Below are 144,179 nucleotides of genomic sequence, written 5' to 3'. Positions count from 1 at the left end.
AGAGCTTTGGGCGTCCAATGGTGCACACAAACAGACAGTTTCAAGTTTCAAGTAAATCTGCAAAATAAGCCTGCCACAAGACACGGTATTCTGTCCGTGGTTAGTTCAATATATGATCCGCTTGGATTTTTAGCGCCGGCCATATTACCTGCCAAGTTTATTCTAAGAGAACTATGTAAAGAAAAATATGCTTGGGATCAAGAAGTGGAAATTAAATACGTTCGGCAATGGAAAAAATGGATGGACGATTTGCAATTACTTGCGGATTATAATGTGGACAGGTGCATTAAACCTCCTGAATTCGGTCAAACAATGACCGCACAAATACATCATTTTGGAGATGCCTCAGAAAACGGATATGGCACCGTTTCTTACCTCCTCCTGACTAATAAGGAAAATAAGAGACATTGTTCATTTCTAATGGGGAAATCTAGAGTGGCACCACTAAAACCTGTAACTATACCAAGGTTAGAACTCACAGCTGCGGTGGTAGCAGTCAAAATGGACAAAATGTTTAAACAAGAATTAAAGATTCCTCTGAAAGAATCTATCTTTTGGACAGACAGCACCACAGTACTACGGTACATAGCAAATGAAAACGCACGCTACAAAACTTTCGTCGCTAACAGAATCGCTGTGATAAGAGAGCACACACAACCCTCGCAATGGAGGTATGTTGCATCTGCACAAAACCCAGCGGATCAGGCATCAAGAGGATTAACAATAGAAAACTTCGTCAAAAATAAAACTTGGATTCAAGGCCCAAACTTCCTGATAAAACCAGAACACGAATGGCCTAAGAGACCAGATGAAATGGATCTGTCTACTTGTGACGATCCAGAAATCAAAAGGTGCGTAGCAAATTGTGTAATTGTTGAAGAAAAAATCGAACCAGTAAAAAGACTTGTAGAGCACTACTCTAAATGGTTCAATTTAAAGAAGGCAGTAGCATGGTTCCTTAGGCTCAAAGAGATGCTAATGCGTCTGAAAGAAGAGAGAAAGGCAATTCAATACACGGTCAGCAAATCTGGACACAGCCCAGAGAAACAAAAAACACTGATAGAAAAACATATGAAAGAATACAAATCATCGATGAGGCTAAATCCACTGTCCATAGACGACTTATCTAAAGCAGAAGACAAACTTATTCGCTTTAGTCAATTAAAGGCTTACCCAGAAGAACTTAAAGCCCTATACAAAAATCAGCTTATAAAAAAACGTAGTAAAATCATCAAACTGGATCCAGTTTTACAAGAGGGAATATTAAGAGTCGGAGGTAGACTTAGCAAATCTGCTATGCCAAAAGAAGCCAAGCACCCTGCGATAATTCATAAAAGCTCGCATATTGCTACTCTCCTAATCAGACACCTTCACCAAATGCACAAACATTGTGGACGTAATTATTTATTAGCAGAATTACGCCAAAAATACTGGATACCTCAAGCAAACGCAGCTATCAGAAAAATAATTTCAAAGTGCACTATATGTAGAAGATACAATGCGAAAGTAGGTGAGCAAAAAATGGCAGATTTGCCAGAAGATCGCCTAGTACCCAACAAACCACCTTTCACTAACGTTGGAGTAGATTATTTTGGTCCCTTCTTTGTCAAAAGAGGACGAAGTTCAGTTAAAAGGTATGGAGTAATCTTCACCTGTTTAACAACAAGAGCCGTGCATATAGAGGTTGCGCATAATCTGGACACAGATTCTTGCATACAAGCCATACTCAGGTTCAAGAGCAGAAGAGGCTGAGTTAAAATCATACGCTCGGACAATGGAACAAATTTTATTGGAGTAGAAAGAGAGCTAAGGGAGGCTATAAAACATTTGGAGCACGAAAAAATCAGCAACGAAATGATGCAAAGAGAAATCGAATGGATTTTTAACCCACCATCAGCCTCCCATCAAGGAGGAGTTTGGGAGAGACAAATCAGAAGTATAAGAAAGATTTTAAATTCGACATTAAATCGACAAACCCTCGATGACCAAAACCTTCCTACGTTGATGTGCGAAGTAGAATCAATACTTAACAATAAACCCCTCACAGAGACATCAAACGACCCTAATGATCTGGAACCACTCACACCCAATCATATATTATTGATGGACACTCAACCTGAAATACCACCTGAACTCGTATCAGAAAAGGATCCATATCCAAAAAGACGCTGGAAACAAATGCAATACATGGCTGATTTATTTTGGAAAAGATGGACTAAAGAGTACTTACCAATACTCCAGCAACGTCAAAAATGGCTTACACCAAGAAGAAATTTTGAACCAGGGGACATTGTCTTAATTGTAGATAAAGCTACGCCCCGCAATTCCTGGGTAATGGGTCGAGTCATCAAGACAATGCCAGATGCCAAAGGTGCAGTCAGAAGGGTTTGCGTGCAAACTAAAAACAACACATTGGACAGACCTGTGAACAAACTGTGCCTGATCCAGGAAGGATCAAGTAATTTAAATGATTGAATCTTAATTGCATGCTTATTTTTTCATTGTGTATGTGAATTTATAGTAGAGTTTAAATTTTAAGTTTCTTAATTTAAGTAAGGAATAAGTTTAGTAAAGTAGTGAAGGCTCTTAGTAAGTAATGTTAAAGTAATTGATTTCTGCCCTAGCATAAACAATTAGGGGCCGGATGTGTAAGAGCCATTTTCCTTGTTCTATAAGATTCATGAATATTTCTTAGATGACAATGCATAAATAACGGGAAGTTCCTATAACCCCCGTAAATAGATTCGCAGTGGTATATTCTTACCATTTCTAACAGCTTGGAGTAAACATTATTAGTCATTCAGCTAGTGATAGCCTTGCCTTGTATAAGGTGCAGAGGCATACGGTTTTTAACCGTGAGCGCACGTCTTCGTGCCTGAGCACTTGCATTGTGCTAACCGGCCTACGGGCTCTTTGAATGTTAGAAATAGCAAGTAAAGAAAATTTATTTACTTAAGTATCGCACCGTACGCCAAGGCGTACAGAAGAAGAAGCTAAGAATCTTTAGGTATAGAAATAACTAAAGTCTTTCAAGAAAGGCTAAGTTTAAAGAAGATATCTTTTTTTTTTTTTTTTTTGTCTTTTATTTTACGTGTTTAACTATTTTTTCTTTTATTCTTGTGTGGATTATTTGCCTTTATCTTTCACTAAATACTTCAAAAACGAACTTCTGGACTCTGAGAATTCTTTTGACACGCGTCTTACCCGTGCCCGATGACACCTTATATATTTCAGCAGCTACAAAGCTGATAGTGGGTGTCTGGTATAGTCACGCAATACTGTTAGGGAGTTGGGATGCTACTGTGTGAAATTTGCAGTTCTTGTCCTCCACCTGTTGATTCAAAACTTTTCTTCCACCTCATTGCTACTCTTCACGGCGTCTGCACTTCTGGTTTTTATTAACATCATACTTTCTAAAGAGGTATTGTATAGCGATGAATAGTCAATCTAAGGAAATATCTGCATGCGTTTGCTTCTAAGGAAAACGTTTGTGTACTCTTTCTATGTTAATATTTACCATTTATACTCGCGTTTAAGTTCTCTCACAGATAAGTCGGTGCTTGATTTTACCATATAATTTCCGGTATTTTATAATGTCGGTCATATAAGTTGACTGCGGAAATCTCACGCTATTGGTCCAAGAGATTATGATATGCTAACGCCCACCTAAGAGAGTAACCATGGAGCACATGGCCTATTTTTTCTATGTATTGTGCCTACGTAACCACACGGTAATACCGAACTATTCCAAAATGACATTTACACTGTTTTGTAGTTTTTTGTATCTCACACCCTCATACACCTTCATTGTAAGAGCATCCCTTATCTAAAATGGAGAGTTCGTCCAAAAGAAAATATGAAGCTGGTCTTAAATTAAAAGTCGTTGAAGTGCCGTAAGAAATTGGCAACTGTGCTGCTGCATCAAAATTCGATTTGTCTGAGAAACTGGTGCGAGATTGGAGAAGGCAAGAAGATGTAAAAAAAAAAAATTATGTGTTACATGTTTGAATGGGCATATAAGTCGGGGTCTGATTTTATGATCAATTTTTCAGGTTTCAAGACCCGACTTATATGTGAATATATACGGTATACATACAATCAGATTGTGATTCAGACTACGAATGCCATGAATGTAATTACCCCGATCTACATGCTGTCAAATGAACGAACCACGCGCCGTGGCGCAACGTTAGAGACTCTGGCGCTGACGTCCGAGGTTCGGTTCCCCAAGAGGGGAGTGCAGTGAGTGTGTACGCCTGATGAGCCCAGAATTAGGGCGAAACACGTGTCGCGTACTCTTTGCATTATTTGACAGTAAAACTATTTCAACCATATATATATATATATATATATATATATATATATATATATATATACATATACACTTTTATACTGTATGCTATACTGTCTAAGTTCAGGTTAAAAGAAGCAAATGTGTCCAGATCATAGCTTACCAGGATGCCATAATAATTTTCTTCTTTGCCAGTAAGTGTTGTTTAATTCATGACACTACTCACAGCGGTGTACAGATCATGATAGAAAACGCAAAGGGCATGATGTAATATCGAAAGCTACTGGTTTGATGGTACTTTGGCTTGTTAACTAGGAAATAGCGCAATGGGGCAGCCCAGTCTTCCCACTGGTAAAACACCCCCCTATAGTGGTGTAACGCTGCGGGGCCCGTCTTTGATGGCTGTGTAATACACCTTGCCAAGAGACACCAGCAGAGCTCGATCTATGAGCTGCTGCTCGGCACACACATTTTGCACTTGCTTGATGCTTCTGGTGGTAACTTAATCCAGTTGTGACACGGTGGGATCGAATGGGAGTGCATATGTTTGTAGGGGAAAGGATTATTTATTTATTTATTTTTCTTTTGTAGGCTAATCAACAAACTCTCTTGATAATGATTATTGCTTAAAATCCTGCATAAGCACCGGGAGGGGGCTAACATAATTAAAAAAAATAAGCCTGCAGTACGCAGGTGGGACAGGGAAATCGCTAATTGTCGGCAAACACAACCATAAAACCCTAATTAAGAGGCTATCTTTAGAATAAAACGAATATTTATGCTGGGCTTGTATAGTCCATTGATATTCCAGTCAATCCACTAGAGCTTTGGGGTAATGTTTCTATAGTACCTTAAATTAATTTACCATTAGGATAAAACTAAGCAGTCTTCAATATGTTCCCTTTACTTTCTGGAAATTAAATTTTTTATTACAAATTTTAATATATGTCATATGAACAATAAAAATTGTATTATTTTAATATTTTCAGTCACTAAAACTAAACAGACAAATGGGCTAAGAAAACAAATAACAGTTCATTCACTGTATGTCCAGGCAGAGACAGAAATACCCCCAAACAAATGATATGAGTGAATATAAAAATAGTTCTCAAAGGAAATCCATCCGCTGACACGGCAATGCTTGCCTCAGCCACTTGAAGGAAAAGCCACATGAAGCTGATTATTGACTTTCCGAAAACCATAACTGCTAGCGGAGCAGGTGCTGATTCCCTCTTGTTCACTGATGGAGCTTGATAGAAATGCCGGCAGGCACAGGGAGATGGACTGTTGTTTCAGGTGGAATTTTCTGTCTGAGATAAAGTTTCATTTTTTTTGACAGCTGTTTCTGCATCTTTCTATCACATATTGTCTACCCTATCTATCTATCTATCTATCTATCTATCTATCTATCTATCTATCTATCTATCTATCTATCTATCTATCTATTATATTATGCCTTTCACGTCTATCTATCTATCTCCTTTCCCACCCTATTCTGTCATATCTATCTGCATTTTTTTATTATTATTTTGTTTACTTAAGTAAATTTCAAGGTCTAAATAAATGGTTTTCAAACTTTTAGAGCTCAAGGACCACTTTGTCAAAGATATGGAGGGTCACCTGTACCCAATAGCCATTTATTACCATACATTAGATTAGATTTAGATTGTCACCTACACTACAAGAGCATAGTGAAATTGTTGTGCAAGTTGTGGTGATGTATAACAACAAGAACAACATTTATTTCTAGAGCATGTTTTCATAGGCATTTCGAAGGCTGGAGGAAGAAAAAAAACCAAAATCTGCAGGGGTCCCGAGGCCACGAGACCACCCAGCTCCCACTAGGCATTCTACCTAACATGATCTCAATCAGTCCTCATGGTTTTCAGGCTTCACGTGGAAGAATTAGACAATGATGGTCATATAAGACCTCTGGCCTTTAATCCATCAATGCAGGGACTGCATGGTGCCCTGATCAGGTGGTGGCCGCGCAGATCGTCAGCACAGAAATCAGAAAAAGAACAGCAGAGAAAGTAGAGGTTAAAACAGATTGTGGAGCCATGATAAAAACGATAATTAAATGCATATACAGAATATCAGTGTTACAAATAAAATGTTATAAAAGTGTAAAATTAAATACAGTAAATCATGAATAATAAATAAATAAATAAATAAATAATCGTAGATAAGTTAAGAGTTTAAAAAATGTAACATACAGTACAATTACAATTAAACCAGCAGGTGTGTACATTACATAGTGCAGGGCAGGTAGGATCATCAGGCTACTGGGAGTTCAGTATCCTAATGGCCTGAGGTAATACGCCGTTCCTGAAGTGGGTGGAGTGAGTGGTGAGGTTCCAGTATCACTTCCTAAAAGGTAAAAGTGAAAACAGTAGATGAGCTGAACGACAGTCATCACAGACGATGGAGATATCAAATTCCGTATAACAATTATCACCTTCTTTTTCTGCTAGTGCTCATGTGAAAAATGCAGAAGTACAAATGAGAACAGTCGGTACACAGACTCAGACACTGAGTTAGTAGGCCTAAACAGGGCTGTTTATTGGAATGTTTATCTTAAATTTAAAGTGCCTGTACTACTCCTGGTGTTGTGACGCTGCATGGTGCCCTAGGAAAACCAGCAAAACTCCAGTCCGAACAGAACTCTGTGAACCTTGCACTGCTCCCCAGTTTCTTTCTGTGTTGTAAGTTCATTTTTCTACTCCTATTCTATGAAGTACCACACGGGCTCCTTTTTGTTAGATCTACCGAAAGGTCTCTGCCTGTCCCATAGAAAGAAAGTCTGTGTTACAGGTCTAATATTTCAACCTTTCATTTTTGAAAGCTAATTCTCATACAGCTATTTGCTTATCAGCAGTAATCATACCAACTACTGTATGTTGTGGCCAAGAAAATTTAATTTGCCTTGTAAAGGAAGCAAATAATTTTCCTACAGTTATAAGCAATACCTAAATTATATCTATTAACAGGTGGTAGTTTTTTATAAATAAGGCATTTAGTAAATAAAATATGTTTTGTTAAAATTCATGAAAATGTTTGGTTCCATTTTTTTTTTAATTAAATTGATCCCTTTAATTTGCAAACATGTATATTGAAAGCACAAGATTTAATTATTGGTCTTGTTTATTGCTTCATGGGTTTCACTTAAACAACCAATTTCTATTCATCTTTAATCAATAAAATAAAACAGTAAATATTGAACAGTCCTTTTGACAAAGTCATTTCATCAACAGTAATCTGTGAAGTGATTCAATGAGTAGAGAATATTGACAAATATATGAAAAAAAAAAGTACGGATCCGCAGGTTTGCAGCCAACAGCAGGGTCCAGGTGTACCTGACAACTTACACACCTTATTGTGCTCTACAACCTGACATCTCACACTCCTGACTTACCTGTCATGTATTTTGCCCGATTATTTTCTAGTCGATTGTTCCCATTAAATGTCGAAATCTTCATCACTGTGCTTTTGTCCATATCTCTCATTGTTGATAAAGCTACATGTCAAGCCTGCTGTTTGTGCCTTCTGCTCTGTCCTTGCCTCATAGTTGCAAAGATGAGCATTTTTCCCCAGTTGTCTGTCTGCCTTCTTGTTAAGCACAAATTGTAATGCATGCCTGCTGTAGGTGGTTTCATATGCATGCATTGCAAGTATCTCATTAGTGTCCTCTCCCACCTGCATCCTACACATATTTGTTCACTTTTATGCACAGATGTTTCTTTTATGTTTGGATTATTTTGTGTCATCTGCGTTCCTCTACATGACTGTTGTGGCCTGGCATGGTAATGTCAGCGGTAAGATATTTTGGGTGTGCCAACCAGTTTGTTCCTTTTATTTGTCCAACGACACAAAACAAAGAAAAGGAACTAAAAGTATCAGTTGTTGGCAAGCCTCCCTTCAGCAGGAATTCAAATGAAGAATCAACTTTTATTGGCTAATTAAAAAGATTACAATTTGCAAGCTTTCGAAAGCAACTCAGGCCCCTTCTTCAGATATCATTCACATGAATGTCTAGATTTGGCTCTGGCCCTGTTTCATTTTTTTCAGGATAAGTGGGTTTGTAACCAGGATTTAGCATAAGGACACCATTAGTAAGTTATGCACTTTAAGGCCAAACATTTGTGGGCATTGTTAACACTAGAATTACCAGAGCCTACGAAAAAACTCGTAGATCCGGCCCACCTTAAATCGCTTCTTAAATCCGTTCACACCTCTCCGCCAGCATCCTTTGTCCTCTAAATTTGCTGATAAAAGACAAGCTGCCAGCAGCCGGCTATTCCATCCCCCCACCGACTCAGAACGTGCGCGAAGTTTTCCCAGCTCATGCCTTGATTGATTATATGGGAGTGAAGTGGAGTTTTAGACTGGAAATAATAGATCGTTATTTGGAACACACGCATTTCATGTGTGTACCGTTTCTACAGTAATCTGTGTAAACACATTGTTAAAACAGAAACGTTTTCATATTTTAGTAATAAATGTTACAAAATGTAGGCATAAACTATAGAATGTGTAAAGGCCGAGTTCCAAAGATCAAATAAACACTTTCACAAAAGCTTCAAGGATGTTACACCAGTTTCTGTGGTGTAACGCGCTAAGATCTGCCTTTCAGATCATTGTAGTTTTGCCGAGCCTCACAGACCTGAGTTCGATTCCCCACTGGGGATAGAGTGTTGCTTTATATTTTTTTCTTTTTAACCTCAAACGGACATAAAATCTATAAATTGGTATGCACTGTCAGTTAGTGAGATCGTTATATTTTCATGTGGGATGCTCCTTTTAAAATATTTCTTTAACAATTGAGACTGCAATTAACATGAACAACTGTCCTTATAACTTATTTTTAAGATCCATAACAGACAGACAGACAGAGCACTGCGTAATAGAGAGACAGACAGGCAGAGATATACAAATAAACAGGGAAGGCACATGTACTGAAAGAAAAAAAAAATCAACATGTGTGTTGTTCCTGCAGCACTGAATAAGCTCACACGCTCTAACATCACCCCCCCCCCCACCTCGATCTGACTCTCTCACCCCAAGTACAGACACAAACGAAATGCATGTGTGTACTGTATAATATTAACAAAAAGAGCAGCTTACTACTGAAAACGGCAAATATAGGAGTGAGTAGGGATGGAACCTGTGGACACTTTTTCTATGGTGTCGTTTCTCGTGACTGAAGACAGAGAGATATATTTAAAGTTAGTAAAAATCTTTTATTCAAACACATCAGGCAAAGGTAAAATGACAAAGAAGCGTAGTCCTAGGACACCGCCCTTCATCTGCCCCCCGGCCAGGGTATCCCAAAGTTTTTATAGCGCTTTGTCTTGTGATTTTATTACACAAGTACTGCAAAACAACAACAACGGTTAGTTCCTTAAAACAATATATAAAAGCTAAGCTTTTTCTTATATCTCTAACTAAGCATTTTCTTACAGTCTCCAATATTGGCCAAAAGACAAATGTCACGTACCCCCTGAGACCTTGTGACTTCTTCACCCTGTCTCATTTACTTTGAGGAAGTTAACCAAGAAAACAGTTTGAATCATATAGAAACTTATTTTGTTGAGCCCTTGCACAATATATTTTTGTCAGTTCATAGCCTTCGTAACAGGAGCTTACAAGCATTGCTGAAATGAAAGTTTTTAGTCACTAAATACTCAGAGTACAAGGTGCTCAGGAGAACATCTTTCTTCTACAAACCGGACACTCTTGATTACACTTCGTTTGTGTCTGTACTTGTGCTGTTACTTAGAGAGTCAGATCGAGGGGGGGGGGGGTGGGGGGTGATGTTAGAGCGCGTGAGCTTATTCAGTGCAGAAGGAACAACGCACATGTTGATCTTTTTTTTCTTTCAGTACAAGTGCCTTCCCTGTTTATTTATATATCTCTGCCTGTCTGTCTCCCTATTACGCAGTGCTCGTCTGTCTGTGTGTTATGGATCTTAAAAATAAGTTATAAGGACAGTTGTTCATGTTAATTGCAGTCTCAATTGTTAAAGAAATATTTTAAAAGGAGCATCCCATAGGAAAATATAACAATCTCATTAACTGACAGTGCATACCAATTTATAAATTTTATGTCCGTTTGAGGTTAAAAAGAAAAAAAAAATGCAACACTTTATCCCCAGCGGGGAATCAAACTCAGGTCTGTGAGGCACGGCAAAGCAGCTGTGCTCTAAGAAGCAAAACTTAGCGCGCTACGCCACAGAAACTATTGTGTCCTTCTTGAAGTTTTTATGAAAGTGTTTATTTGATCTTTGGAACTCGGGCTTTACACATTCTATAGTTTATGCCTACTACATTTGGTAACATTTATTACTAAAATATGAAAAAAGTTTCTGTTTTAACAATGTGTTTACACAGATTACTGTAGAAACGGAACACGCATGAAATGCGTGTGTTCCAAATAACAATCTATTATTTCCAGTCTAAAACTCCACTTCACTCCCAGATAATCAATCAAGGCATGAGCTGGGAAAACTTTGCGCACGTTCTAAGTCGGTGGGGGGATGGAATAGCTGCCTGCTGGCAGCTTGTCTTTTATCAGCACATTTAGAGGACAAAGGATGCTGGCGGAGAGGTGTGAACGGATTTAAGAAGCGTTTAAGGTGGGCCAGATCTACAAGTTTTTTCGTAGGCTCTGGTAATTCTAGTGTTAATAGGTCCATCAAATCAGCACACAGCCATGAAGTCCCCTTTGATAGACTTCACAGTGCCCAATATACAGTTTGGTGGAAGAGGGATAATCTTCTGGAGCTGTTTTTCAGGGTTTGGGCTAGCCTCCTTCATTGCCGTGAATGCTACGAGATACAAAAATATTTTAGGCAATTGCAGGCGTCCAACCTTGGGGAAGGCTTTTTTTCTGTTTCAGCTTAATTGTACCCATGTACTAAAAAAGACAAGTGAGAATTTGAGTGGCCTGAACAGAGCCCTGTATCAACTCTGTTAGGCAACTCTGAGATGAATTATTTTGCCAATAAAGTGCCAGGTCTTTTTGTCCAACGTCAGTACCTGACATGAAGGAACTCGAGTGGATCCCACATAAGCTCAACTCCAAGATCAATTGTGAGCCTGGTCTCCCTCTTCTACGTGGTGGTGTGCTGGGGAGGCAACATAAAGAAGAGGGATGCCTCACACCTGGACAAACTGGTGAGGAAGGCAGGCTCTATTGTAGGCATGGAGTTGGACAGTTTGACATCTGTGGCGGAGCGACGGGCGCTGAGCAGGCTCCTGTCAATCATGGAGAATCCACTGCATCCACTGAACAGGATCATCTCCAGACAGAGGAGCAGCTTCAGTGACAGACTGCTGTCACCGTCCTGCTCCACTGACAGACTGAGGAGATCGTTCCTCCCCCACACTATGCGACTCTTCAGTTCCACCCGGGGGGGTAAACATTAACATTATTCAAAGTTACTGTCTGTTATACCTGCCTCGCACTCTTCACCTTGCACTTTTTAACTTGCACTGCAATTTTATTGCTCTTTAATTAATATTGTTTTTATCAGTATACTGCTGCTGGAATATGTGAATTTCCTCTTAAAGTATCTATCTATCTATCTATCTATCTATCTATCTATCTATCTATCTATCTATCTATCTATCTATCTATCTACTATATAGTGCCTTTCATTCTATCTATCTATCTATCTATCTATCTATCTATCTATCTATCTATCTATCTATCTATCTGTCTGTCTGTCTGTCTGTCTGTCTGTCTGTCTGTCTATCTATCTATCTATCTATCTATCTATCTATCTATCTATCTATCTATCTATCTATCTATCTATCTATCTATCTATCTATCTATCTAGCATCAACACCTGACCTCACAAATGCTCTAAATGGGCCAAGATTCTCACAGACGCACTCCAAAATCTATGAGAAAGACGAGCAGAGGCTGTTATAGCTGCAAAGAGAGGAGGCAACTCCATATTAATGACCATGATTTTGGAAATGAATGGCCAACAAGTTCATATAGGTAACCACAAACGTTTGGCCATATAGTGTATTTTTAAAAGTGAAGAAGGAAGGAAACTGTAATAGAAATTAATTAAGAGACTTGCACTGAGAAAGAAAGTACTTTTCAAATCTGAACTGTGAAAATTAATGTAAAATACAGTCAGTCCGTTCTTTTAACAGTTTTTCTACCCAAAGTTCCAAATTGCACTTTTCCTTAGATAATGCTGTTCTTTGAGAGCAAGGTAGAATCTGGTTGTCGAGGGAAACCTGGCAGCTTTAACGCAGCAGGCATCCCATCATAATTTCTAGGCAGGTCATTGAGGGTTATAGCAGCTGTGGGCAGCATCCAATCTCGAGAAAGGTGAACGGCTTGGAAAAGCAAACATACTGCAGATTAATAATTGCAGCAATCAAACTCCCAGACTGTAATGCTCTGCACATTTTTTTTTTAATTTTATTTTTAAGTTCACTGTGATCTTTTTTGGCTTCAACAAGTGGCTTCTGTTGTTGCCTGGCAACGAATCGCAGGAGGGTTAGCTGCTTGTATTTGGGCTCCTTTGCTGTTGTTCCTTGGTAAGATTCGAAGCTACATACACTCGGTCTTTCCTTCTTTCTTATCAATCATTTTTTTTCTGTTTCCTGTTTTACATCGTTGATTTCATGGGGCATGTGCTCTAGACTGTCCTGATCCTGGTCCTGTGTAGCTACTGTCACACATGTGCATCTGTGGATCACCCTCAGGGCTCCTCTAAGGCTATTATCGCTAATCATATTGTCGTCTTATTCCCTCCACAGCACTGAGAGGCACCTGACTCCGCTCTTTCCGGTGTCCCGCCTGCAAGGCACAGGTGTCGATAGAAGGAGGTGTCACTCTGTGACCAGAGCATGACGCAGGAATGAGCATCTGAGAGATTAACCTACCTGAAAGACGTAGACCTCGAAGCCCACATTCGCCTTCCTTTTGTTTTCAGTAATTTCATTGCCGCTGTGCCATTTGTACTTTTGTTACTTTTCTGTTTGAAGTAAATGGGGTTGAACGAGGTCTCAACACCAACATTTACCGAACGAGACTTGTGATTCCTCACTCAACCAAACTAAGCTTGTTGAGGGTTTCCGGAACAGTTCAAAATGCAGCTACCAGAAAGGTTCAGGTAAATACTATGATGTTGGTACAAATACAACTCTACAGTCCAAGAAAAATCAAAAAAATCCAAAGCAAACATTTCACACAAAAACTAAAGAAGAAGGTTAATAATACATGCAAAAATTAAAAAAAACAAAAAACTTCTCTGTGATAGTTTTGTTTCAAGATTAAGTGTTTTGTTCTACTTTTTAAAGTTTCTGAGCAGTTTTTCTGCAATTCGGTGAATATTTGAATAAGCACTCTATTCCTGATAAGGTTTTGTCAGATTTTAGGATAAAGACTCGCGGATTAATGCGGACAGAGGCCACATATCTGTTGTTGTTCTGCTAGACCTTGTAGCAAGGCTACATAACATGTCAAGCGGGTTGGTTTTCTGGACTGGCCATCACTGGAGGGTGTCTAAGGAATATCCCTTCAGGCACTTTTGTGGACGACCAAGTGCTGGGAGGACCCCACCCGGTAAGTATTCCAGCTACCAGTTGCCGGCGTCATATTGCTATAACAACTAAGCAGGGAAAGGATGTTTCGGCGGGAAACTTTTCCTTTTAAGGGAAATGGCAGATCGAGGAGGAGAAATAAAAGAAAAAAGCAGAAGGCAAGGAGGCGACTATCTACGCTTAAAAAAATCTTCAGGATCAGCCTTCATCCAGGGATATCTGCTATTTGTGGGTGGCCACCCCGAAGTTGAAACAGAGAAGAGGCCAGGGGTTGAGGTTCTCTGGGTGCTCCCATTTGGTGAGTCGGACTCATGTTTCAGTTTCTTCGGGATAGCCAGCTGCGAAGTCATTTTCGTCCGAGGACTGTTTTTTTTCCCACTCCATCCTACCGTAGGAACAGTACTGCAGGTTTCTTCGCCACATCATGGACTACGTTAAATCTTTCTTTTTTTTTTGAGATCTTTTTTTTTTATGTTTGTTTCAAACTGGGGATTAAGATTTGGCCGCTGGGGAGGGCATCTGGGGAAAAGGGTTCACAAATGAGCACTCAGGCACCGGTCAAGTAAATGTATCAGTTGGATTATAATATATTTAACCAGTCCAACCTCCTTCTGATTTTTGCCAAGTATTTAGGAGTGCGTATAGAGGAGAAGAGGGGCCGAGGACCAAATATTTTAATGCTATTTTATCTTTCAAATATTGTCCACTTCCCTCTTGGGTGGTAAAGTGTAGTAATCGCGTCCTGTATTGGGCGATTGTTACTAACTGAGAGCAGCATTTGACACCATAGACCGCAGTATTCTAATAAATTATCTCTGGCAGTCTCTTAAATTGATTTCTGGCTTATTTAAGTAGTACTAGGGTGTTGTACCGTGTTAGCCATTATGAATGTAGAGAAAAGCCAAGCAAAATGACACCTTTAATTGGCTAACTAAAAAGATTACAATATGCAAGCTTTTGAAGCAACTCAGGCCCCTTCTTCAGGCAAGATGTAACACAGAGACTGGAGTTCCCTATGTTTATATACACACTCTAGGACAATAAATAGAAAATTCCTTTGTTAGTTGTGATGATTGTGGTTCAGAGAGCCATGATATTGTATATAGTATACCACAAGGATCTTTTCAGGTCCCGCTATTATTTTCAATGTATATGCTCCTGTTCAGGGTTTGTTCCTGTCTTTCTCCCTTTGCTAGTTGGGATAGGCTTCAGCACCTGTGGCGATCCTGGTCTATAATAAATGGGGTTTAAAATGTCATGACATGATCCCATTAGGCCAGATTATTTTAAAATAAATGGTGAACTAATACAGCTATCCAGATGACATACAGCTTTACTTATCTATAACACCTGATGGCCCTGATACTCTGGGCTCTCTGACTCCAAGCCTGTCTTGCATTTCTTAGGGGATGAGCACTTATTTCTTCAAGCTAAATATTGCAAAAACTGAAATAGGTGTTGGTAAAAAATGATATAATGAGGATATTAGAAATAAACCTGACCCCTTAGCATTTAAAGTAAAGGTGGACCCAAAGAATTTAAGTGTGATTGTGGACTCTGAGCTAAACTTTTACATCGCATATTAACCAGATTACTGGGATTGCATTTTTCCATTTAAGGAACATTGCAAAATGCTGAGAAATTAATTTACACTTTTGATTTTAGTTGGCTAGATTACTGTGATGCATTCCAAACTGATCTACCTAAGAAAGACTCCAATCAGATGCAACTAATTCAGACTACTAGTCAGAAAATAAAATCTAAGCATATCTCATGGAGTTTTAGCATCTTTAACTATTGGTTACCTGTGTCCTTTAGAATTGACTTTAAAATTCTTGCAATCTCTCTATTATAAAAGGAAATCTTGAGACGAGACTTTTTCAAAGAGATCATTTCAAGTCCCGCGAGACAAGACTTTGGCCATGATATTTTTTCAAGTCCTGCCCTCCTCTCAACCATATTCAAACACGCACACAGCCCTCTCACCTCTCATTAGTGTGAATGCTTTTGACAGACACAGTTCCTGCTGCTCTTAGCTGTTATAAATTTTTACGTTTTCCTCACTTTAAGTTCCCAATAAAAGAAGACTTATTATGTCTAAATCTTATTGAAGAATTTCATCCCGAAGAGTTATCAATAGAAGAAATGAGTACACGGGCAATCCTAGCACCGAGAAACGCTGAAGTCAAACAAATTAACGTGAAAATTGTCGATCGTTTACACTGCAAATTGTTTAAATGCATATCAATAGACTATGCTGAAACAGTTGGTGGTGATGGTTTGGAAGATGAAAACATCAGCTTACAATATCCTGTAGAATATCTACAACCATTAACACCGTCAGGTCTTCTACCGCCCAAATTACTGTTGAATGTATCCAAGAAAGGTAATGTAGCACATCTCCCTTGGATAACATTAGACATCAAGGGAGATCTTGATATGCCATTCCTATTAAAATGTTAACAGTTTCCCGTTAGAATAGCTTTTGCAAGGACAATTAACAAATCACAGGGACAAACATTCGAAAAAGACGGTTTATTTATTAATGAGACAGAAACTAAATTCACTCACGGGCAGTTATACATTGCATTGTCACGATGAAAGTCTAAACACAGAATCAAAATTCAATGCGATATTGACGAAAATTTTATAAAAAAAATGTTTTTACTGAAATGTTACAGTAAAAGTATAAGTTTAAAAAATATTTGCATGTTAATTTCAAATTCAAACAGAAGAAAATCGATGGTTGATGGTTTCGCAACAAGTAACTCTAACACAACATGCAACATAATTTACTTTCAAATTAATACGTTTTACTATATTTTTACTATGGTTAATTACTCATTGTAATGTAAAATAATTAGTTCTATTATGCATATGTAACAATTGCCATGAAAATAACAGTCTGTTTAAATTACGTGATTGGCTGAACCGCAAAGTGTCTAGCACATAGCGCCGGCCCAGGGGTTAGTGAGCAAAGCGAGTAGGGGGCATATAAATGTCTATGCAAGGAAGTGTGTGTGTGTGTGTGTCTGACTGTCTGGCCCCAAGTTAATGAGTAGGGAGAAGAGAGAAGTACAGGGCTACAGCATGAAGCTGAAAGAAAGAGACTCCATCACCAAAATGAGACCGCTGAGGGAAGACACAAATGAGAGAGAAAATCGTTTAGCTGCTGATAGACAAAGGGGACGAGCACGTCCGCAAAACGAAACCACCGACTCTCCATTTCAATTTTATTCTGATGATGTCAATAGTTTCTAGGAGCCCGGGCTTTTTACAGCACGGGTTTACATAGCTAGTGGCATATACAGTAAAGCCTTAAGTAATCCACATTCCCTTAACTTCTTCTAATAGTGGTCCACTTATTATTCAAATAAAGAAGTGGTGAGACAGCTTTTTACTATTACACACCAAAATTCTGGAATAATTTTCCAATAGGGAAATGCCAGGCTAACACAGCAAATCAATTAAAAATAAATAAATAAATAAAATTCCTACAAACTCAATTTTTAAAAATAGCTATGTTTTAGTTATACTCTTAATAAACCAGATATGCATACACTTAGCATACTCTTCAAAAAATCAGAAATCATTATTAATTTTTACTTTTCTCTTTTGTTTTCTTTTCCTGTTCCTCTCTGGTGGTATCATGCAGCAGCACAACCTGATCAAAGTCCTGGGCCTGTGATCTTTGAATTGAAGTAGGTTACATCTTGCCTGATGAAGGGGACTTAGCTGCCTCAAAAGCTTGCATTTGTAATCTATTTAGTTAGCCAATAAAAGGTGTCATTTCACCCTACTTTCTCCTGTATCTTTGAACTGAAATGGATACCTCAACTTGTCACGAGATCCACTATGTTGAATTCGCTAAGACTAAGCCTAAAAATCATTAAGGAAACACTGAATACAATTACAGTGGAACCTCGGTTTGCGAGCATAATTCGTTCCGGAAACATGCTCGTAGTCCAAAGCACTCGTATATCAAAGTGAATTTTCCCTTAAGAAATAATGGAAACTCAAATGATTTATTCCACAACCCAAAACTATTCATATAAAAATGATTAATACAAAATATGAAGTAAAAATACATAAAACAAATTAACTTGCACTTTACCTTTGAAAAGAATCACGGCTGGTGTGAGTGAGTTTCTAAACTCTTGTGGGACTGCACCCAACGGGACGACACGTGGAAGAGCGTCCCAAAGCAATCGCAGTCTCCCAGCACTGTAGCAGTTCACTGTAAAAGCGAATCCGAAAAGATCGCGGACATGCTATAAGCGCCTGCCATCGATGGGTGATACAAGGAACAAAGAACATTACAAATGCGCAGGGCCCTGCCTGACTGCTGTGTCTGTGTATAGGAGAGCGGCAGATCCTGCTACAATAAATAACCGCGCTGTTGCGGTTTCAAGCTGAATAAAGCTGGTGTTGCTAAAGACCACTGAGACTCAGCTGAGACTCAGCTTTGTGTTTTAGGGTGCAAGATGGGGACTCACACATCCGAGCACACACACACACGAGCACGCGCATACACACACACGCGAGCAAGCACACACACACACATGCGTGCGTGTGCGTGCACGCACACACAGTCACAATGCTAATGCTGCAGTAAACAGTATACGCTCATACAGATGTTGACTATATGAGTGAGGCACGCCGACTCAGACTGAGAATAGGAGACGATTGCCCACAATCCCGCAGCGAGAGAGAGAGAAGAACCATCAACTCAGTTGTGATCACATGACACTCAGTAGACAAAGCATATACAGTGCATACTACTATCTGTACATAGACTGTAAAAACCATTTTACAGTCCCTCCCTTTCAAAGATCCCAGAGTACAGTGGGAAAAGGATCTCTTACTCTACATCTCAGAAAAGGAGTGGAAGGTAACAATGCACAGAATTCATTCGAGCTTCATATGCGCAAAGCATAGAATTATTCAACTCAAAATTATATTTTGAGCACATCAGTCTCATTTAAAATTGTCAAAAATGTTTCCAGGAACCAACCTGCGAACATTGCAATCAAGATCCAGCTTCACTGGGCCACATGTTTTGGGCCTGCACCAAATTAACATCATCATCCTGAACCAAAATCTTTAAATGCCTTTCAGACTGCCTTGGTGTCCAAATCCCTCCTATTCCATTAACAGCTGTGTTTGGTGGGCTCACAGAGGGGCTTAAGGTGGAGAAGGACAAACAAACTGTAATGGCCTTTACTACACTACTGGCACGCAGACTTATCTTAGTGAACAGGAAGAATCCTAACTCTCCTATTTTAAGTCAGTGAGTACCTGATGTTATATACTATTTGAAACTGGAAAAAATCAAATTCTCACTTAGAGGATTTGTACAAAACTTTTTCAAAACCTGGCAGGATCTGATCAATAACATTTTAGAATAAGCATTTGTATTGAAGTAGCAGGTTCTCTCCCCTCTATTACTCCTTTTATCTTTATTAATTTATCTATTTACTTATTTTTACTAGCTTAAAGTTTTACTCTGCTGGCCTAGCTCTCTTTCTCAGGGGTGGGGGTTGATTTGTTTTGAACCATTTTTTGTAAAACTTGAGTTATTTGTATGGAATACTATTTGATTTTAATAAAATCAATTTTAAAAAAAGCAGTGCTACTTTTTGTGTGCAGTCTCCCTTTTTTTCAGATTCACATCAATGACACGGGATTTATCTAATACAGGGGTGGGCAGATTCAGTCCTGGAGGGCCGCAGTGGCTGCAGGTTTTTGCTCCAACCCAATTGCTTAATAAGAAGCCCTTATTGCTCAAGTAACACTTCAGCTTCACTTTAGTTGTCTCGCTCGTTAAGATTTTGAACCCTTATTACTTATTTTAGTTTTAAACAGCTGTAGTCTTGGTTTTTAATTGCTCCTAATTAGCAATAGCAAATAATGACAAAAGAGACCAGCATTTCTCCATTTAGCTTGTTTTCATTTACACCTCTGTGTGTATTTATCATGCACTATTTGGTTTAATTAAATACTTGGAAGGAAAGTGAAGAGAAAAAAGTGAAGCACTGAGAATTACTCATCTGTTTTAGACTTCAAATCATTTGGATGATATCCTTAGAAAGGAAAATAAATCTAGGATATGAGAATGACCTGACATGGCAGAGTTAAAGCACTAGCAAGCCATGCAATTAAATAATTGACAAGGATTGGTTTTTAATTAAGCAACTGGGTTGGAACAAAAACCTGCAACCCCTGCGGCCCTCCAGGACTGAATCTGCCCACCCCTGATCTAATACACCACAATTAATTGCATATCGTTTACAAATTTATTTCACTTGGTGGTGGAATCCATCGGCACGGCTGTCAGCTTTTCTAATATTGTCTGAAACAGAATAAACAGACGGTGGGCTGTGTCTCGCCTTTTCACTGAGACTCTTTTTTATTTCGGGCACTGTGCGACTTTCTGAATTTGAACTTTCCATGCTGCATCACTCTATAACCTCCTTTTGCTGCTTCCGCCAACTAATAGTATGTTTTTCCTTGCCTCCGATTTGCCCTCGCTGAAATTCTTCTTATTTCCAAGTGCTTTTGCCATTGTCTTTTAACAAACACTGAACAGAAGGGGCTATTGATATTGATTTGCATGATCAAATATGCAAAATTCTGGGAGAAGTCGCGTGGGGCTGTAGGCGCGTGCTTGTGTGTTAAATTTCACGTTCATTGAGATACATGGAACTTGGCATATGCACAGTTGTATGCATTTGGATTTTTTTGTGCATACACACATTTCCAGTTTTGTCTGTGTATCATGTTTTAGTGTAACTTCTACGCACAGCATTATAGATGAGGCCAGTGGTGAACCTCTTTAACCATGGCAGCCTCCCCTATGACTAGGACTTACCCTGTAAGAGAAACAGGAAATCTGCACTTGAAACTTCCTCTGACATCCTGACTTCGTTTGTACCAATACATTTGAATCAGAAAATGAGACCATATACAACATGTAACTTTATATTTTGTTCTCTGATACCAGTTTACATATACAATGTCTTATTTCTTTTAAACATGTGTCACCCATAATTCTTAATGATTAACTGTTTTGGGACTTTACATAATACTTAATGGCAGAGGTGTTTTTCTGGGCCATACCCATTATCTGTAAGCTGATTGGTGAATTTAAAATGTTTCATAGTCATTATATGTAAATTAACCTAGATGATTAAAGGAAGCATTCTGTTAGATTTTTTCAGTCTGAATGCTGCGTTAAAAAGAGGTGAGACTCCACCTGTTGATGTAAATAAAAGATGTCCATGCTGTGGAGTTCATACTGTATATAAGGATGGCTCAAAACTCTTCTTTTATTTACTAAGTTTGGCAAGTGAGCTTAATAATTTCTACTCTCCCTTTTGATGTGAATGCCGCTAATGTCAGCCAGTGGTCCAACACAACACATCGAGAGCTCTGGGAAGTAAAGAAGCAATGCTTACTTTGTCAGAATATGAAAAAATGAGCTTTCAGAAAAGCAGGTTAGCATTCTGGGGTGTTCATGGCAAAACCAATGAGCAGCAGGACTCTGCAGAGAGGGGCGCAGTTAGCTGATCACATCACTAGGTGTGCACTCTTAGACGTCCAAGACAACTTCCAAGACTAGGACTTCTAATGCTGCGACCTGAGAAACACCACCACAGCCTAAAGAACAGTTCAAAGAGACTTAGTTTCTGTCAACACTCTGTTTGTATCTTAAATGAGGACAGTGCCGGAAGCTGCATGATGCCCTACTGTTTGTATATTTTTATAAAATTAATATAATGCACACTACTGCTGATTTTCATAGCGATTTCTGCAGGGTTCACCAAAGGCCAGAAAGGCCAGATTCTTTTTGTCCCAACACCCAATGATACTTTGCAAGGTCAGTAAGACATCACAGAGTAGTAGTAACCAATATTGGTTGGAGATGTCACTGCCCAATCTGCGCTACCTGCTCAATTTGCTTTTCAAATGCTCAGAACTTTAATGCATGTGTCCTCCAACTCACACTTTGCTGCACTGCCCAATCTGCTTTGCTTATGTGTGAATAATCTACGGCACATAATGTAAAGGATGGCTCAGCCCGGCCGGGATGCCCCGAGAATGGAATGATGAGGGAAGGCAGCTACTTTTAGACTTTGCTTCCCCCAAAGCGCTAGATGGCAACATCCCTGCAGCATAACGGTGCCTCAGATTCCTGCAGGGCACCATGGGATTTGAAGTTTGGCTTCACAGCCCTGCTGGGTATCGTGGGTGCCGCCAGGAGTAGGTACAGGAGGACTTGGGTACTTATACTTTTTACAGAGCCCGTAAGTGCTATTGAGTCATAGGGGCAGAAGCTCAGATATACTTCCGGACTGACAGAAAACTTGATTTTCTGTATCTGACCTAGAAGTGGACAGTCACGTGGACAGAAGAGCAGGCTTGCCAGCACTTCTGGGTCATTTTTACTCATGTCCCACAATCCCTTGTGTAAGATGCACACCCTAATTTTTACAAAGAAAATTGCGAAAAAAATTCACCCCATGTACAACGCGCGTTATGATTGTATATGAAGCGCTTAGGGCACGTTTTCTGCGAAATGCCCTTCTGTTTTTGTTGCATGACGAAAGAGTGAGAGAGAGAAAGAGCGGATGCGTGCGAGCGAGAGAGAGAGGGAGAGAGAGAAAAAGAGAGTGCGAGCGAGAGAGCCCAAGCAGAAGAGGTAAACATTACAGAAAAAAATTTCCTTGTGTATGACGTGCACCTGATTTTCTAATGCTAATTTTTGGGAAAAAATGTGCGCGTGGTACATGCGTAAATACAGTATATAAAGGACATGCGAAACACCCAGCAAGTGAGCCGGAGTCGGGAGGCAGAGGACAGAAATTGCTGGGAAGATTGGAGGAGAAAGAAAATAAATAATTGTGTAGTGTATTGTGGTTTATTGCCTATTTGCCTGTGGCTGTGGTGACTAGAGAACACTGCGAAGAATATAAAAGAAATAAAACAATTCTTGGTGCTTTTAAATCGTGTTGTCAGAGTCTGTCTGTCTGTCGGGTTAGAGGAGTGACAGTGCCCTCTAGTCACAATACACACATTCATAGTGTCACTAATCGAACAATTTGTACCCTGCATGCATACTAAAAGGGATACATCAGCTGACCATAATGAAAATATTATGAAAATCCTGTCATTCTGCATAGATTCATTGTACATCTTTACTTCTAGATTAAACATGTTATGCTCTTCGATATGTAGCACATATTGGGTAGTGGACAGCCCCCCAAAAATTATAAAATGCTGATCCCTTGCATCACACACTTTGTGGGTTTTAGTTCATCATAGTGACAGGGGCTCAGGAGATGCTGAAAGAGATAAACGACTCTGACTCTAATTTTATCTCAAGTCACATTTTTGACCACAATAATCACTCTAGCATAGTTAGCAGGTACTTCCCTACACACCATGGACAATGAAAAAAACCATTGCACCATTATAAGCCACTCAAAACCACTTTTAATTTCTCCTTCACCCACTTACTTCAGAAAATTTCACAGTGTTTGTCCAAATTCCCAAACATTTCCACATTTTTGCTGATGTCAAGGCAAAGCAAGTTTGGTTCATCACTACTCAGGAGAAGTCCTCATTGGTTACAAAAATGATCAGATTTAATGGATCATATTGAAACATAATGAAACAAGTTAAACATTATTATTACTTCATATGGCCATAAAAAACAATGTCACACATGCAAGTCGTATTTAGTGTGGTATGTAGTAAGACTTTTGGAACCATCAAAACTCAACTTGATGTTATTTTGGAAGAATTAAGTGGATAGGACTAGCGAGATAGCGAGAAAGGCCTGTTCTTGTCTAAATTGTTTTAACTGTTCTATCTAATCTCTCGGAGTTTGCACTATTAATCCATTATGTATTCCATCCATCCATCCATTATCCAACCCACTGTATCCTAACTACAGGGTCAGGGGGGTCTGCTGGAGCCAATCCCAGCCAACACAGGGCGCAAGGCAGGAAAACAAACCCCGGACAGGGCTCCAGCCCACCGCAGGGCACACACACACACCCACACACCAAGCACACACTAGGGACAAATTAGAATCGCCAATGCACCTAACCTGCATGTCTTTGGACTGTGGGAGAAAACCGGAGCACCCGGAGGAAACCCACGCAGACCCGGGAAGCGAACCAAGGTCTCCTAACTGCGAGCCAGCAGAGCTACCACTGCGCCACCGTGCCGCCCCCTTTTTGTATTGTAATTAATAATTTTCTGACTGTTATAATGATTTGGCCTTTGAGGTTGTCTTCATATTAGTTCATGTTGAAGACAGGAGACACAGATCTAATGGAGCAGACTTAGAACATGTTGATCTTTACAGTTAATAAACACCTAAGGCCATTTTTGCTTGGTTGGAAATGTTATGATGGAAATGTCTTTGCTGTATAACTTCTTTTTTAAGTTATATATGCCTTCTCTTTCATTCATTCATTCATTTTCCACCACTTATGCTGTTCCAGGTCATAGGGGCAACAGTCTTAGTAGTGAGACCCATACGTTCCTTTCTCCAGCCACAGTTGCCAAGTCATACTGTGGCATCCCAAGTCATTCCTAGGCCATCTAGTACATACTGTATAATCTTCCCAGCGAACGCTGCGTCTTCTCCAGAGTCTCCCCCCAGTGGATCAAGCACATAAAACCTCTGCAGGGAAGCATCTGAGAAGCTTCATTATCAGATGCCCGAACCTGCTCATTCATTCATTTTCCACCACTTCTACTGTTTCAGATTACAGTGGCAACAGTCTTAGCAGTGAAACCCATACGGCACTCTCCTCACCAACACTTGCCAACTCATAATGTGAGATACCAAAGCGTTGCCAGGCCATCTGCTAGATATAATCCTCCCAGTGAGCCCTGGGTCTCCCTTGGGGTCTCCATTGTAGAAGAAGAATGTTCTCCTCAGCACCATGTACCCTGTGTGTTTGGTAACTAAATTTCATAAGCAATGCTTGTAACTCTGCCAGTAGGAAAGCTTGATTTATGAAGTAACAAATATATGTTACACAAGGGCTCAGGAAAATGGTTTCTACATGATTCAAGCTGCCTTTTTTGTTAACTTCCTCAAAGTGAATGACTCAGGGTAAAAAGGTCACAAGACTGCAGGGTGCAAGTGCAAGGCGTCTGTCCTGTGATCAGCCTTGGGGACATAAATAATGCTTAGCTCAGACATATTGCTTAACTTTACTTAGATGATAAGGATGTTTTCCTGTCTTTTAATCATGAGATGAAGGGGTATATAAAACTCCCCCTAACTGTTGATCAGGGTTCAGACGAGCCTCTGAGTGTGAAATAAAGAGAACTAAAAAAAATATCACCTGCCTGCTGTCAGTCTGCATTCTTTTCGTCCACACCATCCAACCGGTCGTGCCCAGGGAGGGATCTAAGAGGCATCTGTATCGTATACATGAATTGTCTCCACTCGATGCGAAGGGTCAGCGGCTTTACTCCGAGCCCCTCCCAGATGTCTGCACTTTTCACCCTCTCAAATACATTTAATAGTAAATATTGCTCTTAAGTCCTTGTTATCAATAGCATGGGACTTTCTAAATAATGTTTTACCTTCCCCCTGAATTAAATGCATATTTAATGACAGATCCAGTGGCAACATTTGAAGATGAGTCTTAATTAGCACTACACAGATAAAACACTGAAATTAATGCAATCCCATACTAATGCACTGCATTGGCAAAGGTATCATGTAGCAGGCAGTAAACATTTTTCATTGACCTGCTTTCATGAACAGTGTTTATGTTTCTAAAAAATGCAAGTTTACGTCTGTATGAGTGTCTCTGCGAGCCAAGAGCTCCAAGATGTTGGCCTCTCATCAGCACAGACTGTCAAGCTGGTGTCCAGCTGTCTCTTCAGACTTGTAATGCATGTTACAAAACGTGTATTTGTCTACAGTGGAAAGACAGAGAATACTTCATTTCTACCTTGGTGGTATATTTTGAACTGTTTCAGAAAAATTATAAGACTATCTGCATGGTCTGGTAATGTGTTTACTATTTAATACACAAATGCAATAAAATGGTTTCCTTTCAGTAAAAGCACGCTAATGTCTAGAATAATAGATAGATAGATAGATAGATAGTGTGGAAACAAAAAAAGATGTAATTGAACAAAATGTATGTGTGTATAGAAAATAGGACAGAGTGATGAAACTTGTTTGTGTTTGGCGTGCGTGACAAAAAGCATGTATACTTTCTGGAAGTTTCTTTTGATGATGTGTGTGACAAGAAAATATACCTTTAGGGTAATGACTTTACAAAAACTGGAAAAGTACAATGAGTCAGGATGCTATTTTTTGCTTACATGGTCAACGATCAGGAGATTAGAAAGGTATAAAAGAACAAGGACATCTGCGCTCGAGGCAGATGAAGCGCGGTGTCCTAGGACTGTGTTTCTCTGACATTTTACCCTTGCTTGGTATGTATTAATAAAAGGTTTTGACTAATTTTAATTTTCTTCTCTGTCTTCAGTCACAAAAATCGTCCACAGTTTTGGCGCCCGGACGTGGGGCAAGAGACGGCCGGTCGACTCCTCCAGCGAGACCATTTCAGTGATCCGTCTTACCAGCGGACTGCCGTTAACTTGAGATATCCGGCAGCAGAGCATGCAGCTCCGGCAAAAGTTAGGACTGCCCTGTCCTGAAACAGTTCTTGCGTGAGGAGCCCCTGGTCTCCTCTTTGCTACATCCACGGTGACTGAACGGATTTCCAGACAGAGCTTGCACATTTCCAGGCTGGGGTAAGCACCGGGGGATTTCCGAATATTTTTTATTTTCTAAATAACGGGAGGGCGAGTTTCCTGTTGACCGTCTAGTCATACTCATATCTCAACGGGTTGCTTAAGGTGATGGAGACTTGACCCAAGCAGTTTGACGCATACGAAAGGTCTGACGAAAGGATACTGGCCTCACCCATATCCTAGACTCGGCTGGACGTATTGATGTAGTATTCTGCTGAACCGAATCGGACACGAAGTCACCTGAGCTGGAACCCGGGGATGTGGGCGGACAGGCTAACGGGACGAGTAACGGGGTGGTATGGAAATATAAACCGAAAAGAGCACAGATTACAGGATTGCTGTTAGGACGAAATAAATAAATCTACATACAGAATAAGCAACAAAAACCGTGTTCTCCTGGGAACTGGGACAGGACCGATAGTTAGGTGTCTCCCCTTGGGACTAAGAAGGGAACAGTTTAGGTTTAGTGAGTGGCACACTTAATGCCTTGCTGATTCATACGTACAAGGGATTAGACAAATCAGTATATAGTTGGAAAATTAAATACAGAACCCGGGAGAGCAAGGGGACATAATGGGAATTTATAACAGTAAGCCTGTTAATCGCCGCACAGGGGGATCAAAATCATTAGTGCTGGAAGGATTATTTTCGGAGGATCAACAGACGCCCCGTAAAAATGGGTCTCCTAGAAAATTTATAGAAAAGAAAACAGGTTTAGATTTATCCTATTATTTTTTTCCCCTCCTCAGAACCGACCTCAGACACCTCTATTATCCCCTCCTCTATTCCCCCATTCCGACTGTCCCCCCCCCTGCACTACAGCTAGCAGAAGTTTCCCCTGATGATTCCCCAGGCACAGACTCACCCTGTACTAGACAAACCCCCGTCTCCAAATGCACTCGAAGTCAAACCTCCACTCACAAACCAGCTCCAACTTTTTTCTCCTCTAATCCTTCACTTACTTGCCCTTTAATAGAAGTTCCCAATCCCCATTATAACCCTGCCCATCCAGCTGGACCCCAAAATCCCACAACAGTTATGATAAATCGGAATTGGGACATCCAAGAACTAAAAGATGTCGTGAATGCACTTCCAGATCCAAAGGAAGTAGGAGGACTAAAATTTGTTGAACAACTTGATCAATTAGATAGCATGTATAAGCCTAATGCTGCTGAATGGACCCAGGTATTCGTCGAAAGTTTGGGACCACATGGGCCACTGTTAGCAGGGGTGTCCGCAATGACATTCCATGGGTATGGAACCCAGCTTTAACTCGAGGACAGGGGATAGGTGGAGAAGGCGAATTTAACTCACAATGGGAGGCGTTGAGACAAAATATTGCAGAAACATATAAAAAAGGAACGGACTGGTCCCTTATTTCTGCTGCAAAACAAAAGAGAGACGAAACAGTTGATGAATGGGCACATAGGATTCAAGACCTTATGGCTAATCACTCGGGCTTGGGAAATGCTGATGACCGCACCCGAGCTGCAGTTCCACCTTTTGTTTCCGGCTTGCGCCTTGATATACAAAACAAAGTCCGCACTTCCTGTATTGAGTGGGAAAGTGCCACGTTTGATGAAGTCAAACGACATGCTGAACAGGCCGAATCGGACTCTCATGCCAAATTATTGGTAGCACAGATGAACTATTATACCAGGAATGCTCCTGACCAAGGTCGAGGAAATGGCTTTAGAGGAAGGGGACGAGGACGAGGAAGAGGACGAGGTGGTTTTAGAGCTCCTCCTGTTGACCACACTAAGAATCCTTTTATTCCCTCTCCCTTAAATTCTAATGCTAATTCCTACTCTTGCCACGCTTGTGGTGAAACTGGACATTTTCGTCGGGAGTGCCCTCACAGACAGCAACAGCCCCCACCTCCCCTTATTCCACCTGTTTCTTCTGACACCCCTGACCAACAATACTGGCCATAGGAAAACGCAGGGACCACCAGCCACTCTTTTCAACTACCTTTGCTCACCCATAATTCAGAGACTGATCCTTTACTGACATTGTTCGTTGATGGCACTGAGACTGTTTTCTTAATCGACACTGGTGCCACTCGCTTGCTGGCAAAGGTCCCTACCTCGAACGAAACTGTTACTGTGCTTACTGCTTCTGGACAACCTCATCTTCTTCAAGTATCAAAACCTCTTCAAGTCCAGTCACGTCCTGGCGGACATACCTTACTACATCGTTTTCTTTTGAATCAGCTTTGTTTTTTCTGTTCAACCCCCAAGTTGTTGTGTCAAATTACCCCTTATCCCAAACCCTCTTTTGCAGCATGGACTTTAGATATTTCCCCACACACCATTCTCCTCAAAGCCCTACATTCTTTTTCCCCTTGTCTTTTTCCCAATTTACAGGCCCCTGACATTTTACACTGTACTGCCCAATACTTCCCTATAGAAGTAGACACCACCTGGCTAGAATCTTTCCTTACTTCTGGTACTTGCCCCGAAACCCTTCACATCTACTGTGTTTTTATTTCATCCACAAAGGCAGCTGCTTCTGTTCATCTTACATGCTCACAGCACATATATTATCTTGGCGGCATAGTGCCTCATTTTTCCTTAGCTAAATCACACACTGTTAATGGGAGAAAATAGGGCCATGGGTGGAAAAAATGCCTTGAAAGAACAGACTGGTTACAAGTTACTCCAGGTATTTTTGATACTCCTGACCATTTAATAACTAAAGTAGTGTTTCAAAGGATAGCCCACTGTGAGCCTCTGGTGATCCACCCGAAGTCCTCCTTCCGCCCGCACCGTGCCCAATATCCTTTGTCTCCCGAAGCAGAGGCTGGCATCTCCGCCGTACATCCCGATCTCGTCAAACGCGGTACCGCCGATGGACATGGACCGTCATGCCTCAGGGATACAGAGAAGCCCTTTTGTGTTTATGGTTAAGCTCTTGCCCAAAAAAAATTTTAGAAGGCTTTTGGCCGGACGGGATACAGTATGTAGATAGAAGGCTTTTGGCCGGACGGGATACAGTAGCGCTACGAAAGAAAATTGTACAAAAGATACCCAGAAATTGTTGCTGTTTTTGGGGGACAATAGATACCCAGAATGTTTTTGGGGGACAATGGCCATAAAGTTTCTAAAAGTTAAGCTGCAGCTAATCAAAACAACTGTAAAATCGCATTACAGCCACTGCAGACAGTGGGTTCTAAATTTTACTGAAAGAGCACAGCCGTTGCAACAACTGGCTGAGAAGGCTCTGCAACCTCAAAACTACTCTTTTATCTGCGCCCGCGCTAGGTTTGCCTGATCATTCTCGTCCATTCACTTTGTTCGTGGACGAAAAGCAGGGATTTATGAATTCAGTACTGACGCAACAACATGGAGATAAACAAAGACCGGTGACTTATTTTTTCTAAAACAAAACTGGATCCAGTGGCCGCAGCATTTCCTCCGTGTCTTCGTGCTGTGGCTGCAACAACAGAAGCTGTATTAGCAAGCACGGATGTAGTTCTCATGAAATTTCTTCTGTCCTTTTCTTTTTTCTTGTGAGTTAATATTCTCTGTGACTGTAGCCTTTTTTTCTGGGAATGCGGTTTTGCTGTGGTATCGTACCGTGTGGTTCTCGATAGTTGGATTTGTCCTTGTTGTCGTAATTGGATCGCCACGGAAGTTTTTCTTCCTTGATTGTCGCTGACTCAGTTCGCCAACGAAGTCTCCTTGATCTGGAAACCGGCGCCGTTTAGCTGAGCAGGATTGTGTTAACACCAGCTAACATCATGAGAGGCTGTTTTATGTTTGTTTGTCCTGAAGAGTTGAACTTGCTTTTCTTCAGAGTCCATTCGTTTCTGTTTCCTTTGCTGCATTGTTTCCAAATATAGTGTAAATATAGAATAATACTGGGGTGAAGTGTGTTGAAAATGCTTTGGGTGATTTTGTATGTTATAGAGTGTATTAAAAGGGATCCCTATGAGTATCAGAATGTACTCTGTACTTTGTCAAATGCTACAATTGAAAAATGGAGCGCCCTCAACCAGTTACGCAGTGGTCCAAGGGGACCGCCTGCTGGAAGCAATCAAATTTCATAAAGCTAAGTGCACAAAACAGCTGAACTCGTAGCACTCACTTAAGCATGTCAGCTGTCCGAAGGGAAGATCGTAACAATTTATACAGATTCCAGGTATGCTTTTGGAGTCTGCCATGATCATGGAACACTATGGAAACTAAGGGAATTTAAGACCAGTCCTGGAGAGCTCTAACTAAAAAACTGAAAAAGATAATTATCGATTTGTGTAATTGGTTTAGCGCAAATGAATTGTCTCCACTTTTGTTTAAGGCTTGTAAATATACAAAGGTATTTTTCCTTTTAAACCCTGATCAAGTTTGAGGGGAAAATGCTCTTTTAATAATATTACATGAGAAGGGAGACAAGTTTTTTGGCGATAAGCGGAATGTGTCTAATTGTGATATGAATGTGTGTGTCTAATTGTGATATGAATGGAAGTTGTGTATTTTAGGTACTATAAAGGAAGAGCATGGTGACGCAGTGGTCAGCACACTTGATACGAATAAAGGTTCAAGCACGTATGTTTTCCTTGTTAATAATAAGCATGAAGGAAAAGACGCGTTTAAATATATTGCATAGATAACCTTTAAGCACAAATTAAGACCAGTACTGGCAAACCCATCCAACATCAGAAATTGATCGAATCCCTTTTAGAAGTTATAACCAAACCATCGGAGCTAGCGATTGTTAAATGTCAAGCTCACACAGGAAAACAGGATCCTGCTAGCAAAGGGAATGATTTAGCTGACCACTTTGCTAAAGAGGCTGCATATAATAACACACCAATTTCTTTATTCCAACAGAGAAATGACCAGGACCCTGATAATCAAATTATTTCTTTACAGAATGCAGCCACGGATATCGAAAGGAGAAAATGGTCCAAAGAAGGGTCCCTCTCTGATGGAGTCTGGACTCATACACAATAACAAACCTTTTTCTCCCAATGATTTTCTCTAGTCTTGCAGGTTTGCGAACCTCGTTGAAGGAAATCCACCAGCAGGTTAATCAAGCCTGGAGGACCAGCCCCCTTTCCAAGGATTTACCAATTCCTTTGGGCACCTGGATCCTGGTTCGAGATACTCGGAGGAAACACTGGCATCAGCCTAGGTGGAGAGGACCATTCCAAATTCTTCTATCCACACCACACGCCGTGAAAGTTGAGGGACTGCCTGCCTGGATTCACGCCTCACATTGCAAGAGATGGCACCCTTGATTGCTGTGCTACTATGTTTTTCTTTTCCCTTGTCTACTGCCCTGGTCACCTTGACTTTCCCGTTGGGAATCACCACATCAGTGCAGTTTGATTTCTGCTCTATTATCAACTGTGGGACTGGTCGACAAGCCCAGTGGACCGGATCTGACAAATACGTGTGTATGAGGGGAAGTGACTGCGACAACTGGCAATGGGTTTTTGCTAACACTGGAACTGAGGACTGGGGTTATCAACCTTTTGAGGCCCAAAAATACGGTTTGAAAAATCGGTTTTCTATCATAAAAGGACATGCCTCTCATTGTATGTGCTGACAACCATTGTAACTCAGGTATTTATGTATTAGGGGTATATGTATCTGGAACAGACCCTTTAGGGAGATTTCTAATTAAGATTGACAATCCTGTTACTAACACCCCTCATTCTCTGGCACACACACCCATCTCCCCAACTTTTGGTTCAGATTTTTCTCCTGTTAGGATTATGAATATTTCTACCCTTTCATCCACTTTTTCATTTGTCACCTTTCCCCCTAATTGGTCTGGTACCTGTGCTCCAATCCAATTAGTTATGCCTTTTAGACTTCTATGCCTTTTAGACTTCTATCCTTACCTCCCTCTCACTCCCCATATTATTCCACACCTCCTTTTTTATTTCCGACATACCCGCTCCCTTTTCCATACGCCTACTGATATCTCCTTACATGGCCCTGGAGTATACATAGATGCTATTGGAGTCCCTAGGGGTGTCCCAGACAGATTTAAAGCTAGGAATCAAGTCGCAGCCGGTTTTGAATCTATCATACCCCAAATTACTATTAATAAGAATGTAGACTGGATTAATTATAACCAACAACGTTTCCTTAACTTCACCAAAGACGCTATTGAAGGTATACATGAACAGCTTGATCGTACTTCTCTGATGACTTGGCAAAATCGTCTAGCCTTGGACATGTTACTTGCCGAAAAGGGAGGTGTTTGTGCTATGTTTGGTGATGCTTGTTGTACATATATCCAAATAATACCGCGCCAGATGGATCAATAACTCGTGCATTGGCAGGCCTCACTGCTCTCTCTAAAGAACTTTCCACTAATTCTGGCATTACAAATCCCTGGGATCAGTGGTTTGCATCCTCCTTTGGGTCCTGGGGACAATGGATAAGATCTGTTTTCATTTCTTTGGTTGTGACATTTTGTCTCCTCCTCCTGTTTGGTTGTTGTATTATCCCTTTGTTTCGCTATATAATATCTAAGTACTTTACCGCCTCTATGGAAAGGGCATATGTGCTACATGATGAGCGCATGTCTCGTATAGCTTCTTCCATTTTCTCTCCCCTTTCCCTTTCATCAACCATTTCAAAATAGAATTTATAGGCCCACATCATTTTTGTTCAAAAAGGGAGGAGTGTGGAAACAAAAAAAGATGTAATTGAACAAAATGTATGTGTGTATAGAAAATAGGACAGAGTGATGAAACTTGTTTGTGTTTGGCGTGCGTGACAAAAAGCATGTATACTTTCTGGAAGTTTCTTTTGATGATGTGTGTGACAAGAAAATATACCTTTAGGGTAATGACTTTACAAAAACTGGAAAAGTACAATGAGTCAGGATGCTATTTTTTGCTTACATGGTCAACGATCAGGAGATTAGAAAGGTATAAAAGAACAAGGACATCTGCGCTCGAGGCAGATGAAGCGCGGTGTCCTAGGACTGTGTTTCTCTGACATTTTACCCTTGCTTGGTATGTATTAATAAAAGGTTTTGACTAATTTTAATTTTCTTCTCTGTCTTCAGTCACAAAAATCGTCCACAGTTTATAGATAGATAGATAGATAGATAGATAGATAGATAGATAGATAGATAGATAGATAGACTTTTATTTAACCCCAAGGGGAAATCAGGTCTTTACAGAAGCAAACAATTCACACATTGCGATTAAAGTGCACATGGCAGACTTTCGTTTAAGGTATTTGCTTACATTTCGGTCACACCAATACTTTTACTACTTGGTCCCCCCATTTCAGGGCACTGTAATGTTTGGACACAGCAATGGTAAGTCTGTTAAAGCTGTTGTCATATTTAGGACTTTGTCACATATCCCAGCATGCAATTACTGCTTGAAGCCTGCGATTCACAGACATCAACAGGTGTTGAGGGTCTTCTCTGGTGATGCTGTACCATGTCTCTCATGTAGCCATCATCAGCTCCTGCTTGTTTCAGTGGGCTTGTCTCCTTAAGTTTTCTCTTCAGCATATGGAAGGCCTGCTCAAATGGATTGAAATTGGGTGACTGGCTTGGCCATTCTAGAGTTTTCCATTTTTTAGCTTTGATAAACCGTTGTGTCAGCTCAGCAGTGTGTTTAGATCAATATCTCTTTTTAAGATGAAGTGCTGTCCAATGAGTTTGAGGGCATTTACTGGAAATTGAGCAAATTAGATATTTCTGTTCACCTCAAACTTCATTGTTCCACTGCTGTCAACAGTCCCATCATCAATAAAGAGAAGTGTGCCAGGACCTGTGGCAGCCATACATGCCCAAGCCATATCAATCCCAGCACTGCCATGTTTAACAGGTGATGTGGTCTGTTTTGGATCTCGGGAAGTTCCTCGTCGTCTCCACACTTTGTTCTTGCCACCACTCTGATGAGGTTCTTCTTTGTTTCATCTGTCCACATGAACTTTTCCCAGAATTCTGCAGGTTCTTTGAAGTTAATTTTCACAAACTGTAATCTGGGCATCCTGTTTTTGTGCTAACTAGTGGTTTGTATCTTGCAGTGTGTCCTTTGTATTTCAGTTCATAAAATCCCCTGCAGATAGTCATCTCTGACGCATCCACCTCTGCCTCCTGAAGACTATTTCTGATCTGTCACCCAGGCACTGAGGACTTTTTCTTTACCATGGTGAGGATTTTTCTGTCATCGGAAGTGGTGGTCTTCCTTATGCCCAAGCCATAACACCCCCACCACCATGTTCAGCTCACCAGTGTGTTCTTTCTTCTTCATGATATTCCAGACAGTTGACTGTGGCCATCCTAATGTTTTAACAATGTCTCATAATGGCTTCTTTGACTTTCATTGACACAGTTCTCGTCCTCATGTTGAACAATGGCAACTTCAAACTCCAAAGGGTAGAAGAAAGCCGAGGTTATCCTATGGCTGCACTAATGAAGCAATAAAACACACCTGAGCAGTCACAAACACCTGTGATGCCAATTGTCCCAAACATTATGGTGCCCTGAAGTCGTGGGACCGTTTAGAAAAAGTGTTGTCAAATCTGCATGCTGTGACCAAAATGTATGCAAATCCCCTTAAATGAAAGTCTGCAATGTGTGCTTTATTCACATCTGAATTGTTTGATTTGTAATTTTAAACTGTAGAGCAGAGGGGTAAATCAAGGAACAATGTGTCTTTGTCCCAAACATTATGAAGGGCACTGCAGATTAGATAGATAGATAGATAGATAGATAGATAGATAGATAGATAGATAGATAGATAGATAGATAGATAGATAGATAGATAGATAGATAGATAGATAGATAGAACCAGGCAATAAGACAGCCCCAAACCCCAACATGATTACACAAGACAGTCCCAGGTTTAAATAATGGATGACTTATTAACCAAAAATAAATCAAAAGTAACAACGCACAAGCAAGCTTTCTCACAATTCACTTCTCCTTACAATTCCTCTCCTCTCACCAATGCACTGCTCTCCTCCAGTCAAATGTTGCCTTCCTTCTTCCTATCTCTGACTCACCTGGACAAGGGAGTGTGGTCCCTTTTAATGAGGACCTGGGATTACTCCTTGTGCCAGGGCCACTGCTGCCCATTGGAAGCACTTCTAGGTCATACAGAAATCCAATATAGTGGGAAGTGTATCTCCCTGCTGCACCCCCTGGCGGCACTCACAGACCCCAGTAGGACTATGCTGCTGGACTGCAACTCTGAGCATTCCCTATTGGGCACCGATATGGAGGGCTGCTGCCATCTAGTGCCTGGGGGAATTAACACCCCTTGGATACAGACAGTCCTTCTGTGTCCTTCTCTTTTCTCCCATCCAGGGAAGGTACTGGAATCATGTTTGGTTGGGACACCTCTCAATTTGCTTTGGCCTCCCATCTGGGTAGGGAATCTTCTCCGACTGGGATGTCCATTCATCTCTTAGGGCAGCCTTGTCTGGGTGCACCATCCTTCCCTCTTTTGGCTGGGGTGTTTCTGTGTTCACTCGAGGCCTCCCATCTGGGTAAGAGATCTTCTTTAGTTCCTGCCAGGATACCTTTTCATCCCATGTATCTCCTACAATATATATAGAGAGACATATAGATAAAAGGCACTATATAATAATAGTTAAATCCATCAGTAGGAAAATACACCATATGGACAAAAGCATTGGGACGCCTGACATTTACACCAACAGGAATGTTAGATAGATAGATAGATAGATAGATAGATAGATAGATAGATAGATAGATAGATAGATAGATAGATAGATAGATAGATAGATGACAAAATAAAATAGATGGATGGATAGATAAGAATGGCACTCTGAGGATTTTCCTGTCTAATCCCTGGGGACAGTCTCGGAAATTTTTCAATTATCACACAAGTTGCAAAACAGGTTACGAATGTGCCTTGTTCTAGTAGAAAATCACTATAAGTATTCCTATCACCCTTGCAGGCATGTGAGGTTCCTTCTCTTCGTCTACGTCCAAGTGGCTTTCTCTGCTACTCCAATGGTCCTATTCTCTGATGTGTCAACAAACTATTCACCCTCCTTGTTCGACAGCGGCAGGCTACCACCCGGATGATAGCCTTGGTTATATCTGGAGACATGTGTTTGCTTATAGACTTCCATGACCAGTGCGTCTGCATACCATTATGGTATTGCTAATAATGGAGCACGACTCCCTGCGTCCATGAGGTAAGTGCACCTTTAACTATTTACAAAAGTGATATTTTATGCTAAAAACAGTTACACATAATAAACTATATGGAAAACCATTATGCCTGTGACGCTGCCCATGACATCCCTGCACACAGAACAAAAACAGTGCAATGTGAAACAAGACTGTACACCTGTAGTGCATTGAAGGCAAATAAAGATGTCTGTTCTTGTGGCTTCATCGAAAGCTTGAAATGGCATGTAAATGATGGGTTAATGCAGACACAGGCCACCTACTATATCTGTTCTTATTCTCCTAGCCCTGAGCACAGCTTTTGACACCACAGGACACAGCATTCTCATAAATCACCGTAGTCAGTGGATGGGTCTCTCTGGCAGCCTCTTAAATTGTTTCCAGTTTTTTCTAACAGGTAAAAAATTCTTTGTTAGTTGTGGTGATTGTAGGTCAAGGATGCATGATATTGTATACGGTGTACCACTAGGATCTACATATTCTGGACTCAGTGCTTTTTCCAATCTACATGCTCCCATTAGACCAGATTATCTCAAACCACAAGGTGAGCTACCACAGCTATGCAGATGACATGCAGCTTTACTAATTACCTGATTAGCACTTGATTACCCTGACGCTATTGAGTCTCTGATCCAATGTCTTATTTGTATTCCTGAATTAATGAGAACTTATTTCCTCAAGCTAAAAAAGGAAAACAATTGAAATGTTAGTTGTTGGTAAAAATAGAAATAGTGAGCATCTTAGAAATAAACTTGATCCATTAGCATTAAAAGTCAAGGCAGATGTAGATTGTTCAGGGGCAACTGGGCAACAGACAACTCGGTGAAAAGACAACGCGGTGACAGACAACTCAGCGAAAGACAATTCGCCGACATCATTTACCAGTTAGGTAATAGTTAGGTTCAAAGAGATTTTTTAATGATATTTAAATGACAACGTAGGAAAATCCACAGAATCACCTGCTTTATGAGAGACTTAATACGCTGAGAGTAAAGATATTCCTTAAGCCGTAATCGCAGGTCACCTTTTGTATTCTAAATAATGTTATCATACGATTACAATCAATTTATATAAAGGATTAGCAATTTTGGTTGCAGAAGATAATGTAAGATAAAGTTTTTTTCCATCTGCAGAATAAAGTTCAACATTTTAAATTACGTTGTCATTTAAATATAATTAAAAAATTTCTTAGAACCTAACTATTACCTAACTGTGTAAAGGATGTCACCAAGTTGTATTTCAACCAAGTTGTTTCTCCGCCGAATTGTTTTTCGCCGAGTTGTCTTTTCACCGGGTTGTGTTTTGCCGAGTTGTCTTTTCACCGGGTTGTCTTTTAGCCGAGATGTCTTTTTCGCCAAGCTGTCTTTCGCCGAGTTGTCTTTTTGCCAAGTTGACTGTCACCCAGTTGCCATTGAACCGTAAAAGATGTAGGTGTAATCATGCAGGGGCAGCTCTAGGCTCGTGGCAGCCCTGAACAGAGAAAGAATCGGTGGCCCCTTCGCCTGCCAATGTCAATATGGTATCTTATGCGTTGCGGACACTGCATAGCCGCCTCGTGCTCATGACATGCTTCTATATGTGCGTGTCCGTAACTTGAAAACCAAGTGGCGGCCCATGATATTCTCATTACGGCAGAACGTTATAATACTACATATAACTTACTGCTCCGACTCTAGTGACATTAATAAATACAGTGTACTAATTAACAAGAAACACAATGTTTTTTGGCCACATTGCCGTCAGCTGTGTCGTTATTTTCTCTTTCTGTTTTATATTCAATATATATTTGTGTGGCGGCCCCTGGGATTTGGTGGCCCTGTGAAGGTGCACAGTTTGCACATGCCTAAGGCCGCCCCTGAATCATGGACTCTGATCTAAACTTTAAATTGCACATTAACCAGATTACTAGGACTGCATTCTATCTTTGAAGGAACATTGTATAAGTTAGTCCTCTTATAACATTGAAAGAGGCTGAGAAATTGTGATGTACTGTGTCATACACATGCTCATGGGAGGTAGCTACATGGATCAAAAGAAGGTAGTTCCATGCCAGGCCCGGAGGTGGCTGGGTGCATTAAACCTTCCTCTTTTATCTCGGCAGTTTGGACATGGGAAATTCTGCCTGATTCAGGCCAGAGGACGTCACTTCTGGTTACGGCCCCAAGAATTTCACTTCCAGTTCCGTTATTTCCATCTGCCTGCCTTAAATACAAGACAACTTCTGCTGTAACTTCAGTTCTGTTTTGAGCTCAACTCTATACACATCTGTCCTACTTATTTGCCTTTTTGCAGCCAGGCTTCAAGTATATGGGTGGCTGCCCCAAACCTTTTTTGCTTGTCGAGGCTATTTATTTCACAACTCCTAATTGGACTACTTAAAAAAGGCAATCGCTCAAAAAGTTCAGAATGCAGTTGAAGGAATTTTAATTTGAGCACATCTCCGCAGTCTTAGCATCATTACATTGGTTACCTGTGTCCTTTCGAATAGACCTCGAATTGTAAAGCTTTAAACAATCTTGCTTCTTCTAACATTTTGGAGCGCCTGTCCTCCTACTTTTCAAGTCATAATGTTACATCTTCTATTAGCAATCTGCTTATTATTCCAAGAGCTAAGTACAAAACAAGTGGCAAGTTGCCCTTTTGCTGTTATACAGCAAAAATCTGAAGTACTTTATCAGTAGAGATAAATCAGGCTAACACATTTAAAAAACTCCTAAAAACCCACTTTTTTGATTTGCCTCCTTTCATATCTACATTATAATTCTAGTCCTAATTGACTACACATGCATAGAATTATCACATTCATTATGGATCTACAATCATTATCAATCTGTGCTTATCTCTGCTTTCTTTTCCAGGTTTTTTTGCGGTGGTGTTTTGCACCACCACCACCAGATCGAAGTCCCGTGAAGCTGCCTGTGATGCTGGAATGAAGGGAGTCGGCGAGACTCAATGCTCCAAATCCTCTGGGATGAAGCCTACAAAATAATAAGTGTAGCTGTGTTTATCCAAAGTTACCAAAGTTCAGCAGCTCCAGTTTGTAATTGGGATTCAGCAAAAGCCTGGTGCGTCGAAATGATTCCACAGACAAAATATCTTAATTTTCAAAAGGTTTACTAAAAATTCAAAGTAAAACAGTATATAGCAAATAAAAGAAAAGTTTTTGTTAAGAAAAGTTCTGTTTAAAGCTTATAAATCTTGTTTCATTTCTTTAAGTTTGCTTACAGTTAAACCATTTCTAAACGTTACAAAAGCACTTCTAAACATTTCTGAACCATTTCAAAATGTTCAGAAAACTGTATGCCTATCCCATTTCTGTGCTGTAAACGGGTCTTTAAGTCCCTGCTAGCACTGGGACACGTTCTAATACAACAACTGACTCAGTTAAGACACTGTATCTTAGCTATAGCAAATGTGTAGGTGTGTAAATGAGAGGGAGCTCAGTGGAATGGTGAGGATGCAGGGAATAGAGTTGGCGGAGGTGGATGAGTTTAAATACTTGGGATCAACAGTACAGTGATCCCTCGCTATATCACGCTTCGACTTTCGCAGCTTCACTCTATCGCGATTTTTTCTCATACACGCTTACATCACTACGCATGCGCTTTCTGAGAACTTTTATCTAAGCCCCACGATGGCTCCTAAACGTGCTGCTTTCTCTAAGCCTTCTGACAATAAAACTAAGCGCCGGAGGAAGATGCTTACCATCCAGGAGAAGGTGAAACTCTTGGATATGATCAAAGATGGCAATACCCTACAAAAGCCTCCTCACGCATATGAAAAGACAGGCCAGCAACTGCCTATCAAGATGTTTTTCAGCCGCGCACCCAGACACCCACTGCCTACTCCTAGTACTCCTTCAGCGGAAGAAGACAACGACGCACCTGCTGAAGATACTGCACCACCTGAAGACTCTCCTACTGAGGTCGTGCCTTCATAGGTTAGTGGTTGTGTGTAAGAGCTGTGTGTGTGTGTGTAATTAAATGTACAGTACAATAATCAAGACACTATATAAAAGCGGTCGGGATTGTCCTTCTGTTCCGTGAGTGCAAAGCGTAGTGGTATTCCTCTTATCACAGACTTACTACTTGCGGCTTGCGGTACAAAGCGACGCGATGTGAGCAGAGTTCTGGTGCTCCCATCGTTCCCTTGCTTTTGTGCGCGATGCTCTGGAAAAATAGACAAAATTATGTCTCTGGAAATAATTAATGTTGATGGAGTACAAATGCCTCACTGCGTAGTAAATATAAGGGGAGATGGTGGTTGCTTATTCTCATCTATAGTTTATTTAGTGCATGAAACTCCGTCTTTAGCGGTACAGAATCGGGCTGACATTGTACAACTTTGGACAGGCACTCGGGATAAAAAAATGTAGGTTTTCGGGAGATGTTATGAATGGGCATTTTGATGTTCTCATTTCCTACACTTACATGCCTGATGTACACATAGATCGCACACAAATTGAGGATAAAAGTCGGTCGCCTTAAAAGGCGGGTGAGCCTAGTAATAATATGATATTTGTAATGTCTAATATGTCTTATTTTCTCTTATTTTGTCTAATATATTGGGTAATACGAGTGTAATGGTGACTAAAGGGTGTTATTTCATGTCTAGAGGGCTCTAATAATGTTAAAACACGTATTTAGAAGGTCGTAAACAGGTTTTCTATACTCTTAACTGCGAAAATATTCGATTTATAAATAAAGAATCCTACTTCGCGAAAATTCATTTATCATGGTAGAGTCTGGAACGGATTAATCGTGATAAATGAGGGTTCACTGTACAGAGTAATGGGGATTGTGGAAGAGAGGTGAAGAAGAGAGTGCAGGCAGGGTGGAATGGGTGGAGAAGAGTGTCAGGAGTGATTGGTGACAGACAGATATCAGCAAGAGTGAAAGGGAAGGTCTACAGGATGGTAGTGAGACCAGCTATGTTATATGGGATGGAGACAGTGGCATTGACCAGAAAGCAGGAGACGGAGCTGGAGGTGGCAGAGATAAAGATGCTGAGATTTGCATTGGGTGTGATGAGGAAGGACAGGATTAGAAATGAGGACATTAGAGGGTCAGCTCAGGTGGGACGGTTGGGAGACAAAGTCAGAGAGGCGAGATTGCATTGGTTTGGACATGTGCAGAGGTAAGATGCCGGGTATATTGGGAGAAGAGTGCTAAGGATAGAGTTGCCAGTGAAGAGGAAAAGAGGAAGGCCTAAGAGAAGGTTTATGGATGTGGTGAGAGAGGACATGCAGGTGATGGGTGTGACAGAGAAAGATGCAGAGGACAGAAAGATATGGAAGAAGATGATCCGCCGTGGCAAGCCCTAACGGGAACAGCCGAAAGAAGAAGAAGATCTTAGCTATAGCAAGAAATTTCTGTCTCTTATTAATGTACAGGGGGTAAAGGCTATACCATTGTCTATGACTATGAAAGAAAATTATATTATCTTCATAATATGCGTTTAACTTAGAGCAATAACTTTCTAAGATTGGCTCTTACAATAAGGGAGGACTGAAGTACATTTCTTTTAGGTAGAATGCCCAGTCGGGACTGGCTGGTTTTTTGGCCCTTGAACCCTTGCAGATTTTGTTTTTTGCTCCAACTTATCTGGAGATTTATTTAATATTTTTGTCCTCCCTGACCCTCTGACCTTGTCATTGGACTCACCTTTAAAGACTTGATTAAAAAATGATTCTATATATAAGGACTCTACCTCTCTACTAATTAAGAAGGGGCCTGAGTTGCGTCGAAAGCTTACATATTGTAATCTTTTTAGTTAGCCAATAAAAGGTGTCATGTTGCTTGACTTCTTACTGCACGACATCTTGACTACTTACTATAATGGCTAACACGGTACAACACCCTAGTACTATATCTGTTTTATGCAAATCTGTATTGATTTAGTTTTGTTATTTATTCGTATTCGTCATTTCTATTCACTTGCATTCCGTGACCTTCAGTAATACTGATGGTTTTCTCTTTGTGATTATATAACATTACTTCTATTTTTTATGTATATAACATTACTTCTATTTATTATGTATTTTATTTTATGTTCATATATTTTATTTCTATTTATGTTTTATGTTAATTGTTTTGTTTTTCTTTTATTCTATTATTGTAAAGCACTTTGGCCACAGCATTACTATGTTGTTTTAAATGTGCTATATAAATAAATTGACATTGACATTGACATTGTATTCCTACCTAATTACATTTTTTGCAGTTATTTTTTGACAAAACACATTGAACTACGTCTTGTGTTTAAAAATGTCACTATGGAAATAAATGTTATTTTAGTGTGTAATTATCTTCAGACCCTGTCAGCCCTTTGCAACGTTGTTACAGTTGTAATCTCTGGTCTCTAGTTTTTCTTCTGCACCAATGTTTTGATACTTAGATTGCTTTTATATGCTTGTATCTAAATTTCTTTTGTGCTGCCGTATTGATATTTCAAAATGTATCACTGCATGTCTTCAGTAAACACAGCTGTCAGCAGTGATCCACAGTTTCTTATTAGGGGATTCCTGGATTGTTTCATAGGCAGACAGTAGTCCATACTGTATTTTAATTAATCCTGTTACAATGTTTGCATACTTATTCAGATCTGATGATGAGTTTCTAAACAGGTCTTGGTTTACAATCAAAGCAGTCTTGCAACTTTTCCTCTGTCTCTTTTGTCCAGCCTTGAATGACTTTTCTTGGCAGCTCCTCACATTCCATTCTCTGCTTGTTGCTAACAGCAGAAATACTAACGGGCAGCGGCACAGTAATAGGGTGGAGGGGTTGATGGAGGTCAGTGTCTTTTATTGAGGTGTGCATATTTTAACCATCTCCGTATGGATTTTTCTTTTGGATCTTGTCATAAATTTAACAAAGAGATACAAAAAGGTTTGGGAAAGCCAACTGTATATTGGTTTCCTGGCTGCAAAAATTGGCTGAATGAATCTATTACATATTAGAGTCCACAACAGAACTGATTTGAGATGGTCAAAATGGCAGATTTAAAGGGAAGCAGAAGAAGGGACGTCATCAAGGGTGCCTGAAACGGAAGTGGTGTCATCAAAGGGGCCGGAACTAGAAGTGGGTCATCAAGGCTGGAACCAAAAGTGACGTCGTCAATGGGGCCAGAACCGGAAGTGATGTTATCAATGTGCCCAGAGCCGGAAGTGACGTTATCAGGGCCAGAACCGAAAGTGACGTCGTCAATGGGGTCAGAACCGGAAGTGGTGTCTTCAATGGGGTTGAAACCGGAAGTGACGTCATCAGGGCCGGAACCGAAAAGTGACGTTGTTAATGGGGCCAGAACCGGAAGTGATGTCATCAATGTGCCCCCAATCCCGCCACTCACACCCTCCCCCCAGGAACTGGATGTGACATCATCAAGGGCCGGAACCGAAAGTTACATCATCAATGGGGCCAGAACTGGAAGTGGTGTAATCAATGGGGCTGGAACCGGAAGTGGCATCATTAGGGTCGGAACCGAAAGTGACATTGTCAATGGGGCCAGAACCGGAAGTGGTGTCATCAACGGGGCTGGAACCAGAAGTGATGTCATCGGGGCCGGAACCGAGAAGTGACATCGTCAATGGGGCCAGAACCGGAAGTGATGTCATCAATGTGCCCCCAATCTTCCCCTCAACCACCCCCCCACACCCTCCCCCCAGGAACTGGAAGTGACATCATCAGGGCCAGAACCAAAAGTTACATCGTTAATGGTGCCAGAACCGGAAGTGGTGTCATCAATGGGGCTGGAACCGGAAGTGGAGCCATTGGGACCAGAACCGAAAGTGAGGTTGTCAATGGGGCCAGAACCGGAAGTGGTGTCATCAATGGGGCTGGAACTGAACGTGACGTCGTCAATGCAGCCAGAACCGGAAGTAATGTCATCAATGTGCCCAGAGCCGGAAGTGACGTCATCAGGGCCGGAACCGAAAGTGACGTCATCAATGGGGCCAGAGCCGGAAGTGAGGTAATCAGGGCCAGAAACAGAAGTGACGTCATCAGGGCCAGGCAGAATTTTTTGTAATTGGTCAGCAGAGAAGTGAGATAAAGAGTCATTGCACTCCGCCACCCCCTGGTCTGGCGTGGAATTACTCTCATTCAGGCCCTTTAGCTGCCTCCCATGCATACGTGTGTGACAATCTCCTAAATCCATTATGTTGTGTTAGTGGGCCTTATGAAAATTAACAGCACTTAACTGAAGATGTTCTTTTGTTAATTGGCCCTGCAGTGTACACGCACCTCATACAGGGATGTTTGATACATTAAATCTGAAGCTGCTGGAGAAAGCAGCAGCCTTGAAGTATTATTAAATTAAGCAGATAATAGAATACTACAATTTTCACATGTGCGCCTTACTCCCTTTTTTCCACCTTTGACAGTAACCACAGGTTGGATTTGTTTAGATTTAAGTTAAATTTACTTTACTGTGCCTAAACTGTGTAAGAAGGGATCTTCACTTAACGAGTTTCAGCTCTTACGTCCTCCTTGATGCTGATTAATGATTCATAAAGCATTATTGCTGCATATCTGCCGTTTTTTTATGCTACCTATTGACACTAGGTAATGGTTGTGTTGACAGAAATTGAATTCTTTCCCTCATATCATGAGAACTCACTGCTTATTAGAGAATAGTGACTGAAATTTTATGAGTCTGCATTGATTTTAAAATTCAGACATCATCTACCTGAGGCCTGTTGGGGGATCTGGCCATAATCCCAGCCTGTTTATTAGCTTTTCCTCCAGCTGGACCTTGTGGCTCTAATATACTGCACTGAGTTAAAGTAAATCTGAACTTTATTAAAGGTTTTTACGACACTAATTTCAAACAGCTGATGACAAATATCTGGCCTGTTAGCCAACAATTTTTGAAATATTCTCTAAACTTACCAAATTGTAAACTAATGAAGACATGCTCAGTGGTAAAGTCAATAGTTTTTTATTTTTCTCATATTTAGTTTTATTGATTCAAGATTATAATCGGAGAAGCGTTTAAAATGTGACAGGAATTTAACCTTGGGTGGTGTAAAAATAGCAGTAGCAGTGTTGTCTCATAGCTCCACTGCTGTAGATCCAAATCCGGACCTTGTTAGCCTTGCATAGGAAAGATTATCGACTGCAAAAGGATGACCAGGAGAGGAAAATGGAAAGGAGCTGAAAGTGAAAACCAAAGATAAATTCTCTGGAATATATATATAATCACAGCACTTACAGTTTCAATCTGTTTGTGGTTATCCGTCCATCTGTACCTTTTGTTGTCTGAGACATGGTGGCTCAGGGATTAGCACTGCTACCTCACTGCTCAGATCCCATTTTTAATCACAGTAATAGGTTGGAAGATGCTTTCCTAAACCTCAGAGGCACTTAAAAGATCATTGCACCATTGTAATCCACACAAAAGCAGTAGAGTTCCCCCTTTACCATTATCTTTAGTGAACTTGACAAACATTTCCATTTTAGTAACTCATGGCGACCCAAACTCTGAGGTGTTCGCTTATCACAAATTGTGACACAGTCTGTCAAGCTAAACAACCACACATCCTCTACCCTGATCCTGAATATCAGCGTTCCACAGGGCTGTGTGCTCAGCCCACTCCGCTACTCCTTCTTCAGCTATGACTGTGTCCCTTTGTGTGGCTCCAACTCCATCATAAAGTTCATAGACGATACCATGGTAATGGGACTGAGCAATGACAATGACGAGTCAGCCTGTACAGAGGAGGTTCAGCACCTGGCAACGTGGTGTGCTGACAATGACCTCACCCTCAACACCAAGAAGATTAAAGAGCTAATTGTGGATTACCAGGAAAACTGAAGGCAGCAGACACGCTCCCATCCATATAAAAGGGGCTGAGGTGGAGTGTGTTTTCAGCTTCAAATTCCTGGGCGTCCATATCCACTCTTGAAGAGCCGGCAACAGTAGCCTGCAAATGGATAACAGACGCCAAGTTCGTAGTGGTGCACATTGCCGCAGAAACCACACAACAAAGCAGCTTGGATCCTGGTTGGCAACCCCCCAGGCAGACATACGGTTCAGTCCCACCCTCCATAAATGACCCTCTGTCTGCCGCAGTCAAGTGTTACATGGGTGTCCCCTTGGCCTGGCCCAGACACTCATGTCCTCAACAATGAGGATTTTACGAGCTGGATCACCCTTGGGGAAACGTAGTGCCGTAACTGACGGTCCCTCACAATGCAGGTCATGTGCTTCATTCGGGACTCCATGAGCAACACAAAGTCAAACCAGTGGTACCCAAGGATTCTCCAAAGAGACACAGTAGCAAAGGAGTCCAGTCTTCGTCTCAGGTCACTGGATAGTGTCCATGTCTCGCAACCATATAACAAGACAGGGAGCAGCAGGACTCTAAAGTCCTGGACCTTCATCCTTTTGCATAGATATCAGGAGCACCACACACCCATTTCCAGCGACCTCATGACCCCCCCATGCTCTCCCAATCCATCTACTGACTTCATAGGAAGAGTCACCAGAGACATGAATGTCACTGCCGAGGTAAGTAAACCTCTCGACGAGGTCGACACTCTCACCGTAGACACACACACTGCTGATGGCCGTGCCCAAGAGGTCATTAAAGGCCTGGCTCTTGGTTTTTATCAGGACACCCGCTATCGCAGACTCCTCGCTCAGTCTCTCGAGAGCCCAGATCAATAACAACATTTATTTCTAGAGCACTTTTTCATACAAATGATGTAGCTCAAAGTGCTTTACAGGATGAAGAAAGAAAAAAAGAAAAAATATAAAAATAAAATTAGGCAATACTAATTAACATAGAGCCTTGCGCCCTGTGTTGGCTGGGATTGGCTCCAGCAGATCCCCGTGACCCTGTAGTTAGGATATAGCGGGTTGGATAATGGATGGATGGATGGAAAATTAACATAGAATAAAAGTAAGACCCGATGGCCAGGGAGGACAGAAGAAACAAACACAAAAAAAAACCACTCCAGACTGGCTGGAGAAAAAAACAAAATCTGTAGGGGTTCAAGGCCATGAGACCACGCAGCCCCCCCACTGGGCATTCTACCTAACTTAAATGATCTCAGTCAGTCACTCATGGTTTTCAGGCTCCACATGGAAAAATTAAACGATGATGGTCATGTGGTCATTGACTTGAGTTTTTTCTTTCTCTCTCTCTGACCTCAGATGGCGGCTGGAGGAGGCGATGAGCCACACAACCAATACACTGCTGTGGGTGCTGCACAGTTTTGGACTTGCTTCATAATGCTTTTTCATGCCAATGGTCCTGGCCTGGCCTGGCCTGGTTCAGGTCAAGTCATCAGATCTTCCTCCACCTGTTTGGCCCATGTTTTCTTGTGCACAGTCCACTGTGTCCTCCACTGTCTCCATAGGAGTCTGTGTGGTAGATAGATAGATAGATAGATAGATAGATAGATAGATAGATAGATAGATAGATAGATAGATAGATAGATAGATAGATAGATAGATAGATAGATAGATACTTTATTAGCCTGTTAATGCCCATTCTGCACATGTGGCCAAACCACCTCAGCCTTCGCTTTGTTCGTCGATGGTTGGTGTTGCAGAGCACATCTTCTCCATCGTAAATAATTGACATTATTTATTATGAAGAAGTTGTGCACTGCACTATTTTGCACTTAGACTATTAATGGAAAAATTAAGCAATATTACATATTTTCATACCTGGTGGCATGGACCGTGGACTATCTTAAAGAAAGACCTCAGTATGTGCATCTCGGAAACTGCAGGTCTGACATTATGGTAAGCAACACAGGAGCGCCGCAGGGGACTGTACTTTCTCCGGTCCTGTTCAGCCTATATACATCGGACCTCCAATACAACTCGGAGTCCTGCCACGTGCAAACGTTCGCTGATGACACTGCTATCGTGGGCTGCATCAGGAGTGGGCAGGAGGAGGAGTATAGGAACCTAATCAAGGACTTTGTTAAATGGTGCGACTCAAACCACCTACACCTGAACACCAGCAAAACCAAGGAGCTGGTGGTGGATTTTAGGGGGACCAGAACCCTCATGGACCCCGTGATCATCAGAGGTGACTGTGTGCAGAGGGTGCAGACCTATAAATACCTGGGAGTGCAGCTGGATGATAAACTGGACTGAACTGCCAATACTGATGCTCTGTGTAAGAAAGGACAGAGCCGACTATACTTCCTTAGAAAGCTGGCGTCCTTCAACATCTGCAATAAGATGCTGCAGATGTTCTATCAGACGGTTTGGCGAGCACCCTCTTCTACGTGGTGGTGTGCTGGGGAGGCAGCATAAAGAAGAGAGACGCCTCACGCCTGGACAAACTGGTGAGGAAAGCAGGCTCTATTGTAGGCACGGAGCTGGACAGTTTGACATCTGTGGCAGAGCGACGGGCGCTGAGCAGACTCCTGTCAATCATGGAGAATCCACTGCATCCACTAAACAGGATCATCTCCAGACAGCGGAGCAGCTTCAGAGACAGACTGCTGTCACCGTCCTGCTCCACTGACAGACTGAGGAGATCGTTCCCCACCCACACTATGCGACGCTTCAATTCCACCCGGGGGGGGGGTAAACGTTAACATTATACAAAGTTATTGTCTGTTATACCTGCATTGTTATCACTCTTTAATTTAATATATTCTTTATTAGTATGCTGCTGCTGGAGTATGTGAATTTCCCCTTGGGATTAATAAAGTATCTATCTATCTATCTATCTATCTATCTATCTATCTATCTATCTATCTATCTATCTATCTATCTATATTTGCACCATACTCCTGCCTGTCTGTGTCCTCGTTTTCCTCGCTCATCTCAGTACATGACTATTAACAAAGAGTAAGGCAGCTGCACCAATCCAGACTGTCACATTTTCCTTTTGCTTTGCTCTCATTAAACTGGACACCTGGATGGACCACCCAAACCTTTACGAGCTCCTCCTCACTTCTTGTTTTACAAGTTAATGCTATTATTATATTTAATATAACTAATGCTTAAAGAGTAAAAGTCGATTATGTCCTTCCTGCTTGTGTGCTTATCTAACTGCTCTCTGGATCCAGCTGGGTGAAAAAAAATAAATCTTTCTTGTGAGCTTAAGTATGGAGTTTATGTACCTAAATCCATCCATCTGGAACATGCTTCCTCAGTTGGTTTGCCCAGTTGATTTCATACAAGGGATGCTATTGGCAGATGGCGGAGAAGCTACCCAATCAGAGCACGTATTACGTATTAAATAAAACTCCTCAAATATATTGTGAGCACGAGGTCTGTTCGCACCCCTAGAGGATACGGCCGCTCCTCAAAAAACGCTGAAAGACTACCTTCACATTGCTCCCTTCCTTGCTGGGCTTACTTGTGGTTGCTTTGTTGCGCGATATGCTTCCCGCACGGTGCTTCACATACTTAAAAGCACAAACAGCACGTATTGATTTTTTATTGTTTGCTTTTCTCTCTCTCTCTCTCTCTTGCTCTGACATTCTCTGCTCCTGACGGAGGGGGTGTGAGCAGGGGGGCTGTTCGCACCCCTAGAGGATATGGACACTCATCTAAAAAATGCTGAAAGACTACCCTCACATTGATCCCTTCCTTGCTGGCCTTCCTTGCAGCTGCTCTGTCACACGATATGCTTCCCGCACACTGCTTCGCATACTTAAAAGCCCGAACAGCCCTATTGGTTTTTGATTGTTTGCTTTTCTCTCTCTCTTTCTGACATTCTGTGCTCCTGACGCGCACTCCTTTGAAGAGGAAGATATGTTTGCATTCTTTTAATTGTGAGACGGAACTGTCATCTCTGTCTTGTCATGGAGCACAGTTTAAACTTTTGAAAAAGAGACAAATGTTTGTTTGCAGTGTTTGAATAAAGCTCCTGTCTCTCTACAACCTCCTGTGTTTCTGTGCAAATCTGTAACCCAAGCATGACAATATAAAAATAACCATCTAAACATATGGTTTCTACTTCGCGGATTTTCACCTTTCGCGGGGGGTTCTGGAACGCAACCCCCGTGATCGAGGAGGGATCACTGTGTATATATATATCAGTATATATATACTGTATAATTAACTAAATATTTCCAAATATTTATTTTTACCTACTCCAAATAAATTAAATGTCAGCATCAACTAGAATATATTACTTTCCATATTTTATAAATACATACAAACACAATGCTGTGAACTATTATTTATTCATTCTTATTGTGCTTTCATTTTTATTGTACCCCTCTTGATTATCTGTGCAGCCATCTCAGACCAGGTACTATATAAGTAAGTGAAATGCATTATTATTTGTTATAATTATGATTCAACAGAATGGGCAGGCAGTTTCTTTAAGTGTGATTTTTAACTCTGCGTGTTGTCTATGTGTTCCATGACAAATCAATCATTCATTAAACAGTTTTTGTTTAATCAAAAAAGAAAAATTAGCAATTATACCTGCAAAGTAGGATTCAAACCACCGTTCGTCGAAGAGAAAGATTTTTAAAATTTATTTTAAAGATATATTCTTTCATTCAGCAATGTGCCATGAGCAGGATTCGAACCTGGGTCCCTGCAATAATTTCTGGTAGATCGTTTCTCAAGAATCGCAGCTATACCTCGACTAATACACACAGTCCTTGGCACAGTGGTGGCTCTGAAACTAGAGATCTGCACTGGCAATTGGAAGGTTGCCGGTTCAAATCCTGTAAATGCCAAAAAGAGACTCTACTCTGTTGGGCCCTTGAGCAAGGCCCTTAACCTGCAATTGCTGAGCGCTTTGAGTAGTGAGAAAAGTACTATATAAATGCAAAGAATTACTTGCCTTGAAAACATGCATGTTGTAATCTTTTTAGTTAACCAATAAAAGGGGTCATTTTTCTTGACTTCTCATTACATGAGTTATCCACAAATGTGCTCGTATTTGGCACCGCTGCCCCGCAGATGGTTTACAAGATAATCTGCAAATTTTTCTGAACCTATCTTTCATTATGGATTATTGAGGATAGGTTGATTGGAAAAAATAGCAAACTTATCTGTTTAAACTTAAATCTATAACACAATAAAGTGTGCAGAAAGTGAAGGGGTCTGAATACTTTCTGAATCCACTGTATTTCCCACTTGACAAAAAATATTGGTGCAAATGTGTCTTCAGAAATATTGAACCGAAGGCATGGTAGAAAGTAAATATGAAAGTAATGAGAAAGTAAATCTCTTCTTCAAATGGATAGCAACATTACATTGGTTACCTGTGTCCTTTCGAATAGACCTCAATATGTAAAGCTTTAACACTAGAATTACCAGAGCCTACGAAAAAACTCGTCGATCCATCCCACCTTAAATCGCTTCTTAAATCCATTCGCACCTCTCCGCCATCGTCTTTTGTCTTCTAAATGTGCAGATAAAGACAAGCTGCAAACAGCCGACTATTCCATCCCCCCGCCAACTTAGAACGTGCACGAACTTCTCCCAGCTCATGCCTTGATTGATTATCTGGGAGTGAAGTGGAGTTTTAGAGTGGAAATAATAGATCGTTATTTGGAACACACGCATTTCATGTGTGTTCCGTTTCTACAGTAATCTGTGTAAACACATTTTTAAAACAGAAACGTTTTTCATATTCTAGTAGTAAATGACAAAATGTAGGCATAAACTATATAATGTATGAAGCCTGAAGTCCAAATATCAAAGAAACATTTTCACGAAAGGTACAAATGTAACAGAACAAGTGCGCTTTTGTTCAAAAATATAACTGCCGGAAAAAAAAGCCGCCTTAGTGTATGACATTGACACTCATTTACTACGACAGCCCTGTGGTGCAACAGTATCAGTTGCTGACTGGGAATCTAAAGGACACAAGTTCGATCCTGCACGACTCCCTTTTGAGAAGTGAACTGCTCTTATTTTTACTATTTTAGAATAAAACGATACATTTGATTTCAGTCTGTAACAGCCGGTGTAATTTATGATATTTGTAAAGGTTAGCTTTGTTTTTGTTTTTTTTTATTCACTTTTCATTCTCTCAGTTGCGTTCAGGATCCTTCCCTACCCCATCTGACACTGCTGTTTTCACATAAAGACGCGCTATAGCTCTGCAGTGTATCACGATACATACGACCGCGTGTTTTTTTCCCCCCAATCTTGGCAGTCTCCACATGTTGCTGTATACTGTTTCTTTTGTACTCCAGGACATGCAGAGGAAAGCATAGTAAAGAGCAGTAACTTCAGCGCTATATGCAATCATCAGACACTCCTCATCTGACACTGCTGTTTTCACATAAAGACGCGCTATAGCTCACCCAAGGAGGGCCCTTCCTACATTTACGACATGTGTACTTGTTGCAGTGTACACACCAATCTGTGCTGTGGTTCCTATTACACTGAACAAGCACCTGTAATTTGCATCTCTATTCATTATCTCAAAACAAATATATGTGACGTTTTGAAGAAATCATTTTATGACACGAATAGTATCAATCAGAAAACATCGTCGAAGTAATGCAATATTATTTGAAAATGAACAGCGTCAGATTGGGTGTGATTTATACTGGCGCTGTTACTTAGAGTCAAATCAGAAGCTGAATAAGTTGAATAAACTCCTGTTCTGACTCTAAGTAAAAAAGCATGAATTAATCAACAGAAATAACCGCGATCGACATTTTAAACTTAACGATTTACAGTGCATACCAATTTATAAATTTTATGTCCATTTGAGGCTACAAAGAAAAAATAAACACTTCCTCCCCAGCGGGGAATTGAGCTCCGGTCTCTACAGCGCGGCGGGGCTGCCGTGCTCTGAGTCAGCAAATCTCAGCGTTACGCCACGGAAGGTGATGTGATATTTTTGAACCTTTTGTGAAAGTGTTTATTTGATGTTTGGCCATCAGGCTTCACACATTCTATAGTTTATGCCTACATTTTGTAACATTTATTAATAAAATATGAAAAAGTTTCTGTTTTAACAATGTGTTTACACAGATTACTGTAGAAACGGAACACACATGAAATGCGTGTATTCCAAATAACGATCTATTATTTCCACTCTAAAACTCCAGGTCAGTCACTCCCAGATAATCAAACAAGGCATGAGCTGGGAAAACTTATTGAATGTTCTGCGATGGTGGGTGATGGTATAGCTGGCTGCTTGCTGCTCGTCTTAATCAACACATTTAAAAGACAAAAGAGAGGTGAGAACGGTTTTAAGGTGGGCCGGATCTACAAGTTTTTTCGTAGACGCTGGTAATTCTAGTGTTAAACAATTTTGCTTCTTCCTATATTTTGGAGTGCCTGTCTTCCTACATTTCAAGTCGTAACTTCAGATCTTCTATTAACAGTCTGCTTATTAGTCCAAGAGCTAAGTACAAAACAAGTGGTAAGTCGGCCTTTTGCTGTTACACACCAAAATCTGAAATACTTTACCAATAGAGATATACCAAGCTAACACCGTGGAACATTTGAAATAATTCCTAAAAACCAACTTTTTTATTTGCCTTTTTTCATATCTACATTATAATTCTAGTCCTAATTGACTACACATGTATAGAATTATCACATTCATTATGAATCTACAATCATTATCAATCAATGCTTTTCTCTGGTTTCTTTTTCAGGTTTTCTGTGCTAGCATTTTGCACCACCACCACCACCTGATTGAAGTCCTGTGAAGCCACCTGTGATGCTGGAATGAAGGGAGTCTGCGAGACTCACTGCTTCAAATCCATTGGGACGAAGCCTAAGAAATAATAAGGAATGAGTGAAGTACATTAATGTTTGGTAGAATGCCCAGTGAGGGCAGGCTGTGTTTTTTTGGCCCTTGAACCCTTGCAGATTTTGTTTTTTGCACCAGCTTATCTGGAGATTTATTTACCTTATATACTCACGGATAAGTTCTCCCGCAGATAAGTCGAGACTGGATTTTACAGTGTAATTTCTGGTATTTTATAATGTCGATCGTATAAGTCTAATGCGGAAAACTCATGCAATTGGTCCAAGAGATTATGATATGCTAACACCCACCTGAGAGAATAACCATGAAGCACACAGCCTTTTGTTTCTATGTGGGTGCGGCAATGCGCTGTATCAGCATGTGCTCCTCACCTCTCTCTCTCTATTGTGCCTACGTGGCCACACGGTAATACCCAAACTATTCCAAGGTGATATTTGCACTGATTTGTGTTTTGTGTATCTCACATACTCATCATTCTTTATCGTAAGAGCATCCCTTATCTGCGATGGAGCGTTCGATCAGAAGAAAATATGAATCTGGTTTTGAATTAAACGTTGTTGAAGTAACAATAGAAATTGGTATCTGCGCTGCTGCAACAAAATTCGACGCATCTGAGAAACTGATGCGAGATTGGAGTGATGAAGATGTAAAAAAAAAAAATTAAGTGTCGCATTTTTGAATGGGTGTATAAATCGGGGTCTGATTTTATGATCGATTTTTCGGGTTTCAAGACCCGACTTATACATGAGTATATGCGGTAATTTTTCTGTCCTCCCTGACCATTTGACTTTATCATCTGACTGACCTTTAAAGACTTGATTAGAAAATGATTCTATGTATAAGGTCTCTACCACTCTACTAATTACATCTTGCCCGAAGAAGGTCCAGAGTTGCCTCGAAAACTTGCATATGTTAATCTTTTTAATTAGCCAATAAAAGGTGTCATTTTGCTTCTCATTACATGTGCTTACCACAAATGTGCTCGTATTTGGCACCACTGCCCCGCAGTTGGTTTACAAGATAATTTAAAAACCTTTCTGAACCAATGTTTATCAGAATGGATTACTGAGTATCGGTTGTTTGGCAAAAATGTTAAACTTACCTGTTTAAACTAAAATCTATAACACAATAAAGTGAGCAGAAAGTGATGGGGTCTGAATACTTTCTGAATCAACTGTATTTCCCACATGACAAAAGATATTGGTGCATATGTGTCTTCAGAAATATCGAACCGATGGCATGGTAGAAAGTAAATATGAAAGTAATGAGAAAGTAAATCTCTTCTTCAAACGGTTAGTTTTTCAAAGGCAGTAAGCACTTTTTGCAGCAATAGAATTCCTATTGCAGTTTCTCAACTTTAGCTTTTATTAAATCTTTGCAGATCGAGCGTTGGTATTTTGATAAGTTAAAGCTCCCCAACACTTTTATCTGGTTTCACTTCTAGGCATGAACATCCTTGGTTGGATTCAATACCAATACAAATCAAATGTTATACATTTGTCAAAATGTTATAATTAGAAAACTAGAGAATTCACTCATAGTCAGCAACTCCTCCTGACTATAATTAATAAAATGTTTCACAAAAAGCATTGTTTAAAAATAAACTTTTCACACAATTACTGAACAAAAAAATGAACTCAAAGTAAAAAATAAAAAGATGCATTATTAAATAAATCTAGATGCCTGGATGTCGGATTTATATTCAGCATAGCTAACATGCTGCAAGTCATCTCAGGAAGAGCAAATTTCATTTGGCAGTTAATATTTAACTACGACTGCAGCCATCTTCCCTTGATCACATAGAAATGCAAACATGACTGATTAGAAAATGCTTGCCTTAAAAGACTTAAAGGAGCTTAGCGCTAAACACCAATATTCTCTGTGATTCTTTATTGCTGAAATTTATTTTTCAGTCAAGGCTGTCTGGAGCATTGTGGATTCCTTTTCTAAACAGCTTTGTCAAAGAAAGAATAATTAAACATTATCATAATATTCCCAATCCTGTTCAATCCAATTCAGTTTGATTGTGATTTTTACTGAATCATTCCACAATCAAGGTGTTATCTTTGTCACTAGCATGTTGTTTAAAGCACACATCACCAAACTATCCAAAACTTGTTTTCTTACTTTTAAAAATGCTGGAAAACAAAGGTGTTTTCTAAATATTCAGGATGCTAAGAAATTAATTCATACATTTAATTCTAGTAGGATTGACTACTGCAATGCAGTGTTCACTGGCTGCTCAAATCGTTGTTTATGCAGCTCTCGGTTAATTCAAAATGCTGCTGCAAGAATTATTAAAAGAACTAGAAAGTACAAACACATAACTCCGGTTCTCAAGTCCTTACACTGGCTCCCGGTTAAGTTTAGGGATGATTTCAAATCCTCCTTTTTTTACAAATAAAGCCTTAAATGGCTGAGGCCCCTGCTTACTTATTTGAATTTATCATTACTTACAAACCTGAGTGCACATTAACATCTCAAGATGCTGGCTTGTTTATGATTCCAAGAATAAAATAATAGTGGGAGGATGAGCTTTTAGTTAAAGGTCCCCGAAGCTCTGGAATGGTCTGCCTGATAATATGAGAGATCAGCTTTTAAATCAGGCTGAAGACTCATGAGTTTAGTTTAGCATACCATGACTAGAGCTGCTGAGTAGCTGTGCAGATTGCATCTCTGTTAGTCATTTGTACTGAAATATAAGTAATATGATATTTAAAAACCATTAATAACCCTCCATTATTGTGTTTGTCTTCTCAGTATCCTCATGTGGCACAAGTTGTTTGCTTGACTATGGAAAAGTCATCTCAGATAAAGGAGCACTGGAATCATCAGGTAGAAGAGTCCTTTCATTTGTTTGGCTGGTCCAGCACTGATTGTGGAATGGCCAGTAAGGGAGAGACGGCTTGTTGGCCAAGATCTGCAGGACTCTGACGGTGTCTGGCTTGTCTCTGACTCCTTTTCTACACTCTGAGCTGATAGACAGATGTTGTTTTTCTTCTTCTTTTTCTTTCAGCTGCACCCGTTAGAGGTTGCCATAGCGGATCATCTTTTTCCATATCTTTCTGTTAATTTCTGTTAATTTGTTTCTACTTATTTTTTGATGTATTTGTACAAATCTGTATCCTCACATGTGCTAGTTCTGTATTTAGTGAGTGGTATCATCTATTCTTGCATTTTTCCTTGAGAGTTATGACGGGTACCACCCTGCACGTGGTGAGGAGCACCGTGTAAGAGCAAAGTCGTTTATATTGTAAAGTTGTATTTCTGAGATGGCCATGATAGATTAGCCATCTAGCTCGGTGAAGAGGATTACTTGTGTTCTGTTTTGTGGGTTGTATTTACCGCATTTTTTTCAAGTTTGGGGGGGCCTGTCAAAAATTAACACCTGTTAAAGACCATTGGGGCATTCTTTGTGTGATTTTGGACTGTACAAGAAATCAATTTTCAAGAACTTTTAAACACAAAACATTGAATTTATAAAAGTAAGATTTTATTATATGATGATAACATGATGGATAAGCTACAATTTTATAACAACAGATTGACACTATAGAACCAGCCGCACTTTCACTCTCACACTTTTCATCATTTGCTACCGTCCATTATAAGGAACTAATGACAAAACTGTGCACCTTTGAGTGATTCACTTCCGAGGACAGTGCCAGGTGGTGAGTTTAACTGGGGTGGTACACCCGTCACATTGTAATGCAGATATCCTAAGGTGAGCCTGGGGAGCAAAGAAACATCCTGTAGAGATAACAGCAGTATATTATGTGAGTAGTCTAACATAACAAAGGCCGGTGTTCCAACCAGTCGGGTTATAACGGCAGAGAGGTGTAGCGGCCTTTTGTCTTTACAGTAGCAGGCTTCAAAAATTTAGAGATTAGAGAAGCGTAACAGTAGCACAGGGTAACAAATACGTGTAGGCCGTTATTCAGGCCAGCAGGGTTATGACGATAGATTGGTGGGCTGTTTGACTTGTCTTTTGAGTACATACTGCTATGTAGCTGGCCTGAAAACCGGCTTACAAGGTTCAAAGGTTTACGCCAATTCAGGGCCGCGAGAGGCCGGAGCCTATTCTGGCACTGAAAGGAACAAAGTATGGCAGTCCCTCGCAGGGAACACTTACGCACCCCCCTGTAATCTCACTTGCACAATTTAGAGTCATCAGTTAATGTAATTTGCAGGTCTTTGAATAGTTACGAGAAAACCCAGAGTACCAGGAAGAAAGTCCACCAAGCCACAGGAAGAAAGTGTAAACTCCACACAGACAGTTTCCTAGCATTAGTAGAGCAGCAGCTCTAACGATTATCCCACCCTCTCGTCCAACACTAAAATTATTTAAAATGAAAACAAAACAACCGAGGTGTCCTTAATTAGACAATAGAAGTTGGAAAGAGTGGTGACGGATGGTGACGGAGGTCAGTCATTAACTGAAATTGGATAGCAACATGATTGATGACAACAGACAAGAAAACAAAGGGAAGCGCAGTACCATAGGAAAACAAATTAGAGGGCAGATATTGATCATCCGATTAACCACTACACTCCCACCCTGACAGTGTAAATTAAACAATCATATTAGCAGCGGCCATTATTCTTGTAAAGAGGGTTTGTTTTGATGCCCACCGGCCAGTCTAGTCGGTCAATTTCTATACATTTCTGGGTTATGTATTTGTCTCTCTGAACCTCCTAATCTGTAGTACCAACACACGCACGGTGCACTGGGGCATTTATTTGATGAAAGGAGAAGTGATGCCCTTTCACGGCTTTGCCGACCACTTCCTATGGTTTGCTGTCTCGCTCAATTCCCCCTTTGCACTTGAAGTACAAAATCAAATGACTGCAGCCGCCCAGAGTTGCTCATTGATAAACTAATTCTAAGCTGTTCAAATGAAGAAGCCACAGCACAAGTGAGCTTTTAAAAGTTTCTAATGTGAAACATCAAATACTTTGCCTTTCATGTTTGCTGGGTTTAATAATGCTCTCCTGAAAGCTCGCTTTCATTTATTTGTTCCAGGGAGAAAGCCATACGCATAATGGATCAGGCTGCTAGGAGATATCAAACAAGCCTTCTGTAATATCCCTCTGGGGGCCTTCAGTTCAGCCTCCTGCTCATGCGGATAAAAGCTGAACGATATGTGCAAATTGCAAAGTTCAGCTCCCTCTCCGCGCACTCCCCTCCGAAGCAGCCGGCGAGCCTCGAACTGTTTTGCATTCGGAAATTTTCTCCTTTTCCTTCTCTTTTGGTGTCTCTGCAAAATGACAGCAGTAGCAACGGGTACCATAAAAAATGTGGCAAAGCAGGGAGAAGGGGGGTACAAACTGGAGGGGATACATTTGAGCAGAATCTTACAGTCCAGCTTGCAAGCTCGCCATCATAGGCCACTGAATTGCGTTCTGTTACCAATAGTACTAGGGTGTTGTACCGTGTTAGCCATTATGAATGTAGAGAAAAGCCAAGCAAAATGACACCTTTTATTGTCTATAAAAGGTGTCATTTTGCTTGGCTTTTCTCTACATTCTGTTACCAAAAAAATTAAATAGCAGTGAATTATGTTACCTTGACTTTAGAATGAAACTATTTGAAATAAAAGAAGTGGGAATTGTGGGTGCTGTCTGGAGGTGCGATCAAGCTTGGCTCAAACACAAGAAGCAAAAAGAGATGGTAGAAGAGCTTCTACAGAATTAAGTGATTTTTAAAAAGTGGTGTCTCCAGGCTGGTGGTAAGGCTGTTCTCCTGGCATTGCAAGCAATCTTTGCTTCCTTTTGGGAGACTGGCAACATCCCAACTGACTGGAAAACTTGTCATCCCTATCTGGAAAGAGAAGGGTGATCGCCTGGATAGCAGCAACTACAGGGGGATAACACTGCTCTCGGTGCCGGGTAAGGTCCTTGCTAGGGTCGTCCTCAATAGGATCTGTGATCACTTGCTCACCTACGAGCGACCGGAACAGTCTGGTTTTATGCCTAAGAAGTCTACTATCGATCGCACCCTGGCACTGAGGGTTCTCATGGAGCGCAAATGCGAATATCGGCAGAGTTTCTTTGCAGCCTTTGTCGATTTTCGTAAAGCGTTTGACTCAGTTGATTGAGCTGCCCTGTGGGACATCCTAAGGGATCGCGGGATCCCCTCGAGACTGCTGGATATCATGGCCAGTCTGTACACTGGTACTGTGAGTGATGTGCAGAGTGGAGGCAGAACCTCTGTGTTTTTCCCAGTTGATTCTGGGGTTTGTCATGGGTGCGTTCTGCTCCTACTCTGTTCAATGCTTGTATGGACTAGGTGTTGGGCAAGTTCGTGGGGTCCAGTGGCTGTGGGGCATCTGTTGGTGAAGAAAGGTTCAGGATCTTGACTTTGCTGACAATGCTGTGATCTTCACGGAGTCAATGGAGGAACTGACTGGGGAGCTCAAGAGACTGAGTGAGGAGTCTGAGTGTCTGGCCTTGCGAGTGTCCTGGATAAAAACCAAGATCCAGGCCTGTAATGACCTCTTGGGCACAGTCATCAGCAATGTGTCTGTCTGCGGAGAGAATGTTGACGTTGTCGAGAGGTTTACTTACCTTGGCAGTGACATTCATGTGTTTGGTGACTCTTCCTATGAAGTCAGTAGACAGATTGGGAGAGCATGGCAGGTCATTTGGTCGCTGGAAAGGGGTGTGTGGGACTCCCGATATATGTGCAACAGGACGAAGGTCCAAGTCTTCAGAGGCCTGGTGCTTCCTGTCTTGCTATATGGTTGTGAGACATGGACGCTATCCAGTGACCTGAGACGAAGACTGGACTCCTTTGGTACCATGTCTCTATGGAAAATCCTTGGGTACCATTGGTTTGACTTTGTGTCAAATGAGCAGTTGTTCATGGAGTCCCGAATGAGGCACATTACCTTCACTGTGAGGGAACGTCAGTTCTGGCACTACGGCCATGTGGCGTGTTTCCCCAAGGGTGATCCGGCTCATAAGATCCTCATTGTTGGGGACCTGAGTGGCTGGACCAGGCCAAGGGGTCGCCCACGTAACACCTGGCTGCGGCAGATAGAGGGTCATTTCCGGAAGGTGGGACTGGACCGCATGTCTGCCTGGGGGAATGCCAACCGGGATCCCGAGCTGTTTCATTGTGTAGTGGGTGCGGCAACGCACTGCACCAGTGTATGTTCCCCAACTTGACATGACTTGACTTGGTGTCTGTTTTGCAGTAGCTCTCTAAATACTAGTGGGCCACCCATCTCCTATCCAAGTTGGGCTTCACAAGGTATCAGCCTGCTCACCGATTTATTTGATGGATCCGGACTTTCCAGTTTCTGAAACACAATTTTTTTAATATTTTCTTCCTCTTTCTTTTTTTATTTGCAGATTAAATCCATTGTCCAGACGTCTGGAATAAGTTTTTCTACCCCTGTTCCCAACCATCCATTATTTGACTGTTTTTTTTTTCCTGTCTTCATTTTCCACTAAATGCATTTCGCTGATCTTAGTGGTTCCATAGTTATTCCTATCCCAGTCACTCAGAAATGGATCTCTGATCTGTCCTTCTCAATGCATTGTGTTGGAACACAATTTTTAAAAATGTAAAAAATTCTTCTAGAAATTCTAATCAGCAGCACATCCAAATATAAAATTGTCCATAGAGTGTATCACTATGTATCACTATGCTGTAAAAGCATTTTCTGAAGGGTGTGGAAGAATATATGCTCAGATCGCAGATGCCTATTCAGAGGTTTGTTTCTGCCCTGTTAATGTTAAATCTGTCAGTAGGAAAACACATCATATGGACAAAAGCATAGATAGATAGATAGATAGATAGATAGATAGATAGATAGATAGATAGATAGATAGATAGATAGATAGATAGATAGATAGATAGATAGATAGATAGATACTTTATTAATCCCCAAGGGGAAATTCACATACTCCAGCAGCAGAATACTGAAAGTGTGATAAAAAACACAGTGCAGGTTAAAAAGTGCAAGGTGGAGAGTGTGAGGCAGGTATAACAGACAGTAACTTTGTATAATGTTAATGTTTACCCCCCCCGGGTGAAATTGAAGAGTCGCATAGTGTGGGGGAGGAACGATCTCCTCAGTCTGTCAGTGGAGCAGGACGGTGGCAGCAGTCTGTCGCTGAAGCTGATCCTATGTCTGGAGATGATACTGTTCAGTGGATGCAGTGGATTCACCATGATTGTCCAGCTCTGTGCCTACAATAGAGCCTGCCTTCCTCACCAGTTTGTCCAGGTGTGCGGCCTCCCTCTTCTTTATGCTGCCTCCCCAGCACACCACCGCATAGAAGAGGGCGCTCGCCACAACCGTCTGATAGAACATCTGCAGCATCTTATTGCAGATGTTGAAGGACGCCAGCCCTCTAGGGAAGTATAGTCGGCTCTGTCCTCCCTTGCACAGAGCATCAGTATTAGCAGTCCAGTCCAGTTTATCACTCCCAGGTATTTATAGGTCTGTACCCTCTGCACACAGTCACCTCTGATAATCACAGGGTCCGTAAGGGGCCTGGGCCTCCTAAAATCCACCACCAGCTCGTTAATGACATTGTAATCAAATACATAGACTTTAGTAAGGAGTTGGTCCCACATTTGCTGCAATAACAGCTTCCACTCTTCTTGGAAGGCTTTCCACAATTTTATGACGTGTTTCTGTGAGAATTTGTGCCCATTCATTGTGTACAGTATTTATGAGGTCAGGCACTGATGTTGGACGAGAAGGCCTGGCTCGCAATCTTCATTTTAGTTCATTCCAAAGGTTGAGGTCAGGGCTCTGTGTGGGCCAGTTAAGTTCTTCCACACCGAACTCATCCCACCATGTCTTTATGGATCTTGCTTTGCACACTGGGGCACAGTCGTGCTGGCATAGAAAAGGGCCTTCCCCAAACTGTTTCCACAAAGTTGGAAGCATAGCATTCTCTAAAATGTCTTGGTATCCTGAAGCATTAGGATTGCCCTTCACTGGAAGTAAGGAGCCGAGCCCAAACCACGAAAAGCAGCCCCACACCCTTATCCCTACTCCACCAAGCTTCAAAATTGGCACAGTGCATTCAGGCAGGTAACTCCCAGCATCCGCCATACCCAGACTCACCCATCTCACTGCCAAACGGATTTGTTTCCACTGCACCACAGTCCAGTGGTGGTGACTTGGTGATGTGAGGTTTGCAAGCAGCTGCTTCACCATCGAAACCCATTCCATGAAGGTCCTGCCACACAGTTAATGCCAATGGAAGTTTGGAACTCTTCTGCTATGAAATCATAGTTGGCAACTTTTATACACTATGCAACTTAGCAGTCGTTGACCCAGCTCTGTGACTTTACGTGGTCTTCTGCTTCCAATTTCCAATAATACCTCTTACAGTTGACCGTGGAATATCCAGTAGGGATGAAATTTCAGAAACCGTCTTATTGTAAAGGTGGCATCCTATCACAGTACCACACTTGAAGTCACTGAGCTCTTCAGAACGACCCATTTGTGTTCGTAAAATGTTTATAAATGGAGACTGTATGCCTCTGTGCTTGATTTTAGACATCTGTGGCAAATGGATCTATTTGAAACACCTGAATTCAGTAATTAAGAGGTGTGTCCCAATACTTTTGTCCCATATACTGTATATGTTGTTTGTTTAACAATAAGTAATTCATTGGCTTTCATGTATTTTAAATTGTGTTTCATTTTAGTTATTTTCTTTAAGTTGTAACTAAATCTGTACCTTAATAATATTTTGGAGTTTCAAGGGTCAGGCAGTTTCTGATAGGACAATTAATGATCTCTGAATAAAACTGATAAATGTTTGCTAACTAAGGGCCGCCACCAGGCAACTCTTGTTGGTATGAAGTAAGAAGGTTGATATTGATAGACATTGATTAATGGAGTGGAAGGAGTCGGGGGAAGATTTCCAAGTTATAAAAAAGTGGAGAGTGTTTTTAAGTGGGATTCGGAACTTAAAGTTCTGGATCAACATTATTGCTATTAAAGACCTTCCATCCATCCATCCATCCATCCATCCATCCATCCATCCATCCATTATCCAACCCACTATATCCTAACTACAGGGCCACCTCCTCTTGTTAAATTTAAATATCTTGGCTTCTTCTCTTCCGAATGGGTTTGGCTCCTGATCCACTCTGTCATCATCACTTCCTTAATACTGTATACAGGGCACTTTTCACTACACGTTATGGGAATGTCCCACTGTTGTTGTTCTTTGGGCCTCAGTTGCTTTTGCTCTCTCCTCCATTTTATCTATCTCTCTTCTAGTTCTCCTATTACTCTACTCCTTTTATATTTCTTTACTCTTTCTGTTCATCATCCATCCATCCATTTTCCAACCCGCTGAATCTGAACACAGGGTCACGGGGGTCTGCTGGAGCCAATCCCAGCCAACACAGGGCACAAGGCAGGAACCAATCCCAGGCAGGGTGCCAACCCACCGCAGTTTCTGTTCATCACCACCACTGTATTATTTCATTAGCCACAACAGCAGCTTAAACTCATATTGTTTGTCAGTGGAAGAACCGTGAATTTGTTACTGTCGCTGTAAGAAAGTCCTCTTTTTTACACCCTGTTATGTTAGAATTGTCTAAGGGCCGGTTTATACTTTACATGCAAAGCACATATGCGCATATATCATGGCTGCCAGAGATCAGAGTTATGGGACTCTGGAACAAACTACCAGGAAATGGAGTTGAAGAAGAAACCTTGAGAACCTTTAAGAAGAATCTGGATGAGATGTTAGGACAGCTGAGCTATTAGCAAAACAAACAAGGCTGATGGACTTGAATGGTCTTCTCTTATTCGTCAACTGTCTTATGTTCTTATGCACAGTCATGGCCAAAAACATTGAGAATGACACAAATATTAATTTTCACAAAGTTTCCTGCCTCCATTTTAATGATGGGAATTTGAACCTACTCCAGAATGTTCTGAAGAGTGATCAGATGAATTGGAATTAATTACAAAGTCCTTCTTTGCCATGAAAATTAACTTAATCCCAAAAAACCCTTTTCCACTGCTGCTGTGAAGAAGGCTTCAGGGTGCCCAAGAAAGTCCAGCAAGCACCAGGAACATTTCCTAAAGTTGATTCAGCTGCGGGCACCACCTGGGCAGAGCTTGCTCAGGAATGGCAGCAGGCAGGTGTGAGTGAGATGAACACCTTTGGAGGATGGCCTGGTGTCAAGAAGGGCAGCAAAGAAGACAAGAAAAACATCACGGACAGACTGATATTCTGGGATTGGACTGCTGAGGACTGCTGGGGGAAAGACATTGTCTCTGATGAATCCCCTTTCCGATTGATTGGGGCATCCAGAAAAAAGAAAAGGTGAGTGGCGCTACCATCATTCTTGTGTCATGCCAACAGTAAAGCATCCTGAGACCATTCAAGTCAGCCAAGGCAGTGGGCTCACTCACGCAGCCATGAATAAAGAATGGGACCAAAACATCCTCCGAGAGCAAGTTGTCCCAACCATCCAAGAACAGTTTGGTGACTCACAATGCCTTTTCCAGCATGATGGAGCACCAGGCCATAACGCAAAAGTGATAACTAAGTGGCTCGGGGAACAAAATATCGAAATTTTGGGTCCATGGACAGGAAATTCCCCATTGAGAACTTGTGGTCCATCCTCAAGAGGTGGGTGGACAAACAAAAATCCACCAATTCTGACAAACCCGAAACATTCATTATGTAAGAACTAGACAAAGAGCCCATTTCGACAACGTAAAATGAAATGGGCACGAGTGGAATAGTTTAATATATAATAAGTATAAGCACCACAAACCTGATATAGGTGTATTGAATGAATGTGTAATTAGGCCTTGAGCTGTAGTCGAAATCGCCTTTCAGGCCTCTAGGGCTTTAATCGAAGTCGCCTTTCTCTTTGAATTTTTGCGGCCGTAAATCTGCCACCTCCCGCGATGTTGGGGTTGGATGTCGGTCAAAGTCGCCTTTCTCTTTGAATTTTCGCGCCCGTTGTCGCATTTCTCTTTGAATTTTTGCAGCCGTAAATCCGCCGCCTGCCGTGATGTCGGTCTCGTAAGGTTTTTCGGGCAAGCTGCGCAGAAGGCGACTGCGCATTCGGCTTCGGACATGCGCAGAAGGCGACGTGCGCAGAAGGTGACGTGCGCAGAAGGCGACTGCGCATTCAGCTTCGGATGGACATGAGTGAGTGAGGAGACTGGCGAATTATGTATTAAGATGGGCTGCCATCAGTCAGGATTTGGCCCAGAAGTTGATTGGCAGCCTGCCAGGGCGAATTGCAGAGGTCTTGAAAAAGAAAGAAGGACCAACACTGCACATATGGACTCTTTGCATAAACTTCATGTCATTGTCAATAAAAGCCTTTGAAGCTTATGAAATGCTTGTAATTCTACTTCAGTATACCATAGAAACATCTGACAGAAAGATCTAAAGACACTGAAGGAGCAAACTTTATAATAACCAATACTTGGGTCATTCTCAAAACTTTTGGCCACGACTGTAATGCGTTCCAAGCTGGACTCATATATGAAAGTGTGAAATTTTCAATGTGTACTGTACTGTAGATACTACATTTTGCTTTTTTGTCCTCTTTATTTATGTCAGATTTCTCAAGATGTTTTCCATAAGCTCTGTTTAATTTAAATAACTAAAGGACACAGCAAGTGAAATTATTGCCATTGCACATACTTAATAGCGGAATCTCGACTTTGTGTATTCATGGATTGTAATCAATATTATATGGTAAATATCCTGTGGTTTTCATACCAATTCAATATGTTTATCTATAATCACTTACATTTTCTTTTCATTCCTCTGAACATTAAATGCAGCCAACTGAAGACTCTTTATACTTCTCAAGTTTAATACCTTTTTAAGTACTGGGAGGTTTTTTTTTTTTTTTGAACTGCCGGATTCCCAGGGGTAAGACAGTTCACTCAAATTTAAAATGACTGAAAAGACTGAATGCTGCTGCTGCTTAACGTGAAGTATTTAGCAATGCTTGTCTGCACAATGGTCCTCAGTTTGTAAGAAAGCATGGAGGACTTGTATCTGCCACACATTACCCGCATTTCCTCAATGGCATATGTGAACTTTTTAAACCAGTGTATGAATGGCAAGTATTGGACTCAGGTGTGAAACTAATAAAAATAAAATATTTAGACTTGTTTAATCCAGTTTGGAGCTGTATGAGACACAGACCACCAGGCACATAACAAGAACTAACCCTGGATGGGGGTGCCAGTTCATCAAAGGGCTCACTCTCACTTGGAAAGTTTAGAATTTAAAAACGTAACTCAAAATGTACACCTTTATAAGCTAATTAAATAATCTTAGGTTATGATAGGCATAGAAATATGTGCTAATAGACGATATTTACATTGCTAAAACTGCAATATTGTCACTATTGAAAAAGAACTGTTTACAAACACATATTGTCACACATGTGTGCATCAGGACCACCCTGAAGGCTCAGGTAAACCTTATAATACCACTCCAAAGCAAGAACGTGTGATGTTGCTGACCATATCTACTGTTTCCTCTGCAGATCTGACCAGGAAGACAATGTCAAGCCACACCCACAATCTTCTTCTTCTTCATCTTTTCCCATCTCTATGTGGGGTCAATGTGCTTGATCAACTTTCTCCATACAGCTCGGTCCTGCACCTCCTCACCAGTCGTATACTGTATGTGACCAAGCTGTACATGCACATTTAGTACAAGCTTCTTTTTTAAAATCTACATGCCGCAGTAGATCAACTTGTTCCATATCTTTCTGTCCTCTTCATCCTGTTCTGTTACACCCATCACCTGTGTGTCCTCTCTCACCACATCCATAAACCTTCTCTTAGGCCTTCCCCTTTTTCTCTTGCCTGGCAGCTCTATCCTTAGCACCCTTCTCTCAGTATGCTCCTCATCTCTCCTCTGCACATGTCCAAACCAACGCAATCTCTCCTCTCTGACTTTGTCTCCCAACCATCCAACCTGAGCTGACCCTCTAATGTCCTCATTTCTAATCCTGTCTATACTCATCACACCCAATGCAAATCTTAGCATCTTTAACTCTGTCTACCTCCAGCCTTGTCTCCTGCTTTCTGGTCAGTGCCACCGTCTCCAACCCATAGTTGGTCTCACTGGGGTCATTGGCCATTTAATTGTATGTGTATTACTATATTAAAGTTAGGTCAAAACTAACATGACAACAGCTACACTGAGTTTGAATCACTGAGTACCATCACCATTTCTTTTAATAACACTTACTAGGTGTTTGGACTGTTCACTTGTAATCTGGGCAGAATATGGTTTGGCATTGTCCTGCTAAGAAATGCAGGAGTAGCCCTGGATGGCAGCATTAAAAAATATTCTTGAATAAAAGCACACATGTTTATTTGATATTTGGACTAAAGTCTTCACACATTATACACTTCTCGGCATTATCAGTATAACATGAAAAAAGTTTCTCCTTTAGGTATGTCTTCAGCATTCTTGCATTTCTCACTTTTCCTTTCATCCTACACTTACCCAGATCTTTGTAGACACGGAACACACATGAAATACATGCATTTCAAACAACGATATACTGTATTATTTACCCTTTACAACTCCAGGCACCTCACACACAAATAAGGAGCCTTGGCTTGAGCTGGGAGAACTTTTTTCCTGTGTTAAGCTTCGTCAATTTGGGAATGGAATAGCAGACTGCTTGCTACTTGTGCTAACTGACACATTTACAAAACAAAAGATGCTGATCAAGAGGTGCGAAAGGGTTTAAAGTGGGCTGGAAAGTTTTTTCGTAGGCTTCAAGGAATTCTCGTGTTAAGCACACCATGATCAATATTATCCTGGTGATTTGTTATACCTCAGCCTATTTAATCTAAACAACGCTTCTCCCTCTACAATTTCCAAATCTCCCACTAGTTCCTGATAATACTGGCAAGTTATCCACTTCTCTGCACCTGGAAACCTTCAAAAGAATGCAAGATTAGAGCATCTGCCATTTCAATGTCTGTATATTTTGATTCCCCTTTACCATTCCTGATTCACTTCAACCTCCTCCATGAACAGGAAAAGATCTGCAATACAGCCTTCAAATACACATTTCTGTAAATTAATGGTTCTCAAGCTCTGTCCTGTGGACCATTGTGGCTGCAGGTGATCACACTAACCATCTTCTTCTTTCAACTGAACTTTCATTAAGCAAGCTGATTCCCAGTTGCTTTCTTTTTCGAGTCAATTTAGAACTAAAAGAAAAAAGTTTGAAGAAGGCTCATGTCTGAACAAGACAACTCTGATTGTTGCAATTGTTTTTTTTATTTTGGCCATTACAATATGTGCCCCAACTCTTTCTGACATTTCTTATTACAGTACATAAATAAAGTGGAATTACCAATGAGGTTAATGAAGTGAACAACTTCAATTGTATTTAATCTAAAACTAAACACAATGAGCCAAACGAAGTCAACAAGCTGCAGAGATAGACAGACTGGTATGAGGTGGCTCTACGCCACGGTGCATGTTGACCTTTACAGATCTGTTGTGGTTTTTGTGCTTGTGTGTGTATCATCCAGCATATGCTATGGTAGGGCAAACAAACAGTCTGCTATCTTCACTCATTAATTTCTGTGAAGGTTTGTGTGTACGCCTAAGTGTACATTCATGTGTACGTACATGTATATGTAAGTAAATTATCCATCCATCCATCCATCCATTTTCCAACCCACTGAATCTGAACACAGGGTCACAGGGGTCTGCTGCAGCCAATCCCAGCCAACACAGGGCACAAGGCAGGAACCAATCGCAGGCAGGGTGCCAACCCACCGCAGGACACACACAAACACACCCACACACCAAGCACACACTAGGGCCAATTTAGAATCGCCAATCCACCTAACCTACATGTCTTTGGACTGTGGGAGGAAACCGGAACACCCGAAGGAAACCCATGCAGACACGGGGAGAACATGCAAACTCCACGCAGGGAGGACCCGGGAAGCGAACCCAGGTCCCCAGGTCTCCCAACTGCGAGGCAGCAGCGCTACCCACTGCGCCACCGTGCTGCCCGTAAATAAATTATGCATTCAAAAAACTATTCATGTGAAAACTTTGCAAATCAATCAACCCGGTCCCATTACTAATCAAATTGATTACCAATCAATTTCTACAGACGTAGACAAATGTGTTGGTACCTCTTGTGGTATAGCGGGTCCGTGGCTCAGAAAAATTGGCCGTTTTAAATAAATAATCAATTGGCCGGCTCATTCTCTGTGGGTGCACTGTGTTATCATCTGTTTACCCCTTACACTTGTCAAGTTTGTTATTGGATTGGTCTACTTCCGCACCCTAAATAATAACACGCACATAAATAGATATATGCATACACTCAGACCCTAACCACAACAGTGCCCTATGAATGACACCCACACAGTTGGTTAACCTCTAGAACTTTAAACCTCACAAGTGCCTTATGAATAACACAACTTGTCACTTTCTTAGCACTTCAAGAGACTTACTTATTATAACAGCATACAATGTTTTAAATATATCTCAGACCTACATATTAATTTTGGTCTCCAAGAAAATATTCAGACATACAAAGGCTCAGCACTCTTGACTATAAGCCATTTATCAGCCAAGAATGCCTTACTTTACGTCCTGTCCCCTACTTTTGGGTGGAGTTCTCACCCTCAGCCTTAATAAACCTCACAGCACAGAGGTAATTGCAAATCTCCGGCTGCACCAGGTGCTCAAACAAATCTACCTTATTACTTCAATCACTCTAAACATTAAGACAAAGCATAGACAGATGAAAACAAGTTAATATTTATTAAAGAACAATAATTAATAATAGAAAATGAGATTGATAGTCAAGTCTGGATAAATAGTCTTAAAAAAGTTTACTGAAAGGAATCAGTGATGTCAAGGATGAATGTCCCAGGGTGGTGTTTGATTTAGCAATCAATGTTCATGAAAATGCCGTTAACTGACGATCGGATGAAAACTGGTAACATGTGTCTTTGTTGTCTTTTCTGACGTCGCTCTTCCATCCCTGCTGTTTTTCTTCAGACATCGCTTTCAAACGTAGCATATTTATTATAAAATTTCATGCCAGGTGTTTCACAACACATGATTGTTGCGTGCACCTGATTGGATGGCTGTCAATATGATGGATGAATTTTGCTCAAATTTTTTAATCTATCTTTTCCCAGATAATAAAGTTTTATTTGATGTTGCCTAAAACATCGGCATGTCTTCCTTTCCCAGGCTGTAAACCAATTTGTTGTCCCAGATGTCCTTCCATAAAGTAATCAATAGCCTGAGGTATCAGCATGTCTTCCCTTCTCAGGCTGTAAGCCAAATTAGTACTATGTTGTGAACAACTGTTATAAAAGTTAGCTATAAGGGAAGAGGATATGCTTTTGATGTTACAAAGCCTATACAAGTGTCCTGCATCTGAATTCATCTTGAGATTGAGCAAAATATGGAGAATAATTTGCAGATTTTATACACTATAACACGCACTCATGTGGCTGCAAGGAGTTGGTGGAGTAATTGGGGCGAGACGCACCTGCACGTGAAGGTGCAGTCTTTTTTAATTGCTTTATTGGCTTCCTGCGATGCGTAATTGAGATGCTGCGCCCATGGAGCCTTATAAGAATGAGCTGACACGACAGAAAGGGTAGAAGAATGGAAGAAAAGATAGCGGTGGTTAAAAGACGAGAAAAGAAGCAGGTAGGAGAGGGAAAGTGAGAAAAGCCTGTGTAGCGAATGGAAGCAGGTGGAATGGAGCGAAACCCTAAGTGGATCGTTTGGCCATCGCTCAGGAGCGGGCTCTGGGTCACTCCTATTGAGAAAATTTGAGAGCAGGAGTGACCATTATGCTTTGGAGGTACTTTTGCTGGGTAGAGGCAATGGCAGTGGTGGAGGTGCAGAGTGCCCGCGCCGGGTGGACCCAGGATCGGCAGTGGCTCGGGGTTGCCCACAGACACCGTGTGATTGGCAGCGGGGACACATGCCAGATGAAATGGGTTTCTGCACCTGTTGGTCGACGTCTCTCTGTGCTGCGAGGTGTTGGGTTCAAGACACTCTCAAAAATGAAGAGGGAGCATGGAGCCAACCCACACTGTCACACCCCTCCATGAAAAAAGAAGACCCCATAAATCGTCCCTGAAATAAGTTGAAGCTGAAAAAAAACATTGGCACCCATTATTGTTTATTCCGTATTTAACAAAAATCAGACTTTGCTTTAGAGTTTGAATTCGACAGTATTTAAAATAAGAACACAAATGAAAATGGCATGGACAACAAGGATGGGACCCTTCACCTAAGAGTTTGTTTCACAACCTGCCACAAAGCTGGAGCTCTCCATGAGACGTCTGCACCCGTCCACAGGTGGTTTGGCCCACTCATCCTAACCAAACTGTTCCTGCCGTGTCAGGCTTGATGGGGGTGTTCTCCAGATTGCATGTTTCAGTTCTTTCCATAGATGTTTGATGGGATTCAAATCAGAGCTCATAGAAGGCCACTTCAGATCAGTCCAATGTTTTGTTCTTAGCCGTTCTTGGGTGCTTTCAGCTGTGTGTTTTGGCTTCTTATTCTGCAACCTGCAACCAAGTTGGAGCTCTCCATGAGATGTCTGCACCCGTCCACAGGTCGTTTGACCCACTCGTCCTGAGCAAACTGCTCCAGTCTTGTCAGGTTTGAAGGGGTCTTCTCCAGGTTGCATGTTTCAGTTCTTTCCATATATATTCACTAAGACTCAAATTAGAGCTCATAGAAGGCCACGTCAGATTAGTCCAATGTTGTGTTCTTAGCCATTCCTGGGTGCTTTCAGCTGTGTCTTTTGGCTCTTTATCCTGTTGGAGGAAAAACGACCTGTAGCTGATAAAGAGCTTTCGGACATTGGCAGTATGTTTCGCTCCAGAAAGTTTTGATAGTTTTAAGATTTCATTGTTCCCTGCAGAGAATCAAGGCACCCCATGCCAGAAGCAGCAAAGAGGCCCAAACCATAAGTGAGTGTCATCCATGCTTCACAGTAAGTTTAATGTTCTTTTCTTTGAAAGCTTCATTTTCTCATTTGTGGACACAGAGTTGATGTGACTTGCCATGAAGCTGCAGTTTTGTCTCATCTGTCCAAGGGACATTCTCCCAGAACCATTGTGGCTTATCAATATGTATTTTACCAAAGTCCAGTATGGCTTTTTGATGTTTTTCTTTCAACAGTGGAACCCTCCTGGATCTTCCTGCATTAAGCCCACTGTCACTCAAAAAGCAACTTTGGATGTTGTGATTAAACATTGATGGATCCTGTTGAAGGATCCATGAGCTGTGACTGAGGCGGTGCTTTCTGACACTGGGCAGGCAGTATGTTTCACTCCAGAATGTCTTGATGGTCTTGAGAATTCTTTGTTCCCTGTACAGACTCAAGGTACATCGTGCCAGATGCAGCAAAGCAGAACCACAACATAAACAAGCCTCCTGCATGTTTCACAGTAGTTATGATGTTCTTGTCTTTGAAAGCTTCATTTCTTTGTCTGTGTTCATAGAACTGATGCCACTTGCCAAAAAGCTCCAGTGTTGCCTCATCTGTCCAAAATAATTTCTCCAAGAAGCATTGTGGCCTGTCAATATGAATTTGAGCAATTTCCAGTCTGGCTTTTTATATGTTTTTTATTCAACAGTGTAGTCCTCCATGGACCTCACTGTCAATCAAAAATTGACGATGGATGGTTCAATCAGACATTGATGGACTTCGACCTTGGATTTCAGCTTGTATGTCTTTGGAAGTTGTCCTTGGTTTTTTTTTCTATCATTCTCACTATCCTTCTGCCCATTTTCTTGTGGCTCTGTCCATATAGGTTGGCTACAGCCCCACGGACCTTATACTTCTTCATAATATTTGTAACTGTTATCACAGGAACATCAAGCTGCTCGCAATTGATGATCTTCTACCCTTGGTCTTTAACATGCTTGTGCCGTTTTCCTTCTGATCCCTTCAGACAACTGTCTCCTTTGCTTTCTCTGGTTCATTTTCAGTGTGGGACACATGATGACACCAAACAGAAGAGTGACGACTTTTCTACATTTAAATCAGCCAAATGAATGATTGCACGACTGGAGATGTCTGTGATACGAATTCAAGAAACCAGCGAGTTTGAAAAATGATTCAAATCCAATTATTCAGGACCCAGGCCAAATGTGCCCAGGCCATTTTAGAAGATCTTTGTAGAATAAGCCATATTTGATCTCTTTTCACACTTGCTTTGCTTTACTTGATGACATTTCAAAGGCATGCATGATGTAAGAGAAAGACAAGAATATAATAAAGAGTTGGGGAACCACCCTGGTAACCTCATATAATTGATGGACTGAAAGACAAATGAAAAACGCACAACAGGAAGTTTTCAGATGTGAGCTCAAGACAGAAGTGGTCTAAGATGGCTGAACTTCAGGCTTTGAGGTGGGTAAGGGAGGATGGACACAATGGTGGTAAAGCCGTCAATCTTCTGTTATGCAGAGGGAAAAGGAGGAGTATTATTACAAACCGCAGACCCCTGGAGGGGCAGGTTATTACCATTACCTGTGACATTAAGCTGTCCCTTAAGCACACGCATGTGACAAGGTCTGCAGGGGACAATTGCTTTTCATGATATCACTTTTCAGGAGGCAGACAGCACTTTATCAAAGAACTTGTAAGGGGAAGAAAGTTATAAGGTGATCTGCTGATTAATTATTAATTAACTCGGGGGTTCGCCCCCTGCTCACTTCGCTCGTCAACCTCCCTGACCTGTGCTAGGCGCCAGCCACTTCACGTCTCTGCCACTCGCGTTGTGAAGGAGATACGGTCGCTCCTCCGAAACCCCCTCTTAAACAGTGATACAATGAGAAACAAATAGTTTTTTTTTACCTCCTCTTTGCTCGATCAGCTGCTGGCCTGCTGCTGTTGCCTTGCCATGTGATCTCATGTGGCACTTTGAACATTTAAAAGCCTGTACAGCAGCTGTCCTACTCTGTCTTTTATTTCTGGTCCCGGGCGTGGTTAAATCTCTTGGCACAAAGTCCCGTCTTGCGAGACGCGAGTTCTTGATATTTTTTAGTTTATAATTTAAAAACGGAATAAGAATCTGAAAATCTAACAATATCACATTAAAGTTCGATAAATTCTGAAAAGAATGATCCCAAACATATACAGTATATGTAGGTTTTAAAATAAGCCCGATTTAAAGCATGACAAAAAATGTCACATAAAAACTTCACATAAAATCGTTGCACTTTTAGGCTTAGGATTTTACTATATATAGAGAGTAGATTTATTATTATCAGCTGGTCCATTGGAAGCTGATTAAGAAATCAAGAAACAATTAAAACAGATACAACAATTGCAATTAAGGGTTAAAATTTTTAACTAGCAAGATTTTTTTGCAAGAATTATTGCCTCAGCAACAATTATTGTTTTTTAATTGAAAGACATTGGATTGTAACAAATGCAGTCCTCCAGGAACAAATTTGAGGACCCCTGGCCTTTTAGGCTTGTTTTAATCTTTAACTCTTGTTCGGTCACACTGAATAGTAATGGAGTATCCCATGGGAATTGTCGGTCCTGACAGGCTTTTCACAGAAACACTTGACCCAGCGTAGCCTGTGTCAGCCAAAGTTTCATTTTTGAAGATCAATCTTTATCTCTTTCAGTGATACAAAAGCTCCACTAAAGGTCAGCCGTCCAGCTTCTCTATTGGACCAGGCTCAAATTGTTCATGGTGTCACTTTCCTACTGCATTGACAAGCTCTGTCATATGCACCCACAAATTGTTGAGGTAGAAGTAATTTCTTAGATTAGACTTGTGATAGGGCAGCACGGTGGTGCAGTGGTAGCACTGCTGCCTTGCAGTAAAGAGACCCGGGTTCGCTTCCTGGGTCCTCCCTGCGTGGAGTTTGCATGTTCTCCCCATGTCTGCGTGGGTTTCCTCCGGGTGCTCTGGTTTCCTCCCACAGTCCAAAGACATGCAGGTTAGGTGCATTGGCAATCCTAAATTGTCCCTAGTGTGTGCTTGGTGTGTGGGTGTGTGTGCCCTGCGGTGGGCTGGCACCCTGCCCAGAATTTGTTCCTGCCTTGCGCCCTGTGTTGGTTGGGATTGACTCTAACAGACCTCCGTGACCCTGTGTTAGGATATAGCAAGTTGGACAATGACTGACTGACTTGTGATATAACTTTCAACAAGATACTGAAGCAGAAAGCCTGATGTTTCTTGGAATAAAAATATGTTCAGGGTTTATTCTCATGGGATATAAAATCACAAGGAAAAGCAGATATATAAAATAAACCATATTACTGATTTTCTATATCTGTATTGTAGTGTAGCAAACACTGAGATGGAAAGACCGAGACACACACACTGAACGGAAGTTAGGCCCAATAACGGGGGAGTTTATTTCACAACAAATAATTTACAGCAGTCTTCTAGCAGACTCAAACTCACAAACGCCCTGCAATAATGACAATCACTTCATTAGGCAGGATGTTCCTGATCGTTGTCCAGCATCTCGTGTCGTGTCGTGCCCCTTTTTCCCAGTTACCCCACTATCATCTGCAAAGTTGTATTTATAATGCCATGGGAGTCTCCACTTGCTTTCTCGAGCCTTCTCAGATTTCAATACAGTGCTCAGTACACCTTTGAATACCCTGCTGTCAATCACCTGTCCAGAACATAGAGTGGCAATACTGGCCATTACACTGCCCCCCCACTTTAGCTCCTCGTCCTCGAGGACAATATAAAGTCTTTGCAATCAGCAGGTAGGCGCGTTTGACGTGTTGATCTTCTCAGGGTTGTATTTGGTGTGTTAGAGGCAGTGCTATTGCTCGTGGTTTGTGATATTAGGTCAGTGGTGGGATGTTAGACACTGGGGAAGTCTGGGATGTTTCCCCACCATTGTAGTATTATGTAGGTGCTAAGGAGGAAGGACTGGCATCCTGGCCAGGAAAAAGGTTGGATTTTTACCCGGCCAGGATGCCATAATGGATGGACTGGGCAAATAAGCTTATGAAGTGCAATTAAACCCCACACACGACAGATGGCAGTGTTCCTCAGGGCTGAACCTGATTAGGCATGGGAGTTGTAGTCCAAAAACACAGCTACATCTGTAGCTTTGGGTGCTGTCAGAGGGCGCTGCCGGGAGAGGACTGCTGTGGTTTCCACAGGACTCTGAAGTGTTCTGGATGACTTGGGTGTGACACTGGAAGCAAATTTAAAAGCCCGCCGTCTCACTTGAACAAGTCAGAGTCGGGAGGCAGTAGGCAACACTCAACTGGAGGAGGAAGGACAGAGTTTGTAATTGTGTATTGTGGCTGGTGTTCTTGTGAAGAAGGTGTTGGGAGAAAATAAAAACCTTCTTTTTAGCCTGGAATCGTGTTAGGCATTACTGGCGGCACCCAAGGACCTGACAGGGTGGTCCCTCAGGACTACAAATCCAGTAGAACCCTGCAGGTGTCCATAACTGGGTACATGCTAACAGAGCATTGCCATCTATTATACTGGGGGAGGAACTGCTCTTCATAAACAACCTCTCCCAATTCATCCATTAATCTTTCTCATTGACTGGGATAATAATCCAGCCCCATCCTGGTCAGGTTATGCTTCTTCTCATGTTCTCCTTCCATTATGTCTTCCTGGCTGGGCAAGAATCCACCTTCCATCCCATTGGGGATGTCAGTCAGTCTACTATGGCACTTACACTCGGCTATATGCTTCAGACCATTGTCATGCTGAAAGGTAAACTGTCGCTGTAGTCTGAGATGGCATGCAATCTGGTGTGGGTTTCTTCAAAGACGTCTCTTTATTTGGCTGCATTCATCCTCAGTTCTGACCAGTCAGCCTGTTCCTGATGCTGAAGTACCCTTTTGGCATGATGCTACCAGCACTATGCTTCATCTTAGGGATGGTATTGACCATTACCTGGTCTTTGCCACGCATGGTGGTCTTAGTTCTGCCCAAAGAGTTCAATTGTGGTCTCATCAGACCAGCCAATCTTTGTCCTCATGCTCTTCTAAATGCTGTCATATGCCGTTTACTTGCACAGGAGGGGCTTAGGTCTAGTCACTCTAACACAGGGGTGTCAAACTCCAGACCTGGAGGGCCGCAGTGGCTACAGGTTTTCATTCTGACCCTTTTCCTAATCAGTGACCAGTTTTCACTGCTAATTAACTCCTTTTTCCTTCATTTGAATAGCCCTGTTTTTAAAGATTCAGTCCTCTGAATTGATTTGTTTCTTCATTAAATGGCAGCCAAACAGAAATGAGACGTGAAACGAGCCAACAGATGAGCAACTAAACTGGAATTTCAAACTCTTAACGTATTTCACTCCAACCAATCTATTAATGAGAATCTGATTCTTGCTGTTAATTAAGCCCGTTATTTAATTTTGCGGCCTGTTGCTGATCTCATTCTGCCACAGCAGACATTTCCAAACCTGTTGATTTTCTGTTCGTCAAAATGTTTTGGTAACCTGAGAGATCAGCCTTACCGAGACCTTCACTTTTCTTTATTTTCAGATACTGTGTGAATGGGCACAGGTGAGCTGGTCATGTGGCGGCTTGTTGTGTCTCATTATTGTTTGGCTGCTAATTAAAAAAAGAGACAACTAAGGGGCCTGAGTCAAGTTAATTAAAATTAAAGCAAAAGAAGTTAATTAGCATTAAAAACTGGTCACTAATGAAGAAGATGGTTAGAATAAAAACCTGCAGCCACTGCTGCCCTCCAGGCCTGGAAGTCGACACCCATGCTCTACCAGAAACAATGGAGTAGTGCAAAGATAGTTGTTGATGGAGATAGTGAATGTTGGGTAATTCTGAACTAATGGCACGCTCCTTTTTCGGACACAACCAGCTGGAGCTGCTTCATTTAAATGTTAACACCTTCAAATGAACATCTGGACAGTTCCGACTATCTTACTGCCACTTACAGCCCTGTCATTGATTGTAGGAGTTCTCCAATATCCCAGCCAGAAATAGTTATATATGTTTAAGGGGTTGTTGTTTGTTTTATTATTCATACTGTATATTATTTATGTATCTCTCTTTCTCTCTCTCTCTTGAGCTTCTGTAAAGACCTAATTTCCCCTTGGGGTTAAATAAAACTCAGTCTATCTATCTATCTATCTATCTATCTATCTATCTATCTATCTATCTATCTATCTATCTATCTATCTATCTATCTATCTATTATGATTGGCGGCCATGGCCATTACCTGGAATGGAAGGACCAGGGGAGAGAGCATCAGCAGGGCAACACACCTGGATGCTAGAGGGCAGCTTACCTGGGCGACTGTGGCAGCATAGATTCCCGAAGGGTATCCTGGGACTTGGAGTATGGCACAGACCTGCTGGGTTCCATGGGGGCCACCAGGGGGAGCTGCAGAAACCTTCAGTGGGCTCTCACCACACCTGGGGGTGATTCCAGGTCCGATTAATGAGCCATCTGGATCACTCCCAGGGCCACCATTAAAGGAGTCACCTCACTCCATCTGTCGAACCAGAGTCAGGAGGAAGAAGGACAAAGCTTGTGAGGGAGGAGTGGAGGTGAAGGACTGGGAATTGGCAGCTGAAGGAAGGACTGTGTTGTGGTGCTTTATGTATCGGGCTGTGGGGAGCAGAGAAAAGCGCACCCTAGCTATAAATAAAAATGTGTGTGCTGGACTGGAACGTCTGCCTGTCTGTGCTGGGTTAGGTCATCTGTACGCACCCTGGTGATCCACACTATCTATCTATCTATCTATCTATCTATCTATCTATCTATCTATCTATCTATCTATTGTGACGGACGGCCGGGGCCCATGCCCGGCCGGGACGCCCCTGCAGCATAAGTTCCAGGGGCTAAGGCTATGGCTGAGGCTAAGGATCTGCACTGGTATCCCGAAGAGTTGCCAGTTTGAATCCCCGTCAATGCCAAAAAGAGATCCTACTCTGCTGTGCCCTTGAGCAAGGCCCTTAACCTTCAATTGCTCCAGGGGTGCTGTACAATGGCTGACCCTGCGCCCAAGCGGTATGCGAAAACTAACAAATTCCTATAACGAGAAACTGTATAAGGCGAAATAAAGAACAAATAAACCCAATATCTCCCCCTGGATGCTAAATGGCAGCCTCCCTGGGTTGCAGTGGTGCCTCGGACTCCCTCAGGGCTTCATGGGAGTTGGAGTTTGGTGCAGCCCTGTTGGGTTCCACAGGTGCCACCAGGGGGTGCTGCAGCAGGAGCTCCTAGCCACTTTTGAGCACTGGTTTCAACACACCCTGATGCCTAATAAAAGGAGCCAGCAACCACCACTCATTGGCCAGTGTTGGGAGGAGGAGGACAACGCTTAGAGGAGGAGTGGTGGATGAAGAAAGAGAGGATTGTGGTGTTTAATTGGTGTTCTGATACACTTGGGACTCTGTTGTGCCAGTGGGGATTACGGGGAAGACATACCCCACAGGCGAGGAACAATAAAAGTCTTTTTATTTTATACGTGCCTCCAGTGTGAATCTGTGTCAGGTTAGGCGCATATATACAGTAGCGCCTTGTTACACTATCTATCTATCTATCTATCTATCTATCTATCTATCTATCTATCTATCTATCTATCTATCTATCTATCTATCTATTTTTCTATCAAAGTTGGGGTGTTTCGTGACTGACCTCATAGGCACTGCAGTCTGCAATCTCACTCCGTTTGGCCCAGCAGATACATTGCAGTTCAGGAAGCTGTAGTCATGAAACAGTTTCTCCCATCCCAGCAGAGAACTTCTGAACTCTTTTAGAGTGACCATTGCATTCTTGGTCACCTCCACGCCCAGGACCCTTTTTGCTTGTTTACTCACTTTGGCTTAATGGCCAACTCTAGGAAGAGTAGTTCCAAAGTTCTTCTATTCCACAATTATTGACCCAAAGCTTTAGAAATGATTTTATTTCCCTGACCTCATCCTAATTCAATTGTGGAAGTCTAGAGAGAGTTCCTTGGAATTCACGGCTTGCTTTTTGTCCTGATGTGAGGTGTGGATTATTGGACCTTCTATACACAGTACACATGTGTCTTTCTAATTTCTAAAAAATGTTCCAATCAAGTTAGTTTGCCACAGTTGGACTCGAATGAAGTCTTAGACACATCCCAAAGAGAATTAAAGCAAACAGGATGGAGCTGACCACAATTTGGAGCTGAATACATCTAGGAATGGCAGATTTCAGTTCTTGCTTTTTAATAAAGTTGCAGACCTTTCTGAAAATGTGTTTTAAATTTGTCATGATGGGTTACGGGGTGTAGATTGATGGACAAAAACGGCAAACTTATCCATTTCTAATGAAATCTGACAATACAAGTGTACAGAAAGTGAAGGGGTTTGAATACTTTCCAAATCCACTACATATTCCAGACCATGCTGGGAATATAAAGTGTTATTCTGTCACCCCCTGATTCAGAGTTTGCTCTTTCTTTCTTTCTTTCTTTCTTTCTTTCTTTCTTTCTTTCTTTCTTTCTTTCTTTCTTTCTTTCTTTCTTTCTTTCTTTCTTTCTTTCTTTCTTTCTGAATACTATCGTCTTCTCCTGCTCCTTAGTGTGCATGGCAAGTAAAGTAGGCACATATGTCAGTATGACCTGATATTGACTGGTGCCTATTTAACATTGGGGTGCCAGTCATTATAGCAACTCTGCAGGGGTTGCCCGTTGATTGAAGATTGCCCGCATTTTCGTATTGTGCATTTTTAATGTGTTTCTGGTTTATTAGCTGTTCGTTTTTCCATACAAATGTACCCAACAGATGGTACTGCTGCATTCATCTCACATTTCAACAGAGAAGAAGCCTTACAGAAAACATTGACCAATGGAATCCATCAAGACAGTCATTTATACTTTAATTTGATGGCCTCTCACTTCTTCATTGTGATTGTTAAGACAATCAAATGGCATTAGTACAATAAAGCCTGAACCAGTACTGCAAAATAATAACACAAATACAGCGATCAACAAACTTATTTATCAAAAAAGCCTTAAGCAGCTGTTTCATTCTTACCGGGTGCCAGTTTTGTCACAGCAAGTTCTAAAATAAATTATTCAAAGCTTACTTGTAATTATGGATCACAACACCAAGCTTTTATTTTTTTTAGACTGGTGGGTTGCCAACTTTCTTTAATCTCGCTCAGACTAAAGGGAGACATGGCCTATTTGTTATAATAGCTATATGTAAAGAGCTGGCTCAGTTGTGACACCAGCTGTTGTCTTAATTGATTAATCTTTATGACTACTAAACAGATTCGCTAACATGGGGAAAAACTGATAAGCAAAGAAGAAGAAAACAGCAGTGGAGCTTCAGGTTGATTTAATCAATTTTAGATGATGGTGTGCAGATATGGGGGCAGCATGGTGGCATGGTGGGTTGTGCTGCCAGTTCATAGCTGAATGAAGGAGTAGTGTGGTCACTTTTAGTGTGGAGTTTTCATATTCTCACCAGGTTAGTCTTTGTTTCTTATGAGCAACTACAAGTGTTTTCTAAACTAATGTTGAACTGTAAGTATCCTTCCGAATTGAGGAAGCCATGCTTTAGATGGACCAGAACCTTCCAGAGATCACTTTTAGAAAATATCCCAGCCTCGGCCTTAATAATCTCTCCGTTTAAACGTGTGCTAGTAAGGTGTCAGGAGAGCTCCCTTGCAGCACACTGATCGTAACTGGTAAATAGTGATAGCAAGAAAACTGGAACTAAAACAGACATCGATTTAAAACATCTCAGCTTTTATTCTTTTTATGCATACATGTTAGACAGTCAGATTGAACCAAACTGTCTAGGTCTGCAGAAGTGCATTTACCTGATTTTTGTTTGTTAATTAAAGGCCCCCAAAGCTGTGGAATGGACTTCCTTCTACTAAGAAAAGCCCCTTCAGTCTCAGCTTTCAAATCCTGGCTGAAGACTCACTACTTCAGTTTAGCACACCCTGACTAGAGCTGCTGATTAACCGTACAGACTGCATGTCTGTTGTTAGTCATTAGCACTAAAACATACTGTAAGTAATATGATAGTTACAAGTTATTACTAATCCTCACCTATTCAGTTTCTCTTCTTGGTACTCAAATGTGGCACTTGGTGACACTGCCCTAATGCCAAGTTGGTTGCCTACCTAAGGAAAGGTCATCTCTGATAGAAGAGCACCAGATTCATTGCCTACAAGGGTCCTTTCATTGGATTGGCCGGCCCAGCACTGACTCTGCTGTGGAATAGCCAGTAGGGGTTGGGGGTGAGCTTGATGGCCAAGGTCTCCAGGACTCTGAACAAATCAGAATCCCATTATGTGATATCATCTATTCTTACATTTTGCTCTGTATTTGTAATATTACTACTGTACTATTGTATTTTACTTGTGTTCTGTTCTGTGTATTGTATTGTCTTTACCCCCTTTTTTGACCTCCATTGCATGCCCAACCAACCTGGAAAGGAGAATTGGCTTTCCCAAAGTTTTTTCCATTTCTTTCCCCTACAAGGGTTTTTTTTTGAGTTTTTTTCTTGTCTTCTTAAAGAGTCATGGCTGGGGGGGCTGTCAAAAAACAGGGCCTGTTGAAGCCCATTCCAGCACTCCTTGCGTGATTTTGAGCTATACGAAAATGATTTGCCTTGCATTGTTTGTCTAACTGTAGCTTCCTGTGCTTACAGGTATCTCCTCACCTCAACAGGGTGTGAAGGCACACCACAGTACCTATGATGTCAGTCAATGAATGCCTTCAGGAAATGCTCACAACGTCAATCATGAAATGTCCATTGCAAGCCCAATGACACTATGGTTAAGATTAGGGTTGTGTGAGGGATGCTTGACTCAAAGGACACTGTGACTGCAGCTTCTGGAATTTACATGCAGCTCCTGATCCCAACCAAGGATAATTGCAAAGCACAGTAAATATGAGGTCAGTCATGGAATGCTCCAACTAAGATAGATAGATAGATAGATAGATAGATAGATAGATAGATAGATAGATAGATAGATAGATAGATAGATAGATAGATAGATAGATAGATAGATAGATAGATCATGTCACACACTTGCGATTGGGAGACAATTTAAGGCCCGAAATAACTGTGTTTTCCTGCCAGACCAGGGTTGGTGCTGCACTCTAACTCTTTCTCCTCTTTTATATGCAGAACAACCAAAGAATCAGTCCAATAATCACTTTCAGCTAAAGAATACCTCATGATGTCACTTCCGGTTCTACACCTCAAGGTCCCACCTCCAGATGATCTCACTCTGATCCTGGAAGGCCACATTCTTCTTACATCACTTCCTGCTGTTTCTTTATATATATATTCCAACCATTTCTGTTTTAGTCAATTCTATTCTGGACTCAGGTCTGTAAAGACCTATACAATACATCAGTATACTCAACTAAACGGGGATGTTATCCAAACCTTTGACTTTGTTTATGTGTGTTTTGTTACAATAGATAGATAGATAGATAGATAGATAGATAGATAGATAGATAGATAGATAGATAGATAGATAGATAGATAGATAGATAGATAGATAGATAGATAGATAGATAGATGTACTTTATTTGTCCCCAAGGGGAAACTAGAACTTTACACAAGCTTGAGAGAAAGAGAAATACATAAATAAAATATAAATAATAAAACAAATAACAATCCCCTAAACAAATATAACAATTTCGGACTGGGATATTGGAGACCAACTGCAATCAATGACAGGGCTATAGGTGTCAGTAAGATGGTCAGACCTCTCCAGATGTTCATTTGAAGGCATTAACCTTTAAATGAAGCAGCTCCAGCTTGTTGTGTCCGAGAAAGGAGCGAGCCATTAGGCGTTGGTTCAGAATTACTCATCATTCTCCATCTCCATCAACAAAGATGTCTACAGTAGATAGATAGATAGATAGATAGATAGATAGATAGATAGATAGATAGATAGATAGATAGATAGATAGATAGATAGATAGATAGATAGATAGATAGATAGATAGATAGATAGATAGATAGATAGATAGATAGATACTTTATTAATCCCGATGGGAAATTCACATTCTTCAGCAGCAGCATACTGATACAATAAATAATATTAAATTAAAGAATGATAATAATACAGGTGAAAAAAAACAGACAATAACTATGTATAATGTTAAATATTAACGTTTACCCCCCCTGGTGGAATTAAAGAGTCGCATAGTTTGGGGGAGGAACGATCTCCTCAATCTGTCTGTGGAGCAGGACAGTGACAGCAGTCTGTCGCTGAAGCTGCTCTTCTGTCTGGAGATGATACTATTAAGTGGATGCAGTGGATTCTCCATAATTGATAGGAGCCTGCTGAGCGCCCTTCGCTCTGCCACAGATGTTAAACTGTCCAGCTCCATGCCAACAATAGAGCCTGCCTTCCTCACCAGTTTGTCCAGGCGTGAGGCGTCTTTCCTCTTAATGCTGCCTCCCCAGCACACCACTGCGTAGAAGAGGGCGCTCGCCACAACTGTTTGATAGAACATCTGCAGCATCTTATTGCAGATGTTGAAGGAAGCCAGCCTTCTAAGGAAGTATAACCGGCTTTGTCCTTTCTTGCACAGCGCATCAGTATTGGCAGTCCAGTCTAATTTATCATCCAGCTGCACTCCCAGATATTTATAGGTCTGCACCATCTGCACACAGTCACCTTTGATGATCACTGGGTCTATGAGGGGTCTGGGCCTCCTAAAATCCACCACCAGCTCCTTGGTTTTGCTGGTGTTCAGGTGTAGGTGGTTTGAGTCGGACCATTTAACAAAGTCATTGATTAGGTCCCTATACTCCTCCTCCAGCCCATTCCTGATACAGCCCACGATAGCAGTGTCATCAGCGAACTTTTGCACATGGCAGGACTCCGAGTTGTATTGGAAGTCCGATGTATATAGGCTGAACAGGACCGGAGAAAGTCCATTGTTTATGGCATAATGACTAAACAGAAGCCCCTCCTGAGTAAAAGGCCTATGACAGCATTTAGAAGAGCATGAGGACAAAGATTGACTTGTCTGATGAGACCACAGTTGAACTCTTTTTTGGCAGAACTAGAACCACCATGGGTGGCGAAGACCAGGTAATGCTCAATACCATCCCTAAGGTGAAGCATGGTGGTGGTAGCATCATGCCATGGGGGTGCTTTTCAGTGTCAGGAACTGAGAACTGAGGGAATGATGAATGCAGCCAAATAAAGTGAAGCCCACAAAGAAAACTGCACCTCAGACAGGGGCGATGGTTCCCCAGGTGGAAATTTGGCTTTTTACAGAAGCCATATAATAAATACATAAATAGGTAGATAAGTAAGTAAACAAATACATATACACACACACTTTGGTCTGAACACACACCAGAATGACTACAACACAAGAAAATTAAAAAGAAAGAAAAGTTCAGACTTGGCAGTCCCAGTCCCAGTTAGGTGCTATACAGGCCCAATGCTGGTGGTATTAAGGACCCCCATAGTGTTTCTTGGCACACTTCTGCTGAATAGTTTGTTGGCTAAAAGTGTTAGAGTGTCAGAGAGAGGATGTGCAGCATTGTTCACAATGGCACTCAGTTTTGTTCTAATTCTCACCTTTTCTACAACCCCCAGAGGGTCCAGAGTGTGTCCCATAATTGAGTCTGCCCTTTTAATTAGCCTGTTTATTCGATGGGCCTCTCTTGAAATGATGTTACTAACCCCGCACACCACAGCATAGAAAGTCTCACTGGCCATCACAGAGTTAGAGAAGAAGTGAACATCTCTAACTGTGGGATAGCCAGTGCGATTTTCTACTCTGTGGTGTGCTGTGCTGGTAACATCACTTCCAGAGAGGCCTACCGAATCAATAAGCTAATTAATATGGCAGTCTCACTTATGGGATGCACTCGGGACCTCCTGGAGGTTGTAGGCAAGGATAGGATGAAAACAAAACTGAGTGCCATTATGAACAATGCTGCACATCTCCTCATTGACACACCAACACTGTGGACTTTCAGCCAACAAATTTTTAAGCCAAATTGTGCCAATAAGCGCTGAGGGGGCTCCTTTATACCAACAGCAATACGCCTGTATCAGTGCCTCTAAAGTTTAATGGAAGTTTGACAAAAGAGTTTGCAATTAAAAACTCATTTCTCATTGTATGTACTGTATATAAGTGATGTAGGCCTATATGGATCACGCACATATACTGTATAGTCTTTCTAGTCAGCAGCACCCCTTCCCAAAAAATTTGGGTTAGAGCCCTATCTGCCAATCAAACATCTCTGGGGATACCTGAAAATGACTGTCCACCGATGGACTCCATCCATCCTGATAGAATTTGAGAGGATCTGCAGAGGGGAATAGTAGAAATCCCTAAATCCAGGTATGTGAAGCTTGCTCTGTCAAACCCAAGAAGACTCCAGGCTGGAATCGCTCCCAAAGGGGCATCAACAAAGTACTGAGGAAAGAGTCCGAGTGATTGTGTCAATATGGTTTTAAAATTTTATTTTAAAAAAATTTACAAAAATTCCTAATATCCTGTTTTTGTCTCGTCATTCTGGGGTATTGAGGGTTGCATGATGGGGGCGGTGAAATTAATTTAACAAAATGTGAAAAAAAATGAAGGAGTCTGAAGACTTTCTGAATCCACTGTAGATATTCACATAACTGCACATTTTAATAAAAAAGGAATGGTTCTAATAAATTGAAATGATTTGATCTAAAGCAGCACAAGTGCATGAATCTGTTATCCCAGGATTGATTATCAGTCAAGTGTGATTGTGTTTATTGACTAAGTTACTTGACTTGACAGTAATTTACCTACTGATGATCAAATTAGATGGCCCACCACTGAAGTTCAGCTTCTAGCCAGTTGGCAGCTTTAAAACAAATGAAGCACCATGTATTCATAAAAGAAAATTACTTGCAAAGTGAACAATAGTTTTTTGGGGGCATACTGCATATACAGTCATTATGACATGCTGATTATTGCCTTTGGAGATCTCCTAATTATTGTCATCCATTTTTCCATTCATATTGTAGTAGTGCTACTTAAAATGGACTGCAATCCCCAGAGGCCCCCAGGAGTTTTGTGTCATTAGACAGCTTCTTCAGGGATGTTAGGAGAAAGAAAGATGAGGAGAAAGTCAAAAAGTTTGGTTTTGCTTATATTAAGGTGCAAATGATACTCTTTGTACCGAGAAACAAAGTTTTCCACCTGACTCCCTTCCTCTGTCTCACCCCCCCCATCCAACTGCATACCACTGAGTTTACCCCACAACAGGGATGGTTGGATGGTACCGAAGGTGCTGGAGAAATCAAAAAACCTCATCCTCACCATGTTGCCAGCTTCGTTCAGGTGAGAATAATCCTTATGGAGCAGATTGATATTTATATTCTCCACTCCAATCTTTGTTCAATAGGCAAGCTGCAGTAGGTCCAGGTGGTCTAAACAAGAGGACTCATATAGTCCAGGACCTGAAATACCCCACTGTCACAAGCGCTCAGACCCTGTGCTCAACTACTAAGCTGAAGCCCCTTTGTCAGTGATTACGGCTTGGAGTTTTCATAGGTCTGACGTGACAAGCTTCACAGACTTGGGGCCTCATGCATAACACGGCGCATAGAATTCACACTAAAACATGACGTACGGACAAAAGTGGAAATGTGCGTACGCACAAAAAAAAAATCCAGATGCATAAATCTGTGCATTCGCCAACTTCCATGTTCTTCTGCTCTATAAATCCCGGTCAGCGTAAAAAGTAACGTACGTGCACACGCCTGCGGCCCCACCCAAGCTCCTCCAAGTATTACACCTCTTTGAATTTGCAAATCAATATAAATAGCCCTTAAGCTCAGCATTCTGAGAAAAGGCAATGGCAAAAGCACGGGGGAAAATAGAAGAATTTCAGCGAATGCCAAGTGGAGGCAAAGAAAAACACTATTTGTTGGTTTAAACAGTTATATAAACAACAAAAGGAAGTTGATCGAGTGACATAGAGTGTCAGAGAAACTCGAAAGCTGAAGTTCACAAAGTCGTACAGTGCCTGAAATAAAAAAGAAGTTGTCAGATATCAAAGTCGCAGTGAAAAGGCGGGTCATAGCCCACCGTCTGAGTGTCATATGAAAGCTTATTAGGGTACAGAGAAAAAAAAAAAAATAGGGACACAGTGAGAAAAAAGCTAGAAATGTCCACTTTAATCACGTAGTTTATTTTGTCATTAAAGCAGAACATTATAAACTTCATCTTTAAATCATTTAATTTACTAGTTTCTCAAATCCCATCGTAACTAAAGCAGCATGTTAAATGCTTTGTATTGTATGTGTTCTATGTGCTCTATGTGTGTGAATCACTATGTGCTTCTTAAACGGGCTTTTTCTTCTTCTGACAGGACACAGAATCCATTACATTTGTGAAATTACAGCTCTCTGAATAATTAAAATACTGAGATGTATACTTGATATCATTTTTGTGATGATAGGAGTTAAAGCATGTTATTAAACATGGGAACACAGTGGCGCAGTGATAGTGACGAGCTGGCACCCCGTCCAGAGATTTTTCATGCCTCCCGCAAGATGCTTGCTTCACCGTGCGCGACCTTCGATTAAATAATTTATTGCAGCAGTATTGTCTCTTTCAAACGTACTAACCTCTATTCCTGTCCTTCCTTTTCTTTCTCCAAGTAACCAACTTGCCAACAGCTCTGCAATACATGCTAAGCTATCTGTAAGCTTAGAACGCAGATTCTTCAAAACTTTTAAGGAACACTGAAATATCTTCATAGTACATGTTTAATTATTCTATCCATGTATCCTTCCAGTGTCGCGCCAGTCCCAGTAAGAATACAGCGCGAGGCAGGAACAATCCCTGAAGCCAGTTCATCTCTAGTGCAGCGACACCATGTCATCACATGTTTAATTATTAACAAAATAGATTATTTAAATGATGTTAACATTTTATCTGTATAATGTAATGAACATATTTTGCTGCATTTCATCTTAAAAATTATATCGACATCATATGTTAATACGCGCTTTATAAAGTGGTGCAGGTTGTGCAATATTATAACTGTATCGCAAGTTTCCAGTGAGGTGATTGTACTTAAAAGTACAAACAGTTCTACAAGGAGCAGTTGTTGGACTGATTGAGTGCGTTTATAGTTCTTGGGATGAAACTGTTTCTGAACCGCGAGGTCCGTACTGGAAAGGCTCTGAAGCATTTGCCATATGGGAGCAGTTCAATAGACAGCATGGCTGAGGCAGCATGTGCTTGATGCCGTATACCGATAATTCTCTTTCCGATCAGCTGTTGTAGATCTGTGATTCCACACTCAGATACAGTGGTACAGTGAGAGTAATATGTAAAAAGATGATCCACTGTGGCAACCCCTAATGGGAGGAGCTGAAAGAAGAAGAAGAAGAAGAAGAAGAAGGTGCAGTGAAAGTAACAACTATGTTATAGCTATGGTATTTGGAATAGTTTGGCCTTTCCCTGGACCATTATATTATTACAGGTTAATTACAATCAGATGCCTTAAACTAATAAACAATATACAGGTAATTTCATCCATCCATCCATCCTCTTCCGCTTATCTGAGATCGGGTCGCGGGGGCAGCAGCTTGAGCAGAGATGCCCAGACTTCCCTCTCCCCGGCCACTTCTTCTAGCTCTTCCGGGAGAATCCCAAGGCGTTCCCAGGCCAGTCAAGAGACATAGTCCCTCCAGCGTGTCCTGGGTCTTTCCCAGGGCCTCCTCCCGGTTGGACGTGCCCGGAACACCTCACCACGGAGGTGTCCAGGAGGCATCCTGATCAGATGCCCAAGCCACCTCATCTGACTCCTTTCGATGCGGAGGAGCAGCGGCTCTACTCTGAGCCCCTCCCAGATGACTGGGCTTCTCACCCTATTTTTAAGGGAAAGCCCAGACACCCTGCGAAGGAAACTCATTTCAGCCGGTTGTATTCGCGATCTCGTTCTTTTGGTCACTACCCATAGCTCATGACCATAGGTGAGGGTAGGAACATAGATCGACCGGTAAATTGAGAGCTTTGCCTTGTGGCTCAGCTCCTTTTTCACCACGACAGACCGATGCAGAGCCCGCATTACTGCAGATGCCGCACCGATCCGCCTGTCGATCTCACGCTCCATTCTTCCCTCACTCGTGAACAAGACCCCGAGATACTTGAACTCCTCCACTTGGGGCAGGATCTTGCTACCAACCCTGAGAGGGCACTCCACCCTTTTCTGGCTGAGGACCATGGTCTCGGATTTGGAAGTGCTAATTCCCATCCCAGCCGCTTCACACTCGGCTGCGAACCGATCCAGAGAGAGCTGAAGATCACGGCCTGATGAAGCAAACAGGACAACATCATCTGCAAAAAGCAGTGACCCAATCCTGAGTCCACCAAACTGGACCCCCTCAACGCCCTGATATTCTATGGGATATTGTAAATTCATGTTTTCATTTTCCATACGATCACCACCAACTGTTTCAGAATAGTCTATTGATATGCATTTAACCAATTTTCCTTGTAACCGATCGACAATTCTCGCGAAAATTCGTTTGACTTTCTTCGTTTCGTTCTTCTGTTGATAACCCTTGGGGTTGATAACCCTTGGGGATGAAATTCTTCATTAAGATTTGGACAGAATAAGTCTTCTTGAATTGGGAAATTAAAGTGAGGAATACATAAACATTTATAAGAGCTGAGAGCACAGGAACTGTGTCTGACAGAAGCATTCACACAAATGAGAGGTGAGAAGACCATGGGCCGTTAACTGTAAATGGTTGAGAGGAGAGCGGGACTTGATTAAATACTCCATTCTATAACGGATTTTAATTAATTTTAACTACCAGTAACGGTGCACTTTATGATAACATGCAGTGAATACACTTGACTTGATGCATTCCTACTTTTCCTCCTCTTTCTCTGTACATTTAGCATTCATTTGCTCAGAGGTTGATGCGCTTGCTGCTTCCTGAGCAGATCTTCTTTTCTCCGCCCTAGCGGCCCACTTCTTCTCTTCTTCCGTCGGCATCTTTTCGCGTTAAAACTGATTAAGTCAGTGTTTGTGTTGCAATTACTTAATACATTTTCTTAAATTTTTCACTTAAGCTGGCACTTAAGTATTCAATCTGCCACAAGAATGATTTAAGATATGAACAAGTAGGGGAAATGATGGCGAAGGTGGTAGGGATGAGAACGGCGCCCATATGCATGTACCGCATGGCCGCCCTGATGGTCGCTGCCAAGAGTTAGTTCTACAATAAAATAAAATAAAAAGAGGAATAACCTTGGATGTCAATCATCACCCCAAAAAGCGGATAGTAGACGTCACATAGTATTTGTGTACCAAATTTCAGGTCAGTATGTCAAATGGTTTGCAAGCTACAGGTGATTTAAAATCCTGAACAGACAAACGGACAGCCATGGTAGCGTATTATATATAAAGATATAGAGTAGAATTATATACTTTGACAATCTTTTTTTCTTTTATACATTTAAAATACATTGTGAAGCCCAGGTATGCTGCAGCCGTCCTAACCTGACACAGACAGGCAGAGGCACGAGTTTGCCACACAGCACACGCACTTTTTCTCTTCTCCTCACAGTACAGTAAATCAAGCACCAAAACACAGTCCAAGCCAGAAGCCTTTCCTGCTTCTTCTTCTCCGCCTCTACTCTTCTCCCAGCGAGCTTTGTCCACCTCCTCCTACCAACTCTGGCTCTCCGATAGGAATGAGGCGGCTCCTTTTATATTAGCCCTGGGAGTGTTCCAGACATCAATCGAATCTGGAATCACTACCCAGTGTGGTGAAAGCCCAAAGTAGGGCTCTGCAGCTCCCCCATGTGGCCCTCACGGAACCCAACAGGGCTGTGCCAAACTCAGCATGCCTTGCGGGAATCCATATTGCCACAGCCACCCCAAAGGGCTGCCCTCTAACATTCTGGCCGGGTAATGGCCGTGGCTGCCTGTCACAACATTCTGTATATACTCGCATATAAGTCGGGTCTTGAAACCTGAAAAATAATTCATAAAATTAGACCCCGACTTATACGCCCGTTCAAAATTACGACATTTCATTTTTTATTTTTTGCATCTTCTTGCCTCCTCCAATCTCGCACCAGTTTCTCAGACACATCGAATTTTGTTGCAGCAGCACAGTTACCAATTTCTTTCACTACTTCAACGACTTTTAATTTAAAACCAACTTCATATTTTCTTCTGATTGAATGTTCCATTGTAGATAAGGGATGCTCTTACAATAAAGGAGCATGAGGGTGTGAGATACTAAAAACACAAATCAGTGCAAACGTCACTTCAGAATAGTTCGGGTATTACTGTGTGGTCACGTAGGCACAATACATAGAAAAAAAAGGTCGTGTGCTCCGTGGTTACTCTCTCAGGTGGGTGTTAGCATATCATAATTTCTTGGACCAATAGCGTGAGTTTTCCGCATTCAACTTATACGACCGACATTATAAAATACCGGAAATTATACGGTAAAATCAAGTCCCAACTTATCCACGGGAGAACTGAAACGCTACTATATACAGGTGCTGGTCATAAAATTAGAATATCATGACAAAGTTGATTTATTTCAGTAATTCCATTCAAAAAGTGAAACTTGTATATTAGATTCATTCATTACACACAGACTGATGTATTTCAAATGTTTATTTCTTTTAATTTTGATGATTATAACTAACAACTAATGAAAGTCCCAAATTCAGTATCTCGGAAAAATAGAATATTGTGAAAAGGTTCAATATTGAACACACCTGGTGCCGCACTCTAATCAGCTAATTAACTCAAAAGCCTTTAAATGGTCTCTCAGTCGAGTTCTGTAGGCTACACAATCATGGGGAAGACTGCTGACTTGACAGTTGTCCAAAAGACGACCATTGACACCTCGCACAAGGAGGGCAAGACACAAAAGGTCATTGCTAAAGAGGCTGGCTGTTCACAGAGCTCTGTGTCCAAGCACATTAATAGAGAGGCGAAGGGAAGGACAAGATGTGGTAGAAAAAAGTGGACAAGCAATAGGGATAACCGCACCCTGGAGAGGATTGTGAAACAAAACCCATTCAAAAATGTGGGGGAGATTCACAAAGAGTGGCCTGCAGCTGGAGTCAGTGCTTCAAGAACCACCACACACAGACGTATGCAAGACATGGGTTTCAGCTGCCACATTCCTTGTGTCAAGCCACTCTTGAACAAGAGACAGCGTCAGAAACGTCTCGCCTTTGGACTGCTGCTGAGTGGTCCAAAGTTATGTTCTCTGATGAAAGTAAATTTTGCATTTCCTTTGGAAATCAAGGTCCCAGAGTCTGGAGGAAGAGAGGAGAGGCACAGAATCCACGTTGCGTGAGGTCCAGTGTAAAGTTTCCACAGTCAGTGATGGTTTGGGGTGCCATGTCATCTGCTGGTGTTGGTCCATTGTGTTTTCTGAGGTCCAAGGTCAACGCAGCCGTCTACCAGGAAGTTTTAGAGCACTTCATGCTTCCTGCTGCTCACGAACTTTATGGAGATGCAGATTTCATTTTCCAACAGGACCTGGCACCTGCACACACTGCCAAAGCTACCAGTACCTGGTTTAAGGACCATGGTATCCCTGTTCTTGATTGGCCAGCACACTCGCCTGACCTTAACCCCATAGAAAATCTATGGGGTATTGTGAAGAGGAAGATGCAATACGCCAGACCCAACAATTCAGAAGAGCTGAAGGCCACTATCAGAGCAATATGGGCTCTCATAACACCTGAGCAGTGCCACAGACTGATTGACTCCATGCCACGCCGCATTGCTGCAGTAATCCAGGCCAAAGGAGCCCCAACTAAATATTGAGTGCTGTACATGCTCATACTTTTCATGTTCATACCTTTCAGTTGGCCAACATATCTAAAAATCCTTTTTTTGCATTGGTCTTAAATGATATTCTAATTTTCCGAGATACTGAATTTGGGACTTTCATTAGTTGTCAGTTACAATCATCAACATTAAAAGAAATAAACATTTGAAGTACATCAGTCTGTGTGTAATGAATGAATCTAATATACAAGTTTCACTTTTTGAATGGAATTACTGAAATAAATCAACTTTGTCATGAAATTCTAATTTTATGACCAGCACCTGTATATTATATGCACTGTTTTTGGGATCTACTTACTTTAGCTTTTCGTCATTATCCCAGTTTATATTTTTCATAGTTTTGCGGTAGTAGTTGTTTCAGTTTTTTAATAGTAATACATTTTTCAGTGTTTTCAGTGTGTCATACTAGGGTATCGAGTGCTGCTTAATATGAGGAAAAAATTAATTGCAATCATTTTAGCAGAAGGGTACAGTGAAAACACTGAAGGGGACTGAATACTCTCTGAACTCTTCTTCCAGATGCTGTGCTTTCCTTTCACAGTCCAAAGACAGGCTGATTAGGTGGACTGGTGACGCTAAATTGGCCCTAGTGGGGTATGTGTTTCTATTGACCATCCGATGGGCTGGCAGCCCATCCAGTTATTGATCTGCCATGCACCCGACGATAACTGAGAGAACATCCAGCTGCTCCATGACCCACGTCTGGATAAGTGGATTTGGAAGATGGATTGATGGATTGCTTGATCTGTCTTTTTAGATCTATTTTACTGCTCATAGACTGGAATTAAATTAAATGATAAACAGGACTGTGGGCAGAGAGTTTAGGGTTGCCCTTTTAAATAAATAAAGTAATATTGGGTGAAACACAATGTTGTAGAAAGGCAACTGCAAGAAAAAGGTCAGTTTGTTAAGCTTGTAAAGGTGTTCATTTTATACACTGACAAACAAGACAGGCTCTCAAGCCTCTGTTTTCTCTCATGAAATCTGGCCAGTTCATTATACAGGGTGATACGTGCCCCCTGCACATGTCCACCTTAACAAGCGAGTACATAAGTATTGATTTTAACAGAGCATCATTTTCGAAGTCCCACTTGTCAGCTTCCTAATCTCAGACCTGCCAACACCCCTCTGTGGATTGTGATGACACTTGAGCAGGTGCTATGTGGCCCTGCCAAGATATTCAGTGTTTCAAAAAGAAATTAAAAACTTGCCGAGTCAGCATTCCTAACTTTTAAAAACCTGACCGTTACTAGTGTAAAACTTCAAAATGATCAATGTGTGATGGATGGAGAGGCCCAGTGTCATGACTTGGTGACAGAGCTGACTGGTTTGACAGGTTGAAGGAATATTTCATTGTATTATTGTACTGTATCTGTACTGTTGTGATTAGGGGCCCCGAACATAACAAAATGCATATGAAGTCCTCTAAAAGGACCCAAAAGACAAGGCCACAACCTAAGCAGCCTGCCCAAGAAGGCTAACCCCAAGTCCAGCTAGCCTCAAAGCTGCTAACAGCAGGCCTTTGGTATAGCAGGCCTCCACAATGGGAAGCTGGTTTAAATAACTAGAAAAGTCCCAAGATAAAGCAAAAGTCCCATTAGGTGCAGGGTGACCATAAACCCTCAACTTTTGCAAAAAAAGACAACCAAAGAATCTTTATAAAGGAAGGGTATATAAAAAAAATAGAAAAAATGCAGGCCAAAAGAACAAAAGAGGAAAATGAGGCAAAAAGAAGTTGTCTACAAAACAATCCTATTAGAATTAGAACACTCTAGACGAGAACAGGCCATTCAGCCCAACAAAGCTCGCCAGTCCTATCCACTTATTTCTTCCAAAAAAACATCAAGTCGAGTTTTGAAAGTCCCCAACGTCTTACTGTCTACCACACTACTTGGTAGCTTATTCCAAATGTCTATCGTTCTTTGTGTATCCTATGCAAACATGTCCGAGTCCACTATCAACAACAACAGAATGAATGACCAAGAGGTGTGGTGGAGAACAGGACTTTAAAGACCTCAAATTAATATTCAACAGTCTACTTAACTTGTTGGGCTGAATGGCCTGTCCTCCTCACATTCTTCCTAATATTCTAGTAAAGTAAATTGTGATAATAAAAAACACCTAAATATGTAAAAGCACAAAATCTTAAAGGGTGTATTTTATCTTTCATCATTTTAAACTTCCTTGCCTGAAAGGCCCATTCATTTTTAGGCTGTTTTTTTTTTTTGAGTACCTGTATTTTAATTAAAAAATGAAACAGAACGCCTAACCCTTATTATAATTTTTAGACTAGCAAAAAATCTTTATAAAGAAATATTGATTTTCTTTTTCCTTTTCACTAATGTCAAAATACTGTTCATATAAGGGCTTACTTAAAGCTAAAAGAAGTACAGGTTTGTCAATACACAAAAAGCAGCAGGCTGACGAAAAGTCAATATGGCTCAGATCCGGCACTAGGTGTAATAAGATTCAGCAATTACTTAGTGCCTGAGGAATTCGGAGGAAGCCCAAAGATCATTTTGTATTAGACTTCATGGATGGCAGCACTGCCCCCAAAATATTCTTGTGGCCGTTCCTAGTAGGCTTGCACTGCCATCAACGAGAGTCCTCATGTTTAAAATGCCACATAATCGATCAATCAATCAATCAATCAATCTACAAATTTAGATACAGCATGCACCGCCACAAGATATTACATGTGATTACAATAATGGTGGGGTGCGGGTATCCCAGATAATCCATAGGATATGCTCAATTTATATCGAATAATGGTGTTGGCAGAGGACGCAGGGTCCTCCATGGAAGTGCAGATGGACATATTATTGTTAAAAATAAGGGCTGATAATGTGATCCAAACAGATCGTTGTGAAAATGATCAGACACGACACACTTAAAAAGGTTTGGGTCAGCCACCCCTATATTATCCCTGGCTGAAATGGGTTGAATTCTGACAAGACGTTTCTTGGTTGGAGTCCCGAAATTAACTGATGATGGTTTGTAAAGATAGTGGTTTTAAATAGTCAGACCAGAAGTGGCGTAGGGGAACCGGAAGTGACCTTCTTCTGACGTCAATCATGGTGCCAGAACCGGAAGTGATGTTTTAGTCGGGGCGCCGGAACCAGAAGTGGCGTCTTCAAGGTTGAGTCAGACAGGTTTTCCCGCAACTGGTCTGCAGAGATAACAGGAGAAAATTTAGTGCACCCCACCACCCCCTGGCATGGCATGGAATTACCTTCACTTGGTCCATACAACGTCCTCCTACTTGCACATGCGTGACATCGTTGGCACTAGTAAGCATACAGGCATGGACAAACGTGTTGGTACCCCTCCACGAACAGAGAAGAACCCACAGTTGTCTCTGAAATACACTCGAAATTGACAAAAGTCATTGGCCCCTATCGTTATTTATTACATTTCTCTATTATTAAAAATAATCCTGTAGAGAAACAGTATGGCGACGATACGTGATCTTCACGTTAAGATCACGGAAGGCACTTAAAAGACCCGCAAGACTAGAGAGATTGGCCACGGAGAGTCTTGCAGGGACCTTAAACATGAGACTTTGTGCCAAGAGATTGACCCAGGACTGTCTCGCGATGATTCTTGCTAGACACGCCCTACTTACAAACAAAAAAGAGCAAGGGCAGCCAGTAACACACTCACTCATGTTTTGGCTTTGAGCACACACCAATTTATGGCTCTCAGCGCATATAAAGCGTATAAGGACAATACATTATAAATGAAACGTAGACGACAAAGCGAAGAAGAAAGCAGAGCAGAGAACAGAGACTCAAAAGTGTTGGAGAGACAAAAAAGAAAAAGAATAATCTAGGTGCAAATTCAGAAAATAAGGAAAGTAATTATAAGCCCAGAACAAGTGGAATTGAAAAAAAGCACGTCCAATCCAGACGTTGGTGTGATACACATGCAGAGCAGTTTAGAGATTATGAAAGCAGTGGAATTCGAAAGGCTCAAAAAAAAAATAGTTGGCGCGATACACATGTGGAGAAAGTTAAAGAATATGAAAGTAGAAAAATTAGAAAGTTTAAAAAAAAAGAAAATAAAGATCGCAGGAGTGCAAACAAACGGAAATTATTACTCAAAAAAGGGAAAATAATCACCACGGACCAGGTGTCATTGAAACAAAAGCAGGACAAAGCGAAGTAAGAAATAAAAAACAAAGAGTAGAAAACAAAGTAAAATGTCATAAAAAAGGTTAAAAAACAAGGGGGCCAAACACATGCAGAGCACATTACAGATAATGAAAACTGGAATTCAAAAGACTCAAAAAAAACGTAGGCGCGAAAAACACATGCAGATCACGATACAGAATATGAAAGCAGAAAAAAACGACTGTCAAAAAAAAGAAAGTAAACATCGCATTAGAGCAAAGAAAGAGAAATTATTACTCAGAGAAATAATGAAAAGGCGATTAGAGAACGAATATATGAACATATGTGATATGTCAGAAGTATGTAAATATTGTAAGGATTTGAATTTTAAGTAAAGAGAATTTCAAAAATGGAGTTTACCTCACATGCATTTATTGGTTGCTTTGCAAAAAAAATTATTAACTGCTGATGACGTCGATCGCTTTGTCTGTGCTGAAATTCCAAACAGAGAAAGCTATCCTGAATTATGGTACAAAGTCATTAAACACATGTCTCTCTGACCTCATTAAAAAGATTCAGCACGTTGGGACTCGAAAGATTCCAAATATTGTTTTTACAGAAGTTCTGAAATAAAAGTGAAACTAATGAAATAGCAACAATTCAAAGACAAAAAAATCTTAAAAGTGTGTATCTGGAAAAACCAAAATGGGGGTTGGTGAGCGAAGCGAACAGGGGGCAAAGCCCCCTAGTATTGAGAAAAAAACGAGACTTTAGAGTTTTAGAGTTTTGATTCAACAGATTTTTCAGATATTTTTACAAATGAAAATGGCATGGACAACAATGATGGGGCCCTTCACCTAAGGTTTGTTTGCACAAACAAGCGATTCCTGAAGCTCTTCATGAGATTTCTGCACCTGTCCACAGGTCGTATTGTTTGAAGGGTCTTCTCCAGACAACATGTTACAGTTCTTTTCATAGATGTTCCACAGAATTCCTATCAGAGCTCATAGAAGACCACTTCAGATCAGTCCAATGTTTTGTTCTTAGCCATTCTTGAGTGCTTTTATCTGTGTGTGTTGGCTCCTTAGCCTGTTGAAGGATCCATGACCTGCGACTGAGACAGAACCTTGACACTGGGCAGTACATTTCACTCCAGAATGTCTTGATTATCTTCAGATTTCATTGTTCCCAACACAGACTCAATGCACCCCGTGCCAGATGCAGTAAAGCAGCCCAAAACATCACCGAGCCTCCTCCGTGTTTCACAGTAGGTCTGGTGTTCGATTCTTTGAAAGCTTCAAATTTTCCTCTGTGGACAAAGAGTTGATGTGATTTGCCACAAACCTCCAGTATTGTTTCACCTTTCAAAAGGACATTCTCCCAGAAGCATTGTAGTTTGTCAGCATGCCATATATAAATTTCCAATTTCTTTCAAAAGTGGAGACCTCCTGGGTGTTCTTCAATTGAGCCCACTGTCACTCCAAAAGAAGCAGATGATGTGATCAGACACTGATAGACTTTGACAACAACAACAGCAACATTTTCATCCGAGGCCACAAGACCACTCAGCCTGCCCCCACTGGGCATTCTACCTAAAATCAATGATCTCAATCAGTCCTCATGCTTTTCAGGCTTCACATGGAGGAATTAGATGATGATAGTCATGTGGACTTCTGGCCTTCAATCCATCAATGTAGGGACTGCAGGGTGTTTGATGAGGTGGTGGGTGTGCAGATCTACACCATAGAAAACCGGGAAAAGAGCAGCAGAAAAAGTAGGGATTAGTCAATGAAAAAAAGACATGAAAGCCATGAAAAAAAAATTAAATGCATATACAGAATATCAGGATTACACTAAAATGAAGCTATGAGAAAGCCACGGTAAAATAATGGGATTGACCATGGAGTTCAGCTTGTATGTCTTTGGAAGTTGTCCTTGGCTTTTTGTCTGCCACTCTCAGTATCTTTTTGTCCATTCTGGGGTGAATTTTCCTCTTGCATCCGCATCCAGGGAGGTGGGCTACAATGCCATGGACCTTCAACTTTTTCATAATATTTGCAACTGTTGTCATAGGACTATCAAGCTGCAAGGAGATGGTCTTCTAGAATTGGTCTTTAACATGCTTGTCTATCATTTCTATTCTGATCTCCTCAGGCAACTCTCTCCTTTGCCTTTTCTGGTCCATGTTTAGCGTGGGACACCCGATGACACCAAATAGCAGAGTGACAACTTTTCTCCATTTAAATTGGCTGAATGACTGATTGTACGATTGGAGACGTGTGTAATATGAATACAAGAAAACAGCGAGTTTGAAAAATCAGTCAAATTCAGTCATTTAGGATCTTTTCTAGTGCTACCAACAAATGTTTCCTACCATTTTAGAATCTCTTTATAGAATAAGCAACACTTGATCTCTTGTCACACTTGATGATGTATCAAAGGCATACATGTACACAGGGGACAACTGTTTTTCTTTTCATCACTTTTCAGGAGTCAGATGGCACTTTTTTAACACTAGAATTACCAAAGCTTACGAAAAAACTTGTAAATCCGGCTCACCTTAAATCAGTTCGCACCTCTCCATTCAGCGTCTTTTGTCTTGTAAATGTGTCGATAAGCCCAAGCAGCAAAGCAGCCCACTATCCCATCCTCCCACTGCCACAGAAACAGCAAAAACCTCTCCCAGCTCAAGCCTTGTTTATCAGGGAGTCAGGTACCTCGAGCTGTATAGGCTAAAAAAATATATTGTTATTTGGAACACATAAATTTCATGTTTGTTCCATGTCTACAAAGATCTATGTAAGTGTAGCATGACAGAAATGTTGAACACATATCTAAAAGACAAACTTTTTCCATGTTTTAGTACTAACGACAAAATTTTGACATGAAGTGTGTAATGTGTGATGACTGAAGTCCAAATATCAAATAAGCACTTTCACAAAAGATACAAATATAACAGAACAAGTGCGCTTTTATTCAAGACTATAACCGAAGAAAAAGAAATCGGGTTAGTGTGGCGTGTTGTCACAACTTCTTTGGTAGTACAGCAGTAAGAACTGCTGACTCCTATCCCTAAGGTCGTGGGTTCAAGCCTTCCCGCGTCCCCAAATAAACATTTTGAGCAGTGAGCTGCTCTTATTCTTACTATTATACAATAAAACATACATTTGATTTGAGTCTGTAACAGACCGTGTAAATGTATGGTAGTTGTAAAGGTTGGCATTTTTTTTATTCAGTTTTATTCGCTCAGTCACATTCACGCTCACCCCGATCTGACACTGCTGTTTTCAAATAAAGACGTGTTATAACAGAGGTGAACTCAGATAAGGACAAGGGTTCTACATCGGAGAAAGAGAACAGATGCCCTCCCCATGAGAAACGTCCATTCACATATAACAACAACGCAACTACACCAGACGTAAAGGTGAAAGATGGCACCGTTTCGAGGCAGGATGAGGTCTTGCCAGTCAGTCTGTCCCACACCTGTCCTCCAACGAAGCAGCACGGCTTACAGAGCTCACCAATGTATTATGCAAACTCCTGTTTGTGATTATGTTTTGTGATGGTCTTTACATAAGAAGCATTTATATGTTACTTATATAAAAGCCAGATCGAATGCTATTTACCTTGATTTATTTACTTATCTTCCTACAGTGTAAAGTCACAAGTAGACTGCAGAGCTTCCTCTGTTTGATCGACAAGGGCATGCTCACAAATTACACGTGTAATGCTATGAAAAATGCCTGCCGACACTTCAGTACGCGAGCAATGATACGAGAATGCAGTCAGACTTCTTTTTTAGCCTGTACACCTCCCTGTACCTCAGTCCCTAATAATGTAGGCATGAGCTGGGAGAGGATTTTGCTGTTTCTGCAGCGGTGGGAGGGATGGGATAGCAGGCTGCTTTCTGCTTGGGCTTATCGACACATTTACAAGACAAAAGACGCTGAATGGAGAGGTGTGAGCGGATTTAAGGTGGGCCGGATTTATGAGTTTTTTCGAAAGCTTTGGTAATTCTAGTGTTAATGATCTCTAAAGGTACCATCACATTGGTCCACATCTACCTCATATGTCATGAATGGGGAAATGCAAGTACAGAGTACTGGTGTGTACTGGCCCACTTCAAGCAGTGCCTTTACCCTACCAGCATGGTATAAAACTAACCCCATCCAAATAGAGCTTAAGACTCAGGGAAGTCCAAAACCTCATTTTTAATAATACAGTAATGACATTCACCACACATAACAGATAGGTGCCCCATGGAAGGAGTTCCAGACACAACACACTGGAAAAGGAGAACTGATGGGCAGAGCTAGGATTATATTTATCACCAATCCTGGGAGTGTCTAGCTATCTCCAAGAAGGTTCTGGAAGAAAGTCCTGCGGAGAGGGAGAGCATGGCAGTCCAAACCAACCTGTTGCTACCCGTGGTGGTGTGATTACATTAGAACATTAGAACAATCTGGACGAGGACAGGCCATTCAGCCCAACAAAGCTCTCCAGTCCTATCCACTTAATTCTTCTCAAATAGCATCAAGTTGAGTTTTGAAGGTCCGTACTGTCTACCACACTACTTGGTCACTTATTCCACTTGTCTCTTTTTCTTTGTGTAAAGAAAAATTTCCTAATGTTTAAGCAAAATTTACCTTTAACAAGTTTCCAACTGTGTCCTTGTGTTATTGTTTAACTCATTTTGAAGTCAAAGTCTCGATCCACTGGACTGATTCCCTTTATAATATTAACCCCCTTAGTGTTACATTTTTTTTCTCAAAAAACATGTAAAAAGTATTGAATTTTTTTGCTTGAAAATTTACATTTTTATTAAATCTCATCTTTCTACTATAAAATGGACAAAACACTAAAAGAAAAAATTCAGAAGTGTAAGCAGCTGAAAGAAGAAGAATAAGTATACTAATGATACAAATAATAATAATGATGAATAATAATAATACAGTAAATTTGAAATTAATGATATAAATTATGCTAATACCATATATAGGTGCTGGTCATAAAATTAGAATATCATGACAAAGTTGATTTATTTCAGTAATTCCATTCAAAAAGTGAAACTTGTATATTAGATTCATTCATTACACACAGACTGATGTACTTCAAATGTTTATTTCTTTTAATTTTGATGATTATAACTGACAACTAATGAAAGTCCCAAATTCAGTATCTCGGAAAATTAGAATATCGATTAAGACCAATGCAAAAAAAGGATTTTTAGAAATGTTGGCCAACTGAAAGGTATGAACATGAAAAGTATGAGCATGTACAGCACTCAATATTTAGTTGGGGCTCCTTTAGCCTGGATTACTGCAGCAATGCGGCGTGGCATGGAGTCGATCAGTCTGTGGCACTGCTCAGGTGTTATGAGAGCCCATGTTGCTCTGATAGTGGCCTTCAGCTCTTCTGAATTGTTGGGTCTGGCGTATTGCATCTTCCTCTTCACAATACCCCATAGATTTTCTATGGGGTTAAGGTCAGGCGAGTTTGCTGGACAAACAAGAATAGGGATACCATGGTCCTTAAACCAGGTACTGGAAGCTTTGGCACTGTGTGCAGGTGCCAGGTCCTGTTGGAAAATGAAATCTGCATCTCCATAAAGTTCGTGAGCAGCAGGAAGCATGAAGTGCTCTAAAACTTCCTGGTAGACGGCTGCGTTGACCTTGGACCTCAGAAAACACAATGGACCAACACCAGCAGATGACATGGCACCCTAAACCATCACTGACTGTGGAAACTTTACACTGGACCTCACGCAATGTGAATTCTGTGCCTCGCCTCTCTTCCTCCAGACTCTGGGACCTTGATTTCCAAAGGAAATGCAAAATTTACTTTCATCAGAGAACATAACTTTGGACCACTCAGCAGCAGTCCAAAGGCGAGACGCTTCTGACGCTGTCTCTTGTTCAAGAGTGGCTTGACACAAGGAATGCGACACCTGAAACCCATGCCTTGCATACGTCTGTGTGTGGTGGTTCTTGAAGCACTGACTCCAGCTGCAGTCCACTCTTTGTGAATCTCCCCCACATTTTTGAATGGGTTTGTTTCACAATCCTCTCCAGGGTGCGGTTATCCCTATTGCTTGTCCACTTTTTTCTACCACATCTTGTCCTTCCCTTCGCCTCTCTATTACTGTGCTTGGACACAGAGCTCTGTGAACAGCCAGCCTCTTTAGCAATGACCTTTTGTGTCTTGCCCTCCTTGTGCAAGGTGTCAATGGTCGTCTTTTGGACAACTGTCAAGTCAGCAGTCTTCCCCATGATTGTGTAGCCTACAGAACTCGACTGAGAGACCATTTAAAGGCTTTTGCATGTGTTTTGAGTTAATTAGCTGATTAGAGTGTGGCACCAGGTGTCTTCAACATTGAACCTTTTAACAATATTCTAATTTTCCGAGATACTGAATTTGGGACTTTCATTAGTTGTCAGTTATAATCATCAACATTAAAAGAAATAAACATTTGAAGTACATCAGTCTGTGTGTAATGAATGAATCTAATATACAAGTTTCACTTTTTGAATGGAATTACTGAAATAAATCAACTTTGTCATGATATTCTAATTTTATGACCAGCACCTGTATACTGTCAAAATATGTCTTTTGTGTGATATATCTTTGAACGGGAAAACTGCTTAGGTGCACGATCATTTACCCGACACTATATAGCGTAACAGTTCATCTCAACAATTCTTTCTATGACGTCATCATCAAGAAATAACTTCAAGTAAGTAAGTGGATCTTGGCTGTCAACATTCACTTTTATTCCTGACTGCCAAAACCAAAATGAGGTGGTTCTGGTTTATTTGAAGCAGGGGCAACAGAGTATCAAACGAACACGATAGGTTTGGAGTGATCAGAGTCATTGTCCATTTCCATTTCACTGCCTGAAGACAGATTCACTTTGTCATCACTGCTGATGAGAGACACCTCAACATCACTGCTCGTATCACTGCCAAAAGCGTGCAACACCTGGGCTGCTGAAAAACGTTTCTGACCAGACGCTATTGTGTTATTATGAAGGCCTACACTGTTGACAAGGTAACGCTTGGGCCTTACACTGACATAAGACACAGCTATCCCTTTGCCAAAGTAATGCTCAGGACTAATGCTGTTAGCACTTTTACAGCCCGAGTAATCCTCGTGTCTTAGGCAAGACGCGTCTATACCACTGTGCAAGTGACACTCAGGGATAACACTTTAAGCAATTTTTTCACAGCTCGAGTGACACTCGGGTCTAATACTAAGGAGGTTAAACACTTCAGTCAGGTCTCCTCTTAATCTCTTTTTTACTTAAACTGTAAAGGCTCAGCTCTTGTAATCTTTCCTCATAACTTATCCCCTGTAGCCCTGAATCAGCCTAGTCGCTCTTCTCTGGACCTTTTCTAGTGCTGCTATGTCCTTTTAGTAGCCTGGAGACCAAAACTGCACCCAGTACTTCAGATGAGCCCTCATCAGTACATTATAAAGTTTGAGCAAAAACCTCCTTGTTGCATACAGTATATGTTTGCCACAATTTCATAAATATTTTATATTGTAAGCTAAAGAAAGTCTACATAATAATAGTGTGTCTGGGGGAATGTTATACTTTATTGATGAGAACAGTAGTGCTTTGATGTTTACCCAAACAACCTTACCACCATTTATGGTGAGGGGGATAGCACATGTATCAGACCAGCTTGAGAAGGGTGACTGTGTCTAAACTTAGAACCTATAAGCCCTCGCCCGCAGGAATTCCATAAACTGACTAAACAAAGCAACTGGGGAATGAGTTGCATCTGAGTGCTTTCACTGGTAGCAGGCCCAGGAAGACTAGACTAATTAGACTAATTCCATTGGTCTAAAGTATGACTGTTTATGTTTGGCTTTGAATTAAATGCCACTCCATTGTTTGTGTATCTGTGGTAAGAAAGGTATAAAGTTGGTCATCTTGCATTTATCTCTCTCTCTCTTTCACCATCTGACCATAAGAGAAGACCACTGAGATGGGCATGTGCTCCATTCAAAGGCCATGTGGTAGCAAAGCAAGTCAGACTGAAGATAAGCCGAGAGACACCTATGGATGCAAGATGCACTGCTACTTAGTCTGTAAGGGTAAGGTTTGCCGACATTTACATAGTATTCTACTTCCTTCATGTTTTTGGGAATTTTTATCAATAATACACAATTAAATGTATAACATAACTCCTGCCTGTTTCTCTGTCTAACTGCCTGAAGTTACAGATGTAGTAATGAAGTGATAAAGTACCTGATCACAAAGTGCTAAGTGTATAGGATTTAAGACATTTTATTAAGGTCTACATAATAAAGACTATAAAAGGGGAAAATAGCGTCGCCATTGAACCCTACATGATAAAACACTACACAACCCTCACCTGAATAAAAGAAATGAAAATGTTGATGATGGTGGTGATGATGATGTACTGGGACATACTGTACACTATATTGCCAAAAGTATTGGGACGCCTGCCTTTACACACACATGACATCCTATTCTTAATACATAGGCTTTAACATGGAGCTGGCCCACCCTTTGCAGCTACAACAGCTTCAATTCATCTGGGAAGAGCTTTCCATAAGGTGTAGGAGTGTGTTTTGGACCATTTTTCCAGGAGAGCATTTGTGAGGTCAGTACTAATGTTGCACGAGAAGGCCTGGCTCGCTTGCAGTCTCTGCTTGAATTCATTCCAAAGGTGTAATGTTGGGTTGAGGTCAGAGCTCTGAGCAGGCCAGTCAAATTCCTCCACACCAAACTCGCTTGTCCATTTCTTTATAGACCTTGCTTTGTGCACTGATGCGTGTGAGCAGACATGTTGCCATCCCCACACTGTTCCCACAAAGTTGGGAGAATGAAATTGTCCAAAATGGCTTCATATGCTGAAACATTAAGAGTTCCTTTCAATGGAACTAAGGGGCCAAGCCTAGCCTCACACCATAACCTCCCCTCCACCAAACTTTACACCTTGCACAATGCAGTCAGGTGAGTACTGTTCTGCTGGCAACCACCAAACCCAGACTCGTGACGTGATTTGTCACTCCAGAGGACACATCTGCACTGCTCTAGAGTCCAGTGCTGGGTGGTGGGCTTTACAGCACTGCATCCGATGCTTTGCAGGCTTGGATGCAGCTGCTCGGCCATGGAGACCTATTCCATGAAGCTCTCTACGCTGCACTGTTCTTGAGCTTTTGGAGGTCTGTAGCTATTGACTCTGCAAAAAGTTTATAACTTCTGCACACCTCAGCATGCGCTGTCCCTGCTCTGTGATTTGTCGTGGCCTAGAACTTTGTGGATAAGCTGCTGTTGTTGCAAATTGCTTCCACTTTGTTATAAAACCTCTAACAGTTGACTGTGGAATATTTAGTAGCGAGGACATTTCACAAATGAACGTATTGCACAGGTGGCATTCTATCACGGTGCCACGCTTGAATTCACTGAGCTCCAGAGAGTGACCCATTCTTTCACAAATGTCTGTAGAAGCCAGCAGTTTGCTTGCAGAGGTGCTTGATGTTATACACATGTGGCCACGGAAGTGATTGAAACACCTGAATTCAAGGATTTGGAGGGGGGGTCCCAATACTTGCGGAGAAGGAGCAGTACAGGAGAAAGCTGGAGCAGAAGTTGCAGAATAACAGCTTGAAGAAAGTGTGGGATGGGATGAAGATCATCACTGGCTGCAGCTCGAAGCGGTGTGCCACCATCGAGAGAGACGTGAAGAGAGAAAACCAAATGAACAACTTCTTTAACAGGTTTGACCACCCTAACCCACTCTCACTCTCACCACGGAGTACTGCACCCTCCACACATCCTTCTGCTGATACCAGCAAAGGAGAGACATCCCCACCCATAATTACAACAGCGCAGGTGAGCAGAGAGCTGAGGAGACTTCGTGCCAGCAAAGCAGCAGGTCCAGATGGAGTATCACCACAACTGCTGAAGGTCTGTGCATCGGAGCTGGGGGGTCCTCTACAGCGCATCACCAACCTGAGCCTGGAACAGGGGAGAGTCCCGAGGCTTTGGAAAACATCTTGCATCACCCCAGTCCCAAAGGTATCACGTCCTAGTGAGCTGAATGACTTCCGGCCTGTTGCTCTGACATCACATGTGATGAAGACCATGGAGAGGTTGCTGCTTCACCACCTGAGGCCACAGGTTCAACACGCCCTCGACCCTCTGCAGTTTGCATATCAGGAGAAGGTGAGAGCGGAGGATGCCATCATCTATATGCTACAACGATCCCTCTCCCACTTAGACAGAGGCAGTGGTGCTGTAAGAATTATGTTTCTAGACTTCTCTAGCGCCTTCAACACAATCCAACCTCTGCTCCTTTGGGACAAGCTGACAGAGATGGGAGTAGATTCATACCTGGTGGCATGGATCGTGGACTATCTTAAAGACAGACCTCAGTATGTTCGTCTCAGGAACTGCATGTCTGACATTGTAGTCAGCAACACAGGAGCGCCACAGGGGACTGTACTTTCTCCAGTCCTGGTCAGCCAATATACATCGGACTTCCAATACAACTCGGAGTCCTGCCATGTGCAAAAGTTCACTGACGACACTGCTATCATGGGCTGCATCAGGAGTGGGCAGGAGGAGGAGTATAGGGACCTAATCAAGGACTTTGTTAAATGGTGCGACTCAAACCATATACACCTGAACACCAGCAAAACCAAGAAGCTGGTGGTGGATTTTAGGAGGCCCAGACCCCTCATGGACCCCGTGATCATCAGAGGTGACTGTGTGCAGATGGTGCAGACCTATAAATACCTGGGAGTGCAGCTGGATGATAAATTAGACTGGACTGCAAATACTGATGCTCTGTGTAAGAAAGGACAGAGCCGACTATACATCCTTAGAAGGCTGGCGTCCTTCAAAATCTGCAATAAGATGCTGCAGATGTTCTACCAGACGGTTGTGGCGAGCGGTGATGTGCTGGGGAGGCAGCATTAAGAAGAAGGACGCCTCACGCCTGGACAAACTGGTGAGGAAGGCAGGCTCTATTGTTGGCATGGAGTTGGACAGTTTGACATCTGTGGCAGAGCGATGGGAGCTCAGCAGACTCCTATCAATTATGGAGAATCCACTGCATCCACTAAACAGGATCATCTCCAGACAGAGGAGCAGCTTCAGCGACAGACTGCTGTCACCGTCCTGCTCCACTGACAGACTGAGAAGATCGTTCCTCCCCCACACTATGCGACTGTTCAATTCCACCCCGGGGGGTAAACGTTAATGTTATACAAAGTTATTGTCTGTCTGTATACCTGCATTGTTATCAATCTTTAATTTAATATTGTTTTTGTATCAGTATGCTGCTGCTGGAGTATGTGAATTTCCCCTTGGGATTAATAAAATATCTATCTATCTATCTATCTATCTATCTATCTATCTATCTATCTATCTATCTATCTATCTATCTATCTATCTATCTATCTATCTATCTATCTATCTACTTTTGTCAATACAGTGTATCAAAAGGAACTCACTCCCAACAGTGGGCTCACATTACTTATGACAGAGTATTTTCACAATTTCAAAATTCTGATTATGAAGTGATGTGGTGACTGTAAATGGACAAGATATATATAATTATTTCCATATTGTAGAAAAAGGTTAGCACTTTAAAACATTTTTTGCATCCTTATTTTCAAGAATAAAATGCCTCACAAAAGAACAAAGGTAGGAATATGCATAATAATATTGGTTGCATGTCTGGCACACAATACACTTGCTCGATTCAGTATACATTCAAATCGCGCTCTTTAGAGCATTTGGTCTTTCGATTTTCCTCATGTGGCTTTTAAATTGGGAAAATTCAATACAAAGGATTTATTACAGCGAAACCTGCAGCACAGGTAAGCAGGATCTGCTATAGCATTCTTTGGTCTCTAGACGGCAAAAAAGACAAATGTCTCTCCAGTTTAGCATGCATAAGTCAAATCTAATAAGTACTGCTTATGAATTCATTTCAAGAAAATGGGGCTTATATCTGCATAATAATATGCTTCTGTGCTGCAGTGCTGCTTTGGGACCACATCGCTCTGCCTGGAAGACAGATGTAATTGTCTTTACTATTGAAAAGGGAATAGTTGTCTGTGAGCCGTCCAGGACATCTTGTGAGGTACTCCAAAGCAGAGAGGAAGTTAACATAATAGAGAACAGGTCCAAAGAGGTGCTGGATGCTGCTGTTTTTTTTTTTATATCATTAATTCTCCTTACATATTTTATTATCTGGCATTCATCAAAACTTTAGTGTGCTTGTCCCTCCTTACAATGTTAAATCTGAATGGACAATCACTTTTTATATATGATAATAGACAGAACTTTATTTGTCTCTGCTGCAATTTGCTTATCACACAAAGATTGGAGTGGAGGATGGAATTATCGATCAATTAATTGCTCCACAAGGCTGATTCTAACCTGGAAAAAGCTGGCAGCACTGTGAGGATGATGTTTTTTGATGTTTCCAGCATTTCCTATACCACCCAGCCTTCCTTGTTAACACTAGAATTACCAAAGCCTACGAAAAAACTCGTAAATCTGTCCCACCTTATGTCCCTTTGCACCTCTCCGTCAGTGTCTTTTGTCTTATAAATGTGTCGATAAATGCATCTCCCCACCGCCACACAGTTTTCTCATCTCAAGTCTATTTACCTGCATGTCAGTTGCTTAGAGTTGTATAGACTAGAGTAAATACTATATCGTTATTTGGAACACATGCATTTCATGTGTGTTCCATGTCTACAACAATCTATGTAAACACATTGTTTAAACAGAAACGTTTTCCATGTTTTAGTAATAACTAACAAAATGTTGACGTGAACTGTATAATGTGTGAAGCCTGAAGTCCAAATATCAAATAAACACTTTCACAAAAGGTACAAATATAACAGAAGTGCACTTCTATTCAAGAATATAACTGCAGAAAAAGAACCCGTGTTAGGGTGAGACATTGACACCCCTTTGAAACGACAGGTTTGGTGGCGCAACGGTAACAACTGTTGACTGGTAATCAAAAGTTCACGGGTTTGCCTCCGTTTTGAGAAGTGAGCTGCTCTTATTCTTACTCTTATACTTAACTGTGCATTCTTTCTCCAATGTAGAACCCTCGTCATCATGTGAGTTTACCTCTGTCATAGGATGTCTTTATGTGAAAACAGCAGTTTCAGATCAGGGAGAGTGTGAACATGACTGAGAGAATAAAACTGAATAAAAAAAAAACAAAGCTAACCCTGCGGTGGATTGGCGCCCTACCCGGGATTACTTCCTGCCTTGCGCCCTCTGTTAGCTGGGATTGGCTCCAGCAGACCCCCGTGACCCTGTACTTAGGATTCAGCGGGTTGGAAAATGGATGGATGGATGGATGGACAAAGCTAACCTTTACAAGTATCATACATTTACACCGGCTATTACAGACTCAAATCAAATATATGTTTTTATTCTAAAATAGTAAGAATAAGAGCAGTTCACTTCTCAAAATGGAGTCATCCGGGGTCAAACCCGTGAACTATTGATTACCAAAAAGCAAGTAAACAGACTTGAGCTGAGAAAATTATGAGACGGTGGGAGGATGTGATAGTAGGCTGCTTGCTGCTTATCAACACATTTACAAGACAAAAGACGCTGATGGAGAGGTGTGAAGGGATTAAAGTGGGACAGATTTACAATTTTTTTCGTAGGCTTTGGTAATTCTAGTGTTAAGGGGTCAACTCAGAGTTATGCAAGTGGATGAGCCGGTGGTGTCCTGGATAATGGAATATCTGTCAGGTAGATAAGAGTTTGTGAGACTCAAGGACGGTGTGAGCAACACTGGAGCACCACAAGGAACAGGCCTGTCTGCTTTACTCTTCACTCTTCACACCTCCGACTAGAAATAAGACAGCAGGTCAGGTCACTGGCAGAAATTCTCAGATGATTCTGCACTTATGGGATGTATTGATAAGGGGGATGAGACTGAGAAGAGGAGTCAGAGGGAGAATTTTGTTTCTCGATGCAAAGACAATTGTCGGCATCTTAACATCAGCAAAACTAAGGAACTGCTTATTGGTTTTCACCACACCAAAGTGAACCACTATTCAGAGAGTGGATTTAGAGGTGGTCCACTCCTACAAGTACAAGTACTTGGGGGTCCACATTAATGACACATTTGACTGATAAAAGACGTAGAAGAGAAAGGGCAGAGCAGACTCTTTTTTCCTTAGGAAACCGCATTCCTTTTATGTGGAAGTGACAACCTACATACAACCTACAACTTACACCTCTGAGATGACCAGTGCAATATTCTACGCTGTGGAGTGTTGGGCTGGTAACTGCACTTTAAGAAAGGCCCACTGAATCAACACACTAATTTAAAGGGCAGGCTCAGCTATAGGACATACTCTGGACCACCTGGAGGTCATAGCAAAGGAGATAATTAAAACAAAACTGAGTCCTATTATGAACAAAGCTGCACATCCTCTCTGTGACACACCAACACTGAGGACTTTCAGCCAACCAATCAGAAGTCAGAACTCAACTGAGGGGTCCTTTATACCAACATAATTACATCTGCATAGCACCTCACTGGGACAGGGACAGTCAAGCTAGACGTGTTCTTTCATTTTAACTTTCTTTCTGTGTCAATCTAGTGTGTGTTATACATGCTCTATCTATCTATCTATCTATCTATCTATCTATCTATCTATCTATCTATCTATCTATCTATCTATCTATCTATCTATCTATCTATCTATCTATCTATCTATCTATCTATCTATCTATCTTTGTAATTATTGCATAGCAGAGGTCCTCATGTTCAGTTTTGGATGGCCACAGTGGCTGCAGGTTTTTGTTCTTACTAAGTTGATTAATTATAAGCCAATTATTGCTGCTGATTCCTGTTACTACTCAAGCAAATTTTTAATGTTTCAGTTTAGTTAACTTACCTTTTAAGATTCCCTTAATTTCTTTCTTTATTCTTAAATAACTGCCTTCTCTTTTCTAATGACTTCTTGTTTTCTTAACCAGCTACCAATTAACAATGAAATGAAAATTGACAAAGGAGCCAGCAGCTCACCTTCTATCTGCGTGTGAGTGTGTGTGTTCATGAATGAACAAATATTTGGAATGAAATAGAAGAGAAAAAGTGAACAACTGAGATTTCCTGATCTGCTTTGGACCACAAGTCACTTTCATGACATTCTCAGAAAGAAAGCAATGTACAGTCTAAGACTAAATCTGGCATGGCATAATGCAGGCCATAGAAGTAAGTGGTGTTATCTGTCATGATTGATTGATTTCTAATTAAGAAACTCTGCTGGAACAAAATCTTGTAGCTACTGTGGCCCTTTGGGACCAAATTTGAGAAACTGTGTTGTATAGAATGTAGGTTCACAAGTGGAAGTGTGTGAAATGTGAATCAATTGAATTTAATGGAATCATTTTTAAAGCACACCAAAGGATTCCTTATGAACTCTTTGCTCATTGGTATGACAAAGCCCCCATATGTGGTAGAACATTTGATGTCAAGCTCTTTGGGTTTTCCCATATTTTTGTCCCCATACATGTGAAAAAACCTCTATCTATCTATCTATCTATCTATCTATCTATCTATCTATCTATCTATCTATCTATCTATCTATCTATCTATCTATCTATCTATCTATCTATCTATCTATCTATCTATCTATCTATCTATCTATCTCAGTATTTCCCAACCTTCCGGTGGGCTGTTGTGGCATTGCAGATGGGCCATAGCCAATCCTAGACGATAGCCCACCACCCCTCACCGCAAGCAGATCACAGCCAATCCTGGATGACCTCTCAAACTCTCACTCATGCTCAATATAACAAGGAGGAAAAGAAATATTTGTCGATCACAAATGATTCATCTAACTCTGTGATGTTCTAGTGATCACATGGGACCCCCTCCCCACTTTGTTGATTGTGCTCAATTCATGGAGGGGGACGCACCCCCGATGGGGTGTGAACACACTGGCATGTGACAAAACTGGGTTGTGACACCAGAAAGGTTGTGAAACACTGATCTATATAATTAAACTCTGATATATCTGTGTGTCCGGTCCTTACAAACAGTCTGATTGGTGACTTTGACTTTGGTCTGATTGGTTAGTTTTGCTGTGGTTGCGCAGTCAAACACAATTGAGTCAGGAAGTGCTGGGTAAGAGAAGTTGGCACATACAAGGATTCCGTGGAAAGGCATTGGAGGAAAACTAAGAAGTATTCTCAAGAATACGAATGATGTTTTCACAGCGGGTATTGGGGTTCTGTCTGCAATTGACCATATTTAAAATATACAGGACAGGAGCCGAGTCTGAGAAGCAAGCTTTATGGGAATGTAAGCAAAAGAGAAAGCGCTGGATAAGAGTGGTTGAGCCAAGAGATACCGAAGAAAGGCAGAGAATGAACACTGAGGGTACACATAAGGGATGAGATATCAAATTTGAAGGCAATATAGCTACATATAGTGGCTGTTGGAAGAACTACAGGTGTGCACAAGATGAAACCCTGGGGCTAAATAATGGGAGGAAGGCAGCTACTTTGGGATACTGCCTGCCCCAAGAAGCTGGTTGGCAGCTTCCCTGGACTGTAGCGGTGCCCCGGATTCCCACAGGGCATGGAGTTCTTTATCTCAGCCCTGTTAGGTGCTGTGGGTGCCACCAGGGGATGCTGTGGAACAAAAATAGGAGAGAAGGCTCTCATCTAGCCTGTATGTACTGTACTAGTAAGTCACAGGGACGGAAGCCATGAAGTACTTTCTGGCTGATTAACAACTTAAATACTCCATCAGACCTATTTACTTTTTCCTAAACCAATTCCTATATTTCAGTGTACATTTTTTGTTGTTCACTTGACCTTTATCTGGTTTCCTGGTGTGGCTGAACAGGTTTCTGACATTTATTAACCCTTAATGCTATTTGTTTAATATGAATGCTATGTTACCCTAAAATTATTCTTCCACAACATATATATATATATATATATATATATATATATATATATATATATACATACATACAGCATATATGTATATATATATATATATATACTGTATATATATATATATATATATATATATACATATATATATATATATATATATATATATATACAAGTAACGGTGCATTGCATGATAACGTGCAGTGAATACACTTGACTTGAGCATTCCTAGTTTTTATCCTCTTTTTCTGCATGTTTATCATTCGTTTGCTCAGAGGCTGATGCACTTGCTGCTTCCTGAGCAGCTCTTCTTTTCTCCACCCTAGCAGCCTGCTCCTTCTCTTCTTTTCACGTTAAAACTGATTAAGTCAATTACTTAGTATGTTTTCTTTAAATTTTCACTTAAGCTGGCACTTAAGTCTTCAATCTGCCTCAAGAATGATTTAAGATATGAAGAGGTAGGGCAAGTGATGGTGAAGGTGGTAGGGAATGAGAACAGTGCCCGTACGCATGCGCCGCATGGCCGCCCTACCGGCCACTGCCGAAAGTTGATTCTACAATAAAATAAAATAAAATTCAAAAGAGGAATAACCTTGGAGGTCAATCATCACCCCAAAAGCGGATAGTAGGCATCACATAGTATATGTGTACCAACTTTCAGGTCAATAGTTCAAACGGTTTGCGAGGTACAGGTGATTTAAAATCCTGGACAGACAAATGAACAGCCACAGTAGCATATTATAAAAGAAGATATATATGTATCTACACTCTATATATAAAATCCTAAGCATAAAAGTGCAATGATTTTGTGCAACGATTTTATGTCACTTTTTTGTCACGCTTTAAATTGGACTTATTTTAAAACCTATGAATATATATTTGGTATCATTCTTTTCAGAATTTATTGAACTTTAATGTGATGTTGTTAGATTTCAGATTCTTATTCCATTTTTAAATTTTAAATTAAAAAATATCAAGAACTCACGTCCCACAAGACGAGACTTTGTGCCAAAAGATTTAACCACACTCGGGGACGGAAATAAAAGACAAAGAGTAGGACAGCTGCTGTACAGGCTTTTAAATGTTTGAAGCACCACGCGAGATGCAGATCACACAGCACGGCAGCAGTTGATTGAGCAAAGAGGAGATAAAAAAATAAACTGTATTTGCTTCCCATTTTATCACCATTTAAGAGGGGGTTTTGGAGGAGCGACCGCAACACCTTGGGGTGCGTTCAGCCCCCCCTCTTCGCAACGTGAGTGGCAAAGACCTGAAGTGGCTGGTGTGTATCGCAGGCTGGGGGGGGTTTGCGAGCAAAGTGTGCAGGGGGCAAACCCCTTAGTATATATATATATATATATACAGTATGTACAAGTTTTGACAGTTCAATACCCAGCATGAACTTGTACAGAAAAATGTGTGCATATCTGTGCACTAGCAGCTACTGTTACCATCAGAGTAATCTCCTTCCACAGCTATTCATTTAGTTAGGCGATGTTGCCATAGCTGGAAACATACATGGAACTTTATTGCTGGAATACCCTTTGAGCATCATATTACGAATAACTAAAATGTCTAGAAATCTTCCTTTTGTGGTAGTTTTTATTTTTTTAGATAGATAGATAGATAGATAGATAGATAGATAGATAGATAGATAGATAGATAGATAGATAGATAGATAGATAGATAGATAGATAGATAGATAGATAGATAGATAGATAGATAGATAGATCTTTATTGTCATTCTGAGAAGTGTCAAAAATAACCAGGGGCTATGAGTAAGTCAGGTGAACAGGGTGGATGATCCGATTTGGTAATTGATTTTAATTTGGTAATTGACTTTCTTAGCCAGTACGTCACGAACACTGAGCATATCATGGCCTGGAACTTTGTCATGATGGATGATTCACATGTCTGGCCACAGTTCAGGTCTTTTGTTTCAGACAGAATCCCATAACCTTATTAGCACTTCTAAATGCTATTGTTGGTTGGCTGGTCATCCCTGTTCAATGAATATGTGGCAAGCTTTACCCTTGTGATAAAAAAAAACATGTGATTTTTACCCAGATTGGAGACATTGTATGGCTGTTCTGGAAATTAAAGTGAATTAATAAATACAGTATTCAGAAAGTGTTCAGATCGCTGTAGTTTCTTCACAATATATTGCAATTTTTGACCATCACTCTATAATTAATAACCCATAATGTTTGTTTTAATCCTTTCTGAGATGTGTCTAGAACTTGACTGAAATCTACCTGTGGCAAACTGAATTGATTGGACCATGTTTGGAATGGCAGTTGTGTACCTGTACATAGAAAGTCACAGAATCCAGGAAACTCTCTGTAGATGAAATTATGGTGAGGCATACATCAGGACAAGGAGATAAGAACATCTGTAGAGCTCTGACTGTTCCAAGGAGTACAATGGCCTCAAGAATTGCAAAATGGAAGATGTTTGGAACCTCCAGGACCCTTCTGATTAGTTCAGTTTGCCACATATGGACTCCAGTCAAGTGGTTGTTATGGGATATTGAGTGCAGTGTGAGCTGCGAAGCTATTTGTACTCCCAAAAAGACACAGACGCCCCTGGAAAAAACCCTAGGAAACCCCTAGGAAACATAGACTGACTACCTTCACATTTCTCCTTTCCCTTCTGGCCGTCTCTGTCGCGTAATCTGCCGCCCTCGCGGTATTCCGCCTTGTCAAAAAGCCTCCTCAGGCTTCTCTCAGTGTTTTATATTGATTTTCTGCTTTTTTCTCTCTCTCAGACCCCTTCTGCTCCTGGCACGTATTCCTCCTCCTCCGAAGAAATCTTTGGTCGCTTTTAATTGAGAAGCGGAGGTTTTTAAGTCTTTGCAAAGGAGCACGTGTGAAATACCTTTTTTTTATTTTTTAAGATAAGTGTTTGTTTGCAGTGTTTGAATAAAGCTCCAAACTCTTCAACTTCTACTGGTCCTCTGTGCAATTTTGTAACCCAAGCGTGACAGTAGATTGATGGGCAAGAAAGGCTAATTTATTCATTTAAAATGAAATCTACAACACAATAAAGTGTGCAGAAAATGAAAGGGTCAGAACTGGCACTGAGTCGACTGTGGCTCTTGTCTGCCCCTAGTGTCCATAGGTGGAATAAATGAGTAGCAATCAATGCTGCTGTTTGACACAAACTTTACGAATGAGCAGTGTCACACACATGCGAATTGGAGGCAGCTAAAGGGCTTGAATACAACGATTCCATGCCAGTCCAGGGAGTGGTGAGGTGCACTAACTTTTTCTCTCGATCCTCTGTAGACCATTCACGGGAAATCCCACAGAGTTCTGGCACCCTTGAAGACGTCACTTACGGTTCCGGCTCCCATGATGATGAAATTTCTGCCCACAATGACGTCACGTCCGGCCTCGGCCTTTAAAGCTGCCATCCTTATGTATTTGAATCAGTTCTGTTTTGGACTTGAACCTGAACACAACTCAACCAAACAAACCCATTTTGCAGACAGGGCTTATTATATGGATGGCTGCCCCAAACATTTTTGCTGTCTCTTGTCAAGTCTTGATACAATGTTTACAATGATTAGCCTTTCCATCAGTTCACATTTCGTTAATGGCAAGAGCCAATTCCAACAGCACTCAGCACAAAGCAGGATGGGACTTCAATTCTATTATTATCATAATACTATAAATCTAGCAGTACAATGTATTTCTTGTGTAGCCCAAAATCACTCAAAGAATGCCTCGATGGGCTTTCACAGGACCTGTTTTTTGACCCGCAAAGGCCTTGACACTTTAAGAAGACAAGAAAACACTTCTAAAAAGCCCTTGTAGAAAACCTTGCAGTAATGTCCGTCCCATACTCCATTGCTGATAGAATATAAATACATTTTAAGAATGCATTTAAATCAATTACACTAAACATTTTCTACACTATTGTGAAATGTTGTCTCTAATATGTTGATGTCCTTTCTCTTTAACTCAAAGCACTGTTCTCCTTTTTACACGACTGAGCTGCGGTAAACAAATCTGCAGAGCGGCTTACCTTTTTTTTAGTAAAATTAAGTAATGATAATGCTCTGTTTAAGTAGTCATTTGTCATGAAACAGGATGCCAGACATGCATTGCAATGTAATAACAGCAAATGGTAATGGACTAGCAAATTAATTTTCTCCTACTGTATAACTGAGGGTATATTGAAGGTTTAATGGAGGAGCCTCTTAAGTGGTGTTCTCTGCTGGAAACAACCAATAAAATGCCAATACTTCCCAAGCTACAGTCAGCCAAAGCTGTGTCCCGCATTCATTGCTTATTAATCATTTTTCAGGCTTTATTTGGAAGTGATGTCCTCTGCAGTTCTGCTGACCATTTGACGGATGGAAATTCCACACAAAACAGGTCATTTGTATGCTCCTCCTAAGGAAAGGCCTGGATGTAATACTGTGAACATGAAAGGTCTCGGCAACTAGAAATATTAGGCTTCATTTTAAAGCGGCATCTTCATCGGAATGATTATCAGGGTCTGGGCCAAGGGGTGCATTCAGGTTTTCTGTATTGGAGGCAATTTAGTGGCTGGTGCCGTGGGCTGCAGGGATAGGTGCTGAGCATCTTTAATGAGTTGGAAGAATAAAACATATTAAGATTTTATTGATCCAGAGGGGTAACTGAGTTGTTAAAAACATTAAAGAATTAAAAAAGAAACAAATGAAATGAAATTAAGTGTGCAAAATACGATGATTCCCACTATACAGTAAATCAAAAAGTGATGTGCGAATAGATAAAAAAGGGATGTGCGTATAGATTATGTTTACCTCTTTTGTAAGTCACTTTGGATAAAAGCTTCTGCCAAACAAATAAATGTTAATGTAAATTAAAATGTAAATGTAGTGGACTCTATATGTATTGAGACCCCTTCATTTTCTCCACACTTCGATGTATTGTAGATGTCATTTGAAATGGAGACATTTGACACTTTTGCCCACCAATCTATATACTTAATAACCCACAATGACAAAGTGAACACATTTTTTTCAGAAATGTCTGCAAATTTATTAAAAATAAAGCCAATTGACATAAACTGCACAGACATCGGGCGGGTTTATAGGAAGAAAAGCCTTTTAAGCATCAGATTTCATTGCAATTCACTACAAACTTTTTTGTGAGTTTTGCCCATAGATACAGTGCATCCAGAAAGTATTCACAGCGCATCACTTTTTCCACATTTTGTTATGTTACAGCCTTATTCCAAAATGGATTAAATTCATTTTTTTCCTCAGAATTCTACACACAACACCCCATAATGACAACATGAAAAAGTTTACTTGAGGTTTTTGCAAATTTATTAAAAATAAAAACACTGAGAAATCCCATGTACATAAGTATTCACAGCCGTTGCTCAATACTTTGTCGATGCCCCTTTGGCAGCAATTACAGCCTCAAGTCTTGTTGAATATGATGCCACAAGCTTGGCACACCTATCCTTGGCCAGTTTCGCCCATTCCTCTTTGCAGCACCTCTCAAGCTCCATCAGGTTGGATGGGAAGCGTCGGTGCACAGCCATTTTAAGATCTCTCCAGAGATGTTCAATCAGATTCAAGTCTAGGCTCCGGCTGGGCCACTCAAGGACATTCACAGAGTTGTCCTGAAGCCATTCCTTTGATACCTTGGCTGTGTGCTTAGGGTCGTTGTCCTGCTGAAAGATGAACCGTCGCCCCAGTCTGAGGTCAAGAGCGCTCTAGAGCAGGTTTTCATCCAGGATGTCTCTGTACATTGCTGTAGTCATCTTTCCCTTTATCCTGACTAGTCTCCCAGTCCCTGCCGCTGAAAAACATCCCCACAACATGATGCTGCCACCACCATGCTTTACTGTAGGGATGGTATTGGCCTAGTGATGAGCGGTGCCTGGTTTCCTCCAAACGTGACGCCTGGCATTCACACCAAAGAGTTCAATCTTTGTCTCATCAGACCAGAGAATTTTCTTTCTCATGCTCTGAGAGTCCTTCAGGTGCCTTTTGGCAAACTCCAGGTGGGCTGCCATGTGCCTTTTACTAAGGAGTGGCTTCCGTCTGGCCACTCTATCATACAGGCCTGATTGGTGGATTGCTGCAGAAATGGTTGTCCTTCTGGAAGGTTCTCCTCTCTCCACAGGGGACCTCTGGAGCTCTGACAGAGTGACCATCGGGTTCTTGATCATCTCCCTGACTAAGGCCCTTCTCCCCCGATCGCTCAGTTTAGATGGCCGGCCAGCTCTAGGAAGAGTCCTGGTGGTTTCGAACTTCTTCCACTTATGGATGATGGAGGCCACTGTGTTCATTGGGACCTTCAAACCAGCAGAAATTTTTCTGTAACCTTCCCCAGATTTGTGCCTCGAGACAATCCTGTCTCGGAGGTCTGCAGACAATTCCTTTGACTTCATGCTTGGTTTGTGCTCTGACATGAACTGTCAACTGTGGGACCTTATATAGACAGGTGTGTGCCTTTCCAAATCATGTCCAGTCAACTGAATTTACCACAGGTGGACTCCAATTAAGCTGCCGAAACATCTCAAGCATGATCAGGGGAAACAGGATGCACCTGAGCTCAATTTCGAGCTTCATGGCAAAGGCTGTGAATACTTATGTACATGTGCTTTCTTAGTTTTTTTATTTTTAATAAATTTGCAAAAATCTCAAGTAAACTTTTTTCACGTTGTGATTATGCGGTGTTGTGTGTAGAATTCTAATGAAAAAATGAATTTAATCCATTTTGGAATAAGGCTGTAACATAACAAAATGTGGAAAAAGTGATGCGCTGTGAATACTTTCTGGATGCACTGTATAGATAGATAGATAGATAGATAGATAGATAGATAGATAGATAGATAGATAGATAGATAGATAGATAGATAGATAGATAGATAGATAGATAGATAGATAGATAGATAGATAGATAGATGTGAAGGGCACTATATAGATAGAAAAACAGATAGAAATTTAATTGTCCACAGAACACAAGTAATCCTCTTCACAATGCTGGATGACCAATCTATCATGGCCAGCCATGCACAGTTCCCCTCACCAAGTGCAGGCGCAGACCACCCCGACAATTCTCAAGGCAAAATGCAATACTAGACGATACAACTCACTAAATACAGAGCTAGTGCATATAAAGATACATTCTTTGTAAAATATGCAGAAAACGAAGTAGAAACTGGTCAACATAAATGGAAAACAAGACTATTGTTCCACAATTAATTGCAGAACTGTGACCAGATCACAATGGAGGAGATGAAATTGGAAGAAAGAGAGTCAGACATTATCAGAGTCCTGAAGATCTCAGTCAACTAGCCACCTACCCCCCTCCTGGGCCTTCTATAGCAGAGTCAGTGCTTTGTCATCCAGTCTGATGATTCCAGTGCTCCTTTTTCCAAGATGACTTTTCCATAGGGAGGACAGCAGTAGCGCCAAGTGCCACATCCAGATACTGAGTAGAGAAACGGAAGAGAGGGGGATTAATAGCAGTTTATAAATATTGAATTACTTACATTTCTGTACAAATGACTGACAGACACAGATGCAGTCTGCACAACTAATCAGCAGCTCTAGTCAGGGTATACCAGACTAAAGTCCTGAGTCTTCAGTTTGAATTTAAAAGTTGGGACTGAAGGGACATTCAACATTGAAGGATCATCTACATGCTACACCAATCCCTCTCCCACTTGGACAGAGGCAGTGGTGCTGTAAGAATTACGTTTCTAGACTTCTCTAGCGCCTTCAACACCATCCAACCTCTGCTCCTTAGGGACAAGCTGACTGAGATGGGAGTAGATTCATACCTGGTGGCATGGATCGTGGACTATCTTAAAGACAGACCTCAGTATGTGCGTCTCGGGAACTGCAGGTCTGACACTGTGGTCAGCAACACAGGAGCACCGCAGGGGACTGTACTTTCTCCGGTCCTGTTCAGCCTATATACATCGGACTTCCAATACAACTCGGAGTCCTGCCACGTGCAAAAGTTTGCTGACGACACTGCTATCATGGGATGCATCAGGAGTGGGCAGGAGGAGGAGTTTAGGAACCTAATCAAGGACTTTGTTAAATGGTGCGACTCAAACCACCTACACCTGAACACCAGCAAAACCAAGGAGCTGGTGGTGGATTTTAGGAGGACCAGGCACCTCATGAACCCCGTGATCATCAGAGGTGACTGTGTGCAGAAGGTGCAAACCTATAAATACCTGGGAGTGAAGCTGGATGATAAATTGGACTGGACTGCCAATACTGATGCTCTGTGTAAGAAAGGACAGAGCCGACTATACTTCCTTAGAAGGCTGGCGTCCTTCAACATCTGCAATAAGATGCTGCAGATGTTCTATCAGATGGTTGTGGCGAGCGCCCTCTTCTACGCAGTGGTGTGCTGGGGAGGCAGCATAAAGAAGAGGGACGCCTCACGCCTGGACAAACTGGTGAGGAAAGCAGGCTCTATTGTAGGCACGGAGCTGGACAGTTTGACATCTGTGGTAGAGCGACGGGCGCTGAGCAGGCTCCTGTCAATCATGGAGAATCCACTGCATCCACTGAACAGGATCATCTCCAGACAGAGGAGCAGCTTCAGCGACAGACTACTGTCACCATCCTGCTCCACTGACAGACTGAGGAGATCGTTCCTCCACCACACTATGCGACTCTTCAATTCCACTCGGAGGGGTAAACGTTAAAATTATACAAAGTTATTGTCTGTCTGTATACCTGCATTGTTATCACTCTTTAATTTAATAATTTAATATTGTTCTTTATCAGTATGCTGCTGCTGGAGTATGTGAATTTCCCCTTGGGGATTAATAAAGTATCTATCTATCTATCTATCTATCTATCTATCTATCTATCTATCTATCTATCTATCTATCTATCTATCTATCTATCTATCTATCTATCTATCTATCTATCTATCTATCTATCTATCTATCCTTTCTTACACTAGCAGGCAGAGATTTATCTTTGACTCTCGAGATTTGTCTTGTGCTTTTGTTCTTGAGAGTGCCGGTTTAGTATTTGATGTCACGGTTTTGACCCATGCATTGCCCAAACATGTCTTTTTCCTTGTTATCATCTCCTGATATTTTTTGGTACTCACAATAATCTTTGAGCAAGTCAACGTGTCCTTAACACCATTATGACTGCAGGACACAAAATGGCTAAAGTGGTGTGAGGGCTCCAAAATATTCAAGGTTCAAGGGTTTTTATTTAGTTGTGTTTATACAGGAAAACATGAAATTTGACTTTTCGGTTGCAACCAATAACAGATTCAAATAAAATAAAAAAAACAAACAGAGATAAGACAGGTAAAAACACAAATTTTTAAATATTTCCATCATTTTCTTTGCTCACTACTGCTACCAGTTTGCTTACTTAAAATGGTTATATGATACATATGAAATACTCAACACTTCTGGAATTTTTTTATATCATCTCTGTTATTCTTTATTAAAATGTGTGGACGCTAGAGGTCACTGTTGCCCCTTTAAACCCAACAGACAGATGCTCAGGACACAGGTTAAAAGCATCAAGACGTATTTTAATATTTTTTCTTTTTGAAACAGTGCTCCCCCAAGAACCACAGCCACCAATAAATAACCAAATAAACACAACAATATTCACAATTCTTTATTTCTTTCTCAACCACACCTCCCAGCAAGTGTTGCTCACCTCCTCCTAACTCCGGCTCGCTTGTTGGGTTCACAGCAGTCCTTTATATAGTCTTTGACCCGGAAGTTCTTCTGTTTTTCCTCTCACGTGACTTGCCAGAACTTTTGGGTCAGCTGGAGAATTCCAAGTTTTTAGTGAGCCCGGAAGTACTTCGGTCTTCCGTCCTCATGACTTCCTAGTACTTTTGTGCCACAAGGAAAGCATGACTCCCTAAGTCCTTTCACAACAACTGAACTCCAAGTCCCAGGATGCCCTGTGGGAATCTGGGGCATCATTACATTCCAGGGGAGCTGCCATCTAGCATTTTGGGGAAGGCAGTGTCCATAAGTAGCTGCCTTCCCACATCCTTCCATTTCAGGGGTGACCTGGCTGGGCTGCGCTATCACAAATGACATACAACATTGTAAAGAAAGGAATTTCTGGAGTTACTGTATCTGAGTGGGTCTTTAAAGTGACTTTCCTCCACAATTTACTGAAGTACAGTTCTGCATGTAAAGGGCCCTGTCATGAGCTGAGATGATTGCCAGTTTCTTCAGCATCATACTCTGACACACATTTACTAAATCACTGACATCAGCCCCTGTGACTTTAGCTGCACGTTTAGTGATCAGTTGGAGATTTTTTAAATTTTGGTTTGTTAGACCACTAAATCAGGCCACAAAGCTGAAAGTGATGACAGATTGGATCAGAAGGCAATTAAACAACAACATGAGGTCCTTGTCAACTTTAAACAGGCCAAGTTTAAAGAAAAGAAGTAAACACTGTGTTTGGATTTAGAGTAAAAGTTTTTTTTTTGTATTTAAAATGCAATTGAGATTATTATCCAGGGTAGTTCTTAATTAGTTCTTAATTTCTTCCTCCTTCCCCAGACCAATGATGGGTGAACATACAGATTTTTGACTCTTAAAGTTAAACATCATTACTTTGGTCTTTTTGACATTCATAGTAAAAGTGGTCTTATGGCACCAGTTTAACAAACACTGCACTTGATTAATACACTGCTTTAATTCTCTACAGACATACATCCTATCAGCATGGTGTCATCATCATTCAATTAAAACAGTTATAATTGCTCTATCTGACAAAAAAAACAGGCCATGATCCAAACTAGCCTGTCAGAAAAGGTTCAGTCCTCTGCAGCACAAGTTGTCACTAAACTGACTGGCTTCCGCCCACACAAGACCAAAAGGCCTTTGGCTTCAAAAGTTTAAAAAATATATAAGCAGAGTCCATAAATATAATAAAAAATCTGTAAAAGGGAGGGGAGTACTGTAAACTTCTGGCTGAAAATAAAGAATCTTTATTAAAGGAAGATATATTGAAAAATACAAAAATATACCAAAATGTTCAAATGAGGACAAAAGGAAATGCCAACAAGACAATTGGAAAGCAAACACGTCCCAAAACAAAATCCCTAACTGAAATCATTTAAGAGAGGCAAGAAGAGGTGACCAAACCAGAGAATTCAAAGAAATAAAGCAATGCTCACTGATCTGATGCAACACTCCACCAAAGCGCATTCAATGAACCACAATGCATTGGTGGCCTCACCACTTGTGGTCCATCCATTAAAAATGAAGATAGACTTCCTAATGTTTGAGCGAAATTTACCCTTAAAAAGTTGCCAACTGTGTACCTGTATCCTTCTTGAACTTATTTTAAAGTCACAGTCTCGATTCACTGGACTAATTCCCTTCATAATTTTAAACACTTCAGTCCTATGCAGCAAAAGTTGTCACTAAAGTGACTTGCTTCAGCCCAAACCAGACCAAAAGGCCTTTGGCTTCAAAGGTTTAAAAAATATATAAGCAGAGCCCCAAAATATATTTAAAATTACCTACAAGGGAGAGGAGCACTGTAAACCACTGTCTTAAAAAAAGATGGAAGATAAAGAATCTTTCTAAAAGGAAGACATATTGAAAAATACAAAAATATACCAAAATGTTCATAAGAGGACAAAAGAGCAAAAGGAACTGCCAACAAGACAATTAGAAAGCAACAAGTCCAAACACAAAATCCCTAATTGAAATAATTTAAGCGAGGCAAGAAGAGGTGACAAAACCAGAAAATCCAAAGAAACAAAGCAACACTCACTGATATGATGCAACACTCCACCAAAGCACATACAATGAACCACAATGTATTGGTGGCCTCACCACTTGGGGTCCATCCATAAAATACGAAGAAAGACTTCGTAATGTTTGAGCGAAATGTACCCTTAAAAAGTTCCCAACTGTGTCCCTGTATCCTCCTTGAACTCATTATAAAGTCACAGTCTTGATTCACTGGACTAATTGCCTTCATAATTTTAAATACTTCAATCATGTCTCTTCTTGACCTCTTTGTACTTTCACCTAAAAGTCTCAGCTCTTTTAATCTTTCCTCATAACTCATCCCCTGCAGCACTGGAATCAGCCTAGTCGCTCTTCTCTGTCTTTTTTCCAGTGGTGCTAAATTCATTTTGTAGCCTAGAGACCAAAACTGCACACCAGATGGGGTTCTCAGCAGTGAGTTATAATAATTGAACATAACTTTCTTCAACGTGTACTCTACAGACCAAGACACTACACAACCTAACGCATTCTATTAGCCTTGTTATTGGCTTCTGTACACTGTCTAGATGTTGAGTTTATATTTTTATTTTATTAATTTTCATTGTAATCATTCCATACAAATAGATCATTTATAACCCAACAAAATTGAAGACAAATCAAACCCCACCCCTGAGAAGGAGAGCTTAGCCGAAGGAGAATTGCTTAGGGCTTTTTAATAAGACAACAATAAACAAAAGAAAGGGAGAAATACAGTGGTGTGAAAAACTATTTGCCCCCTTCCTGATTTCTTATTCTTTTGCATGTTTGTCACACAAAATGTTTCTGATCATCAAACACATTTAACCATTAGTCAAATATAACACAAGTAAACACAAAATGCAGTTTGTAAATGGTGGTTTTTATTATTTAGGGAGAAAAAAAAATCCAAACCTACATGGCCCTGTGTGAAAAAGTAATTGCCCCCTGAACCTAATAACTGGTTGGGCCACCCTTAGCAGCAATAACTGCAATCGAGCGTTTGCGATAACTTGCAATGAGTCTTTTACAGCGCTCTGGAGGAATTTTGGCCCACTCATCTTTGCAAAATTGTTGTAATTCAGCTTTATTTGAGGGTTTTCTAGCATGAACCGCCTTTTTAAAGTCATGCCATAGCATCTCAATTGGATTCAGGTCAGGACTTTGACTAGGCCACTCCAAAGTCTTCATTTTGTTTTTCTTCACCATTCAGAGGTGGATTTGCTGGTGTGTTTTGGGTCATTGTCCTGTTGCAGCACCCAAGATCACTTCAGCTTGAGTTGACGAACAGATGGCCGGACATTCTCCTTCAGGATTTTTTGGTAGACAGTAGAATTCATGGTTCCATCTATCACAGCAAGCCTTCCAGGTCCTGAAGCAGCAAAACAACCCCAGACCATCACACTACAACCACCATATTTTACTGTTGGTATGATGTTCTTTTTCTGAAATGCTGTGTTCCTTTTACGCCAGATGTAACGGGACATTTGCCTTCCAAAAAGTTCAACTTTTGACTCATCAGTCCACAAGGTATTTTCCCAAAAGTCTTGGCAATCATTGAGATGTTTCTTAGCAAAATTGAGACGAGCCCTAATGTTCTTTTTGCTTAACAGTGGTTTGCGTCTTGGAAATCTGCCATGCAGGCCGTTTTTGCCCAGTCTCTTTCTTATGGTGGAGTCGTGAACACTGACCTTAATTGAGGCAAGTGAGGCCTGCAGTTCTTTAGACGTTGTCCTGGGGTCTTTTGTGACCTCTCGGATGAGTCATCTCTGCGCTCTTGGGGTAATTTTGGTCGGCCGGCCACTCCTGGGAAGGTTCACCACTGTTCCATGTTTTTGCCATTTGTGGATAATGGCTCTCACTGTGGTTCGCTGGAGTCCCAAAGCTTTAGAAATGGCTTTATAACCTTTACCAGACTGATAGATCTCAATTACTTCTGTTCTCATTTGTTCCTGAATTTCTTTGGATCTTGGCATGATGTCTAGCTTTTGAGGTGCCTTTGGTCTACGTCTCTGTGTCAGACAGCTCCTATTTAAGTGATTTCTTGATTGAAACAGGTGTGGCAGTAATCAGGCCTGGGGGTGGCTACGGAAATTGAACTCAGGTGTGATACACCACAGTTAGGTTATTTTTTAACAAGGGGGCAATTACTTTTCCACACAGGGCCATGTAGGTTTGGATTTTTTTTTCTCCCTAAATAATAAAAACCATCATTTAAAAACTGCATTTTGTGTTTACTTGTGTTATATTTGACTAATGGTTAAATGTGTTTGATGATCAGAAACATTTTGTGTGACAAACATGCAAAAGAATAAGAAATCAGGAAGGGGGCAAATAGTTTTTCACACCACTGTAAATATATATGTAAATAAGAGATGGAGAAGGGGATTAAATGTGGTAATAGTTATTTCTCTTATTCTAAAATAATATTGATTAAATCCTGCCAGGTTTTGAAAAAATTTTGTACAGATCCTCTAACTGAGAATTTGATTTTTTCCAATTTCAAATAATATAAAACATTGGTTTCCCACTGACTTATCAGAGGAGAATTAGGATTCTTCCAATTTAACAGAATAAGTCTGCGTGCCAAAAGTGTAGTGAATGCAATCACCATTTGCTTGTCCTTCTCCAATTCAAGTCCATCTGGAAGAACACCGAACACAGCTGTTAATGGGTTAGGAGGGATTGTGATACCAAGGCTGTCTGAAAGGCACTTAAAAATTTTGGTCCAAAATGATGTTAGTAGGGTGCAGGCCCAGAAAATGTTACCCAGTGAGGCAGGAGCTTGGTTGCAGCGTTTGCAGGTTGGATCTTGCCCTGGAAACATTTTGGACAGTTTTAAGCGAGACAGATGAGCTCGATATATAATTTTTAGTTGAATAATTCTATGCTTTGCGCATATAGAACTCGAGTGAATTCTCTGCTTTGCTACCTTCCACTCCTTTTCTGATATATTGATTAAGAGATCTTCTTTCCAATGTCCTCTTGGATCTTTGAAAGGTAGGGACTCTAATAAGATTTTATATAATGCGGAAATTGTGTTTAATTCCTCAAAATTGAGCAGTATTTTTTCCAGCATTGTGGAGGGTGCGAGGTGGGGGAAATTGGTAAATTTCTGTATAACAAAATTTCTAATTTGAAGATAGTGAAAGAAATGTGTAGCTGGGAGGTTGAATTTTGAATGTAATTGTTCAAAAGATGTAAATATGTTGTCTATATAAAGATCTCTGAGCATTTTAATCCCAAAACTTTTCCAGGTATTAAAAACTGGATATACTTGCGAAGGTTGAAAGAGGTGGTTCTCTTGCAGCGGTGCCACCGATAAAAGATTTTCCATCTTATAATGCTTTCTAATTTGGTTCCATATTCTGAGTGAGTAAAGCACAATATTTGCGATGACTTACATTTATTGGAGAGCAGAGCAGGGAGTATAAAGAAGTACTACAGGATTTTACTTCTATTGCAGACCAAGCCTGTGTATGTTCATTTATTTGTGTCCAGGTTTTTATGGCTTGTATGTTTGCTGCCCAGTAATAAAACTGAAAATTAGGTAAAGCCATGCCACCCTCCGCCTGAGGTCTTTGTAGGGTCGCTCTTCGGATACGTGGGTGTTTTGAGTTCCAAATGAATGAGGTTATTGTTGAATCTAACTGTTTAAAAAATGATTTATTGATATATATTGGAATATTTTGAAATAAAAAGAGAAGTTTAGGAAGGATATTCATCTTAACAATGTTAATTCTTCCGGATAGAGTGAGATGAAGGGTTGACCATCTATGCAAGTCTTGCTTAATTTTTTCCATACAGACGGCGAAATTTTGTTGATAAAGAGCTTTATGTTTACTTGTGATATTTACCCCTAGGTATTTAAACTGATCTGCTATGGTAAAAGGTAGGGTGTCTAATCTAATATTATATGCTTGTGAATTCACTGGAAAGAGTATACTTTTATTCAGATTAATTCTAAGACCAGATATCTTTTGAAATTCTGTTAGTGCTGTTAAAACAGCAGGGACAGTGTTTTCTGGGTCTGATATATATAAGACCATATCATCTGCATATAGAGAAATTTTTTGTTCCAGTCCTTCTCTGATAATCCCCTTTATCTGATAAGAATTTCGGCAGTGAACCGCCAGTGGTTCAATAGCGATTGCAAACAACACTGGCGACAAGGGACATCCTTGTCTGGTACCACGTTCTAGTTTAAAGTAGTCTGAGCAAATGTTATTAATACAAACTGAAGCTTCTGGATTGGTATACAGTAGTTTGATCCATGCACAAATATTCGGGCCAAACCCAAATTTCTCCAATGCAGTGAAAAGGTAGTTCCATTCAATCATATCAAATGCTTTTTCTGCGTCTAATGATAGTAATATCTCTGGGGTGTTTGATTTTGCTGGTGAATATATAACATTAAACAAGCGTCGGAGATTGGAAAATAGGTGTCGGCCTTTAATAAATCCAGTTTGATCCTGTGATATTACCGGGGGCAGCACTTTCTCCATCCTTCTAGCTAGAATTTTTGAGAGTATCTTAACATCATTATTCAGGAGTGAAATTGGTCTGTGTGATGCACATTGTAACGAGTCCTTATTTTGTTTAGGAAAGACGGTGATTAATGCTTGTCAAAATGTTTGAGATAGTATTTGGTTGTCTTTAGCTTCTGTAAATGTTGCCAATAAGAGGGGAGCTAGCTGAGTGGTGAATTTCTTATTAAATTCTACAGGGTAACCATCAGGGCCTGCTGTCTAGATGTTGATTCTGTTAAGTCCCCCATAACTCCAAAATCCTTCTCATAAGGCGTACTGTCAATTTTCAGACCTCCCATTGTGTATTCAAACCTAACATTTTTACTTCCTATGTGTCATACTTTACATTTACTGACATTAAATTCCATTGTCCACAGATCTGCCTAAGATTGTATGCTGTCCAAGTCTCACAGTGATGATTCAACAGATTATCTGCCAGTCCTCCTATCTTGGTATGATCTGCAAACTTAATCAGTCTGTTACTTATATCATTATCTAAATCATTTATATATAGTAAAAATAGCAGCAGCCCTAACACTAACTCTGCTGGTCACCACTCTTAACATCAGCCAATTCTGATAAGGCTCCTCCTACCATCACCCTCTGCTTCCTGTGTCTGAGCCAATTCTGCCCCCAACCTACACACCACACCCTAAAATCCCACTTCTTTTACTTTAATGCCCAACCTGTCATGTGGCACTTTATGAAATTCTTTCTGAAAATGCTGACAGAGAGTCAAAGCAAGGATTCTAAATAGACAGCAAAATCGAAAAAAAAAAACCACATCACTAATCAAGAATGGAGAGCCACACATTCACTAAGGGAAAATACAAAAACCAGCAGACAGTTATCAGTTATCATATACAGATTAGATAGATAGATAGATAGATAGATAGATAGATAGATAGATAGATAGATAGATAGATAGATAGATAGATAGATAGATAGATAGATAGATAGATAGATAGATAGATAGATAGATAGATAGATAGATAGATAGATACTTTATTAATCCCAAGGGGAAATTCCCATACTCCAGCAGCAGCATACTGATAAAAAACAATATTAAATTAAAGAGTGATAAAAATGCAGGTATAACAGACAATAACTTTGTATAATGTTAATGTTTACTCCCCACCAACCCCCCGAGTGGAATTGAAGAGTCGCATAGTGTGGGGGAGAAACGATCTCCTCAGTCTGTCAGTGGAGCAGGACGGTGACAGCAGTCTGTCACTGAAGTTGCTCTTCTGTCTGGAGATGATCCTGTTCAGTGGATGCAGTGGATTCTCCATGATTGACAGAAGCCTGCTCAGCGCCCGTCGCTCTGCCACAGATGTCCAGCTTCATGCCTGCAATAGAGCCTGCCTTCCTCAACAGTTTGTCCAGGCGTGAGGCGTCCCGCTTCTTTATGCTGCCTCCCCAGCACACCACTGCATAGAAGAGGGCGCTCGCCACAACCGTCTGATAGAACATCTCCACCATCTTATTGCAGATGTTGCAAGACGCCAGCCTTCTAAGGAAGTATAGTCGGCTCTGTCCTCTCTTGCACAGAGCATCAGTATTAGCAGTCCAGTCCAATTTATCATCCAGCTGCACTTCCAGGTATTTATAGGTCTGCACCCTCTGCACACAGTCACCTCTGATGATCACGGGGTCCAGGAGGGGCCTGGGCCTCCTAAAATCCACCACCAGCTCCTTGGTTTTGTTTGGTTTTACAGAAGGACACAAAGGTAATTATCCAATACAATGCATTATTACAAACCACAGGAAGACCTCATAGATCTCTATAAGAATGGGAAGTTAAAGTGATGCTAAAATTTAACACATTACAACACGGTTTAAATAGAGACAAGACTTTTATGACCAGATATGAGGATTGTTTGCATCTCTCAGACTGTCCAAGACAACCTGACTACAGATCTGCATTGCATGGAAAAACTCATCAAAGTCCTCAAAAGACTTTATTTGGACATTTATCCAAAGGTCTTGACTATACGTTGTTCTCCTCTCTTGTTAAATGAATCTTAAACTGGAGAGGTCTATTAATTTTTTACATCTAAGATTTCTCACTTAAAGGTTTTCCAATGCCGTCTCTGTCCTGGTGTCTATAGAAACACAGGAAACTCCAGTTTCTGTCTTGCCTGAAGAACGGGCCTGAGTTGCCTCAAAACCTTGCATATTGTCATCTTTTTAGTTAGCCACTAAAAGGTGTCATTTTGCTTGACTCCTCATTATATCATATGCACCACTTTGATTATATCCTTTTGTTGTTTTCTCATAGAATTCCAGCATGTAATAAAACAATATCTCTCTCTTCTGAACCCATGATGACTGTTCAGTAAAACTGTTCATGCCATGTGTTGCGCGATCTTTTCATTAATAATTTCTTACATTAATTTACCTGTGATGCAAATCAAGCTTACTGGCCTATAGTTACTTGGATCTACCCAATCAAGCTTTCTATATAATGGACAAATATTTGATATTTTCCAGTTCTTAGAAATTCCCCCAGCATTGGTTTTAAGTGTTACAGGAGAAAGTGCCTGGTGAGAAATGTGACTCTTCACTGTGAAGTGAACTGCAGAGAAGAAGAAGAAGATCAAGGGAGGTTTAAGAAGAAAAGGCTCCTATGGAAGGATCAGTTGGCAAAATTGAGAAATTTTGACAAATATGACGAATAAACGTTTATAGATGATGTATTTAATTTCTTTCAGTACAGCCCGTGCTGCCTTTAGTTTAGTTCAGGGGTGCCCAACTCCAGTCCTCGAGGGCCACAGTGGCTGCAGATTTTCATTCTAACCCTTTTCTTAATTAGTGATCTGTTTTTGCTGCTAATTAACTTCTTTTGAATTCATTTTAATTGACTTGGTTTTTAAGAAATGTTCCCTGAATTTCTTCATCATTCCTCTGAATTGTTTCATTTTTTTCCTTAAATGGCACCCAAACAGAAGTGAAATGTGAAGTGAGTGAGCCAACAGGAGACCAACTAAGTCAGGGCCTCAAACTCCAACCAATTTAACTCCAACCAGTTGCTTAATGAGGCTCTGATTCTTGTCATTAATTAAACCCGTTCTTTAATTCCATGGCTGGTTGCTCCTTTTATTGTGCAATAGCAGACATTTCCGAAATTGTGGATTTTCTCTTTTCTAAGAGCTGTTCAGCATTCCTGAGACCTTCACCTTTCTTTATTTTCAGATATTGTATGATGGTCACAGTTTGCTGGTCCTGTTTTGGCTCATTGTGTATCGCATTATTGTTTGGCTGCTAATTAAGGAAAAAGAAACAATTGAGGGGTCTAAGTCTTCAAAAGCAAGTCAAATAAAATGAATTCGAAAGAAGTTAATGAGCAGCAAAAACAGGTCACTAATTAAGAAAAGGGTTAGAATGAAAACCTGCAGCCACTGCGGCCCTCCAGGACTGGAGTTGGGCACCCCTGGTTTAGATTATCACTTGTGAGAGATGGCCGGCAGTTTATCCCGGCCAGCACCCCCAGGCCGCTAGATGGAGTCCTCCCTGCAGCATGGAGGTGCCTCAGATTCCTGCAGGGCATCGTGGGAGATGGAGTTCTACTTCACAGCCCTGCTGGGTGCCGTGGGTGCCATCAGGTGACGCTGCAGGGAGACACAGGGATTTCTATTTTCCCTATAGCCTGGAAGTACTCCCTAGTCACGGGGACGGAAGAACTGAAGTACTTCTGGGCTGAAGAAAAATAAGAGTTTCATCTGACCCGGAAGTGCTATGGAATCACATGGACTGAAGGACAGAAGCACTTCACAGACTATATAAAGGACTATGGGAAACCCAGCAAGCGGATCCAGAGTTGGGAGGAAGTGGAGGATTTACAGTGATTTATTGTATTATTGTTTTGATTATTGAGTATTGTGGAGGTGCTTTGTGTGCATTATTGAAGATATTAAAAAAATATTACTGGGACTTTTACCTGGTGTTTGGACGTGTTGTCTGTGGGTTTCATGGGGCAACAGAGACTCCTAGTGTCGCACACTATATAATATTGGTTCAAAATAGTAATAAAGATGCTGGTGAAATCAACAACATTTATTTATGCAGCACATTTTCATACAAAGAATGTAGCCCAAAATGAAACAAAATGAAGTTAATATAAAACATAAACAAACAAGATTAGGCAATAATATTATACAGTATGTAACAAAGAAAAAGGTAAGGTCAAATGGCCAGGAGGACAGAAAAAAAATTAAAATGCAGTTAGGCTGGAGAAAAAAAAATCTGCAGGGGTTCCAAGGCCAAAAAGACCACCCAGTCCCCACACGGCATTCTATCTAACTTAGATGTTCTAAATCAGTCCTCTTAGTTTTAAGGCTTCACATGGAAGAATTTGATGATCTGGGACACCTGCCATTCAATACATAAACACAGGTGGCAGCATGGTGCCTTGATCAGGTGGTGGTGGCACACCAAAGAAGAACTGGAAAAGGCAGCAGAGAATAGTGGGGATTAGTAGGGAATTCCAGACCCCTGAGGAAAATGATAATACAATGTAACAGGGATACAACTAAAATGTAGCTATGAAAAAGCCATTTTAAAATAATGGGTTTTTAGCAGTTTTTTTAATTGCTGTAAAGTATTAGCCTGGCAAATTTCTTTTGGTAAAGTATTCCAAATTTTAGGTGTATGACAGCAAAAGGCCTTTCCACGACTTCTTTTCAGGTTGGCTCATAGAATTATAAGCAGACCTTCCTTTGAAGATCTGAGGTTATGACTTGGAGTGTAAGGGGACAAACATTCCAAAATATAGGATGGGGCTATATGTGGCTGAGTCAGTTTATTATGTTTTATTTTAGTGAACATTCTCAAAACTATGGATTTTGTTTTATACTGAAATTCTTTTGTTTTGTATATTGTGAATTTTGTTAAATATGACAGGTGTATCTTCTCTATTATAGTTCTTGTTTACCTGTTATAGCAGGGGGGCTTTAATTAATCAAACACCATTAGGGTGCACACGCAGCGTAACAGCAGACTTCTGGCAAAAGCTGGACGACGCTGTTGCAGGTAAGACGCTTCTCACTACTCTCCGTCTCTCGTGTAAGCTAACAAGTTTTGAAATAGTGTATTCTGTCTCAAACTGCAGAGAAACATCACGTCGTGTGGTTATTGATGTATCTTGAGGTTCTGTCGTCACTTTTGGACCACAGAAATTGATTTTAAAAGTGTTTAATTTGACAGAGACCCAGCCTCATTAGCGTATTGTTTGGCTTGCTAAAGGAGACTGAGAGAGCGCCTGTCGCTGCGTGTGTTGACTGTGCCACTTACTGCTTGTCTTATAGGTATGTTACAATTTTAATTATACTTTGTCCTTCATTGTTATTGTTCATATGCATTTGTTAAGTTTTGTATGGTTTTGAAAAGGTTAATATGGATAACAAAAAGTTTTTATGGAACACGTATTTTGTTTAGAAGAAGATATTTTGCACTTGTTTGACCAGGATTTGATTTCTGATGAAATGTATTTGGTTTCATTTGGTGTTAATTTCATTATTTCCATCCATCCATTATCCAACCCGCTATATCCTAACTACAGAGTCACGGGGGTCTGCTGGAACCAATCCCAGCCAACACAGGACACAAGGCAGGAAACAAACCCCGGGCAGGGTGCCAGCCCACCGCAGGACACATACACACACACACCAGGGACAATTTAGGATCGCAAATGCACCTAACCTGCATGTCTTTGGACTGTGGGAGGAAACCCACGCAAACACGGGGAGAACATGCAAACTCCACACAGGGAGGACCTGGGAAGCGAATTTTTCATTATTTATTTTGTGTAATTTTGTTTTCATTGTATTTATATATGGTAAAAAAAAGCTGGATGATGCTGTTGCAGCAGACTGAGAGAGAGCCAGTCGCTGTGTGTGTTGACTGTGCCCCTTGCTGCTTGTCTTATCGCTGGATGACGCTGTTGCAGAATAAAAGGCAGAATCTGGGTATTGGTGTGTCTGTCTTCCTTCAAAGTATCAGCAACCATTTTAAAGCCCTTACATTAGTAGTATTGTAAAGTCAATTCTAAATGACACGGGTAACCAATGTACAGGTGCTGGTCATAAAATTAGAATATCATGACAAAGCTGATTTATTTCAGTAATTCCATTCAAAAAGTGAAACTTGTATATTAGATTCATTCATTACACACAGACTGATGTATTTCAAATGTTTATTTCTTTTAATTTTGATGATTATAACTGACAACTAATGAAAGTCCCAAATTCAGTATCTCGGAAAATTAGAATATTGTGAAAAGGTTCAATATTGAAGACACCTGGTGCCACACTTTAATCAGCTAATTAACTCAAAAGCCTTTAAATGGTCTCTCAGTCGAGTTCTGTAGGCTACACAATCATGGGGAAGACTGCTGACTTGACAGTTGTCCAAAAGACGACCATTGACACCTCGCACAAGGAGGGCAAGACACAAAAGGTCATTGCTAAAGAGGCTGGCTGTTCACAGAGCTCTGTGTCCAAGCACATTAATAGAGAGGCGAAGGGAAGGACAAGATGTGGTAGAAAAAAGTGGACAAGCAATAGGGACAACCGCACCCTGGAGAGGATTGTGAAACAAAAATGTGGGGGAGATTCACAAAGAGTGGACTGCAGCTGGAGTCAGTGCTTCAAGAACCACCAGGCACAGACGTATGCAAGACATGGGTTTCAGCTGTCGCATTCCTTGTGTCAAGCCACTCTTGAACAAGAGACAGCGTCAGAAGCGTCTCGCCTTTGGACTGCTGCTGAGTGGTCCAAAGTTATGTTCTTTGATGAAAGTAAATTTTGCATTTCCTTTGGAAATCAAGGTCCCAGAGTCTGGAGGAAGAGAGGAGAGGCACAGAATCCACGTTGCGTACGGTCCAGTGTAAAGTTTCCACAGTCAGTGATGGTTTGGGGTGCCATGTCATCTGCTGGTGTTGGTCCATTGTGTTTTCTGAGGTCCAAGGTCAATGCAGCCGTCTACCAGGAAGTTTTAGAGCACTTCGTGCTTTCTGCTGCTCACGAACTTTATGGAGATGCAGATTTCATTTTCCAACAGGACCTGGCACCTGCACACAGTGCCAAAGCTACCAGTACCTGGTTTAAGGACCATGGTATCCCTGTTCTTGATTGTCCAGCAAACTTGCCTTAACTTCAGCCCCATAGAAAATCTATGGGGTATTGTGAAGAGGAAGATGCAATACGCCAGACCCAACAATTCAGAAGAGCTGAAGGCCACTATCAGAGCAACATGGGCTCTCATAACACCTGAGCAGTGCCACAGACTGATCGACTCCATGCCACGCCGCATTGCTGCAGTAATCCAGGCCAAAGGAGCCCCAACTAAATATTGAGTGCTGTACATGCTCATACTTTTCATGTTCATACCTTTCAGTTGGCCAACATTTCTAAAAATCCTTTTTTTGCATTGGTCTTAATTGATATTCTAATTTTCCGAGATACTGAATTTGGGACTTTCATTAGTTGTCAGTTACAATCATCAACATTAAAAGAAATAAACATTTGAAATACATCAGTCTGTGTGTAATGAATGAATCGAATATACAAGTTTCACTTTTTGAATGGAATTACTGAAATAAATCAACTTTGTCATGATATTCTAATTTTATGATCAGCACCTGTAAAGATGCTAGGACTGGGGTGATGTGCTCAGATTTTCTTTTTCAAGTTAAGATTCTTGCTGCTGCATTCTGCACTAACTGTAAAGAATTGATGGCATTCTTAGGTAGTCATATAAGGAGTGCATTACAGTAATGAACTGGAAACAAAAGTGCAAACAAATTTTTCAGCTTCTTGCAAATATATTTAAATGCAGTCCAAGTAATCTGATTAATGTGATTTAAAATTCAGGTCAGAGTCAATAGTTACCCCTAAATTCTTTACCTCCGTCTTGACTTTTAAGCCTAAGGGATCAAATTTATTTCTAATATCCTCGCTATATCCATTTTTGCCTGTCACTAAGATTTCTGTTTTCTCCTTATTTAGTTTGAGAAATATACTGCTTATCTATTCTGAAATACAAGAAAGACACAGGAACAGAGAGCCAAGAGCGTCAGAGTCATCAGGCGCTAAATCAATGAAGATTATTCCCACAAGACGATTATTCTCCAGATGTGTCTTAGCCTTTGTGTATCAAGAAGATGATATATGTGACTGCTAGGCAAACTGCAGGTATCCAGAGGTGTGTATGCACCAGAGCTTGGAGGTGACACAGCTATTGTCTGCCTAGAGAAGTGGACCAGGGATTAGTTAAAAAGTCTTTGAAGTCTGAATCACAGAATAAATTTGACATTTTAATTCTACTAAATAAACAGTTGAAATAACTTTTGACAATCAAGGGAATCAACCTTGTAGACTGCAAAAGAAATCTGTTAATAATAATAACAGAATATTTCAATTATGATGAATACTTAATAAGTTTTATTTAAATACACGTCACTCGTGAAAGATTTCTGAACTGGGCATTGTTTAAAAATTTGCACGAAAATACGCATCACTGGTCCATCATTGATCTCTCTGTTTCTTTATGTGTATGCATCATGAAGGAAATTAACCAGAGAACAGAAATTGGGAAGGGAAATCAAAGTGGCATTAGGAGGACACTTCATCATACCCATAAGGCAGAGATGGACCAACAGGGTGTGCTCTTTAGGCCCCCCAGAAGGAAATTCTTAAATTAAAATTCTGCATAACAGTTTACTCCATTCCTTCTGAATAGTGTTGATCTGCGAAATTCATGTGTTATCACAGAGCTGTAGCAGCCATGAATGTCTACTGTAAAATTTTAAGGCTGTGAGATTGTTGCCAACTTGGTCAACGCTGTGTTGCAAGAAAAGGAGGAGAAAAAATGCAGTTTCCGCTATTGAGATGTGCTGAAACCAACCCTCCCACCTTACCCGGCAAACATTGCTGCACAATATTTTTCCCATCACTAACCACACTCGTTTCTTCCACTAAGCAGGCATTTCAATTCCCTGGGCCCTTCATTTGGTGCACGTTAGCGGGATTTTAAAGTTAAAAACATCCCAAAGCCACATAGGTTGAGAAAAAGTGCCAGATTTCCATTCCGCAAAAAAATGTAGATATATATATATATATATATAAATATATATATATATATATATATATATATATATATACACCAGGGGGCTTCACCCCCTACTCACTTCTTTCACCAACACCCCCGGTCTGCGCTACGCAACAGCCACTTCGCATCTCTGCCGCTCGCGTATGTGCATTTCACTTTTACCAAATAACAAATCTTTTAATTCTCGCGGATACGCCTCTTCATTGGGAAGAAACACTACTGATGGCAACACAAATTAGTCGATCTACAAGTCTCCGACTTAAAGTTTAAAGCCGAACAATATATTCAATCTGTTTTTGCTGTTCCGTTATTTCATCGAGTAATAATTTCCGTTTGTTTGGGTTAATGCGATCTTTACTATCATTTTTTTGAGACTTTCGAATTTTAGTATTTTCATTATATCTAACCTGCTCTACATTTGTACCACGCCAACATTTTTGAATTCTTTACGATATTCTACTTTGTCAGCTACTCTGTCTTTTATTTCTGGCCCCGGGTGTGGTTAAATCTCTTGGCATAAAGTCTCGTCTCACAGGACATGAAAGTATCTCTCTGAATAAGTCACGTCTCGTCCCAGGCTAAAAAGTCTTGTCTCATCCAAGGATTTTTCTATTTTAATTGATGTATATATATTTTATATATATATATAAATTATTTTCTAAATGCAACCAGCGTTTATTTCTCCTCCATAAACTCAAACTATTTAAAGTAGACAAGGACCTCATGTTGTCCTTCTGTCGCAGTCTGATCCAGTCTGTGATCACTTTCAGTTTCATTCCCTGGTTTAATAGTCTGAAAAACCAAAACTCAAAAAAGCTCCAGCAGATTACAAAGTATGCAGCTAAAGTTATTGGGGCTGATGTAGATGATTTGACTAGTGTGTGTCAGAGGGCAATGTTAAAGAAACTGGAAATCATCTCAACTGATGACAGACATCCATTACATGTAGAACTAAAGTTCAGTAAATCAGGAAGGAGAGTCGCTTTGAAAACCCACACAAATCGCTCCAGAAACTCCTTTCTTCCTAGTGCCATAAGACTTTTCAATAAGAAATATCGGAGATAATGATTAAGGTTGTTGATATACAGTACTGTGCAAAACTTTTAGGCAGGTGTGAAAAAATGCTGTAAACAAAGAATGCTTTCAAAAATGGAAGTGTTAATCATTTATTTTCATCAATCAACAAAATGCAGTGAATGAACAAAAGAGAAATCTAAATCAAATCAATATTTGGTGTGACCACCTTTTGCCTTCAAAACAGCATTAATTCTTCTAGGTACACTTGCACACAGTTTTTGAAGGAACTCAGCTGGTAGGTTGTTCCAAACATCTTGGAGAACTAACGACAGATCTTCTGTGGATGTAGGCTTCCTCACATCCTTCTGTCTCTTCATGTAATCCCAGACACACTCGATGATGTTGAGATCAGGGCTCTGTGGGGGCCATACCATCACTTCCAGGACTTCTTGTTCTTCTTTACGCTGAAGATAGTTCTTAATGACTTTGGCTGTATGTTTGGGGTTGTTGTCCTGCTGCAGAATAAATTTGGGGCCAATCATACACCTCCCTGATGGTATTGCATGGTGGATAAGTATCTGCCTGTATTTCTCAGCATTGAGAACACCATTAATCCTGACCAAATCTCCAACTCCATTTGCAGAAATGCAGCCCCAAATGTTCAAGGAACCTCCACCATGCTTCACTGTTGCCTGCAGACACTCATTATTGTACCACTCTCCAGCCCTTTGACGAACAAACTGCCTTCTGCTACAGCCAAATATTTCAAATTTTGACTCCTCAGTCCAGAGCACCTGCTGCCATTTTTCCTTTGTTTTCATGCATACTTGAGTCGCTTGGCCTTGTTTCCACGTCAGAGGTATGGCTTTTTGGCTGCAACTCTTCTATGAAGACCACTTCTGGCCAGACTTCTCCGGACAGTAGATGGGTGTACCTGGGTCCCACTGATTTCTGCCAGTTCTGAGCTGATGGCACTGCTGGACATCTTCTGATTTCGAAGGGTAATAAGCTTGATGTGTCTTTCATCTGCTGCACTAAGTTTCCTTGGCCGACCACTACGTCTACGATCCTCAACGTTGCCCGTTTTTTTGTGCTTCTTCAAAAGAGCTTGAACAGCACATCTTGAAACCCCAGTCTGCTTTGAAATCTTTGTCTGGGAGAGACCTTGCTGATGCAGTAGAACTACCTTGTGTCTTGTTGCTGTGCTCAATCTTGCCATGGCATGAAACTGTCTTTCACAACCTCACCTTGGTAGCAGAGTTTGGCTGTTCCTCACCCAGTTTGAAGCCTCCTACACAGCTGTTTCTGTTTCAGTTAATGACTGTGTTTCAACCTACGTGTGACATTGATGATCATTAGCACCTGTTTGGTAGAATTGGTTGATCAGACACCTGACTAGAATCCTACAAAATCCCTGACTTTGTACAAG

This window comes from Erpetoichthys calabaricus, chromosome 2 (genome assembly GCF_900747795.2).
Source record: "Erpetoichthys calabaricus chromosome 2, fErpCal1.3, whole genome shotgun sequence".
NCBI lineage: Eukaryota > Metazoa > Chordata > Cladistia > Polypteriformes > Polypteridae > Erpetoichthys > Erpetoichthys calabaricus.
This window is presented reverse-complemented; position numbering follows the sequence as displayed.